Source organism: Desmodus rotundus, chromosome 6 (assembly GCF_022682495.2).
Source record: "Desmodus rotundus isolate HL8 chromosome 6, HLdesRot8A.1, whole genome shotgun sequence".
NCBI lineage: Eukaryota > Metazoa > Chordata > Mammalia > Chiroptera > Phyllostomidae > Desmodus > Desmodus rotundus.
Genome location: NC_071392.1, coordinates 109433526 through 109557513, shown reverse-complemented (window position 1 = coordinate 109557513; position 123988 = coordinate 109433526). Strand labels below are relative to the sequence as shown.

Here is a 123988-nt window from a genome sequence, read left to right as displayed (position 1 = left end):
TGAATTAATTCTTCCACTTCACATACAGTGTAAGTGTGTTACCATGTATAACTCCATTTCCCACCTTGGGAATTTGTTACTGGTGTTATGTATTTTACTATTACTTAGTTTACAAACCCCATAATACTTCGTTAACATTTCTTACTTAGTTAACAGTCTTGTGGAGAAATCTAAAAAGATAGTCTCTCATATTTACCTACATGTTCATCTTCTGGTACAGGAAAGAAGAGGTGGGAGAACATTTCCTTGGCACTCATCTCGGCTCACGCCTTCTCAGGAATGCTTAACGGGCTGGGGGTGGGACCTTCCCCTTCTGGTCCAGGTCTACCTAGACAGCTTTTTGGGAATGTCCCAGAGCAAATGAAGTGGGACTGTCCTGGTAGCCATTCCTCAACCTGGACAACAAGAATGGGGAGATGAATTCAGGTGCTTGGCACTTTCCTGTAACACCTGGCCCGCATAACATTTTGGTAAAACACCTGGCTGGGAGTGGGCTTTATCTTATCCGGCCTGCCCTTCACTCGCCTGGGCAACCATCTGGGGATAGGCTGGGGGTCAGGCTGATGGTGTCCACTGAGTGTAAATGAATCAGGAGCCTTTGCCGAAATGGAAAGTGACAAAATTTTATTCAAGGGCCTTAGGGTTTGCAAATTGGAAACAGGCCCTGGGAACAGGGTGAGCAAATGCGTCCTTTGCTGGCTCTCTGGGGAGCACCAAAGATGACAGGGACGCAAATCTCCCAGAGGTTCTTTACTGAATTCAGGGCTGATTTTGGAGAAGGACCCAGTTTGAAAGATCTTCGGGAGAAGCCTGGACGGATGAAGAAATTAAGAGCAGAGTAGGTCTTGGGCACATGAAGGATCTTGACTCTGATAAACTATGGAAGCTGAATCTTAAAACTTCTCATTGCCCTTTTGTTCCAGTGTTCTGACTTTGAGCTCCAAGGCTGATTGATTCATGGGATTTCAGGGCTGGGCCTTGAGAATGGAGCTCCTCCTGACTGACAGACAGCTCCTAGTGAAGAGAACCTCAGAGGGAAAGGAGGTTCCCTCTTCCCCGGCAAGTTTGGAAAAGCCAACAGCCTCCTGAGAGCAGCAGACACCTCATTCAAAGAGCCTCTGCTGATAAAGCATGGGGCTCTTGTCCTGTTCTGATTTGGGTTGCAAATGTTATAGGTGACAAAGGATTCAGTTTTAATGCTTTAAAAATCTTAGCCTTGGCTGGTGTGGCTCAGTGGGTTGAGCCCTGGCCTGTGAACTGAAGGGTTGCTGGTTCGATTCCCAGCTAGGGCACATATGTCCCCTCACGCATCGATGGTTCTCCTTCTCCCTTCCGTCCCCTCTCTCTGAAAATAAATAGATAAAATCTTTTTTAAAAATCTTAAAATGATTGATATTTAAAAAAATTTGGTAGCTTTGCTTAATTATATATTGCCCTAGTAATAACATTTTATCTGACATCATGGATTTTAAAAATGAAGGTACAACTGTTTGTAAGTTGTCTGTGTCAGCCAAAGAGCTTTGTAGTTTTCTTCTTCTTCTTTCTCCTATGACTTTGATTTAAAATGAATAATACATGCTTTTTATATTTGGCTTTGGACCGGTGTGTATGTTATACACAATTACAAAACAAATTTTAATCCATAGAAGAGCAAAGTCCTTAAAAATCAAAAGCAAAGTGAAGCAAATAAACCTAATTAAATATATATTATATATATTTGTAGCTTACACAGAGAGTTCTTATTTAAGTCTTTAATTAGGCGACTTTTTAAAGTGGATATTTGATTATATGAAAGCATTATTGATGCGTTTTTATTTTTAGATGTGATTGTGCTTATGGAGAGAGGAGAGGGGGAGAGGAGGGGGGTAGAGATACATACTGAAGTGTCTGGGACTTACTCCAAAATGATCGAGTGGGGTAGGGGGAGAGGGGGGCATAGAGGAAACCACCGTGACCACGGGCGGATAGCTGCCTAGAGACGCATCACCCTTCTCTTTCTACTTCTGTGTGTGTTTGGAGTTGGCCATTTAAAGACACGTGGTCAGTGGTCCTCTGACCTAGCCTCGTTTTGTTTACCATATGGCAGCATGTGGTGGGTATCATTCAATGCCACTGCGTATGAAGCTGCTGCTTTCTCATCTTTTCAAAATGAAAGTGCATGTGTCTCTGTCACACACGGTAAACAACACCAGGGGATGCATTCGGCATATGCCTGCCATGTGCTTTTCCACACGAATAGTGGTGTGCTCTACACAGCACAGCGATGTGTCTTGGAGATCACACCACATTTATACAGGGGCAGCTTCCACATTCCTCTTTCCCTTGATTTTTATGTTTCATATAAACATAAATGCATTCATGAGACTGAAAAAAACCATCCTCTAACCCTGTGCTCTTTTATACTAAGAAATGTGGTAAGAACTGCAAATGGTTTCCTGTAATTGGTGTTTGTCATTGGACTTTGTTGAGGTGTTTTTCCATGCAGAATTTTTTATGGACTCAAATCAAACAGTCCTTAAAAGTGCTTCTGGGTTGTATTTCATATTTAGAAAAGTCTTACTCACTTGGAGATAATGAAAAAAAAAACCCCTATGTTTTCTTCCCACATATTTAGTTAATTTAAACCTTCTTATGTAAAACATAACATACATAATGGCATAAAATATAAAGCTGCAATCTGACAACTTGTGAAGCAAGCACCCTTGTAATCACCATGGTCAAGAAATAGGACATCGCTACCCCTGCAGAAGCGCCCAGGAGGGCCTTTCCTGATTGAAAAGTGCTCCTTTCCCCTCGTAGGAAATCACGGCATGGACTTCCATACTGTTCCTCTCCATGCTTGGTATGGTTTTGCTGCCTGGCTACACATCTCTGAGCACTGTCTCCAGCATTCATCCCTGCTGCATGTAGCATGGTCCACTCGTTCCCAGACACATAGTGTCTCGTTGTACGTATGGATGTACCATGATCCACCTGTCCAGTTGGAACGTACCTTGCCACAACTTTGTGGTAGGGTTCCAGGTGAATTTCTCTTCGGATGACTAGCCAACTGTGCTAACAATGTTTATTGAGTTTTCCACCTTGTCTCCACTATTATGTCACCTTTAGTACGTATTAAATGACCGTATATATTTTGGTTTACTACCAGACTCATCTGTCCACTCCTCTCCCTGTCTATTCCTGAGTTCACAATGGAATATTAATCTCACTTTATAATATACTTTAAGACGTGGTGGAGTCGGTCTACCCAGATTTCTCCCCCGCCCAGGATTTTTCTTGTAGTCAGTTTGTTCAGTTCCAAAATAATCGGGTTGCAGTATTTATTTGCACCCCATTGAAATTATAGATTAAAAGATAAAAGGTGGTATCTTTTCTTTACTGAATCTTCTAGCCAAAAGTGGGAATGAGTCTTTTTCCTTTACTTAGGTCCTATGTCACATAATTGACTTTGAAATTTTATTCATATATTTCCTGCACATTTTTTGGGGAAGTAAATCATTTAAACATTTGGCTAGTATTTCATTATGTTTCCTGCCATGATTTATGTAATCATTCCATCTTTGAATGGCATTTGAATAAATCTATTTCCAAATTTATTCTACTACAAAAATTGACCGGACCACATGGATTCTGGCTTATATCTGTCACAAAAATGCACAGATTACATTTTCTCAAGATGGCCTTAGGAGTATCTCCCACACGCTCTTCTGATGAGTGACTATTATGGCCTGGCTTGTTGCTGCCACCCGGTGGCCAATAGGAATGATGCAAGACCCACTGTTCTCTTTAAGACCTTATTCTGGTTCATTCATTAATTCCACAATATCTGATGGTGGAGGGGTCAAGTATACCTAATCATTTGGTCATGAGATATTGCTTATAAATCCACAGTTTCTTTTTTAAAAAAGATTTCATTTATTTATTTTTACAGAGGGAAAGGGAAAGAGAAAAAGAGGGAGAGAAACATCAACGTGGGGGTGTCTCTCAAGTGCCCCCTACTGGAGATGTGGCCCGCAACCCAGGGATGTGCCTTGAATGGGAATCGAACCGGCAACCCTATGGTTTGCAGGGCAGTGCTCAATCCACTGAGCCATACCAGACAGGGCTCTATGGCTGATTTTACTTGCTTCCAAAGATCAAAATTCTCTGAAAACTGAGAGATTTTTTTTTATCAGTGTACAAAAGCTGACTCAGTAGCAGCACCTAATCTGAATGGACACAAGGCTATGTATATATTTGTGGTAATATTTTTACTTCTATATCATATACATTTATGTCACAGTAGAGGTATTCATGTTTGATGAGAGGATGCTGTTCTAGACCCCTCTAGGGATGCTGTATAACAGACAGCAGTCGTTTTCAAAGTGTGGTCCTCAGACAGCAGCATCAGCATCATCCGGGAACTTGTTAGAAATGGAAATTCTCAGGCCTGGTCCCATACCTGTTAAACCAAAACACTCGGGGATGAGGTCCAGCCATCTGCGCTTTAATGAACCCTCCTGGTGATCTGATTCATGCTCAAGTACGAGCATCACTAATGTAGACTTATATGCAGATTGTATGTGTAAAACCCTAAAGTCCTGAATTCCAAAGCATACCCCCCGCCCCCCGCCCAGGTTTCAGAGGAAGTATTCCTTGCAGGCCTCTATTTTGAAATTTCAAGTAACATTAGAGGAAACCATAAGATTGTTTTAAAAAAATTATTTATTTTTAGAGAGAGGGGAAGGGAGGGAGAAAAAGAGGGAGAGAAACAGCAATGTGTGGTTGCCTTTCACATGCCCCCCACTGGGGATCTGGCCCGCAGCCCAGGCACGTGCCCTGACTGGAATCGAACTGGCAAATCTTTGTTTTGTGGGACAACTCCCAACACACTGAGCCATACCAGTCAGGGTGCCATGAGATTTTTATGTTAAAAGGGGGACAGAGTTTCTTGTAGGAATAGAGAAAGGGTATAATTAATAATAATAAAATTCAATCATATAAAAATACCTCCTAATTCATTAGTATCCATTCCCCTATTGGTAAGCATTTAGAATGTTGCCAATCTTTTGCTATCGCAGGGAAAAACCACCATGAATATCCTTTTTTCCATGTGTTTTCCTGCCCCAGGGGAAGGTTTTCTCCGAGGCAGGTATTCCTTACAGAGGAGTTGCTGAGTCACAGGCCATGCATATCCAGCTTCCCTAGACAATGCCCAACTTCTCTCCTAAGTGGTAGTAGCCGCTCGGGCATCCCCGCCCCAGGGCATTCAGCATCCTGGTCTGTCCTACCCGGTGCTGACAGACCTGTGGGTTTTTCTCCCCCTTCCTGCGAGCTGTCAGTCGACTTTTACCTCCTGGGTTTATTTGCATTTCCCTAAACATTCATGAGTTGAGCCTGTCTTCAACCAATCTGTTGTTTGGGAATAAACATTTTGCCTTTTTGCTTCAGGCTTTGCCTCTCTATCTTCCAAGCCTAGACTTCTAGGATCCCGTGAGAACTTTCCTCTCTTGTCTGAGGCAGCAACACCTGAAAGGTGCCTGGTCTCCCTGGCTGTTACTTGGACTGTGGAGGTGACAGGCTCTATTTTGCACCTCAGGACCGAGAAAGCACTTTTGTTGGTTCCAGGTGGCATCTGCGTCCCCCCAGGGGCAAGCGGTGACAATAGGTAGATGAGTGCAGGGTGGTTGGCAACAGCACCAGCACCAACCGAACAAACAATGAGGGAAAGCAAGCCTAAGCCTCCGTTTGTAATTTCCCAGATATTTTCCTGCTGCGTGTTCAAGCGCTGTTTACTGAAGCCCTGCCCTATGCCAGGGCCGGTCATGCGTTCTCCCGCTTCACTCATTCAGCAGGGCCTGCCTCTGCTTGTCCTGCGTGCCAAGCTGTGCCAGGCCCTGGAAATTCGGATGTCAACCAAGCACATCTGGCCCCTGATCCGTGTCGCTCACTATCTATACCAGTTTGTTGGGCCACCATCACCAAAGACCACAAACTGGGTGGCGTAAGCAACCGAAGCTTATTTGCTCACGACTCTGGAGAGTAGTAGTCCGCGAGCACGGAGTCAATGGGGTTGTCTTCTTCCTTGCTTGTGGTGGACGCCGTCTTCCTCCAGAGCGTTCATGTGGTCTTTTCCCCATCTCGAATCTCCTCTTCTTTTTATATTCCTATTTTTGTTTTTTCATTGCTTTTTTTTTTTTTAGAGAAAAGGAGAAGAGGAAGGGAGAGAGAAAAACATCGATGCAAGAGAGAAGTACTGCTTTGTTGCCTCCCATACACACCTAAACATGGGATCGTATGCGGCTGGACCTGGGACTGAACCCACAACCTAAGTGTGCGCCCTGACTGGCAATCGAACCCACAGCCCTTCGGTTATGGGACAATGCTCCAACTGAGCCGCACCAGCCAGGGCATCGAATCTCCTCTTGTAAGGGCACCAGTCATATTGGACGAGAGCCCCCCTATCCTATATGAACTCATTTGACCTGAATCACCTCTTTAAAGCCCCTATCTCCAAATGCAGTCACATTCCAAGGCACTGGGGCTAGGACTTCAACCTGTGAGGGGTAGGGAGGACACAGTCAGCCCACAACACTGGGTAATAGGAGAAGCAGACATTAACCCAAAAGTCACAACTATGTGTAACATTACAACCATGGTCCCTGGGGCCTTGAGAGCCAGGACCAGGGGGGTTGACTGGGAGGCTTGTCAGAAGCCTTCCCTGAGGTAGTGACATTTGGGCTGAGACATGAAAGAAGGGTAGGGATTAAGCAGAAAGCAGGAACAGCAGACCAGACAGAGGGAACAGGATGTGCAAAGAGATGGTAGTACCCGGCGGGCGTCTGAGCAACCGAAAGGCTGCCAGCAATGCAGGTTGCTGGGGGACCTCTGGGGGTGGTGAAGCCTTGAACCAGATAAAAACCACCTGGGCATTCCTTTAAAAATACAGATCCTGGGCCTCGCTCCCTGTCTACTGAATCAGAATCTCCAAGGGGTGGGGCTCAGGAAACTGCATTCACCCTCCCCAAACATTTTTATTTTGAACAATATCAAACCTCTGGAGAAATCAAAATAAAAGTACAAGGAACACGCAAATACCCTTCACCTCGACTCACTGGTTGTTAGCCTTCTGGCACTTTTCTGCTTTTCTTCCTCCTTCCTCGGCCCTCTCTTTAGCGTGCATCCCCAAGAATAAGAGAAGGACCTTCTCTTCCGTAACTACATTCCCTTCACCCTCTCTCAGGATACCAACATCAGTTCAATAATATGACCTAGCACACACGCCGTCTGTAAATTCTCAAAGGCCTGCGACCTTTCTTTTACAGCGAGTTACTTCTTCCATCCACGATGTAATCGAGGTTCCCACCTACACGTATGTTTTCAGTCCCTTTAACCCTTCTAATCTAGACTAACTCCCTGCCTTTAAAAAAAACTATATTAACTTTTTAAAAGACAGTCCAGGCTTGTGGAATGCCCCACATTCTAGATCTGTCTCAATTTTCCTCCTGATTAAAATCAGGTTAAGTATTTTTGGCAAGAATCCGACAGAGAAGATGTCGTGTCCATCACCCTGCATCCCATTGGAGGCTGCAGTGTCCCCTTGTCCCGCTCCTGCTGATGTGGGTTGGATCTCTTGATTCCAGTGGAGGCTGCGGGATCTCTGTACGGTAGGTACGTTTCCCCCTTTTTCATTAGTAAATAATCTGTGGTGTGATATTTTGAACCATGTGACTCTTCTGTTACCCCAAGCCTCTCACTCACTGGCTTTCGCATCTGTTGAGGACCATTGCTTCCTCAATTGATTATTCTATTGGTGGTTGCAAAGTGGAATCTGCATTTTTTAAGAAGGACCCCAGGTGACTCTTCCCCTCAGGGAACCTGGGAAAGCCTGTTTAAGCCCAGGTAGTGAGGTGGTGCTGTCAGGGCAGCTGGAGGCATTAGCTAAGACATGCAGCTCTTTGGAATCAGTCAAAATGCATACCCCTAGGCCCTGCACCACACCAAGGAATGAGAAAGGAGTACAAAGGATAGGCCTAGGAAGCAGCATTTCTCCACAGTTTTCCTTATCTTCCCCCAGGTAATTCTGTGCTCCTGAAGTTTGAGAACCACATACTTAGCCGGTGATCCTCAGCCTGGCTACACATTGCATTTTTAACTCACCTGGGGAGTTTTTCGATCTGTGCGTATTCCCGTGTGTTTAAAAGTATAAGCCCCACCTCTGGAATCTGATTCACATGGTCCCGGGTAGGGCCTGGGCATCAACACTTTTAAAAGATCCCTTTGTGGTTCCAAAGTCCTGCCAAGATTGAGAGCCACAGGGCTAGAAGGGTTCTCTCTAAACTGAGTATGAAAATGAAAATCCGTCAGCCCCCACCTAGTTACCGTTAAACTCACGGCATCACAGGACCGAGCGCACCTGCTACCCACAAACATCTGTGCTCCCTCTGCACACTGCTGGGGCCTGTCAATGCAAACAGCTCGGCCTGTGCTCCTTAGGGAGCTTACACCAGAGGTTGAAGAGAGGTCACTTCCCTTACAAGTGTGGAGACGTGGGGGAGAGTGCACACACAAACACACGCAAGTATTGTACAATTGGAGTTTTATAGACCAGGAAACAGACACTCTGGAAGGGGAAATGCCTGCCCAGTGGGGTCACGGCAGAGCCAGGACTCTTACCCAGGATGTCTTTCCCCCACTTGGCTCCTTGTACTAGGGCCTCGGGGCACCCACTGCACTTCCTGCACATCTGTTGGTTGGGCCTGGCCTGGAGCCAACCTACATCTTCACCAGCAGCATCAGCCACCTCTCAAGGCTTACCCTGGGCCAGGCATTGGACCATTTGTTGAATGAATGAATGCAGCCAACCCAGCACCTGCCCACTGACTGGTATTAAAGCCAGGGAATTAAATAACCTTGAAAATAAATTCCTTAGAGCTGGATTAGCGCTCTCTCTCTCCTCTCTCTCTCTCTCTCTCTTTTAACAGACTCAGGAGTCTGTAAGAATGGGTCTTCCTTATTCTGGAGTCCTTGCCTTGCATCATAGTAACCATATAATTTACTCAAATTCTATTTTCCATGTAATTTATATGTAACTGTGAGTACTTGAATTGCAGTTGACTGGTTGACCTAAGGTTAAATAGATATTTAGTTCTATATTTGTAAACATCAATGTTCCAGATTTTATATGTTGGAGACAACCCATTTATTTTCGGATTCTCAACTATTTCCCATAGTCTATTAGAGTGTTCATTAGCCGTGGACAGTCCCCTTATGTCGTACAGATCACAGATGACCTCAGTATAAGGAGACTCGCTTCTCATGCATGGCCTGGGGAAAAGAGAGACATGGAGGACATGGTCAGTGTTGTTTTCAAGGACCAGAGAATAGTTTAACTTTTGGGGGGTAAAAACTTTATTGAGATATCATTCACTCCCTGTACAATTCACCCATTTAAACTGTGCAGTTTAATGGTTTTGGGCATATTCGCCGTTGTGCAACCATCACCACAATCAATTTTAGAACGTTTTCATCACTCCAGAAGGAAGCTTGTGCCCTTTGCCTGTCACTCTCCACTTGCCCCTCTGACCCCTCCCCATGCTAGACAGCCGCTAATCTACGTTCTGCTCCACAGACTTGCTTACGCCGCACATTTCATTTCAACGGAGCCACACAATATGCGGCTTCGCTTCTGGCTTCTTTCCCTTAGTGCAGGTGTTCCAGGCTCGCCCACGCTGCGGCAGGCGTGGGGACTGCATCCCTCTCGATTGCCCAGTGATTGGCCCTGCGCAGGCACACCACATTTCATCTCCCCTTTTACCATTCGACCGACACTTGGGTTTTCCCACTCTTTGGCTGTTATCATCAATGCTACCACGAACACTTGTGTACAAGTTCATGCAGATGTATGCTGTTACTTCTCTTGGGCATCTACCTGGGGCGGAATTTCTGGGTCATCTGGAAACCGTATGTTTAACTTTACATCCCCGCCAGCAACGTATGTGGTTTCACCACAGCCTTGTCAGCACTTGCTACTGCCTGTGTTTTTGATCACAGCCATCCTAGTGAGTGTGAAAGTGTATCTCCCTGTGGTTTGGGTTTGCACTTCCTTGATGGTTGATGATGTTCAGTATCTTCTCCTGTACTTGTTGGCCATGTGTATTTATTTATTTATTTATATAGATTTGAGAGAAACAGAGGGAGAGAGAGAGGAAGAGGAGGGAGAAGAGACATTGGTTGGTTGTTCCACTTATGCATTCATCGGTTTCTTCCTGTACGTGCCCTGACTGGAGATCGAACCTGCAGCCTTGGTGTATCGGGATGATGCTCTCACCAACTGAGCTACCCTGCCAGGGCTGTGTATTTTCTTTAGAGAAATATCTATTCAGATTCTTTGTCCATTTTTAATCAAGTTATTTGGCATTTCATTATTGTATTGTAAGAGTTTCCTATATATTCTGGATACAAGTCCCTTAACAGATATGTGATTTGCAAGTATATCCTCCCATTCTGTGGGCTATTGTATTTGTTTATAAAGACTGTCATAACAAAACACCAGAGATGGTGTGTCTTAAACAGCAGAAATTTATTTCCCACAGTTCTGGAGGCTGGAAGCCTAAGATCAAGGTATCTGCAGATTTGGTTTCTCCGGAGGCCTCTCTCCTTTAATTGGTAGATGGCCACCTCCTTCCTGTGTCTTCACAAGGTCTCTTCTCTGTGTGTGCCTCCCTGATGCCTTTCTCCTTATAAGGACACTAGTCATATTGGAGTAGAGTCCCATCCTAAGGGCCTCAGTTTAGTTTAATCACCTCTTTAAAGATCTTTCAGTACAGTTTCTATTTGGAGGTACTGGGGGTCGGGACATCAAGATGTGAATTTGGGGGACACATGATTTAGCACGCAAGTTATCTTTTTACTTTTTTTGATAATGTCCTTTACAGCACAAAGATTTTTGATTTTAATGAAGCCCCACTTACCTTTGTTGCTTGTGCTTTAGGTGCCAGGCCTAAGAAACCACTACTTAATCCAAGGTCACTGGGTACGCCCATGTTTTCTTCAGCGAGTTTTGCAGTTTTGGTTCTTAATTTTCAGTCTGATCCACTCTGAGTTCATTTTTGTATATGGTGTGAGGTAAGGGGTCCAACTTCATTCTTTTGCATGTGGGAACCTGATTGTCCCAGCCAGCACCGTTTGTTGAAAAGACGATTCTTTTTCCATTAACTTGTTCTGTCATTCTCCTTGAAAAGCAGTTGGTTGGAAATGTGAGCGTTTATAATCTAGACTCTCAGTTTTATTCCATTGACCTGCATGTCTATCCTTACATGTGTATCACACTGTCTTGATTAGTACAGAAGTTTTGAAACCAGGAAGTGTGAGGCTTCCACCTTATTCTGAGCATACTTGAACTTCTGGTATCAAACGCCGTGAGTGGTGTGAATGGACAGTACAGCCCAGGAATTTGGGCCCATCCTCAAGGCTGTATTTCAGGGACACAGACTCCAAGTTGTTCTGCCTTGGAGAGATGAAGTCCCACCCTCTCAGCCCCCAGCTCTTCATGACAAGTCCATGGAAATGTTCTGTGGGGAACCATGATCTCCCTGAGTTATTTTAAACATCATTTTAATTCCTCCCCACCTCCTCTGCTCGCTGATTGCTCTTACTGAAACAGTGTCCTACACAGCTGGATTATTAATGAGCTGGGAGTGAGCCAGGAGATGGGTGGTGGGTCTTTTCAGAGGACTCGGTGGGGGGCCGGGGATAAGCTCAGTGCAGAGGTTTTCCCTTCCCCAGGGAAGGTTATTGAGTTTCCTTAGCAAGCAGAACATCACTGAACTCAGGCTATGCTGTCAGCCTCAGGAGAACCTTGCTAGTGAGTAATGACCTAGAGGAGTTCTTCACACAAGCCTGCTGGGAATTGAATTAATGGGGTACGACCCCCTAGCCCACCAAACTTAAACCTTGTCTGCAAGGCCCTGGGGCTCTAATCTGGAGGCTGAGAAAGCTCCGGAAACAAGGCCCTTTGTGGAGAAGAGAACTCCATTGTTTGACAGCCAGTGTTCAAGGAGTGTGGATTCCAGAGAATGTTTTGCGCTGAATTTTTCCCCTTTGTTAACTTTCTCTCCTCTTCCTATGGGGGAGGGGGGAGTAGGGTCCTCTCAACATCAGCCTTAACGTAGTTAAATCCCTTGTCTTGCAGAGAAAAGGTGGAGCTCAGAGCTCTCAGCCCAGAAAAGAGGCTTAAATTCAATGACAGAAGCCACCGGGTGTTTGCCTTAAAAAATTTCCCCCCCATTTTTTGCCTTAAATCTCAGGGAGGCAGCCCCTTTCTAGACCGTGGCAGACGTCAGCGGAGGTACGACCACTTCCTTCCTCCTTCGCTTCACCTCCTTTCTTCCCAGAAAGAGGAAATGATACGAGTCCACGTCTCAGGCCACGGCCCCCCTGCTCCCCTGTCTCGCTCCGCTCTCCCCCCCCCCGCGCCGCCCCCAAGCTGGGGGACCTGCCCGCACAGACCTGCCTTCAGGGCAGGGTCTGGCCGGTCTCCTTCCTGTCCTCTGCAACCTTCAGATTCGGGCTGCTCAGGCCCTCAAGGAAGGAGCCTTGAATTCCTGGCGCAGTACTAATTCTCTGTGACCTTGGGCAGGTTAGTGCCCCTCTCTGGGCTTCCTGGCGGTGCCCTTCTGTCAAATGGGAGCAAGGCTACCGTCCTGGGCGGTGGCGGTAAAGAGGGACGACTATAAGAAGAACTATTCCGAAGCCTGGACGCGTCCCAAGTTTCTTCAATTTCCAGCTGTTAAAAGGAGGGGCCCCCATCCTTAGAGCGCCGGGACCCTTCGCACGCTCCCCCTCCGGCCAGACCCGGCCGAGCGCGCCCACCGCTTCCCCGGAGCTCAGGCCCCGCCTTGGGGGAGGAGCCGAGGGGCGGTGCGGAGGCTCTCCTCCGAGCCGCGCTGGCTTCAGTCGCCTCACCGGCAGCTGCGGCTCGGGGACAGACGGACATAGCCGGGGCCGGGAGCCGCCCGGGCAGGGCTCGGGAGACAGGGTGAGTTCCGCGGGGGCGCCGCCTCCCCGCTGCGCTCTGCGGCTGGACCCGGCGGGCGGGGGATGAGTACGGAGGCGGGGAGGTGGTCCCGGCCTCTGACAGCCTGGCTGGGGGTGTGCGCGGCGCTTGGGCCACCCGCAGGCGGCTTGAGATAATTGGGGGAGGGGGCGTTGGAAAGGCAGATTCGGGTAGCGCAGGGCCAGGGAGGCTGGCTGGTGTTGGGGCGTTCTCCCGGGCTTGCGCGCCAACGACGAGGCTGGAGGTGTGTGTGTGGGGCTCATTGGCAGGTTGTTGGCCGGGGTCGCCGTGACACAGTCTTGGGGCGGGCAGGGGGATTTCGGTTGGTTCTGGACTTTCCGGTGGCTGTCCGCCCAGGGCTCCAAGACTGGAATCGGGAGCTACAACCTGCACCAAAGAGCCCGGCGCCCAGCCTCGGGGCCGAGGATGGGGGCGCCGCCCCCTCGCGTGGCGGGCTTGGTCTTCTCAGGCAGCGACCAGGCTCAGAGAGCGTTCCTGCTCTGGCGGGAACGGTCCCCAGGGGCTGGCGACCACACGTGCCGACCCATCCAGCCTCGGGATCCCGCTGACACAGCCCGCTGTCCACGGGGAGACGTCGCGCGCGGTTGTATTCAGGGAGAGGTGCGCCCGGCCTCTCTAAAGGGCCGCCGTGCGCCAGCCTCTGGGTCCCCCGAGCCCGGACCGCTCCTCTCTTTCCGAGTCCCGTGCTTCGACTCCGGCCGGAGGAGCGCCCCCGAGCGCCTAGGACTGCCTGAAACTGTGCAATCGGCCCCAGAGAGGTCGCGCCGGGGGTCTACCCAAGGTCACTCGGAGCGCCCAGGCTGAGCTGCCCGCCTGCCCCGAGCGGAGAGCAAAGAGGGGGAGGCGCTCGCTGCCGCCTCCTTCCCTGATGCAGACTCCTTCCTTCCCTCCTCCTGCTCCCCCCTTCCACCCCCGCCCCAGCCCGGGCCCGGCTGCACTGGAGATGCTGATGATGCAGCTTCCAGCCCCCGGCGCATAACTGAGCCTCCGGAGCTTTGAATCTGGCCCTGCCGGGAGCCTGGGACCAGGCACTCCCGGGCACCTCGGGCGCCAAGGGAGAGAGACGCGGCTGCATAAGCGCTACTCAGAATCGAAAGCCGAGCTGCTTGCGCGCCCATGTGATTGGATTCTACATAATGGGCCCCTGTTCTCGCTGTCAGAAAAGCCCACCAGCTCCCCGCGGTCGCGGGCACCAGGTGCCGCCTCTGAATCGCCCTCTGTGGGGGACCCGGGCCCTGAGGTACCAGGCGCCCTTTCCCCCAGGGCTCTCTCGGGAAGGGGCCTGCCGTTAGCCGCCTCAGCCCGAGGGGGTAGTTCCCCGCGTGCCCTGCCATTTCCTGCGGCTTGTGCAGCGCCGAGAACACCCCTCCGTATGGGAGGACTCCTTCTAGGCTGGTAATAAAGCTTTTTAGCTCCGTTGGTGACTAGCTCCGTCTGCTCCAGGACAAGGTACTTGGCCTCTCGGCGCCTCAGTTGCCTGCAGGAAATGGGGCTAAGAAGCAGCCCCGTCTGGGGGATGGGTGAGAGGACCCATGGGGAGAGCTTGGTGCAGTGGAGCGTGGCGGGATGAGTGCTCCCAAGTAAATGCTGGCGCCTTTCACACCGGTTTTGAGTGGGGCCTGTCTCTGCTTTAGGGCAGGAGCAGGCGTGGAGCCCTCGTGGGTGGTTCCGCAAGGGCGGGGGGCGTTCCCACATCTCTCTCCCTTGCTTTGTCATAAAGAGTCAGCTTACAGGCGGCCGGTGGGCGCTGGTGAATCCTTTCAGCTGGCAACGTGCTGGGACCTTCCCCCGCAAATCCCCAGCCCCTTCTGTCCCAGCTGCCACGGGGATGCCGGGGGTGAGAGGTCAATCAGGCCACTCTGGATGTTCAGTTTTGCACCTTGCAGTCAGCTGTAGTTCACCCAACAGTGTCCTCCACCCTGGAAACTTCCTGACTCCTCTCCTGGTCCCAGCTCTTTCCAGTCTCTGGAATGTCCTCCTACAGGAAGACCACTTGACCCTTCCTACCCCTCTTTCGGGTTCCCCCACTGTGGCATTCACCCTATGTGTCTCATGCATCGGGGCTCCTTGCGTCCTGGTGCTCCCTGGGTTGCGCTGGCATGGAAGGACGTGGAAGGCAAGGCCAATGCATCAGACTCCATCTCTTGGGGAATGATGCTCGAATGGAGGTTAAATTCTCACCTAGTTAAGTCTGTTTGGGAGCTTGTTGATGTAAGAAGGTGGGTTTTTCCCCAAGGCCAAACCTCTGTGCAGAGCCCATTAGGACTCTGGAAACTAGAGCCCCAGGTTCCTCTCAAAACCTGCTCCAGCATCCAGAGTGAGCTTTCTCTAACCCCCAGAGGCTGCAGCCAGCCTGGGTTTGCCGGCCGAAGAAGGCACATATGTGGATTCATGGGCTCTGCTCGGATCCTCAGGATCCCCGCTCAACCTGGCCTTCATACCCCAACTTAGCCACCCCCCCTCCACTCCCCCAACCCCTTCCACTCCCCCCACCCCCTATACTCCCCCATCCCCTGCACGGGGACTTGGAGCATTTGGTGAATAGCAGTCCTGACTGGCATCCTTCCAACAGAGACCAGGTGACCTTCTTTATCCTCAGCACATCCTAGACTTGGCTCCGATGGGCCTGACTCCTACAGAAAGCCACCACGTATGAAGAGCAAGGGGCCGGACAGGTCTAGTTCAAATTATAGCTCTGTGCTTAACAGCTCTGTGACCCTGGGTAAATTATTTACTCTCTCTGAGTCCTGGCTTTCTCATCTGTAAAATGGGAGTGATAGTCATGCTGACTTCATGGGGTTGTGAAGATTCCGTGAGACCATAAAGGCCAGGAAGTGCTTAGTACAGCACCTGGTGTGGGCAGGAGTACAGGAAGTGACACTTGTCACTGTCACCAGCATTTCCTCCTTTGCAGAGGGCTCCCACCACCTCTGGTCTGGTGGAGTCAGACCTCTTCTGCCTCTAGCTACCAGGCCAGGGAAAGCCTCTCAGCCTGGGGGGCCTGCCTCCTGGGAATTTGAGTGTGACATGGGCCTGTCCTCAGGAAGTCTGCTACTGAGCCTTTCTCATCTGGCTGCCATTTTTTTCAGGGTTCACTGATTTATTCAATAGATGTATGCTTTATTTTAGACCTTGTGCTTAGCAAGGGGTTTCAAGATTTTCTCAGGGTTCTTTCTCTAGCGGGGAGAGGCAGGCCTGGAAACAGATCATGAGGCTACTGTCCCCAACAGATAGCAAAGGATAACAGTTTCACTGGCAGGAAGAGGAGTGAAGAATAAAGCAATGGATGCACAGGTGGGCTCAGGCCAGCTAACAGGTTTCATTCCAGACTGCCAGCTTGTAGCTGGTGGTGATGGACAGATAGATGCCTTACCTGTCAAGCATGTAAGCTACCTGCATAGGGTGTTGATGTGAGGAGAAAAGTGAGACCACATGGGTGAGAAATTTAGCTCAGGGCTTCTAGATATTTATCCATGATTGCAAATGTTAGTTGCTGTTATTATTAGTCTGTGGTGACCAATAACAGGTGGGCAAAGTTTGCTGTGGGAACCCATTGGAGCCCTTCAGAGATGATTTTCCAGGTGGTGGTAATAGAGGGGTAGGCAGCCTGAGCAGAGAGAACAGCTTGTGCAAAGGCACAGAGGCTGGGTGTCTTTGAGAGCAGTGGGGAATGCAGCTGGGGCCCCGTCACCACAAGGCTTAAGGAGGCAGGGACAGCTGGCAAAGCCAGGGAAGCAGGCAGAGGCCAGCCTGCCAAGGGGTCCCAAATGATTGAATACTTGCTGACCCACAGCAGGTGCCCTGCAGCCTGCAGAGGGCTGTCTGGTTGTAGCACCTGAGAAAGTCTAGGATGGACTTCTGCCTGGGAGGAAGGGCTGGGCTGTGCTCATTTACTAATACATTAACTGTCCCTTCCTTGTCCTATTACCCAGGAAGCATAGATGTCCCCTCCTTCTTCCTGAGATGCTTCCTGAGATGAGATGCTTCTGAACCAGTTTCTTTCTTCCTGGTACTCAGTTTCTCATTCGAAGGAAGGAGATGGGGGTAGAGAAAGTGTCATGATCTGGCTCCTTTAACATTGTACCAAGTGCTTTTCTGGGCGGTGGTCACTGTCCAAGGTTTTTGCTTGCATTGCCATTGAATCCTCACACTAACTCATTGAAGTGGACTTATTTATCCCCATTGCATGGAGGGGTAAACTGAAGCACAAAGGATGAGGTGATTTGCAAAAGGCATGCAGCTTAAATGTGGTAGCAATTCATGTCAGGGGGTCTCCAAAGGTGTCATGTGCTAGCCTGTACCACCTCACTTATGCTACGTGTGAATACCTCCAGCTAACTGTGGAGTGTCTGGCTTTTTTTCACTGTATTCCCTTGGATGCTGGGCAGTAGGCTCTTTGGAGATGAGTCACGGCGGGGTATGCTCTAGTTATCTGGGGACTTCCCCATTCTCTCCCTGCCCTGACTTTTGGGAAGCCCTGTGTGCAGGCACTTGGCGAGGGGGAGGTGTTCTTGGATGTCTCAGAGTTCAGGTTGCATTCTTCCGCTCGCTAGTGTCCCACCAACATGCCTTGACGTAGTCCGTTTGCAGCTTGATTGATGTAGCAGGTGGTGGTGGGGCTCCACGATGACCCCAGGATGGCTGGCCAGAGCCTCACGTGACCACAATCCCTACCTGTTTACAGGAGTCAGAGGCTCAGATTTCCTTTTCCTTGGGAGACAGAGTTTAAGGCCAGGGTTCAAATTCTGACTCTGTCTTCCACTGGCTTTTTGGCCTTGGACAATTTCCATTTCCTTGAGCCTCAATTTCTTCATCTGGAATGAATATATATATGTAGATATATAAATATAAATATATAAATATAAATATATATAAAATATATATAAAAATATATATATAAAAATCAGAGTTGTCATAGGATTTGTAATTACACAAAAAATGCCTGGTTTCCAAGTTATAGATAATATTGGTGTATTATCCACAATATTTTCCTCTGGTACTTATCAAAACTGTGATTAGGCGGTTATTTGTGGTCATTTCTCTTTTAGTTTGTCTCACTTACTGCATCACTGGTTCTCAACTGGGGGCAGTTTGGCTCCCCAGAGTACCTTCGACAATGTCTGAAGATAGTGTTCGGTTTCACAGATGGGGAGGGGTGCTGTGGCATCTAGAGGGGTGAGGCCAGGAATGCTGTTAATACCCTACAGAGCATAGGACAGCCCCCGCACCAAAGAATGAAATGACCCTAAAAGTCAATAGTGCCAAGGCAGAGAAAGCTTCAACTGGACTCTAAACCCCATAAGGCCAGTCGCTGTGTCTAGTTCATTCAGCTCTGCATCCCCAGTTGCCCAGCATGATGCCTGGCACATAGGAGATAATCAATATGCATTAAAGAGATGAATGAGGTCTTGGAATGCCTTATGTCCCCTAGAGTCCCAGAGCTTTGGCTTGTAGGACATTTTGAATGGGAAGAAGAGATGTAGATGAATCTGAGTGATGATAAGCCAATTGGTAATTCAGACCAAAGGTATGCAGACCACACGCCGTTTTCTTCCCCAAGCAGGTGCTTCGGGGCCTGAAGGAGCTGAATAGCAATCACTGCTGCATTTTGCTCATGTAGACGAAGGACCCACCTTTATCTGGATAAGCAGGCCGGGGCAGGGGACCATAGGTGCTGACAAGGAACGCCCTGTCAGCTGGGCCCTTGGGATCTGCCAAGCTGGGGCGCAGCTGCTGTCCGCTTCCTGTTTTTTCCCTTTCTGGTGGAATGAAGGAAACCCACTGAATGGCTATTTTCCACTGACATTTACAGCAATGTGATAGGCCTTGGATTAATGAGGTTAAGCTCCTGTGTGAAATCTGTCCAATCACCTGAAGCTTGGCCAACAGGAAGACATTGCTTGTTTTCTTTGGGCCATCCGATGCCTTTGGATGGCTTTGGCCAGGGAAGCAGGGGTCGTGACTCTGTACAAAAGAAAGGAATGTTCTATGCCCCAGAATTGTCCAGGTTGGAGCGTTGTCTCCTTTTCAGTGTATGAGGAGGGTGCATTGTAATGTGGACTTTGAAATCAATAACTCACTAAAGCAAAGGTTCGCCGTGAGCCCCAGGCTAGCTGCTGAGCCTGGGTCTGGGCTAGTGAAAGGCTCACGCTGTGTTTCTGTGACTCTTTGGGAGCTTGAAGGAAAAGTTTGGCCCCAAAGGGCATTTGGAAGGGTTAGAGGAGCCCAGTGGTTAGAATTTATTCTGACAGGGGAGGAGATCTCAGGTATCTGCCTCAGCCTTGCTCACCTTGGGGTTCCTGTAAAAAGCAGACTCTGACTCAGCTGGATTGGGGCCTGAGCACCTGCATGTCTCACAAGCTCCAAGGGGAAGCCATTCTGCTGGTCTGTCCGCTGCACTCTGAGTGGCAAGGGTCTGGGGAACCCCAAGTCTAAAGGTGAGGGGTACCTGGTACAATCCACTCAAGCGCAAAAGCGAAGTCAGCCTGCCGCGCCTGTTCGCACAGCCACCTGCTCTGCTGGCTGGCTTTCAGAGTCACATATTTACTGCGCGCCTCCTCTCTGAGCCCAGGCCTGGGACCAGGTGTGGAAGGAGGGCTGCCTGCTCTCAGTGGGACACAGAAACAGCCAGAGCAAGGGCTGAGGGGCTTCTGGTGCTTCCAGAGAAGTGTGTCCAGGAACACATTCTTTCTGACTCACCTGGGGCTTGATAAATATACAGATCCTTGGGCCCTAGCCTAGCCTGCCTGGATTAGAACTGGCCATGGCGGGGCCCTGGGAATCTGGATGTTTAAAAGGTGTGCCAGCTGATTCTGATTCACAGCCAGGCTGGTGGAGGGATAGCCAGGAAGAAGAACTGGCAGCGCATGGGAGTTAAGTGCTCAGCAGGCCCGGTGTAAGGGTGTAGATTGTAGAGTTGTGTTCTGCTGGATGGCACCCGGCTGAGGGAGGGGCTGAAACCTAGCCTGCTCCGCTTGCCAAAATCTGTACCCTGCAGAATCGCATCCGCCTGGAAGGAAGGGTGTCTGTTTCTTGATGTGAATAACAGTCATTAATATTCGGTAGTTATTATGAGTCCATCACTGTCTATTTAACTCTTTTAGTTCTCCTAGCAACTCTGAGAGGTGGCATTATTACTGATTTTATTGCTAAGGAAAGTGAGGTACAGAGAGGTTCAGTGATTTTCTGCAGGTTACACAGCCAGTAAGTGACAGAGCAAGGATTTGAACCCAGAACATCTGGCTTCAAAGCCCTTGCCCTTGATCACTATTTTCTCTGGCTTTTCTCTGGATGAAAATGCTGTGGTGCTCCCCAGGGCTGTCCCTACTCTGAGGGAGTGTCTTTTTCTAGTTCGTCCCCAAATGGAGGGAAAGCTAGCAGTGACCTTGGCTGGCTCTGGAGTCAGACCTGGGTTGGATTCCCACCTCCGCCAGTTACTGTAACCTTGAGCAAGTTACCTGCTTAACTTCACTAGGCCCCCATCTCCCCCTGTGTAAAACAGGAACACTAATAGCGTAAGATGATACGATTGACCAGTTAGCCTCTGCTTGGCACATGGGATGTACTCGATATATGTCAACTATTGATATTACATTAGTATCAGCAAAGTCAGCCCCTGGGAGTCACGGATGGCTTCAGAGCAGAGGGGATAGGTGAGCAGAGCTCTGTGCCATTGATGTCCCTGGTGGCTGGCTGGGTCAGCTGGTTTGCTCACCCAGGTCACACATTTCATTACTTCCTTGGGCATCCCTAGCCTTTGCTTCTTGGCACTGGTTAGAGGCCCTAGTGTTGGTGCCACCCTGGTGAGTTCTCAGAATTTCTTGGCTCCTAGAATGGTTCAGAGTCTCAGTCAGAAGTCACTGGTTTCACTTCCTGCGATCCAAGAGCAAGTAAAAGGCACACTTCTCACACTCTCTTCAGGGCTCTTGGCCCTTCTCGGCAACTCTCGCTGTCTGTAGGCCCCTTCTGGGACTCGGGTCCATCCCTTGGATTGGGCAGAGAGCAAAGGATGCCCTATGAACATCGCCTATTGCCTTGTAGAGAAACAGGGACAACTTCCTCCAAATTTTCCTTTGTTTTTTAACATATAAAATCCAGTTTTTGTTTTCTTATTGCTATATTTTATGCTTTTTAATTTTAAAAGAATATACATTCATTATTAAAATTTAAACAGTATGGAAATGTGGAAAATGGAAAGTGATATTTTCCCAAACATGATCCCTAGCCGCTCATTCTTTTCACCAGAAGAAATTCCTGAATGTTTTATGTGTCTCTCCATAAATTTCTCATACGTATACAAATCCATATTCACTGACATGCTTATCCTTTTTTCATTTTAACATAACTATAGATCACTCCTCTGAAACTTCCTTTTTTCAGCTAATTTATCTCGGCACATGTCAACACAGAGAGGCATACCTTGGTCTGTAAGGCTACATGATATTCCAGCAATAAAAATTTGCCATAATTTATTTCTACTTCCGTGTTGACATTTGAGATTGTTTCCAGCTTTTTTCCTACTCTGAATGTATGAAGCTGCCACGTCCTTGCTTGTAGAGCTTATATCTTTGTACCCTGGTGTGATTTTATCTATAAGGAAAATTTCCTGCAATTTGAGCTATGACATTGTCAAAGTGTCCTCTCGAGAGGCCAGCCCAATTTCTGTTTCGTAAACAGTGTGTGGGCATACTGTCCCCTACCCCCTTTTCCAGCACTGAGTATTAAGTAACTTTAACTTTTGCCAGTATCACAGAATAAGATGGAAGAGATGTTTCTGAGTCAGGTTCCGCAGTGATTCAAATTTCGGCCCTTTAAAATGTGCCTACATAAAGGTTGTTAAATATTTAAGAACTATATTTTACCTGGCTTTATGCTCTGAATGAGAGACATAAAATTAGATTCAACCAGCTTCTGCCCTCAGACTGATCCCTATCTCCTGGAGGGCAAATAAACTAAGAGAAACAGCATTGTGGTTCAAGTGTGTAGAGGAATGCATAAACTCGGCCACCTTTAGTGTGATCGCTCTATCTTCATGAATATCACAACCGAATTAATAAAATACAGTGTACACTATGATGGGGATGGGGTGGGCTTGAAATCCTCCAGAGAAAATGACTTGATGAGAAGCTAAAACATCATGCAGCTTACCTCTAGTGGGGGCAGCAGAAGAGGTGGGCAGTAAGGAAGGGAAAAGTAATTTTGCAATAGTCTCTTTGGTGGCTTCCATGTTTACTAGTGGGGTGTGTTGGAGGGAGGCTGTGCAGAAACCCAGCTGAGTTTGCAGCTGGTACAACTTGCTGATCCCTTGTACTTGGGCAAATGTACGTGAGTTCAGTAAGAGTGAGAGCAAAGGAGCAGAGGTTGGCTTAAAAGTCCTCGACCCTGGAGCTCACAGTGTTTGGACGTGGGTGGTATGAATAGGCAGTTACTCCAGGGGTTACAAGGAGCTGTGCTCTGAATAGTGCCCATTGTAGACTGAATACACCGAATGGGTGTTCAGTGAATGAGTGAGGATCAAAGATGTCTCTGTCCCATAAAGGGGCTCCTACTCAGAAAGAACAGATGTATGTAGAAAGGGGTATGATCAGCTAATCTACTCACCCGTGGGGAGCCACACCTTCGCCATACCTTTTCCTGGGCCACCTGTCCTGCAGATCTTCTCTCACTGGGGACAACTTACGAACAACACGAGGCAAAGAGCACTTGAGAATACCCGAAACAGTGCTGTTGAATGAGCCTAACCGTTGTTTCACAACAAATCACCCGAGCAGGGATGCGTGGAGCCAACTGCAAAGCTTGCAGAGTTAAGAGATGGGGAAGCCAGGGGGCATCCCAACACAGCCTTTCATGGAAGGCAAGGTGGGGGCCAGGTGACATGTGTCCTGGGTTTGGCCCTCAGTGTGACCTCTTCCCCTGGCAGCCAGGTCTGTTTCATCTGTCCGATGGCACAGCTCTGGTTCCAAGCCAAAGGACCACTTCCCGTGACAGAACTGATGGAATAATCTCAGTGAATTGTCAGTCTCTTGGTCTCCCACCTTCCTGTTCACTCTCTCTCATTTTTTACCTACCATGTGCTGGGTGGCTCTGTAGCAGGATGTCCAGGTGAATAACACATATGCCTTGTCTTTCAATGGAAGAGGCAGGTCTGAAACTAACAATTACTAGAGAGCGTTGAGTGCCATAAAAGAGAACTAGAGAGGAGAAAGAAATCCGTTTGGCACAGGGCAGATAAAGAACAATTCAGAGGGAATGAAAAGAGCATTGAGACATCGTGTCAATGAGACAAGGCAAGTCAAGTGTTGAGCACGGTGCCTGGAAAGCACTGAAGAGATGATAGATATGATTATTACAGCACTTGCACTAGCTCTTGAAGAACAAAGAGGAGTGTGCCAGGTGGAGAGAAAGCAGGGTATTGCCCCTTGGGGAACAGCACAGGTGAGGGTGAGGCGGTGGGTGTGCTGTGCTGAAAGCTGCAGGGGCACTTTGTGGCACAGAAATCGAACTCCAGGTTCAAGTCCTAGTTCTGTCACTGATGAGTGGTGACGTTGGGCACGTCAAGATGTATCTCCGCTTTCTCATCATTGTACTGGACACAGTGATACCTGTTTTAAGTGGCTCACTGTGGGGATTAAAGGTAATTTATGTGTATGTAGTCCCTGGCACATAGCAGGGTCTCAACAAATTGTGGGGACCAAGGTGGAGGTGTGAACCCATCGGACTTGTTTGGGGGAGCTGGGGAATTTAGTGTTTAGTGAATTTGGGATATTAGGATGGCCAGAGATAAAGTTAAAATGTCAAGGCCACACAGGGGATGGCTGACCAGTTAGGCTGAAGAATTTAGACTTGACTCCACAGGCAATGGAGAAGTACTAAATGCTTCCCTACAAGGGAAATGATGGAATCAGACTTGGTTTCAGAATGAAAAATCTGCCAGAGGTGTGGATGGTGGGGTGGAAGGTAAGGGACGGAGGCAAAGAAACCACTTCGGGAAATGCTGTGCGACCCAGCCCCTGCATTAGCCTGTCAAGTCTGATAGTCAAGTGCTGCCTGGAGAGGCAGACTAGGCCAACGGTTAAGAGCAGGGCCTTCAGCGTCAAGGCCAGAGTGGATTCGAATCATAGCCCTGTTGCTTACGGGCTACATGCCCTCGGCAATTACCCCGTCAAGTTTTCGTTTACCCTTCTGTAAAATAAGGGTTCATAGCACCCTTATCATAGGCTTGTTGTGAGGATTAAATGAGATAGTGTAGACCAGGGTGTCAAACTCATTTTCACGGGGGGCCACACCAGCCTCGAGGTTGCCTTCAAAGGGCCGAATGTCATTTTAGGACTGTATAAGTGTAACTACTCCTTAACTAGCGGCAAGGAGCTCGGTGCTGCCATCAGGTGGGAACAAGGTGCTGGGCCGGATAAAACAAGGTGGAGGGCCGGATTCGGCCCTCGGGCCTTGGGTTTGCCACCTGTGGTGTAGATAAAGCACTTGGCTGTAGAAATGCCGTTGATAATTACACTTCAAAAAATTATGTATTTGATGATGGATCTTTTTTCCATGTAACACCTATAAACCTCCCCTGGAGCTACCAGTGTTCTACACACACACACACACACACACAAATGTGCTTTATACTTTCTAGAGAAGCAGTGGCACTTTCTGCTCCAAGAAATAGTGAGGAGGGTTGCCAAGCTCCAACACAGCAGTTCTTGGATGCACGTTAGGCGCCAACCAGGGGAGCATGTAAAGACTTTAACGTCTGGCTGCACCTCAGATCAATTCAACTAGAATCTCTCAAGGTGGGACCCAGGTACCAGTATGTTAAAAATTTTTAATGAATTAAGGTAAAAACATATAGAAAAGTACACAAACCCAAAGTGAATGAAATTTTCACAAATTGAACATGCCTATGTAACCCATATCCTGCTAAAAAATACCCCAGAATATTACCAGTACTCTAGAAGCACCCCTTTTCCAGTTGTCCTCACCCCCAAATCGCTATCCCGATTGACAACATAGGTCGGTATTGCCCATTGCTGAATTTTGCACAGACGGAATCATATAGCGTGTATTGGTGTGTGTGTGTGTGTGTGTGTGTGTGTGTGGCTTGTTCTGGTTACCCTTGAGAGAGCCCAATTGTACATCGCTCATTCTCATTGCTGTACCATGCTCCCTTGTGTGAATACACCACAGTTCTTTTCTAGGCTACGGCTGGTGGGCATTTTGGACAGTTTATACCTTGGGACTATTATAAATAGTGCTATTCGATTCTTGTGAATGCTCTTGGTAAGTGTCTATAGAAATTTCTGTTGGGTATATTCCTAGGAAGGACATTGCCAGGTTATAGGGTGTGTGTATGTTCAGCTCTAGAAGATATTGCTGAGACGATCTAAAAGTGGTTGTAGCAATTTATATTTCCAGTATGTTAGAATTCTTGCCAACAGTTTCTATTTTCTGCCTTAAAACAATTGCTTTTGGCCATTTTAGTGGCTATATAGTAATCTTGCCCTGTGACCTTAATATATGTTCCCAGCATCTCCAGGTGATTCCAACGTGTAGCCAAGTTTGAGAACCTCTTTCATACCAGGTTTTGAACAAAACGAAACACCTGTTAGTGAAACTGGATAAAGAGATATTACAATGACGAGTGACTCCCTTTGATTTCTGTACTCAGAGTTTTTTACAAAAATTATTTATTTATTTTTAGAAAGAGGGGAAAGGAGGGAGAAAGAGAGGGAGAGGGATAGAAACATCAATGTGCGAGAGATACATCGATCAGCTGCCTCTCACATGCCCCAGACTGAGGACCTGTCCTACAACCCAGGCATGTGCCCTGCCTGGGAATCGAACCGGCAACCTTGCGGTTGTCAGGCTGGCACTCAATCCATTCCAGCCACGACTGTACCCAGAGATTTTTATTTTCAATAGAACTGATCTGTCTAACCATCTAGTGGAGGATACTTTTGCTGGTGGAAGGATACTCCTTCTTCCAAGAGAAATGTGGAGCTGTTTCAAACCTGAGAGCCTGCCCCTCACCCTCATTCCTCCGCGCTTTATGTGGGGCAAATGGCTCCATCAGGACTGATCTGGGAGCTGGAAAGAGGCCATGGCAGGGCTTCGATTTCTTCTTCTTAAGACCTGAAAGAGAAGGGAGGATGTGAGAAGTGTCTTATATACAAGGGCATATATAATCTCTTACAACTAGTAGATAGATGCTGTCAGATGGAAAGATCTTTTTTTCTGTGACTAGAATTTAAGATTTTGTGATGTATATTTGCACCCAAAACTTTGCCCAATACCTTGCACTTTTAGGGTGCTAAAATAATGTCAATATTAGAACTGTGTAACTGTCCCTAGTGAAAAGCACAACTCACATAGCGCGGAGGAAAGTGTTGGTGGGGATTTAGCTGGTTCAATTAATAGTTTTTGTTCTCTTTGTAGTTTCTATGCTGTGACTGATATTTCCTATTTGTTCATTTATTACAAGCATATTTTCATTTACACCCTTGAGCAAAGTTATAATAGCAACTCTATCATTCTTCTCTATTAGCTCCAACATCTGGTTCCTCTTGGGTTAGATCTCTATCGATATCTTTCTTTTTGAGTTTGGGCCACATGTTCCTGTTTATATTTAAAGTTTTTTTTTCCTAGTAATTTTGTATTACATCCTGAATATTATAAATGAGACTTGAAGAGACTCTTGATTCTATGATATTTCTCAAAACAGTAACAATTTTTTTAAGGCAGTTAACTTGACCAAACTTAAACTCTAAACTCAGTTTCCCTTGAGTGGGAAATAGCTGAAACCTTTCTTTAGTTCTGTTAGCCGCAGCTGGGCTGCTTGGAACCTGCTCCATCCATGCATCGGTCAGGGAGATTTGGGCAGAATTTACACTCAGAATTTGGGGCTACTGTGGGGTGCCCCTTTTCTGGGATGTCTCTCCTTACTTTCCAGCTGTAGTGACCTGAACTCTGTCCTCTAATTCCTCAGTCGGAGTGAAGATTTCTACCCAAATGGTAGCCACCACGTACAACTTGACTTGGGCGTGCCCCTGGGTCAGAAGCTGTAGAAATACGGACGTCACCTGTTGCCGTTTCTTTCTTTCCAGTGTCGACTCCCAGCTTCTGTCTGCTCGTTACTGAACAGCTCTAGCGCCTCCCAGTAGGGTGTCTGTGTGTGCCTGTGCAGGGTTTACAATGGGCACATGCGAGAGGGGAGGTCCCGAGAGAGCTGCTCTGCCACGACTAAAAGCAGAACCTTTCTGGCTGGTAGTTTTGCTCATTAAGAGAACCTCAGAGCCACCCCTCCCCATTTTATTGCTTAGCACACAGTAGGTGGCAATAAATATTTATCGACGAAATGAATGTGGCTTTAAATTAAAAATGAAAGTGAACTAAGGGAGAAAATGTCCTGAAACTAGTTAATTGGTGGCATCAGGTATAAAAAAGAGAGGGTGTTCAGTAATTTGCTGGAGAAAATGCTGAGTGAGATCCTTGAACGAATATTAGGGCCCCAGCTACCTGAGTGCAGAGCAAAGTGGTCAAAAAAGTGAACCTGAGATTTCAGCACGAGGAGATGGATTCAACTGTGGTGGTAACAGCACTTTTATGGGATTGAAGATGTGGCTTGCAGAGAGTTTACCAGGGTCAACGGGAACGAAGCTTGTCAAAGGGGAAGCAGAGGTATGCTTGGATTTCTGTACATCCAAGAGGAGCCAAGGGGAGGGAATCAAAGTGAAGGAACTTTGGCTGGAGATCAAAGAGGGGAGGAACCAGAGCAATGTAAAGGCAGTCTGCTACAGCTTGCTTGTCTCTGCGTGGTGACCTGGAAGGTCACAAATCCAGCACTCAGAGACTTCAAAGACTGCGTATTGGATGGAAACTTCACACCGAAATGCAGAGCATCTGGGGACTTCCCAGTTTAGTCCACTGACAGTTTCATCCCCAGAGAGTAGAGGACAGAGGACAGTTGCTGTTAGGAATCTGGTTTGGGAGCTGCTGGGTGAAGTAGAAAAATGAGAACGTGCTCACCAAGAAAGGGGGTACTGGGGATAAGGGGGCTGAGCCCACAGGGATCAGGAAGGTAGATTTTAGGAAATTTAGGGTGAGATACAGTTACTTGCTGCTAAGCCCCCAAAGGTGATGGCAGCTCCAATAGTAAGGGAAGTTATGGCGTTACTCAGTTATCCTCACTCTGCATAGATTTCCTTTATTCTCCTCCTAGGGCTCCTCTTCTCGCTCTCAGCTGTGCTTCTGTGGGCCACCTTTCCTGCTGGCATTTTTTGTTTATTTTCAAGCAGGGGAGCAATGCAAAATACTTCACCATCACTCCATAGGCACAGACCAATCAGAAGAGAGGGTGGCCACCAACAACTGGAATGTCAGCCCCACTTACACATTCCTTAACCTCCCTGAGCATCAGCTTTCTCCTCTTTGAAATGGAGACAGTGCCTGCATTGCAGAGCTGGTGCAATGACTGCAAGAGATGTCACCTGTGAAGAGCTTGACACGAAGAAGCTGTGCTGTGCACAGGAGCTGCCTTCTTTATCTCTGGGTGCATCTCAGTTACATGCTTTATAGGTTCTACGGTGCTTACCTTTAGTTTCATTAAGCACATGTTTTACTCCATATTGACTTGTACAAGTATTCGTTCTATTACAAGTTGATCTGTCTGGTTTCTGAGTTTGAATGTCTTCTTATCTCCCTGGTCATAAATACTGTAGATTTTCTGAAATCTTCTTGCATTTCATGAGGAATATCTTTTTAAAGCACTTAAAAAAAAAAAAAAAGAGTTGTTCCTAGTGCTTTCTTCTCCTTCTCCTTTTATGTACATAGACTTTGGAATTAAGAAGACCAGGGTTCAAATCCCAGCTCTAGCACTCACTGTCTGTGCAGCTAATTGATGTCCATTCGCTGCATTTCTCCAATTCTTCCGCTCCTCATTCTTTCTTCCTCTAGTATAGGACTTTCTCTTTTGAGTCCAGCTCTGTGCTTTTTATTGTCCTTTGTTCCTTTGGAATTATTCTCCGAACTTCAGCAAACAGTATGAAAAGCGTTTTAAAATTCCCATCCCCACTACTTCCTAAGTGTCTAAGAACACCCTGGCTAAAGGGAAAAAGATAAGTTGCTAGGGATATCTTTGGGGTTTTTGGAGTGGAGAGAAGGATCTTGTTAGGAAGCAGCCCACAGTCCCCTTCTGCCCTTGTGTTGGTAATAGTGTGGGGCCAGTGTGCCCAGAAAGGATGAGACAGTGATCCCTGGCTGGTAGTGGTGACTTTGCCCCTCCCCTTTCAGGAATGGACTCGGTCCAGTTGCCAGCAGAATGCTTATCTCCCTAGGCTCCAGGGACAGAGTTGGGAGAGGTGGCAGTCAGCGGCAGGGGCGGCCTTCCCTTAAGTTTGAGTTGGCTCAGGCACAGGATGCCAGCTCCCTAGAACCTGCAGGGGTACAGTTCTTCATTCTACACCCTACTGCAACATATTGGAGAAATTCCTGTTACAAGAGAACCTAAGATACTCTTGATTCTCATCTACCATTGAGGCCATGGCGATCTGGGGTTGTTGGTTGGCCGATATCTGGGATTTGAGGGGCCCTTCCACTCACTCTGATAACTTTCTGTTTGTGTTTGAGACTAGAGGATTTTGAACAATGGAGTGAAGGCGGGTACAGAAACCCAGGTGTAGGTAAGCATGACGTAGAACAGGGTTGCATGCCCAGTGTGCATGCAGCCATCTCACACTCTTTTATCTGTGGCAGGCATTACTAATCAATTAGAACACTCATTCCTCCTGTTATCACACGTGGCCTCATAACCCCTGGCCTCACAGTGCTCCACGTAGCTGCAACAACCTAAGAGCTGGCACAACAGAGCAAAAAGTCTGGCCCAGGATGTCATGCTGAGAGAGGGAGACAAAGAGAGGCCACTCCAGTCTTAGCCAGTGCGAGTGGCTGTCCCCTGCTTAATAAATGTGTAACCCAGGAGGGCATTCTGTGGTCACAGGTGGCCTCCTTTGGAAAATGATCCCTCCAGCTGCAAAGGGAGCATTTGTCTCCCTGCAAAAGGAGGGGGTGGACCACACTCCCCCAAGCCTGGAGCGACAGCATGTGTAATTTGACTCCCATTTCCCTGTGCTCAGCTATTACATAAGCTTCTTTAGAGGAGGACTGGCGGTTTGGTTTAGCACCGTCACTGTGACTGACTAATGTATTCGTAGACATCATTTCAGCTTCTTGTGCGCCCCATCCTTGGCACCTTCGTTCTGTCCCCTGAAGCCTCCCCCACACTGGCATTCTCACCCACAAGCGTGTGGGCCTCTCTGTGGGTTCAGGTTCACCGGGAGAAGACCCATGTGGAACACTGGTGTGTTCATGGGCTTTCCTTCACCCCTTCGAGCTGTGGCTTCCTTTGAAGTTTTCTTGGAGCTGAGCCTGAAAAAGCTGTTTCACCTTCACAAGCAGACAAATCCAGGACATCATCCATCAGTACCTACTTGGAGTGGTCCTGACAAGCTGCCTAGCCTGGTGGGCACCAAGTGCTGGGCTGCAGATATGCATGATAGAGGGCTTGCTGCTAATACATACAGATGATCTGTCTGCCAGGCCAGCACTGGGGCTCCCTGGGCCAGTCTCACCTACACCCCTACCCGGACCTTGTCTCTCAGCAGTCTCCTCAGTGGCCGTGGGGACCCCAGCATAATGTCATGGCTGGGCTTTGTTGAACTGTCAACATTAGACAGTTTTTCCCCGTGCGGAACTCTTTGTCTTCCTTTTGCTTGTCCATGGTCCCAGCTCTGCTCTCCAGAGACTGGGAACAAAGTGAATCCTTTCCCTCCTGGCTTTTGTTAAGGCCTGGTCCTATATTCCCAATATGGCCCAGTCAGTTCAGAGGGAGGCCACCTGCGCTATTACCTGATGCTGGGTATGATTCTTTCCCTGACAGAGCTCAGGATATATTAGTCGTTCGATCACTCTCTGTTCTTGGTAAACTTGTGGTTTTTAAGTCCTGCTGCCCTCTCCTGAGCCGCCCCCCCTCAAGTCGTGCCAAATTGGGTCATAGTAAATGGCCTTCAGGGGACAGTGACAAGTCAGGGCCAAGTCTAGGGCCACCACTTATAGTTCTGTATGAAGGAGCACAGCAGGGAGAGGTGGATTTAAGAAGCAGAGCCTTGGGGAACCGTGTCTCACACAGATTTAAAACCAGATGTCTGTCTAGGATGATTGCGCCCAAAGTCTAGAAGGTTCATCCCAGCAGGGACAGGACAGTCAGTCCACAAAATCCCAAGAGAATGGTGTAGGGGGAGACAAGGCTAAGTTCTAATTCAGATATTCAGAGCACCTGGGGCCCCAGCAGTCTCTTTGCTCATGAGTAAAGAAAGCATCTTTATACTGGGGGGCGGGGGGTGATGCTGTTATTCATTCAAATCAGTGTGTTGTGGGAGGGCGGGGGTGTGCATCCTTTAGGAGAGAAAGTGGGTCCCACATGAGATCTGAGGGGGAGGGGAAGTGGCGGGGAGGGGGCGGGGGAAGCCAGGGCTGTGTTTTGTTTTCCTTTTCCCCTTGTGCTCAATGCTACAGGAAGCTCAGGGAGAAAGCAGTCGCTGCCTTCCTCTAGGCTGCTGCCAGTATTGTGTGAAGAAGAATAGCTTAAGAACAAGAAAAAAAAATCTTTTTTTGGATCATTGATGACTAATTTTTTTACACTGTTTGTACCTTCCAAATTTTCTACAATACGTACACAACTATTATAATGAGAGAAACAATCATTATTTTTAAAATAACTATCCAGTCACTTTCACAATCCTCTTGAGCGCGCACAGTCGCGAGTAGAAAGATAAAGTGAGAAAAACACTTAGGTAGGATAAAAACATGTAAGAAAATGAGAACCAAAGATGATGCTGACCCACAATCTGCCTTCAATAAATGCTTACAAGGAAATATGGAGTAGAGAAAAGTGTAGGCTGTCATCTCAAAGCGATATGAATTTAACCCCAACACTGCCAGTTGCCAGCTAAGCGGTAATGAGTGAGTTACTCTACAGGTTTGTACTCTCACTTGTAAAAATAGGATTTGAATTTCCGTCTCTCCGAGCTGTTGCAAGAGTCCTATGGAAGCAGTGCGTGAAGGGGCTAGCAGTGTAAATACTTACATGCTTTTCAGCATCTTCAGTCTATTAATAAACTTGTACATACAATATGTAAATTTTACGGGTGGAGAGTTTAATGAATGCTTGAAGGTTGAGACCTGGACAGGTGAAAGAGTAATAGCAGGGGCAGAGTAAGGGAGGACTGCTTCGGTTTTCTAATGCACAAAAGGGAGGGAGAGCAGTGCTTACAGGAAAGAGGAATTTCGTGGCTGGATTGAATTTGGGTTCTATAAATGTGTCAAGTGTCAGAAAAATGTGAGATAAGCCTAAACCGTGAGGTGTTCATGCTATGTGCCTTTCGCACCAGTTAGGATACTTTAGGCTGCAAGTAACCAAAAGGCTACTAGAATGGCTGGATACAAAAAGGGAGCAATAACCTCAGACAATGAGAAGTTTGGGATTGGGGAAATCCAACAGTTTGACAATGCCGACAAAGACCCTGTTTCTTCCACTTCTCCACTGCCACGCTACTCTCCCCAGTTCCCATTGAGCTGCAAACAGCAGAACGGGGGCCGTGCCTTCCCAAATACCTCTTTTTAGAAGCTACAGAAACTTTCCCCTGGAAAATTTCCCATCCTATCATTGGCTAGAATTACCTCACGTGAGACTGCTTCCCTAAAGCACATGGAGGGCACATAGCAACCAGCTCAGTTAGAAAGAACCAGAAGAGAAGCAGAGAAGTGGGGCAAGTGGCTCCTAGAAAGGCAACTCAGGGGGTCTGCTGTATCTCTGAGTGCACAGGACGTGCAGGGAGTCGAACAAAACACAAACTGGAGTCTGAATGGACAGTGCTGATGTAGTCCCAAGGATCAGTATGTGTGAAGTGAAAGAGGAGGGCCCAGAAATGGATGTCCCTGGGCTGGGATCCAGGTAGGGACTCTTGGGCAGGGGAAGAAGAGCCTCATTTCCCACCAGTCACTGCTGGGACGACTAAAGATGCAAATGGGCTCAAACCGCCCCCCCCCCAAAAAAAAACCCCCAGCTAGAGACGTAAGACAGAAGATGAAAAAAAGCATGTAGGTGCTGTGTGGAATGAGATACCTCCACCCTCATGATCTACAGGGAACACTCCCACCAGGCCAAGAGCCGGCTCTGGCCTGGGGGGACTTACAGGGAAGCTTGTTAGGGGCCCTTAGCCAGTAGAGCTCCAACACATAGCCCAGATGCCCACCTTGGGGGCATTTCTGAACTACCAACAATTCCCATGACATCCTCCCGACACACCCCCACAGCAATCCCCAGGCCATCTCGGTTCTCACTTCCCTGAAGTGAAAACTGCTCCCCACCCACTCCAACACAGGGTAAGTGTTGAAATCTCTCCACAAAATGTGTGGTCTGCTGAGGCGTCCTCCTCACAGTAAAGTAGTTCCACGTTGTAGAAAACGATGGCCGAGAACTGGCTGATGCTCCATTTTTTGCGTCCCTTCCTGCCCGGGAGAAGACAAGTTTGGGATGAGCTGTGTCTTCAGCCAAACTGATAGCCACTTGGAATCGTGTCAGCCCTTCTTTCATCACTGGTATGTGGAGCACAGAACTTCAAGGTCCAAAGAGCTTTTGGATTCTGAAGCAACTCCAGAATGGAGCTCTGGCTCTTCTCCCCGACCTCTAAGATGAGCTTCTTCAAGGAAGTGATTATTTGATGGAGCCTTAATGTGTTCTCAGTCCATTTCTTCTTTGTCTCTTCTTCTTGGCTCAACCTCTGACAATTCAAACAGTTGCTCTTGTTCAGTTGCCAGGAAGCAGCGCAGCTTTGCAAACTGCACTGAATCCCAGTCGCTGGTTCTTCATCTTGTTCTTCCACTCTGTAGGATGCTTCACTTCGATGTCCTCTAAACGCCTGGCTTCCTTCATCTTGGCCGTCAGATGACAGTGAGTCTGAAGTCTTTCCCGGTAGCTCTCCAAGGCCTGGTGTATGGTACCACGGTGTGGACCTGGTACTCCTGGGGCTCCCTACACTCCAGGTGCACAGTCCACTGGTTGTCCTCACAGAAGAGCTGCAGCGGGTCCTGGCGGTGGCCACACCAGCTAGGGGACATGGGGCCCTGGTAGGACGCTGTGTATTCTCTGTCACCGAGGCCAGGGCCCAGGTGGGTTTCCATGCATGGCTACCCAGGTCTGGACACCTGGCATGGCGGGATGTGGGCTGCTCAGGAAAAAAAAATCCTAACGTTTTCTTTTAGCAGTGTGAACTTTGAGACGCTGTCTGACTCATGCTTTAAAGCCTCCTTCATTTGAATTCACCTTCCTTCGTGTTGTTTTCTCAAGGCACTAGGCTCGAGTCCAAAGATGTGTCAACCAGCTGCTCCCCTGGGATCGGGGAGTCACGGGGCCTGGGCCCTCTTCTGCCGTCTCAGGAGGCAGGGGCCTGGTTTTGGCTTCCCCATCCTTCCTCAAGACTGGCCCTCAGCCTGGGCCTGCAGCTCCCTAAAGGGGGAAGCGGAGGTATCTGGTAGTATGTCCCCGAAAGAGGCCACTCATCTTGCTTCAGCCCACAGTTCCTTCTGGGGTCCCCATTCCTGCATTTTGAAAAACGGCATTGCTGCTTATTAGGGGGCTTTTGGCTACAAGTAACAAAATTCAATCCACTGGTTTAAATGATAAAGGGTATTTTGTTGGTTTGGGTAGCTGAAGTCCAGAGGCCCCTATGGTAAAGGACCCTGTTTCTCTCCTCTGACTCCCAAGTATTGGCTTCATCTAAAGGCTGGCTTCTTGCATGTCTGCCACCAAGTTCACGTCCAAAAGCAGTGGGGTCCATGCTTCGGGTTTACAGGCAGTGGGAAGAAAACGCGTCTGATTGGGCCAGTTTAGGTCATGTGCCTATCCTCAGCCAATCACTGTGTGTGAACTTAGGCCCTTGCTGACAGCCTCTGCAAGGGAGTGATAATGGAACTACAAGGACCAGCACCAAACTGTGTTTCAAAGGGCCTGTGCCTTTCTTCCTCTTCTTGTTTTCTCATAGGCATAGTCATTCCCCAAACAATACTCTTGTCATAGTCTTCTTTTCATTCTGTAGTGCGTCCTACCCATCCCCTTCCACCAGCCCCCAAGCCCCAGCACCTTCCTCGCCCTCTGCCCTCAGGCTCAGCTTTCTGGAATGCAGCCCTGCTCACCGAGAATGTTCTCTGTCTCAGTTTTTCCCATGGGAGGCAGCGAGGGTTAGTGGCTGCAGCAAGAGGAATCAAGTTCAGACTGTGTCATATAGCAACAGGCGTTGAATCAAGGCTCACCCAACAGCATGTTCCTGCCTCACTGAGAGTCAAGTGCCTTGGCCTTGGATTTCCTGCTGCCCACCGGCAGGCTATTTCGGTTCCTCCAGCCAGACCCGACACAACCATTTGTTGGAAAACTTAAGTACCATACCCTATTCTGCCTCGCTTCAGATTTCTCTTATATCACACACACTTCCTGGTTAACCCCCCACCACCCATCTGGCCTCCGCAGACCCCTCCAACACCTGTCTGGCCAGCCCTGCCGCTGCACTGACTAGTGGCCCCACGCGCCCAGTTCCCTGCAGGACAGTCCATCTGGATATTCCCACAATGCACTAGGCTCCACATCTCCGTGGAGCTGGTTTTCCTCCACATGAGGTCTTTGGGGATCTCCTTTAAGCATGGACGATGCCGTTGCTCTCCCCAGTCCTGGCAGCTTGGGCTGTGTCCCCAGCAGCACCCACGGCTCTCTCCGGAAGTACAAGACAGTTTCAGGAGGATGCTAGGCCCCAGCCCTTTGGAGCCAGGGCTCCTGTGGGCTCTCCCAGCACCCAGGCCAGCGCCCTGTCTTGGGAGCTGCCCAGCTGCTGTGTTGGCAGCAGGGTGGCAATTCTTTAATTAGACCAAGCAGGGTTTTCTCGGCCGGGGGTGGGAGGAGGTGTGTGGGTCTATTGGGGGAAACTAGGTCACCTGAAAACCAGTAGTCAAGAGGGAGCTGTCCTGGAGCCCCAGCTCCAGGGCACCCAGAGGGGTGAGGTGGGAGGGGCCGGCAGGGAGAGCGAAGTCGGAGAAAATGTGCTCTGGCCCCTTTTATTGGCCCTTGGGAGGCATTGTCCTCACTTTTCTCCTGGGGGCTGGGCAACTGCCCTTAATTCCTCTACCCCAAGCAAACTGCCCGAACCACGGAGGTCCGTGCATGAGTGCCTTTGGTCTGCCTGGGGGTCGCCACCGTGGGGCCCAGGGGGTCCGCACTGCATTGGGAATCAGGTCCAGGGTTCAAGGTACTGATCAGTCTCTGCATCCTTGGAGCGTGTCACCCACTCCCTTGGGCCTCCATTTTGTCATCTGTCCAGTGGGCAGGGACTGTGCCTGTCTTTGACCCTGCTGCATCCCCAGCCCTCAGCACAGTCCTGCCTAATAACTATTTGTCAGATGAAATAATGACCTCATACAAGTGCTTCTCTTATAAGATGGTCATCCTGGAAGATCAGTGGCCAGGTGGATTTTCCTGTTGTCGATCACATGTAATATTTGCCAACACTCACTACCATCATTATTTAATTTTCTCTATGCTACCTCCTTGGTAGCTTTCCACTGAAGTGGATTTATTCAAGAAGGAAATTTTATATCACTACCTTAAAAAAACAGTAAACTGAAAATGAATCCACAGCAAACACAAACAATGTCATTACATTCTGTCCTGGATACAATCGCTTGTCCAAGGCCACTGGATCGCAGGCACCTTGTTGAATTGCTTGCTGGACAGCTCTGGAGGCTGGAGTCTGTTCTCTGGGTGCACACAATGGCTCCCCTGTACCTTGGTCCTCTTCTGCACTGGGGAGGGCTCACAGACTATCTTTGCTTCCTAGTGTAGATTGGACCTCTGGGTATTTGGAGACTTCTGCCTAAGACAGGGCTTGTGAACTCAGATGACTGCAGGAGCTAGCGAGTGATGTTATTTAATGAAGGAGGTCAAGTGGGAGTCACGGGGGGTAGTGGGGACTATGGTGAATTAGAGGGTATGTGCCCTGTATGAAGGGGACAGTCCCACTCCACTCCTGCTCGTTGTGGCCTTGTGAGCCCAGCATGGCCAAGTACTGAGATGTTCTAGCAAAGGCTGAACATTAAATTTTGATGATAAATCTCCAAGTTTTAGATGCAAGCAATGAGTTGTAATACTGTGAAATATGGTGTGGACCATGTTGTGGACCGCAGGGGGCTTTCTGGCTGGGTCTGACCCACAGCCACAAGTTGCTCACCCCTGCCCCCCAAGACTTCTGTTCCCTTTGGACGGGGCAGCTCCATCCTCTTCAAGTCATGTTTGTGTGTGCTGTTTCCAGCACTCCCTCCATGATGGTCAGCCCCACTCCATGCCCTCGAGCATGGCCGAGCTCCCTCTCAGCCCATGTCTCTACCTCTTCCCTGGTGAACTCCTTTCTACTCATCCTTTCGGATTTTCAGTTGTCCTTTACTCTGGAGGACCTTTCCTGATAACCCCAGGCAGGTTGGTCCTTTCATTTTTCTAGCTGTGAGATTCAGGTGAAGTTACTTCATCTCTCTGTGCCTCACTTTCCTTATCTATGAAATGAGGGGGTTAATAGCCCCTAATCTCATTAGCTTGTCAGGAGGAGTAAATGAATTTATAGGTAGATAGACAGACAGACAGACTGGGATTTCCTAGAAGGCAGAGCAGGTCCAAGGGCTTCTTGGTTCAGAAGGGCAGGTTCTGAATCAGGGCTTGTCACAGAGCAGGTCTTCATTGAATGTTTGATTACTTGAGAAAGGGCGGGAAGTAAACGAGCGGCTCCCTAGCTCCCAGTGAGGTCTGACCATCAGAATGATACGGTGTGGTTATGAAGTCAACTCTTCTGAGCTCCTTTTAAAAAGGCAACCAAAATATCTATCTAAATGGCTAACATAAAAGCCAGCAACAACACCAAGTGCTGGCAGAGAAACCGGATCCCTCATATGTTGCTGGTGGGAAGGAAAAATGGTGCAGCCACTCTGGAAAGCAGAGTGGCAGTTTCTTATAAAACCAGACATCTAATTACCCTACAAGCTAACACTTGTACTCCTGGGCATTTACTCCGGAGAAGTGAAAACTTGTGTTCACACAAGATAATCTGCGCATGAAGGTAATAACCCTAAACTAGAAGCACCCCGATGTTCTTCAGTGCGTGAATGGGTAACAACACGGGGCGCATCCAACAGCCTGCTCAGCTATGGAAGAGCTGCACACGACTGATACAGGCAGTGATTGGATGCCTCTTAAGGGAATCGTGCTGAGGGAAACAAGCCAGTCCCCCAAGGCTACCTACTGCTTGGTCATATTTACATAACATTTTTGAAATGACAAACTTCTAGAGATGGGCAACAGATTAGTGATTGCCGCGGCCAAGGACGGGGGTGTGTTGCGGGGGTGGGTAGGGATCCTTGTGTGATGGAGCTGCTTGTACCTGGACTGAGGTGGTGGATGCACGGACCTGCCTATGGAATGAAGTTGCATACAACTGAAGGCACACGTGCACGCACGTGGACTTGACTGGGTGTCAGTCACACTGGGTGGTCTGACTACGACTGATCAGGCGGTGTCAGTGTCAGATTCCTGGCTGTGACCTTATACTGTCGTCTGGCGAGATGTTACCTCTGGGCTAAGTGGGATAAAGGGTACACGGCATCTCTCTGTGTCCCTTGTTATAACTGCATGTGAATCTACAATGCTCTCGAAAGTAAAAGTATAATTCGTTAATTTAAAAAGTGTTGTAAGGTATTCAAAAGAGAAGAAGACGAAAGGCAATAAAAGCCAGTTAGCTGTTTCCTGCTGAGCCTTGCCATTGGCTTATGTTGACCCTTGAGGTCAGGTCCCCTGGACCTTTGCCCTGAGAGTATCGCCAAGCTAGCCCCTTCCCCACGCTGCCTGTCTACCCTCCAGTCTTGGAGCTGGGACAGACCTGAGGAACATTGTGACCCAGCCTGAGCACCCGAGGGTCCAGGCTAAGGCTGAGCCCTGATCCTTAGCCTCTCGAAGACAGGAGGCACCCCTCCCCGCACCCGCCCTGCAGTCTGCGGCTGGCAATAAAACAGGAAAGCCAGGAGATAACAGTCACTTCCTAAAGCACAGGCCCATCCTGATCCCCTTTGTGAGGACAGAAATTTCCACATCGTGCCGCCCATCAGTCCGCCAGCCCTGCCTGTGCGCTCCCAGATGCACTGCGTTTACAGGCCCCTGCTCTTCCTCCTCCCAGCTGGTTTCTCTCTGCTGCTGTGCTAAGTGTGTAACATTTTTGGTCAGCTCTTTTCATTCCTTGAACATTTCATAAATTCTGGGAGGAGGATACAACATTTTATAGGTGCGAAAACAGGCTTAGAGGGGTTCAAGTCGTCTTAAGACCCTTCCCCTCTTTGTCTGAGAGCCCGTGGGGTCTGCAGACAGGGACCCACGGGCTTCAGACTCTGAAACTTTGTTGCCCTCACGTTGTCCTGGAATCAATGAGATCAAGAAATGTGACTCAAAAACAATTTTTTTAAAGATCAGTCAAAGAGGAACACTTCAACTAAGATTTCCTAGGTCTCAGTAATCCAGCAATTATCAAACTCTTTGGTCTTAGACCCCCTTTATACTCTTAAAATTAAGAATCTCAGAGTTTTTGTCTCTTTGGATTACATCTGTTAACATTTAGCATATTACAAATTAGTACTGAAAAGTTAAAAATACAGTACTAATTCCTTTAAAATTAACAATAAACCCCTTGCCCTGGCTGGCGTGGCTCAGTGAATTGAGTGCAAGCCTGTGAACCGAAAGGTCGATGGTTTGATTCTGGGTCAGGGCACACGCCTGGGTTGCAGGCCGGGTCCCCAGCTGGGGGCGTGAGAAAGGCAACTGATAGCTGTGTCTCTCGCACGTCGATGTTTCTCTCCTTCTCTTTCTTCCTCTCTTCCCCTCTCTCTACAAATAAATAAATAAAATCTAAAGAAATAACCCCAATAAACCCCTTATGTGTTATAACAATATAACAGTAAATCCTTATATGTCACAACAATAAATCCTTATGTGTTATAACAATGTAACAACTTTGTATGTTATAACAATAGAACCACAGTAAATAGTATGATGAGAGATGTTAGCTTACACTACACTGGTAATCATATAGCAATCTATAAGTGTATCAAATCAACGTCTTAAATTTACACAATTCACAGGTCAACTATATGTTAATAAAGAGAAAAAACAAAATAGAAAAAAAAAGTGTTTTGAACGTGGGCGAGGTGATAGAATCCGTTCCGAGTTCTGAGCCTGACAAGCATGTCCACCTGTGTCTCTCTCCCTGCCACAGGCCCCATCATGAGGCCCCAGCCCCGCCAGAGCCCCCGCGCTCCTCGGGCCCCGGGCGCACCGTGCTAGCCCCCATCCGGGGCGTGGGGAGGCGCGGAGGCCATGGCCAGTCACGTGGACCTGCTGACGGAGCTGCAGCTGCTGGAGAAGGTGCCCACGCTGGAGCGGCTGCGGGCCGCCCAGAAGCGCCGGGCGCAGCAGCTGAAGAAGTGGGCGCAGTATGAGCAGGACCTGCAGCACCGCAAGCGCAAGCACGAGCGGAAGCGCAGCACTGGTGGCCGGAGGAAGAAGGTGACTTTCGAGGCCAGCGTGGCCCTGCTGGAGGCCTCCCTGCGGAACGATGCGGAGGAAGGTAGGTCACTCCGATTCTGTGCAGTAGATGCGTGGGCTGGGGATGGGGGATCTGCCAACTCCTGAGTTTGTCAGCCTCACACGTCTTGGGAAGGCTGGGCGTTTATCGTACCCTTTTTTTGGTGGTGGGCGGGGGCGAACAAGAACCCCAGTGTTTGGCTAATGGACATCAGAATTTTCCTTCCCTGCTACAAACATTTACTGACAACCCACTTCTTGCACATTATTATTCTAGATAACTGGCGAACGGGTTGGACCAGTCTCTCTCCTCCAAGAGCTCAGGGCTCACAGGATGTTGCGTTCCTTAGGCCCTTCCTCTGTGTCCGACCACCAGCCGGGTCTGTAGGCAGCTCCCTGTCCCTCTAGCCTTTGCTGCAGGGGGACATGGTGTGGGGGTGGTTAACTGCTCAGGCTCTGAGGTTCGACCACGCGGGCCTAAAACTGACTTTGTCAACCATTCCCTGTGTGATCCTGGCAGTAGACAAGACACTTTGCTTCCTGTACCTCAGTTTCCCCCTCTGTAAAATGGAGATAAGAATTGTACCCACCTGAAGGGCTTGCTTCGAATGTTAATTTAGGTTGTGCCTGCGAAGCTTTTGAATATTTCACTATACATGTATGTACATATATGTGTATAATGAAATAGAATATTAATATAATAAGTATATAATAATACAATAAAACAATAATCACACAGCGGTTATATAATATAAAGTCATATATAATATAAACATGTTATAAATATATAAATTACTATAATGCATTTATATGTGTATAAAAATAATCATAGTTATGTTTATAAAGCCTGGAAACAAGAATATACACAATGTTGCCTGAGACATTTTCACTTTACAAAGTGGACGAATGAATAAACACATACACACTCCTATCATCGGTTTCTACACTTTGTGGATATCCTGTACTGGTTACATTTTATTTAATTATATTATTATTATGTGTCCCATGATCCAGATATCACAATACCCAAGAGGCAGGTATGAAATACCCATTTTACAGATGGGGAGACTGAGAACCAGAGAGGTTCAGAACCTTGACCAAGATGACAGAGCAGGGTCAGAACCCCCAGGATTCAAGCTCTTGTCACTGGCCGCATGGCCTTGTAGGCTTGCTTGTTGTGATACAGATGAACGGAGGATCCGTGATTTGGCCAAAGCCTTCTGTGAGCCTGCCCTGAGGGGTCCCACCTGGTCAAGGTGCAGCCGGGATTTCGGCTGGTGTCCTGTGTTCATCCTCGGCAGCCTCTGGCCCTTCTCCATATACAAATACTTTCTGGCTGTCCCCGGAGGGACCCAGCCATATTTGCTGGGTCCTTCTGGGCTCCTGCCTCTGCGCACCCTGCAGATGTTGGGTGCTAAAGCAGTCAGTGGAAGAACTGAGGCATGGTGGCACTTACTGCACTGGACTCTAGTCCAAGTTCTATGCCCGCTGCTCCTCAGATTCTAGAACCCTCTGAGAAGCACAATTCCATTTCTGGTTACAGAGCGCTCTGGGAAATGAGCAGAGAGGCCTCTCTGGGAGCACTCAGCCAAAAGCCTGGGGCGAGCCGCCCTCTCGGGAGAGGCATGAAATCCAAGGCTCAGGGGACACGACCCCGAGAGGCTTCTTCCCACGTGTCATTTGCCAGGTGACGTGGCAGGCCCTTCCCACTCAGTGGGAGGCACATCATGATGTCTAATTTTTGTCGTGGGCGATATAGTTCATCAGCTCCCCTTTCATCTTCTACTCCCTGCTTCCCTGACAAAGTCCCATTTGCCCCTCCCTGAAGGGGCTTGCAGAGGCTCTGGAGCTGGCTGTGGGGCTTCAGGGGGTGCTCTGGCAGGAAGGAGCGCCCACGACTGGCCCCTCAGGCCTGCGAGTGACCTGGAGCACTGCCTTCAGCTCTCTTGCTCCAGTTTCTTAATCTGAAAAGTGGGGGTTGAACCTTGCTCTCAAGGGGGTGTGGCAAGAATTAGACAAGATCCTGGATGTGACGGTGGTTTGAAAAGTAACCCTGAACCCTGTACCGGCACGGTGACCATTGTAGCAGTTTCTTCCTTCTTTCCTTCCTTCCTTCCTTCCTTCCTTCCTTCCTTCCTTCCTTCCTTCTTTCCTTCCTTCCTTTTCTCTCTCTCTCTCTCTTTCTTTCTTTCTTCTGTAATGATTTTAAAGAACCCAAGTATATACAAACATGCTTCCCGTAAAAAAATCAAACAGAAGTGCACAGAGTAAAATTTCTCCCTCCCTCTCTGCCATCCCTCCTTCTGTCATTAGACCTGCTATTTGTCTGATGAGTTTCCTCCCAGGAGTTTTCCTCATTTCCTTGTGTATCTTGGGCTTGGAGAAATAGAGCTAGTTGGGATTTTTCGTTTCTGTGTTTATGTAGGTGATGACATCCTGGATACATTGTTCCACAATTTCCTTTTTTCACCCAACAAGATACCTCGGAGGTATTTTCATGCCAGTACACCTACAGGGGGATAATAGTTATTGTAACGTCTGCACGGTATTCCGTAGTGTGGGTTCCCTAGGATTTTTGAATCGGTTTCTTACTGATGGGCATGTAAGTGTTCCAGTGGTTTTGCTTTTGCCGAAGGGAACGTTTTGTGCACACCTGCAAAGGTTTATCTAGGACAGATGTGCAAACACGGAGGCGCTGGATCCGAGGGTGTGTGCATTGGATTTGAATGAGGAAAGTGCCAGGCCCCACGGGCTGGTCCCCTGGCTCTGGGGAGAGCCGAGAGAGGGAGGAGGGCCAGAGCACTGTGCACCGTGGCAGGCTGTGGGGTGGGTGGAAGGTGCCCTGGAGGGCCACAGGTGGCTGAGTTTTAGGGGAGGGAAGTGAAGCTGCCATCTGTTAGCACGCAATCTCTCCCAGTTTTGCTCAGCTTCCTGCTAGCATGACGGAGCCCGCTGCTCCCCGCTGGCCCGGACGGCTTCTGTGTGCTGGGGGAGCTGGTGTTGGGGAGGCTGCTGGGGCGTTAGCTCACAGTGGGATGGGAATGTGGGGTGGCAGCTCCCCCGCTCCCCTGAGCTCACAGCAGTGGCTGAGTCAACCTCCTCCACCTGCCAGGGCGATGGGAGCCTTTCCAGAGAAAGGCAGCACTGGGGAACTCACTGCGTTTCCTCCTCAGACACCCGCTCACCCTCAGGCTGAGGTCAGGCACCACGACCCTCCTGGGCCTCGGACCTGCCAGAGCCCCACCCTCCTGTTCCCACTGCCCATTTTTTAAAAACGGTTTTATTGAGGTTTAATACACACATCATAAACTGTGCCTTTTTACAGTGTATCATTCAATAATTTTCAGTAAACTGACAGTTGTACATCTGTCACCACCCCGTAGTTTTAGAACATTTCATCCCTCCAGGGAGAAACTCTGCCCATTCGTAGTCACTCCTGGTTCCCGCCCCCACCCCCAGCCCTAGGCAACCGCCGATCTACGCTCGGCTTCCATTTATTTGCTTTTCCGGACCTTCCGTGACACGGACTGATAAAATATGTGATCTTCCGTGATGGCGCCTTCATTTGGAATAATGTTTTCAAGGTGCCCCTGGGGTGTGGCATGTAGCAGGAGGGATGCCATTCTTTTGTGCTGCCCCATGTACCCGATGTGGGGACCGAGCAGGTTTTGTTTGCCCAGCCAGCAGGCGGTGAACACTTCGATGATTTCCATTTGGGGTTATTAGGATGAACAGGGCTGCTAAGAACACTGATGGGCAAGTCTTTGTGTGGACATACGTTTTCCTGCCTCTCGGGAGTCACCTAGGAATGGCATTGCCGGGTCATGTGGGAAATGGATGTTTAACTTTTTAAAAAACTGCCGAACTGTTTTCAAAAATGACTGCATCCTTTTACCTCCTCAAACCCCATTTCGCAGCTTCTCATGCCGGAGGCTATGTCACTTGCTGAGACCTCGCAGGTCTCAGACCCGGAACTTGAAGGTCGATCAGTTGTCTCTGAAAGCAGGTCAGTTGCCCATGCTTCTAACCAGCAGGTGGTCCTGGCACCTCCTGCATTTGCATTTCCCTAGAAAATAGGAGAACCACTCACTTGTGGTTCTGATCTGTGTCTCTTTGGGCCTTACGGCCCCTGGTGTTTCTGCTGACTTCTTGGGTCCTTTGTATCAGGGGTCCCTGGATAAGCTTGTCATCCCTAGCTGAAACTTCTCTCCAAGGCCACATGGGCCCAGCCTCCTGGAAATGCCTGAACATTTGTTAACGTGTCAGGGCTTCTGTTCTCTCAGAATCTGTAGGGTTTTCTTTATGGAAACTCTATCACATTCAAAAGTTTGAGCGATTCCTCTGTAGCCTAAATTTAGCTTTTCAACTGTGATTCTCATGGTAAAGGTTTTCAAACTTTTTTTTAAGCAGTGGAAACTTTTATTTAAATGAAATATTATGCAGAAACCCAATATGTAAAGCAGATGAAAGAGCTATTCTGGTTGGGGCAGGAACCTCGTCCACCCCCACTCCTGTCCCATCCCGCCCCTGCGCACCTCTCCCGCACCCCTGGGTGCGTCAGCTCTGCAAGACGCCCTGAAACCATTGGCTCCTCTGAAGGAAACACTGCGACTTTCACTTTTGATGATTTTGGAAGGGCAAGTTTCTTTTCTCCTAATTATAAAAATAATGCGTCCTTGTTGTAGAAAATCTTAAAAGTGCAAGAAAAAAAAGAAACGTAAAGAAGAAAATAAAATCACACATACCTCACACCAAACAGCAACAACCATTGATAATATTTCAGTAATGTTACATCAGTCAGTATCCTGATAGGAAACAAATGCCTTTCTCCCATGAGGCAATTTGAGGAAAGTTTAATAAAAAGGAAATTTGCAGAGTTTAGGGCAACAGTCCTCGATATTTTTGGTCTCAGGGCCCCTTTATATTCTTAAAAACTGAGAACCCCTAAGAGCGTTTGTTTCATTGGTTTCTACCTATTGATATTTACCATATTAGAAATCAAAACTGAGACATTAAAATAAATATGTGTTATTTATGAAAACATAACATCAAATCTATTATCTGTTGTACTAGTTGTCTGTTTCTGCATAGCAGATGAGCTTAAAACGATACACGTGTCTCACACGATTTCTGTGGGTCAAGAATCCAGGAGGTGCCTAGCTGGGTGGTTCTAACGCGGGACCTCTCAGAAGTTGTGGGCCCCTCAAGGTGTAGCTGGCACTGGAGGAACTACTTCCAAGGTGGCTCATTCACATGGCTCCCGGCCAGCGGCCGCAGGGGCTTGTCATGTGAGTCCCTCCCTCCATAAGACTGCTGGAGCATCCTCTCAGCATGGCAGCTGGCCTCCTCCAGTGTCAGTGAGCCCCGCTCTTGAACAAGGAGGAAACCACGCGCCTTCTATCTCCTAGCCTGGGAAGTCACGTAACATTCCCCCCCCCCCCCCCCCCCCCCCCGCCCTCAGCCATATCGTATTCCGACTCAGGGGGAGGGAGTTGGGCTCCACCTCCGGAAGCGAGGAGAGTGTGCAAACACATTCTAGAACCACCAGACAAGTTAACCTAAAGAGTGACGTTTTTCAAAACAAAAACAAAAATTGTGAGGAGAGTAGTCTTGTTTTATATTTTTGCAGATCTTTTAAAGGTCTGGCTTAAAAGAAGACAGCTGGATTCTCTTGCTTCTGCTTTCGGTATGTTGTGGTATGTTATTTTGGTTGAAGTAAGTGAAGAAAATCTTACCTCACACAGATACGTAACTGGAAAAGAGAGGAAATATTTTAATTGCCTTTCCAGGTCACTGTGGATATTGTTTGATACCAAAATCAAACTCAACAGAAAGTAGTTTCTTGAGGTTTAATTGCAAAGTGGAATCTGACACCATATCAATTTTTAGCTTTTCTTACTGTTATGCTAAAAGCTATTGTTCTGTTTCGCCTTTGAGTAGCTCTTTTGTCCACGCATCCTTTTTTTTTTTTTAAATAAACATAACATTTTGGTGTGTTAGAAAATATTGGTTCACTTTTTTGTGGATATGATACTGAAAGCAGGAGCAACAAAAGCAAAGGTAAACAAGCCCATATAGCGGATAAGGAGTTAAAATCCACAAAATATAATGAACTCTTACAAATCCAATTAAAAAATAGACAGAGGACCTGAATAGACATTTTTTTTCCCCAAAGAAGATATACAAATGGCCAACAGGTACATGAAACGGTGCTCAACATCAGTGATCAGGGAAATGCAAATCAAAACTACAATGAGATATCGCCTCACCCTGTTACGATGGCTGCCATTGAAAAGATAAGAGATGACAAGTGTTAGTGAGGCCGTGGAGAAAAGGGACCCTTGTGCCCTATTGGTGGGAATGTAAATTGGTGCAGCCACTGTGGAAAACAGTATGGAAGTTCCTCAAAAGATTAAAAATAGAACCACCATGTGACCCAGCAATATGCTACATCCTTTCGGGTATTTATCTAAAAGAAATGAAATCACTACCTTGTAGAGATATCTATACCCTGAGGTTAGTTGCAAAAAAAAATGATTGGCATCCATTATTATGGCTTTCTATAGAGTATCGGAGTATTTTTACTGCCCTAAAAGTCCTCTGTGCCCTGCCTATACATCTCCCCCTCCCTCCGACTCCCGGCAGACACTGATCTTTTCACTGTGTCCATCGTTTTGCCTTTTCCAGAATGTCGTTTGGTTGGAATCATACAGTATGTAGCCTTTTCAAATTGGCCTCTTTCACTTAGTCATACACACTTAAAGTTCTTCCACGTCTTTTCGTGGCTTTATAGCTCATGTCTTCTTAGTACTAAATAATATTCCATTGTCTGGATATATCAGTGTTTATCCACTCCCCTACTGAAAGCCACCATGGTTGCTTCTAAGAAGCAAGTTATTCATAATTTTGGCAATTTTGAATAAGGCTGCTGTAAACATCCGGTTGCAGGATTTTGTGTGGACATAAGTTTTCCACTCTTTGAATAAATACCAGAGTGTGATCGTTGGATCATATGGTAGAAGTATGTTTAGTTTGGTAAGAAGCCACCAGACCGTTTTCCAAAGTGGCAGTACCATTTCGCATTCCCACCAGCAAGGGGCAGGAGTCCCTGGTGCTCCCCATCCTCCCCAACAAGCATTCGGTGGTGTTGGTGTCATGTATTTCGGTTGTTCTCATGGGTGCGTAGCTGAATCTCGTTGTTGCTTCACTTCGCAATTCCCTGATGACATGTAATGTGGAGCATATTTTCATATGCTTGTTTGCCATCTGTACATCTTCTTTGGTTTGTTTTTTTCCACTGTGCACATAAAGCAGGGAATGTGGCGGTCACTAGTACAGTTGGGTGCCACTGGCCTGACTGTGCTAAAGTGACAGTGGTTTTCTCCATCACTACAAATGTCGGCATGATGAAAAAAGGCAAATAACATCTTAGTGTTATTATGAAAATAGTTTTGACCTCCTGTATGCCCTGAAAGAGTCTTGGAGACCACTTTGAGAACCACGGCTTTACAAGAACCAACATGGAATGGTGCAGCACCCTCAGGCGAGCAAAAGTGGGTGATGTTACCATCCCCACACCTGAAGGGGCTGTGGGAAGGGAGGGGAACCTGCTAGGTCCTAAGGACGGCACTGTAGAGAGAGGGCTGCCTAGCATGAGCAGTGTCTTTTTCCAGCTGTCTTCCAGTCTCCTTACCATGCCCCTCTTTACCAAACCCAACCGGAAAGCAGCACGCAAGGACGCCTTTGATGTAGTCCAAGTGGCTGGGCTTCCCCAGCCATGAAGAAGGGTGGGTTTGGATGGGACAGATGGGGTGGACCCAATCCAGTTGTCTTCAACCATTCGTATCTACACACGAACACAGAGTGAGTTTGTGTATATTTTTAAAAGAACTTTTTGCCCTAGCATGCACTTATCAGTTCAGTAAAATTAGGCATCTAGTCTGTGTTTTGATGAACTTAAACAAAATAATGGTATAAATAAGGACTGGGGTGGGAGGCCGTGTGTAGGGGGTGGATTTTGAGGTGGTTTCCATTTTTTGCTACTATAAATTATGCTGTGGTGATTATCGTTGCATGAATGTATTTGGCTACCACTGTTGACTTACTTAGGGCAGATTCCTAGAGGTCCAATAGATTTGAAGATATAAACATCTGCAAGCTCATCTGGTCACCAGAAAGGTTGGGTCAGATTGTACTCCCACCAGCAGGGAGCACCAGGCCTGCTTCGCCACTGCCTTCCTCATCAACACGACAATGACCCTGGAAACATATCTTTGCTCATACCGTCGACATGTGGAAAATAGTCCCGCTGTCTTAATTTGCATACAGTTGAGAAGTTCAAGGTTGAATACCTACCTCTTCATGGGCGTACTGGTCATTTTTTTCTTTCACTGAGTTGTCTATATTTTTGGCCATTTTCACCGGTGTGTTTCTTTTTCGTATTAATTTTAATGATTGTGTATGGTTATGTGTGGAAGACGTTTGGAGAGCAGGAGAGAAAGGGAAAGGATGAAAGTAGAGAAGATGCCCACCCTGTGTTGTCATGTATGGCGCAAATATTTTCTGCAGTGTGTGTTTTCACATTTTGTTTAGAGTAGTGTTTTTGTGCCCTGGAGTTCTTAATCTTTATGTAGTAAACCCGAATGATACAGCTTTTTCCCATTATTTTGCTCTTCACCTTTATCCCTCCAAACCAAGGGTCAGAAAACTATGGCTGGAAGGCCAAAGGTTGCCACCATCTGTCTTTGTAAATAAAGTTTTATTGGAGCACAGCCATTGGAGCACAACCGTATTGTCTGTGGTTGCTTTCACGCTACAGCAGCAGGCGGGTAGTTGCAACAGAGACCGTCAAGCCTGCAAAGATGAAAATATTTCATCTCTAGTCCATTACAGAAAGTTTGCTGACCCTCGGTCTATGTGTTCCTCGTCTAGCTATCTGTATTTGCCTACACATTCTTCTAGATTTTTGTGGCCTTATTTAAATAAATTAAATATGTAATCCTTTAAAAATCTCATTTTAGTATAAAGTAGTGAATTAAATATATCTCTTTTCCCCCCCAAAGACTTATCAATTGTCCCAGCATCTTTCCCTTCCCCTTGCCTTTGCAATGCCACCTCCATAGCCTGGAGCCTCATCTGCGAAAAGGGGGCACTTTCCAAGCTGTTTATTCTGCTCCGACAATCTGTCTTTGTGCCAGGTACATACTATTTTGATCCTTGTAGCTTTATACTGTGGCTTAGTATCAGATGGGAAAAGTCCTTTCTTATATTGCTCTTCTCTTACAAAATGTTCTTGGTTATTTTTAGCGGTTCACATAATATTTAAGATCTTTTGGTCAGGTTCTGCCTCCAGATTTCAAAAATCCTTTCCTCCAAACTTGATGAGCAGTACACATGGGTGCAGGGGTTCGGGTTTACAAGATGGGAAGCGTTCTGAGTGTGGATGGTGGCGAAGGTTGCACAACATTGTGAATGTAGTTAATACCACTGGACACGGAAAAATGATTGAGATGGGGTGTATTATGTCATGTGTATTTCACTATAATGAAACATAAGGAAAAATGATTGAGATGGGGTGTATTATGTCATGTGTATTTCACTATAATGAAACATAAGGAAAAAACCAGAAAGCCCAACATTTGGCTGGGGACTGGAGTGAGGGGAGAACAGGAAGTTACTGTGTAATGAGGATAGCGTTTCCGTTTGAGACGGTGAAAAGGTTCTGGGGTGGATGGTAGTGATGCTTGCGTAACAGTGTTATGGTGCTTAATGCCCCTGAGTTGTACACTGAGCATGGTTAAAGTGGTTACTTTTATGTTCCCTGTATTTTCCCACAATTTAAACGTTTAATTTGGTAAATGGACGTCTTTGCATAATGAGTTTTCTCAGTAGGCAAATGCTGCCTGTCTCCATTGGGTGAGTGCTCTTTCAGGTCCTCCAGGAAAGCTCTTGGTTTTTTAGTTTTTGTTTTGTTTTGCTTTGCTTTACCGTATAAATCCTGTTTATTTCTTGAAAGGGGGGTTTTTAAGTGTTTATACCTTTATTCTGTAGCAAGATATTTTACCGAATTCTCCTTAGTCTCAGTTTTTCCCTAGGTTCCTCTGGGGTTTTCCATGTAAAAAATAACATTGTTTGCAGATGATAAGGTTGTCTGTTCATCCCAGGGTCTCACCGAGTCTGTCGTGCCCTCAGCCTGTCCTCCCACCTCTTCTTTCCAGGCTAAATTACTCCAGTTCCTCCTGCTGACGTTTTTGAGATGCGGCTTTGAGATTGGTGACCTTGCTCTGCTTTGTCTCTACCTTTCCCCAAGTCCGATAGATCTGGCCCACCTGACGGTGAACGGAACTGCCACTTTCCTCCTTCTGGCTGGCCTTGTCTGTTAGCATGGCCCAAGTCTCTGCTGGTTTTGGGGGCAGCCACTGTTGACTCATTGCGGGGATTATAGGAAACTAAAACCTCCAAGTCGGTTTCCCCTTAGTAAGGTTCCATCTTCCCCATCCTGTTCTTATGCAATTGATGTTTTAAAGATGACTTGTTGAGATACATTGTTCACATGGACAAGGGGAGAGCTGGTCGCATTTTGTCGTGTTGAGCATGCCCTGTAACCAGCCCTCCCTCAGGTCAAGAAACAGAATGTCTCCAGCACAGCCAGACGCCTTCCTGGACACATGGGTGATTTTCAAGGCTGAGGTCGAGGCCCTAAATTTATCTTGTTGAGTGTTGAGACCATTATCTACCCGCTCAAATAACTCTGGGTTCTTGAATGATAAATTAAGACTTCTGTATTACCAGCAACAGAAATCCAACTCAAACTAACTAAACACGTGTAGATATAGGGGGCTTCCAAACCATGTCTCTGAGTAGCTGGCTGTCAGCAACATAAAGTGTATAACCTGTCCTTTTAGTAACCCCCATAGGAGTGATTTCTCTTTCCAACAGTGTCCCAAATTGATCAACTCCCAGAATCGAATCTCTTTAGCTAAGGTTGGCCATATACCTGCCTCTGAGCCAATCACAGTGGCTAGAGCCGGGGTGCAATGCTGTGATTGGTCTGATCTGAGACATATGTCAGAAACACTTCCTCCTAAAACACATGGACTGACACATGGAGCTATGTCCTACCTACCCCAAGGACAATCAGGATGCTGCTACTAGAAGGAGGGAAGATGGATGCCAGGCCATAAATTAATGTCTACCTCAAATGAAATATTAATCAGCAATTTCTACTGTACAGGAGCACCTCAGAGATATTGTGGATTTGGTTCCAAAACACCATAATAAAGTGAGTCGCTGGAATTTTTTGGTTTTTCACTGCAATTCAAAGTTATATCTGCACTCTGGCCGGGTTGCTCAGTTGGTTGGAGCATCGTCCTGATCAATGTTTCTCTCTCTCTCTCTCTCTCCCCCAGCTCTCTCTCTCTCTCAGATTGATGAATATGTCCTTGGCTGAGGATTAAAATAATAATAATAATAATAATAACAACAACAATGAAATTAGCAAACTGTGGGTGGGCTACAGGCTGTTAGGCTACTGTATTAGACAACAGGATTCTAGACCATTATTCAAATCCCTAATGGAAATGTTGGACAGGTCATGGCCAAAGACAGAGCCTGGGTCACAACCCATATTAATGTATATTAAAGAACAAAATTCAACCGAGTAAATTTGAAGACCTAATTGGCTTCATTGAGCAATGCGTGAATCAGGCAGCCTCCCACCCAGCGAACTGGAAAGGTGCTCCAATGACTTGTACAAAATGGGAGGTTTTATAGGTGGAGAGAGGGTGGGACTAACAAGTTAAAAGAGTGGATTATTTTGGGCAAGGGCACCTGTCCTTGGGGGCTTTCTCAGGCAGGTCCCCTCGCTAGTGTTGGTCAGGAAATTCTGGACTGATTGGTCTACAATGTCACTCTTGGGAGAGGCTTAAAAAACAGTTAGTTACGACATTTTGGTTTGGTGGCATGGCCTAGCCAGTGACTCCACTTGGGCCTGTTGTTTCTCCTTAAATATGTATCCGAGTCCATCATTACTCATTAGGAGTCGTTGTGCAACTGAAATGAACTTAACTCTACTGTTGTTTGTAGTTGGTATATGGGAACAATAGCAAGAGTCTCTACTATATAAAAAAGAGCCTTTCTTTCCTATGAAATCTTGGAAGAGTTCTCTCTGCAGGTTAAATTACAGCAGAGACCCATGTGCACACATTCATGGAACACCGTCTGCGCGTCTGGACAGTTCAGTAATGAATGAGAGACGGGGCCAGGCCAGTTGGAGCTCAGACACTAGCAAAGTCACTCTGACGAGGGCACAGTATCAACATCCTTCACAGCGGATAGTATCATTATAAAGAGAGCCTCGGCAAGAACAGATGCCTGGAAAAAGGAGGCTAGGAGATCATTTAGTAGCAATGCTATCTAAATTCTGTGCCGGGGAGAGGATAACATGACCAACGGCTTTGAAAATTACCCTTCTGTTGCTAAGGACAATGTGATTATGGAAACCCATCTTGACATAATGACATTAAACACAATTATCACGTACCTCCTTATAATCCTCTGATTACAATGACATTTATGAATGACATTCTGGCCAGGTCTGCCTGCAGATACAGAATGAGTTAACCATGCTTAAACGCATTTCTGGCACGCCAGACAAGTCTCTTTCTCATTGAAACTGCATTGTGGTTTTATTTGGCAGCCTGCTATCGCTTGGATCAGATGAGACTTCTCTTGGGAGAAGAAATCACTGGTGGTAGACTTGTAAACCATGGTCCATTACCCAGGTGATGCCATCCTGGGGGACTCAGCCAAGTGGAACTCTTCTGGAACCTCCTCAAACCCAAAACACCATGACACTCATTTCCCCAGGGTTATTGATGAGGAGAGGCATCAGAGGCTTGTCACATGCTCACTGGAGTCCAGGCATTTGCTACATTTGACATTTCTCAGTCTAGTGACACTTCTCAGATAGGTGAGATTTTTCTAGCATGAGTTATTCTTGCTTGGCTTCTAGGGACCACTATTTCCTTTCTACTGGAGTGAGAAAATGGTCATTATTTCTGTTAAAGAAACTCAGAGGTGCTTTAAATTCATACCTAAATCTCTCAACAGTCACCAAAACCAAAGTCATCCAACAACCACGTGGAGGAAGGCTGGGGTGTGACAAATAGCAGGATGCGTCAGAATCTCTCAGAGTACTGCATTGTCCAGCACATCCATCCCATGTTTGTGCCAATAAAACTGAACTGGTCTCACGGCCCCGTTCTCTGTCTCCCATATTTGGTGGAGGAAACGTGTCCAGAGCAGAAGTGAACACAAAGAAAGGAAAATATGAAACTGCTAGGTCAGGGAGAGGGAAGTAGTGCCTTTGTCATTAACCCAGGAAAAGCTAAATGAAGCCCGAACCTTGATGGAGGAATCAGTGGTTCCCAGTGCTCCAAGAGAAATCCTAGGACACAGGCATTTTGGCTTAAGGACTCCAATGGCCTGGGCAGCACACAGGTAGGAGGCAGTTCTCCAGGTGAGTCATCATCAAGAACTGTGCCGTAGCTGTTGCCTATTGTTGCATAACAAACCACTCCGACACACTTACTGGCTTAACACAGCAATTTATTTCTCAATGTTTCTTTTTAAAAATTTATTTATTGATTTGAGAGAGAGAGGGGGGAAAAGGGATAGAGAAAGAGCATTTATTGGTTAATTCTTACATATGCTCTGACTGGGATTGAACCTGCGATGCTGGCACGATGCCCTAACCAACTGAGCTACCTGGCTCCGTGATTCTTTGAGTTGTTTAGGCAGTTCTGCTGGCCTTGCCTGGTCTCATTCATGAGGCTGCAATTAGCTACAGGGTCAGCCAGGGTCTGGTCTCAGCTGGGATGGCTGGGATTCTTTCTCCATGTGGTCTTTCATCCTGGGCTTCATTCAGCACGGTGGCCTCAGGGTTCCAAGAAGGCAAACTCCAATGCACAAGTATTTATCAAAACCTTGCCTGCATTGCGTTTGCTGGTGTCTCATTGACCTAAGTCACGTGGCCGACATAAGCACCTGGATACTGAAGGGCATGATTCTTTGGCAGCCATTGTTGTGACAATTACCACACACTCTATACTTTGATCTAGATCAGAATTCTAGCAAACTAGTGTGATAACTGTGGGCGTGGCACGTTGATCAAATGCTGTGATTGCCTGTGGATATCCTAGAATATCTGGGATGTACAGGGTGGACTGAACACTGCCATCAGAGTTCTCTGCCTGGGAACCCTGGACTCTGGGTCGAGCATGCGAAGCATGTGACTGGCATTGATGCTAAAGCCATGGCAGTCAGAATTTAGCATTAGGGAATGGTGCTTATGCTTATTTAATTTTATTGCTTATTAGCTGCATTGCCGTGACAGTGATTTATGTGATTTCATAATATTAGGGTGAACCCTCAGTAATTGGTGTTAAAGTCTGGATCAATGTTGAAACAGAAGCAAGAACAGAAAAATAATCATCTGCCAGATGGAACAAATTATTAGTTCAGAAATGCAGTGTGCTCAACAGATAAAATGTCTCAAAACATGGATGGCAGAGGAGAACTGGAATCAAAAGGGGCCCTCGGTGGAGCCCTTTGCAGAAAGGTAACAGACCTTAGAAGTTAGGAACATGAGTCAGAGAAAACCAAAATTTTAATCACCATTTTGTGACCTTAGGTGAGTTACTTAATCTCTTTGTGCCCAGACCTTTCATCTGTGAATTGGAGAGAATAATGACTGTGCGGGTCGGGGGGAGACTGTGGGAGTGGGGAGTGGCTGTGAAGATTCATAGAGATAAGAGCTGGACTGTGAACACAGGCAAGTAGCTGTTCCTATTATCTACCACTAGCCTCAGTTTCAATGGGCCAGAGGCAAGGTTAACATCTCTTCATTTTCCTTTCTAATCCATCTGCTCACCCCCATTGCTGTAATTACCCTCATCTTCTCTATCTTTGTTTACTCAGTGTCAGCCTTCTAGCAGTCATTCACATAAAAGTATTCTGATTGTAGTCATTTGCACTTTAGTATGAACGAGTTAAAACTTTTTTTTTTTACAGCAATTTTCATTGTCATCCAGTAGGAAGTGAAAAGCTTTGGCCACTCCGCATAAAGTAGCACTTAAAGCCTGCTTGCCTTAGAGAGCCCTTTCAGGCTGTTACTGAGACCATAGAACTGAAGGTGCCTGGGATTTTTTGGTTTCCTGTATCATTTCTTAGGGTAGTCACAAATATTCATGTTGCTTGGCTTGAGCTATTTGAATGTTAAAACCCATCTATAATTACAAGTTCTTTGGAGGGACCCTAATTAGCTTCTATAAATTGCTTTCTCTAACCGTTCAGAGTTAATATGATCTGTTCCCTTGTTATTAAAAAAAAAAAACACCCTAGATTATTTCACAAAAGTTCTCCCAAGTTACTTGGCACTTAATACTTTGTCAAGGAGATATGGTGGCCGGCCTTCCTCTGAATGGGCTAGGTTTCTACATAGTCATTCCTTCCAGCTCATGACTTTCTTCTTCATTTGCTGCCCACGGATGCTGAAAATAACTTGTTTTCTGGCAAGCTTGGGATGAGATTCCTTATATTGAATCAGATCCGTAATGAAGCTCTCTCAGCGTTTGGGAGACAGCATCTTGGACTGCAGGGATGTTTAGGAGCAGGGCCCTGATGAGGAGCAGGAGGCTCTTGTCTCAGCATCATATGTGGAGCTGGGAGACCTGCTACGGGGCCGTGCCATCTGACCCACTAGGGTCCGCCCATGTGGCTGAGACTCCTGGCTCTGCCTGGCAGTGTTCCCTGCCTGGTACCACGTGGCCTCTGCCTTCCCACTCCCTGTAGCCCAGACCACAGGCCTCAGAGATGATTAGCAGGAAACATTCCATCTCTAAACATCAGCTGCTTGGTTCAGGAAGACACAATTTCCTGCATATATATATATATAGAGAGAGAGAGGCAGATTTGTCCCAACTAAAGCCAAGATTCCTTTGATTGTTCCAAATTAGTGTTAAATTTAAAAATAATACCTCTTGGTAAAAGGAGGGTGAGAGAGAAGCTGGGGAGTGGCAGAAGAGCTGGGTGAGGAGTGATCATCTGAATGGGCGGCAGAGGGTTGGATAATGAAGGGGCAGCTGGAGTGATGGGGAGGTAACTGGAGAGAGAGAGAGAGGGAGAAGCTGGGCAATGAGAGAGTAACTGGAGAGTGGAAACATAACTGGATAATGAAGGTAAAGCACAAGGAGGGAGTTACTGCAGTAGGACAACAGAAAAGTCCTGGATCTGGAGCAGGGGCCAGTCTGTCCTGCTCCAGTCATGTCCATTGGTTACTTTCTTAGGTCTTGCTGGTGTGAAACAAACTCAGTCTAAGTCTCTATCACTTAGCTGGAATCTGGGCTGTTGGAAACCAGTGCGGGGGCGGGGGCAGCTCTCTGGGATTGAGGCTGAGGTTGTGGTAGTGGTGGGTGGGTGCAATGTAGCTGGGTGAGTATTTTCTTTTTAGGGAGGGGCTATTTCTTCTCTCAGCCCCGCAAAGGATGGCCAAGGTTTCTGCCAGGAGTCCTAGCATACCCCACATCTGAGTCCCCTATTGCCTCATCATCACCTTCATCATTCTCTCTACCAGTTTTCATGGACACTTAAATGCCAGAGACACCATGCTAAAAGTCTTCCATGCATTATCTCATTGCATCCTCTTGAAAATTCTATGAAATAAGAACTATTGGTAACCCTCTTTTACAGGTGGTAAACTAAGGCTTGGAAAGTCCTGGTCACTTTTCTGAGTGAGAGACGGAGCCCAGACTGGCTGACTTCAGAATCTGTACTCTAAGCCTTCTGCCGCAGTCATGGATTACTCTGGGGCGTTTTCCCCTTTTCAAAAGCCCAGTCCTCCCATTCACAACTGAAAAGCATTTAGCAAGGTCTGGGCTGGGAGTGCGGGCTCAGGTAGCAGGTCCTGCTTGTGCAAGGAGCGAAGAAACAAGCCGAGTGCCCATGGCCCCCACCTGTGGGTGGGTGCAGCTGCCTGGCAGCCATGTTCCAAACCCATTTCCAAGGAGGTCTGTCAGATAAAGTCACAGTTTGGAACCAGGCTTCCCCAGGCGCACCCACCACGGGCAGTGAGACCTCAATTGCACTGAGACATTTATAGTCACGGTGACTTCCCATCATCTGTATAGGATGAGGCAGCAAGAGCAGTCTTTCTCTTCGGGAAGTTTTTCCTTCTCTCTTCTCTACTGTTTGGCACGCCTTGGGACAAATGCTATGTCAAGGGTCATGCCCAGCTGACATTTTCAAAAGTATTTTCTGATACTAGGTGCTTGGAAAACATTATTTGGCAACAATTTTAGGCTTTGGGAAAATGTTATTTTAATTCAAAAAAGATGAACACTTGGGCCTCATAGAACCTGACTGTTCTTATTTTATGAAAGTAATGCAATCATGTTGTCATTTGTCACGTGATACCTTATTTTATAAGCTGCTGGAGCCCAGAGAAGCCGTTTACCCCAGGAAGATCATGGTTAGTGAAATTGTTTTTCACACTTGAAGAAACTTAGGGTTAAGCTCTAATTAATGAAGGGGGTTGGCTATTATACAGAGAGCTTAGTAGGTAGGTTTGGGGACATGTCACATACACCATTTTGTCTTTGCGTTGAAAATATATTCACAAAGCCCACACAACTCTGTAGACTTCTTAAAACTCCGTTTCTGGCAAATGTATTCGGGTCTTGGTGTGCTCTGGCTAATGAACAGCTTCTGACTCACGGCTCGGTGACTGTCATTGCATCGACCCTGGTGTCATCCAGAGCATAGCTGATGGGGGCCAAAATCCCCCGAGTCAAGTGAGCCCGTAAGTATGTTCTGGTGGCTGTGGCTTGGGGACCTCCTCCAGGCCACAAGGGCACTGTCTTAGTTATCGCGGGCTACCAGAGCAAAATACCATAGACTGGGTGGCTTAAGCAACAAGAATTAATTTTCCTATAGTTCTAGAGGCTAAGAGTGCAAGATCCAAGTGCAAGCATGGTCAGTTTCTGGTGAGAACTCTCCTCCTGGCTGCTTTCTGGCTATATTCTTATTTGGCGGGGGTGGGGGGGAGAGGAAGAGAGAGAGAGAGAACAAATGAGAGCAAGAGCCAATTCTCTAGTTTTTCTTCTTATAAGGGCACTTACTCCATCATGAGGACCCACCTGATCTAAACCTAATTATCTCCTAACGGCATCGTCTCCAAATACCATCACATTGGGGGGTAGGGCTTCAACATAGGAATTTGAGGGGGACACAGTGCAGTCCATAGCAGGTACTTCCTGTTGTCAGGCTAGGGTGGTGGCGTCTTTGATGCTTCTGGGATTCTCCGCAGTGCTGGAGCAGCTGGCAGGGACCCTCCCCCCTAGGCTGCCTAAGGCTAGGGGGTTATTCCCAAGGGCTGGACATGGTGAAGGAAGGTTCACTGACGATTGGAAGAGCTCTGGAGTCCCCAGATCCTAGCAGACTCAGGATGTATCATTTTGGGGGAGAGAATCCTGGTCTTTGAAAACTTCCTGGAGGCCAGGAAAGGAAAGGACTGAACCTGGTTTATTGGGGAAGTGTGTACGTGGAGACCAGAGCTGGTACCTAGAGGTAAAGTTAGGAGCCCCTGTGACCCGGAAATGAAATCACTGCCTGACCCCTTGTCTGGAAAACTCCCGCGTTAGTGTAATGGGTGAGGTTGGTGAGGCCCTGAAGGACTGGCCGGGTAAGGGCAGAAAGGTCAGGGCAGGAAGAAGCGAGTGTTTGAGTAATGAGGGTGAGTTAGGTGGAGAAGTGTGCTCAGGGGGGTGTGAGCGGCCAGAGGCCCACCCACAGAGTGGAGCGAAGAGCACAGGGTCTGAGACCTCCTGGGGTCTCCCCCTCCTCCCACCCACCTTCCCCTCCTCCAGGTTCCATGAGATGTGGCCTTTGGATCCTGAGTCTCTGCTCTGCTTCTTGGCTCACCCAGCCCCTTGTCTGTCCCCAATTCAGCCTCTTAGTTGTTCTGATGTTCAAAAGAGGGTGTGCAGATGGTGGGCGTGAATGTCTGGTGTCTGGGAAGGAGCTGGCTCCTGAGTCAACAGTTACAGTGTGCTGTCTTCAGTGCCCTGGGGCTTGGAGATGACCTGGGCTCTGAGTCGTGAAGCAGAGAACGTTTCTGGGCTCTCCTGGCTGAGGACTGAGCCTCCTAACCCCAGAAAGGCACACCCACGGGGGGTCTCCTGGATGTGAGTTCCCTGTCTTGTTCTCACAAACCACAGCACAGAATACAAAACGTGTGGAAATGGAGAAGTTCCCAGAGACAACTTCCTGCTATTGAGAGAACCCTGTTCTGACCACAGAGACCTGATGTGCTCCTTACTTCCCCTCTGGTCTGTAAAGCATGAACTTGGCTGGCTTCGTTCTGCCTGGACCCAGAGGCCCTGCTGACACATTGACCTCCCTGCAGGAGCACGGCCCCATGGCACTGGGCAAGGGTGAGCGACATGGGTTCTCCTCCCCGTCCCCTGGCCCAGGTGCCCTGTCCCCTTTGATTCTAGCACAGATGATGGGAAGACTCAGGCCCCATTCAGGTTCATGTTCTGACTTCTCTGCACCTTAGCTCGGTGACCCTGGGGAGTTGCTTTGCTTGTGGGCACCTCGGGTTTTCCATGTAAATGGCAGCTGTAACAATAATAGCCACCTCAACGAGCTTGTGAGAATTCGGTGAGGTTGTGTATGTCAGCAAACCTAGAACAGTAATTGGCATAGAGTAAGTTGCTCAAGAAAGTTATTTCCCATCTTTTCTGCTGGGTGGGTACCAGATGAGAGGAGGATGTTTTATTTAACAAAAACTTACATAAAGAAGAAGCAACTCACTCCTAGGCATGTGCCCAAGAGGAATGAAAACATATGTCCACACAAATCCTTGCGCCTGAGCGTTCACAGCCGCATTATTTACACTGGCCCCCAAGTGGAAACAGCCCAAACGTCCCTCAGCTGATGAATGGGTAAACAAAGTGTGGCGTATCCTGCCACGGAATCGTCTGCTGTAAAAAGGAATGAGATACTGACGTGCTACAACGTGGACGGGTGAGCCTTGGAAACATGCTAAGTGGAAGATGTCAGACACAAAAAGTCACACATGCTGTGGTCCCCTTTGTGTGAAATGTCCGTGATTGGCAAATCTATGGAGACGGAAAGTAAACGAGTGGTTACCTAGGACTGGGGGTGGGAGTAGGGAATGGGGGTGGCTGCTAACGGGTATGGGGGTTGCTTGGGGGTGACAGGATGTCCTAAGATTAGTTGTGGTGATGGTGGTGCAACTCTGTAGATACAGTTTACAAAAGGCTTATGAATTGTACCTTTTAAATAGGGGGGTTATGTGAAATATGAGTTATACCTCAATAAAGCTATTTAAAAATGAAAAGCTGGGGCTGTGACTGGTGTGGCTCAATTGGTTGGGCATAATCCCACAAAGGGAAAGGTCGCTGGTCCATTCCCAGTGAGGGCACATGCCTGGGTTGTGAGTTCCATCCCCGGTCAGAGCATGTGCGAGAGGCAACCGATCGATGTTTCTCTCCCTCTCTCCCTCCCTTCCCCTCTCTCTAAAAATAGATAAGTAAAATATATTTTAAAAAATGAAAACTTGGGGAGAGAAAAAGAAAATAGCACTTCCTATGTACCAGAAACATAAAGTGGTTTGTAAATACTCACCCATGGAATCCTCATAACAACACAGTGAGAGGTAGCTGCTACCTCACTTCTGCAGTAGAAACAGAGGCACAGAGAGGTAAAGTAACTTGCCCAAAGTCACACAGCTAGTTAGTGGCAGACTTGGGAACTGAACTCAGATGTCCTGGCTTGTGCCCCAATTGCCCCCTTTTGCAGCAATCAGAGGTCAGACTGAGTGGACCACAGGGGGGAGGGGTCACAGGACGGGGTGGACTATGGCCATTTCATTCTCACCCCTGACACCTACAGCCTCTTAAAGTCACCCAGTTGTCCACACAGAGCCAGCCGTATCCTCTGCTGGTATCCTCAGCTCGCAGATCTCCCTCAGCGGAATGGGGGCTTGCCCCCAGGAGTCTCAGGTTGCCCTCCAGCTTCAGCTGCCTTCCTTGGATTTCCAAGCACCCCCAGGGGCCTCACTCCTCCTTTTATTGTTTTTGGATGCACCCTCACTGCAGCCCCACTAGGCCTTGGGTGCTCCTGCAGGGCAGCCGCATTAAGCACTGTCTCTAGGGAGCTTGCCACGCCCCCGGGATTTGGAGTCACATCAGAATCCAAGGTTCAATGATGGTTGGCCACTGAGGGTGCACTGAGAGATTTCCCTGTGAGTCAAGAGGTGGATTAGCAAATGGTGGAGAGCAAGGACTCAGGGTCAGCCAGGCTTGGGCCTCAACCCTGACTCTGCTGTGTCCTTGGGCAAGCCACCTCAGCCCTCCGAGCCTCAGTGTCACCGCCTGTGAGATGGGGACACGTCAGGATGCTGCTGGGCTTCAATCAGGGAATGTATGTAAGGCGCATGGGCACATTTCCTGGCTCGCAGTAAGCCTCCCCTAAGTAGAACCTTTTATTACTGCTGGGGTATCTCCGGCCTGTATCTGGGCCATGGCTGGTGATGGCTGTTATTGTCTGAGCTCCGCAGCTCAGCCTGGGCCTTCTAGCTGGCAATCTTTATCTCCCAAGATGCCACTTTGGCCTTCTATTTAGACTTTGTCTGGGGCTGCTTCCTTCTGTTCTCAATGACGAAGGCCCCAGCTCCAGAGGCCTTGACCTGATACGTGGCCACGCCCTCTCCATTTGCCACCCCCACCAGGTGTGACTTCCAGCTCACCTGGACCTCTGAGCCTCGCCTGTGGGGCAGCCGGGGGACCAGTGTCTTCAGAGAGGGGTGCAATGCCTACTGGGGTGGGCTGGGCAGTTGGAGAGAAAGACCCTGGTCAGCGACCCAAACTCAGGCATCAGGGTGGGGCAGTGTGGGACCTGGATGGACCAGCACCAAGCCCGGCTCTGAGAGGAAGATAAGAAGCTCTGACCTAGTTTGGGAGCTCCTGGCCCCTCTCAGACTTGGAGCTGCAGAAATCGGTATGCAGACAGGCACATTCCGTTTAATTAGCGTGGCCTCCTTCTGGCTGGGAAAACACCATTAAATGGGTTGGATTGGCCTGAAATCCTGACGGTGGCCTCAGCCCCTGTCCCATAGGGCTACCTGTCCCTCGGGCTCTGTGCCCTTAGCCAGACTGGATTTCAGAATGGCCTGAGTTTCTGATCTGGGGTGCGAGACAAATCCTACCCTTGTCGAAACTCCAGGAAACACCTGGCTTAACCATGGCAAGGATGAGACGACCCGAGGGCCTGGGGTGTGAGGAGACGGGAAGGGGCGGGAGCAGGGGGCTTGCCGCAGCACACTCTGCCTCCCTGGGTTCCTCAGCCTGCGCCCTGCCCTGTCGCAGCTGGGAGCTGTGACACAGAGCTCTGGCTTCTCTGGGGCACCTCCCTCGCGCCCTGCAGATTGTTACATCCTCTGCATGTATCACCCTGTACCGAAGCTCTGCAACATGGGCTCGACTTCACAGATGAGGACGCTCAGGCCCAGAGAGATTGTCACTTGCCCAAAGTTCACACAGCTAGAATGCAGTGCCTGCCTTCTTACCTCCAGGCCTCCTGGCTCCTGGTGCAATCGCAGCCGGCCCTGCAGAGCCTGGCTCTGTTTTGGAGGCAGCACTCACCACCTGTGTTTCAAAAGCCTGGGGAGTGGGGTGTTTGAGTCCTGCTCGTGGTTTTGGAGGGAGAGTGGTCACACTGGCTGTGGGCCCCTGGGGAACTAGGAACTCCCAGATCTGGGTGTGCCGGCCTCTGTCGGCAGCAGGAAGAGGAGCACCCATGGGTTCTGCCACTTCCTGGCTGGGTAAACTTCAGCAGTGAACTTGATCTCTCTGAGCCTCTTTCCCGTGTCTGCAAACTGTGGGACGTATCCCAGGGTGTGAGGATGGAACAGGATGACATACAAAGCGCTTCGCCCTTAGTAGGTGTCCCACAGGTGCCGGCAGTGTCTCCCCAGTACTCCCGATGTGTCTAGCTTCTCGGACGGAGCCTGGCACAGGGGAGGGCTGCTTGCTGCCCCTCACTCTGTGGACGTCCGGGGTGGGAGGCAAAGCATGTGTTTTCCCCAGAGAGGACACAGCTGGGCGTGCAGGGGGCAGCCCGGGGTGGAGGGTCGGCCTCCCGACCTGGGTATGTCAGGAATCGGGGCATAAGCTGTGGAGTTAAGTCGTCCTCCAGTCTGGAAGTTACCGGGTTTTTAAAAAATGGAAGTGAAATTCACATAACATAAAATTAACCATTTTAAATTATACAATTCAGTGGCATTTGGTACCTTCATGATGTGTAACCATCACCTCTACCTAGTTCCAGCACATTTTCATCAGCCCAAAAGGAACCCCAATACCCATTAGCAGTGACTCCCCAGTTTCTTCCCTGCCCCGACTCCGGGAAACACAAACGTGCTTTCTGTCTGTATGGATTAGCCTGTTCTAGACACTTCATGTAAATGAATCATATATGTGACCTTTTGCATTTGACTTCATTCACTTACTATAATATGTTCAAGTTCATCCATGTAGCATGCATTTTATGTTGGCTAGTAGTTATTGAATAGATATACCACATTTTTAAAATTTGTTTATCACTTGCTGGAGAAACTGCTGTTTTTAGCAGGGACTTGAAAGAGGATGAGGCTGGTTCCTGAGGGGCAGACACACAGACACAGGCCGAGGCCCACCCTAAGGCTCACCCCCTGCCATGGTGGTGGTCACAGGGCGCGGTGCTCAAGGCTGCTCCGGCCTTGTCAGCACGGACTGCTCCAGATCTAGCCAGGTGCTGACCCGGGCAACGGGGAGTGCTCCCAGGGGACGGAGGTGGTTAAAGATCCACCAGGCCCAGGGGACCAGCTTCCTGTGTGGTCCAGCCCCGGGCTCGCCAAAGTGCATGGGTCAGCTCCGAGGCTCTGGAGCGAGACATCTGGGCTCAAACCCTGGTTCCACTGCTTACGGGGTGACCTTGGGCAAATCACTCCACCTTTTCTGTGCCTCAATTTCTCTTTTGATTAAATAAATATAGGGCACCTGCTTAAAAGGGTTGTACCAAGGACTACACGAAGGCTTTCTTTAGCACAGAGGAAGGTTCCAAAACATATCAGCTATCAGCTGTCATTACTCTTTGGCGTTCGGCCCTAGTGTTACAGCCTTGGGGTGGTGCTGAGCCCCTGACCGGGCCAGGTCCCTGCGGTGTGTCCTCTAGGCTTGGTCCCATCCATGGGAGTGGTTATCTTGTTCCTGTGCATCCTTGTGACCCCCACCGAGGCAGGGGTTGGCCACGTTTGGCTCAGCCCAGAATATCTGCCTGGCACAGCCCATGTAAATGGCCGCACCTCCACACTACTTCTCAGGGGTCCGAGGCCCTGCCCAAGTGAGTGAACCTCGTGCCTGTTTATTTTGACATAATTTTAGCTTCACATGTAGATTGGAAAAAATAGAACCCATCTGCCCTTAGGCCAATAGACCCCAGTGTATTGTAATACAATAAAATACAATAATATCACAACCAGGGAATTGACGTTGCTACTGTTCACCAGCCTCTCTCAGATGTGGCCCGTTCTCATGCACTTGTGTGTGTGTGTGTGTGTGTGTTCAACTCTAAGCAATTTTTTCAATCGCAGCTGTAGATTCACGGGACCACCACCGCAGTCAAGATACAGAATTTTAAAATATTGATGACATGTTGAACTGATGATATTTTGGATGTGGTGGGTTAAATAAGGTATACTATTAAAACTTCACCTGTTTCTTTTTTAATTTTGCTACCTGAAAGTTTAAAATTATGCCTGTGGCCCACATTATATTTCATTGGACAGTGATGATCTAGAACATTACCATCATTCTAGAAAGTTCCCTCGTTTCCAGTCAGCCCTCTACAACCTCCTAGGCAAGAATATTCTGATGTATTTTTATTTTTAACCACTACAGGTTAGGGTTTTTTGGGGGGTTTTTTGGGGGGTGAAGTTCACATAACATAAAACTAACCCTTTTGAAGTAAACAAGTCAGTGGCATTAAGTACAACCACCGTCTCTACCTAGTTCCACAAGATTTGTGTCACCTGAAAAGGAAACCCTGTGCCCATTAGCAGTCACTCCTTCCTCCAGCCCCGGCAACCACACATCTGCTTCCTGTCTCTATGGGCTTACCTACTTTGGGCATTTAATGTAAACGGAGTCCTGTAACACGTGACGTGTTGACTCTGGCGTCTTTCACTTAGCATGTTTTCAAGGTTCCTCCCGTGTTGTAGCCTGGACCAGGACTGCCTTCCGCTTATGGCCAAACGTGTGTGCACACTGGGGTTGTTTCCACCCTTTGGCTAGTTCTTAGCTGTTGTGCATAGTGCTGTTTTAGCGTTGCTGTGAACATGTCTGTGTGTGTGTATTTGTTTGAGCCCCTGTTTCCAATTATTTTGGGGAATAAATATTTATTATTACTTTCCAATTACCTAGGTGTGGAATTGCTGGGTCATATGGTAATTCTATGTTTAACTTTGTGGGGAACTGCCAGACTGTTTTCTGCAGCAGCTGTACCATTTTTCAATGTATGAGGGCTCCAATTTCTCCACATCCTCACCAACACTTGTTATTGTCTGCTTTTTGATTATAGCCACCCTAGTGGGTGTGAAGTGTACAGTTAGTCTTGCTTGTTCCAGGAAATCATGCACAGCATGACTTCCTGTGTGTGAGGCTTCTTTCATTCAATTTATAAATGAGGATATTTGAAGTGTGTGGTTTGAGTGCCTAGAAAGTAGTGCCACGGCCCAGGGAGTATATTAAAGGGGAGGATAAGATTCTTTAAGGCAGCCCTGGCTGGTGCGGGTCAGTTGGTGGGAGTGTCTGTCGTCCTGTAGACTGGAAGGGCGTGGGGTTCAGTTCTGGTCAGGGCACACACCCAGGATGCAGGTGCCATCCCTGGTCGGGGTGCATATCCCAGTTGGGATGCATACAAGAAGGCAAGTAATCGATGTTTCTCTCTCCCCTTCTCTAAAAGCAATGAAAAAAAAGTGCTCTTGGATGAGGATTAAAAAAAAAAGATTCTTTAATGCAAAAGCGACAGCTTGCTCCCTCATCCCTACCCCCAAATCCCTTGCCATGAAGGAATAGACGGAGTGCTTTGATAGGGGACAAAAGGTCTGTGTTGTGCTTAGGGAGGCCATTCAGGGAAGTTCTCTCTGAGAAGGTGACCGTAGGAGACCTGAAGGATGAGAAGGAGCCAGGCATGTGGAAAGATCCGGGAGGCTGGGCTACAGGAGAGCATTCTAGGCAGAAATAATAGTATAAGCAAGGGCCCTGGGGCAGGGAAAGCCTCCAGTGGTTCCGTGCTAAGTGGGGAAGGGTGTGAAATCAGTGGAAAGGGATGAGGGATGTTACTGCTGGTGGGAGGTGGTACAGGGGACCAAACCTTGTGTTAGCTTTGAACGGGCCTGGGATGGGGAAGGCCACACACCATACCAGCCTTCTTGCTGCCTTCCCAGCTCCAAGGGGCAGCTCATCCGAGATGTTGTGGCTCATCCCAGTGCCTTGCAGCCTCTCACACTGAAGGGCTGGGCTGGGGAGGATGCAGTCAGGAGCAGCTGAGTCTGATATTCCAGGACACAGGCCTGCAGGACCCACAGTGACCCTCGCCCAGGCCCTGCAGGCTGGGGAGCCTGAGTCTCACCCACGTGCACCCTCACCCTCTCAGACCCATGGGGGATGGAGTGGGGGACAGTGCATGGTTCAGCCTGGTGCCCTCCCCTCACTGGAAAACTTGGTGCTCATGCTCCAAGTCCAGATCCACACTCTAGCCAGCCTCCTGGAGCATTGAGAACAAACTGTCCTGTACTCGGAGTCCTGGCCCTAGGACCTGTGTGCACCTGAGCTCTGTAGGCATGAGGAAAACTGACCCCAGCCCTGAGTTACATAAGGACATCTTTGGAATTTGGCTCCTTTTGAAATGAAGTGGGAAAACTACACCCACACAAACAGGTATGGGGGATTAAATGGGAGGGGAACTGCCTCGGGCCACCTCTGGGCCAGTCTGCATTCTGAGTGTTGGTTTATTCATTCAGCAAAAAGTATTGACACCTACATTGTGCCAGGCCCCATGGTGGGGGGTGGGTGCTGTGTACAAGAGCAGATATCCAGTAAATGTCTGTGGGAGAGAGGAGAAGGGAAGACATCCAAGAAGGAAAGAAGGAAGGGAGGGAGGAAGGGAGGGAGGGAAGGAAAGAAGGAAGGAAGGAGATGGATTGAAATGCCTTCAGAGAGGTCAGAGCTGTGCCCACAGTCATGTGACTAAATATTTACAAACTAGCTCAGTGTTGATCAATAGAAATAAAACGTAAACCACATATTTAATTCAAAACTTTGTAATAGCTGTACTGAAGTAGAAAAGAAACAGATGAAATTAATTGGTATAATATATTTTCTTTAACACAATATAGTCTTGCAACATGTCATCAGCACAAAAAAATTGAACCATTTTTTTAAAAAAAGTTTTATTTATTTAATTTTAGAGCTAGAGGAAGGAAGGGAGAAAGAGGGAGAGAAATGGCAATGTGTGGTTGCCTCTGGTGCACCCCCTACTGGGGACCTGGCCCACAACCCAGGCATGTACCCTGACTGGGAATCAAACCGGCGATCCTTTGGTTCGCAGGCTGGCACTCAACCCACTGAGCCACACCAGCCAGGGCTGAACCATTGCTATCTTTTTTTTTTTATTGCTAAATCTTCAAATTACACTCATAGCGCATCTCAGGCCAGATTATGCACATTTCAAGGCTCCACAGCCCCACATGGCTCAAGGCCACTTGAAGGGTGACAGGTGCTCTGGCTGAGGTGCCCACTGCCTGCTGAGAACACATTAATTCAGGATCAAGGGAGACGTCACTGAGGTGGTGCGTTCAGTCATGTATCCATTCGCTCCTTTAATGTTCAACTCCTGTGTGTGGAATGTCTCCTGCCCCGCTGTCCGGGCTGGGCAGGGGTTCGGCTGCTGGGCAGGGGTTTCCCTTTGAACAAGGGAAGAATGTTTCAGACCAAAGGGGGCAGGTTGCAAGCTCAAGGAGGGCAGGGCAGGTGTCTGTCTTGTTCAGCGCTGCGTGCTGCGCCTGGTATGGAGTTAGTGCCCGGTGAATATTGGCGAAGGAGGGAAAGCAGGGAGAGGGGTTGGGTTTTCTAGAGCACAGGAGACTCAGGAAGGAATGGTGAGAGAAGAGGCTGGAGCCTCAGAATCACCAGGAGGGCTCGTTAAACCGCAGATTCCTGGGCCCTCCCCCGGACTTCCTGATTCCATAGGTCCAGGGTAGAGTCACAGGACTTGCGCTTCCAAGCTCCCAGATGATGATGCTACTGTTGCTGGGACCATACTGTGAGAACCACTGGGTGAGCTCGTGAACAGTGGGAAGGCAATGGGGAGCCATGAGAGGCTTTTGAGCAGGAGAAAAGCACATTCAGGTCTGTGGCTTAGAAAACCCTAGGTGGCTCCTGGGAACAGGGAATTGCAGTTTCCTCTCCACCTCTCTTCATCCAGGTCAGGGGTACACTCAACTCCGGAGGGTGCCTCAAGACCTGGTCCCATCCTCACACAGTACGGAAGCCCGGGCAATGCCCCCAGAACGAGAAAGAGGCCCTGGTCATAACTGATGTGCTTTCAGCACTGTGGGGGAAAACAGAAACCCTTAGTCAGCTGGAGGATTCAGCGAAGAATCTCTCTGGTTAATGGAAATTCCACTGACTGGGGTGGTGGGGAGGCTTTCTATACTCTTCCTCTTAGATAATCTTATGAGTTTGTAACTCCTCTTTTACAGATAAGGGAAACTGAGGCTCAGATAGAGGAGATGACGTACCTGAGATCAGATCACTAGGAAATGGTGGAGTCTGAATTCTTAGCCGTCACACCTGTGTTTTTGCGCCAGGTGCAGTGCTTAGGTAGATTGCCTGTCCCCCAGTGGTGTGTTTTGGTGGCCTCTCTCCAGGGTGGGAGTGTTTGGAGCAAAGGTCAGGGTAGCCCTCTCATCCCGCTGGCTCAGAGCCTGGCACCAGGTATGCTGGTGGATCAGGGGAAGGGAAGTCTGCAGGCTGGGGGTCCTTAGCTCTAACACCTGGGCTCGGGTTGAGCTCTAAGGTGTGCATTGAAATCACTGTGGTGGAGCAAGCATGGCGTGCAAGTGTGGGGTTCCTGGAGCCTCTTACCAGAGTAGTTTGGGGCAAGTTAATGAAACTTGCCACGCCTCATTATCCCCCATTTGTAAAGTAGGAGCTAACAAAAAGGCTGCCTCCCTCCTGCCCGGGTTGTTTTGGGGAGACAGTTCCTGCATAGTGCTGGGCCTGCAGTTAAGTGCTCCATAAATGTGAGCTCTTTCTGTCAGTGGCTTGTTAGACGCTGAGGCAACTGCTCTTGTTCCCACGTCGGGCTGAGTGCTGGGGAGAGGAGGGTGGAGGACAGTGCATTTTCATCTATTGCTTTGTATCCGCAAATGATGCTCAGGTTCCAGGGCTGAAGACGTTCCCAGCAGAGGCCTCCCAAGTCCTGTACTGAGCTCTGTCCCCAGCAGCTTCCCTGGTCCCTCCTGGCCGGGCCCTGCTAAGAACAGTGGGTTCCAGGAGCTCTGCAAAGCCTGCAACTTGCTCCCCCTCCCAGCCTGGCCAGTGGATTTTTCCGTTTCGTGCAGTACAAACGCTGCATTTCCTCTCTGCCCACCCAGCCTCTGTGGTTTCTGCTTCTGAGCAGGCAGATCATGGGTATCTTGATGTCACACGAAGTGGTGCAGCACGGGGGGAGGGTGCGAAGACCAGGGGCCCTGGGGCAGGTGGTCTGGTGTCAGGCAGCTTTGAGGTTATTGTCTCTGTTCTGGTGCAATGAGGGAGCCGAGTCTGTGTCAGAAATGACAAAACTAAATACCAGCAAATACCGCCCCCCCCCCTCCAGCCAATAAACAGGAAACAGGAGCTAGACAAAAATGATAAAAATACCATCCTGTTTGCGGCTGTGGCCTCCACCATACAGGTTGCAGAAGGCCGAGCTCTTGACAGGAGATGTGACTGCTTTTAGAAGGAAAGGTGGCTTCATGGCTGGGGGGTGCAGTAAGATGGTGGGGAGAAAAGGGAGCCATAGCAGGCTCTGGGAGTGGGGGTTGTGTCCCCTTCAGTCCTTGGCAAATGAAGAAATTGAGCCCAATCTGCTCATGCCCCTCCCGGCCACAATCTCAGGGTCCGCCTTGAACATACAGGTATCACTTCCTCTGCTACCTGGGACCTGAAGACTTTTTTTGTGAGAACGAAATGATGGTGGATTTTCACATGCTTTGTAAGCCACGAAGTGCTGCACCAGGAACCGGCAAACTGCTGCTGTAAAGGGCCAGGTGAGAAATAGCCGTGGGCTGCGGGGGCCGCACAGACTCTCTTAGGGCAGAAAGAGCAGCCACGGGCAGCACAGGAACAAATGAGTGTGTGTTCCAATTAAACTCCACTTATGGACACTGAGAGTTGACTGCCATATAATTTTCAGGTGTCATGAAATATTATTCTTTTGTTTTTTAAATCCTTACCTGAAGATATGTTTATTGAGATTGATGAGAGAGAGAGAGCTCCAACCAGCTGAGCCACCTGGACAGGATGCAATGTTTTTCTCCTTTGATTCCCCACCCCCCCACAACCAGGCTATATATAAAAATATAGAGATAGGCACCATCCCTGGAAGCAGCTCCAAGCTGCAAGATTTGGCCATTAGACTATACACTTTGCCAGCCCTTGCACGATACACACAAAGCGGTTATTGTTGTGTTATTTCCCTGCCTGCCCAGCACGGAATCACAGCCTCAGCCTCTCCCCTGTGGTCACGGCCGGCTTGAGCATTCGCTTCTGCCTAGAATCTCGGCAGAAATATGGTTTGCACCTCATGGCTATCATTGTGTGGACGGTTTTTGTTTTTTAGTGGAATTGGAAAATTGTGATTATAAAAGTAATACATACATACTTTCAAGTGTTTGGAAAATTCTGGCGACTATAAAATAAAAATTACTGATAACCACAGTCAATAGCTTCATTTTTTCCAACGAGAAGTGCATGTACGTGTGGAATGAATGTTTCCCTTCCAAATGAGATCGCATTGAATGTATAGTTTTCTTTCTTGTTTTTCCACTCTACATTATCTATCAAGCATTTCCCCGTGTCATTAAAAATTCCTCAGAGATACCATGTGCAGAATGTTCCATTATTTGGATGTTCCATAATTCACCTAATCAACCCCCACATTGCCAGGGGTGTCAAACTCATTTTCACCAGGGGCCACATCAGCCTCGCGGTTGCCTGCAAAGGGCCGAATGCAATTTTAGGACTGTGTACATGTAACTACTCCTTGACAGGTATGCAAGAGCTTGGCGCTGCCGCCAGGTAGAAACAAGGTGGAGGGCCGGATTCGGCCCGAGGGCCTTGTGTGTGCCACCTGTGGTCTCGACGTTTGGGCTGCTTCTAGTATCTCTTGATTATAAACAGTGTATATAAACCATGCTGCTGTGAACATCCTTGTCCATAAGTCTTTGTCTCCCCTCTGACCTTTTATGTTCAGTGTATATGAGCTAAATATTACTAGGAAAAATTGTGGTTTGGACTTATATACGGACAATTTTTGTTTTCCTGCATTTTGCTTTACTGATGATGAACTTTGTGAGGTTTCCTAACTGATGACTTCCCGCTAGCCCCAAGTAACCACGGACCTGCTTTCTGTTCGCGATTCCATTTTGCAGTATCTTTTACAAATCAACCTGAAGTCGATTTCCTCCTTTTTTTGGCCCTGAATTCCCTTCTGCATCACAGTAATAACGTTGCCGCCCCCGGTTTTGTGTGTGTGTGCCTTTGCGTGTTTGTCTGTGAGCATTCCTTTATTTTTAATCTCTCTTGCTATTTTGTTGGGAGATAGCTGTCTTGTAAGCAGCACACAATTGAATTTTTTTTGTTGTTTTTTTGGCAACCAAATCTTTGCCACCTTATAGGGGAGATAAATGATTTTGTGCGTTGTTATAGTAAAGGTCTGGTTTTTGGTCATCTTGTTTCATGGTTTGTGACATTGATGTTTCTATGTTTTTTTAAATTTTGTGACTTAAATGAATTCTTTATTTACTTGCTTTTATCTTTTCCATTGACAGGGGAGGTATAAATCCCGATTTCAATTTCTTGGGTAATTACCTTTAAAATTTTCAAAAATCATGTTTGACTTCCTTGGTTAGATGAGCAGAGCCCAGAAGGGATTTGTCCTGTCCCAGGCAGCACCGTGCTGGGGGAGAGAAGCGAGTCACAGCCTCGTCAGGGGAACACTGAGAACTAGGCAGATAGGCAAGGGGGTGGGGGAGGTGGTTATGAAACAGCAGAGCAGGACCGGGGAAGCAAGACGGAAGGTTCAGAGTGGGCAGGTGAGAGCTGGAGGAATTTTCCACCCTGCAGACAACTTGTTTTCTCTGCCTAAGTATCAATAGGAATAGATTTTATTCTTGGCTGTATCAGAGCGAGAAACTCTTGCCACTAATCATGCCTAAAATATGCCAGGCTGTGCCTGGAATCCACCCGACGAGAACCGAGTCTCAACACTTAATAGCTAAGGGAGCTCAAGCGGACTATAGATGTTCTGTGTGGAATGGGCTGATAACAGCAGCTAAGTCACAGGGTTGCTGTGGGCACTATGTGGGATGACACGCGACACTTGGAAAGTATGTGTGTGTTAGCTATGATGCTGACGGCTGTGAAGCCATTTTAGTGTTTCTGTGTATGTGGCTCCTGTCTGGAGGGCTGGGAACATTTTTACCTATGACTTGCCCAAAGACATGAGATAATTGGGCTATTTGAAAAAAAAAAAAGGACAAGAGAAATAAGGTGAGAGAGACAAGGTTAGAAGAACCACAGGAATTCAGGAAGAGGAGTGTCAGGCATTTGGGGCGAGAGAGGAATTGGGGTAAGCACAGATACCTTGGAGAGTTCCCAGGCGGCCAGAATCTGTGGGGCAGAGGGGCGATCAGGTTCCTGGGTCCCCATGGAAGCTGCAGGGAGAGACACTGGGAGAATTCTGGAAGCAGAATTGGTGGAGAACAGGGACCTGGCACAGGTGAGGTCTGATGTATTCAAGAGAGGAATGGGGACGTTCCAGGGTCATATTTCTGGACCAACAGCACCCTTGCCTTGAGACCCTGAGATAAAGTGCTGCTGGACAAAGAGGGGAAGTGGTGGTGGGAGTGAGGGACGACAGCTAGTGGGGGCTAGCCTGACAGAAGGGGAGGGGAGGCGAGGGAGAGGAGGAAGTGCGCGCAGACACTGTCTTCGCAGCTTTGGTGGAGAAACCGTACAGACTCACATCTTCTCCACGTTGGATGAGTTAAAAGCAGCTCGCTCTCCCTCCCTCCGAGGAAATCTAGTACCTACGTGTTCGCCCCCACATTAGGAAGTGACTCCTCCTCCACGCCCCCATTTCAGGAAGACTGTGCAGTGCTCTGGAAGATTATGTGAAGCTTACTTTGTAATGGGCTTCCCTGGTTTTTTTCTGTTTGCACGTTTGTTTAGACTTTATTTATTTATTTATTTTTAGAACAGCTGTAGGTTCACAGCAAAGATGAGGGAAGGTGCAGAGATTTTCTCTACACTCCCTGGCCCCCCACTTGCACAGCCGGCCCCATTATCAACAACCCCCACTACAGTGAGACACTTGTTACTATTTATCCATCTACCGTGACACTTCGTAATCACCCAAAGTCCATAGTTGACATTACAGTTCACTCTTGGGGGTGCACATTCTAGGCCTTGTGTATAATGACATATGTTCTTCATCAGGGTGTCATACAGAGCGTTTTCACTGCCCTGAAAGTCCACTGTGCCCCGCCTACTCATCCAGTCCCTCTGCCCCACCTCCCAGCAACCAATGATTCTTTTACTGTCTCCATAGTTTTGTTTTTTCCAGAATTTCATGTAGTTGGAATCACGCATAGTGTAGTCTTTACACATTGGTTTCCTTCATTTAATAATGTGCATTTAGGTTTCTTCCATGTCTTTTCATGGGTTTATGGCTCATTTCTTTTCAGCGCTGAATAATATTTCACTGTCTGGATGTGCCACGGTTTATCCATCCACCTACTGAAGGACGTCTTGGTTACGTCCAAGTTTCGATGATTAGGAATAAAGCTGCTACAGTCATCCATGTGCGGGTTTTTGTGTAGACGTAGTTTTCAGCTCCTTTGAATAAATACCAAGGAGTGCGGTTGCTGGACTGTATGGTAAAAAATATGGTTAATTTTGTAAGACCGCCCAAAGTGGCTGCGACGTTTGCATTCCCACCAGCAATGGAGGGGAGCTGGCTATATTTACGAGGGTCTATTTCTGGGCTCTCCGTTCTGTTCCATTGATCGATGCATCTGTTCCTTCACCAGTATCACACTAGCTTGACCACTGTAGCTTGATCGTGAGTCTTGAAGTCAGGTAGTGTCAGGCCTCTGACTTTGGGCTTTTCCTTCAATTTTGTGTTGGCTATCCGGGATCGTTTACCTCTTCATACACGCCTTAGGGTCATTTTGCCAATATTCTTAAAATAACTTGCTGAGATTTTGATTGAGATTGTGTGGGATCTATACCTCAAGTTGGGAAGAACTGACATCTTGACAATACTGAGTCTTCCTGTCCATGAACGTGGAATTTCTCCCCGTTTTTAAACTTTTCTTTGATGTCATCCATCAGAGTTTCAGTTTTCCTCATGTAGATCTCGTACATATTTTATTAGATTTCCCTGGTATGTTTATTTTTGTTTCCTTAGAAGGAGAACAAAATTTTATTTGTTAATTTTTTCCACAAATATATCTTGATCTCTAACTCTCGGTGCTGGATTCCCTAAATAAGAAGACGGACAAGATTTGCCCATAGAAGCTTGCATTCTAAAGGGTCTGCGATCACTTTTCCTGCATGTACCTAATACTAGATACAAGCTACATGTGTGCAGGGGCTTCTGGGTAACTGATGTGAGTCTCTGTCAATGACTCCTGTTCAGCACAGCCATGCGTCATGGGCATGGAAATTCTGGAGAGGAGAAGATTATAGCCTCATGTCTGGTGTGCCCTTGGCCATCTTATCCTCATGGTCCTGAGGGTACCAGAGATGCTAAGAAAGAAACTGGCCTCTTTGTATAAGGCAAGGGATGAAGGTTCTCTCTGAGATGGAGAAGTCAGTGCCCCCGGAGGACAGAGCATAGAACAGCCCAGGAAAGGTTGCTCTGGCCAGTTCTGAGGCTTGGGCGGAGGCCAGGCAGGCTCTCCTTGCCTCTGTAGTCATCGGATATTGACCAGGAATCTGAACTATGTCACAGGAGCTAAAAAATCTATGGTTCCTACTCTCCCACCCCTCCAGAGCCTACACAGACAAACCCATACCCAACCACAGTACAGGGTTGGATGTTCTTGGGGAGGGAATAGAATGTGCACAAGGTTGCCTGGCCCAGCTTGGGCATGTGGGGGGAGACTTCACAGAGGAAGTAACATTTAACCTATGACCTGGAGGCTAGGTAAGAATCAACCAGGCAAAGTGAAGGCAGAGAAGGACAGGCAGAGAGGATAGCACCCAAGAAGGCTCAGAGGTATAAGAGAGAGGGTGACGCGTGGGTGGTCCTGAAAGTGTCCATGGTGATTAAGAGGGATGATGCCAGGAGAGGTGGACAGAGGCCGGATCACGTAGGGCCCAGAGGGACCAAGTGGCCAGTGGCCTTCTTCCCTCGCCTTCCATTCAGTGATGATTGAGCACCTGCTGTGTTCTGGCTACTGTCCCAGGTGCTGTGGGCACAGTAATGAATGGTATGGGTGCTGTATGGACCTCACACACTCCCAGGCTGGCCGAGGAATGAGCTCCCGGCAAGATGCTCGAGGCTCAGCTTGGGGCTCCTGCCTCTTCTTTTAAAATTGAGGTACATTCACATACTACAAAATTCATCCTTTAAAAGTGTGCAATTTGTGGTCTTTAGTGTGGTCACAGGGTTGTACAACCGTTATTACTATTTAATTCCAGAGCATGTTTATCGCTCCCAAAGGAAACTCTGTATCCGTTAGCAGCCTCTCCCGTTCCCCTCCTCTCAGCTCCTCACAACCACTAATCTACTTTCTATCTTAATGGACTTGTCTCTTCTCGACACTTCATATCAATGAAGTCATATGATATGTGACCTTTTGTACGTGGCTTCTTTCACTTAGCATAATGTTTTCAAGGCTCGTTTATGTTGTAGCCTGTACTTCATCCCTTTTTATGGCTGAGTAATATTCCACTGTGTGACTATAACACATTTTATTTATTCATTTATTCACTGATGGACATTTGGCTTGTTTCCACTTTGGGGCTATTATAAAGAATGCTGCAATTAACATCTACAATTTTTGTGCGGACATGTGTGTTCTTCTTGGGTTCATACCTAGGAAAGGGATTGCTGGGTCATGTGGTCCTCTGTGTTTCCTTCTGGAGGAACCTCCAGACTGTTTTCCAAAGCAGCTGCACCAAGTTACATTCCCACCGGCAGTGCGTGAGGGTTCCAGTGTCCTCACATCTTTGTCGACACTTATTAGTGTCTGACCCCTCTTCTTCTCGAATGGGCCCTGGAGAGAGGCACCCTGGGGAGCAGCAAGGCTGGCTTCCTCATCTGGGGCTGTGACTTTGAGGGAAGCTGACGTCTTCCTTGCCCACCCTCCGCCAGGGGTGAATCATCGCCAGGGATCCTGGGGTGAACTGCTTGGCCTGCGCCCGCCACTGCAGAAGCCACCATTAGACTTGACTGAGTTCCCACCCCCAACCCCAGGCAGCTAGGCTTCTCTGGAAGCAGCTATTTCTGGCTATTTCTGCTCCAGGGAGGAGCAGTGGTGGGTGGAAAATTTGAAATTGCCCAGTGGGGTGATTTTGAAGTGCAGTGCATTTGAGGACTTGGGACAACCTTGACTTGAGAGGAGAATAAAGTGGCAGCTTTTGAGAGTGTTGGGCCCTTCTGGTATTGTCCAAGCAGCAGGCTGGGCCCCTTGCAACCTGAGAGCACCCTAAGGAGGCCTAGAGAGCTGGTTTGACCGGGCTGCAGGTACTGGACCCCACGAAACACTGTGCAAAGCAGACCTGGGACCTGATGAAGGGGAGGAAATGGGATCAGTGTGGTGAGGCTTTTCCACGGAGGAGGTGCAGCCTGTGGGTGGGTGTGGTAGCTGCAGGCAGGCCACCTGAGTTCTTGGGGTCTGGTGTGGGATGGAGTCTGCCTAGAACGGAGACGCAGCAGGAAGACGCACAGAGAAGTGCTGGGGCTCTGGAGGCGGCCCCAGGGCTGCCATGCAGTTGCTGTGGGACCTCAGGCTGGGTGTTGACCCCAGCATCCCCGTGTGCAAACAACACTCGCACGGTTGTTGCAGTGACCGTTAGTGCTTGTTGTCTTTATGGTCTTGTCACGTTCTAGACACTGAACTGTAGCTGGTGCTCTTGACCTTTCTTTTAGCTTTTTGCCACCTCCGCGGCTCTCTTCACACTGACATTTGCATCTCATCCTGCGCTCGTCTTTGCTGCCCACGTTCCTTCCTTTGCTAAAACTGTTTGGCGCAATTTTAGCACATTGGTCAGGCGGTCAGCCTTTGGAGCAGCCAGGTCCGGGTTTGAGTCCCAGCTCTGCCATTCTCAGCCGCTGGCCCCTGGACAAGCCATTCACAGGTTCAAACCTGAGCCTCAGCTTTCTGTCAATCGGGACAATAACAGGAGGCAGTTAATTAATACTAGCAGGTCATTAACCCTCATAACTAGATTTGGAGGGCTAATCAATCTGATGGGTGTAAAGTGCTTTGCACTGTGCCTGGCACACAGTTAGTGGCGCAGGGCAGGGGAAGTGAGGACTGGGACCCTGGGCAGGAGGAAAACGCTAGGTGCCCGGGCCTGGGAGTGGGGCTGAGGGACTCCTATGGTCAGCGCCAGGTCCGGCTACGTCCACAACGTGGGCCCAGGGAGGGGCATCTGCTGCTTCGTTTCTGTACAGAATCCATTCTAGTTGCTTTTCAGCCCTCGATTCCTACTCTTTGTGGTGCCTCATATCCACAGGTCTGCGCACCTGTCCCCAAGAGGAGAACATGGCCCCCCTGCCCATGGCCCCAGAAGCAAGCAGCCTTGGGGGCCTGAACCATTCTTTCTTCTTCCCTTTACCTCTTCCTTAGTTCACTCACACAATAAATATGTCTTTAAAATGTTTTAAATGTTCATTTTTTAATAAAATGTAGACATTTAAGGTGGACAACATAATGTCTGTATATGTTGCGAAATGACTAGTACGGTCAGACTAATTAGCATACCCATTGCCCCGCTCGCTTACCGTCTCTGAGGTGTCGGCCGCGGGGTGCACAGGTGCAGTTGTGCAGGCTGACTGGGTATAGAGCTCCAAGGTGCAGCGTGGCGACCTTTAGTTCATGATACTAATGTATGGGGTACTAGAAATTGGCTAAGAGGGTAAATTTCAGGTGCTCTCGCTATAACAGGTTTTTTTGTTTGTTTGTTTGTTTGTTTTTGCATCTCTGCTATGAGCCAGGCTTCATGGCGGGCACTGGGGATAGCAGCCAAGGAGACGAACATGTCCCTGCCCCTGTGGAGCCCCCCAAAACTAAACAAATAATTATATGATTCTTATATACTAACTAATCACCCAGTCATTACACATTGTGAGAGGCAGCACTGTGAAGCAAAAATGCAGAAGTGCAGGGTGTTTGGGAGAAAATAACTTAGGCAAACTGGATTAAGAGTGGTGTGATCAGGGAAGGCCTCTAAGAGGAGGTGGCATTCTGGCTGGAATCTGAAAGATGAAGAGGAAATTTCTGGTTTAAGAATGGGAAGAAAGTGTGTGTGTGTGTGTGTGTGTGTGTGTGTGTAAAGGCCTTGAGGAGCTGTTTTTGTTTTGTTTTGTTTTGGAAAGTGAAAGAAGCCTTCATAACTGAATCAGGGAGTGACTGGGGAGAGAGGCGGGATGATGGGGGAGGTGGGGGCTGAGGAGAGGCAGGGGCTTTCAGCGCCTTGGAGGCCACATTGCTGGGAGCTGGGTGGGAAAGGAAGTGAGATGGGAAGGGAGGAGGAGGGCTTGGTGAGTGGGTACCCCTCGAACGTGACTGTACAGGTCACGTGGCCAGGTGGCAGCCGCTCAGCCCCAGGGTGCCTGGCAGATGTCCGATTGATTGTCCAAGGTCCCCCTCTAGGGGCAGACACCTCTGTCTGGCTGTCCCCGTTTCCCCAGTGCGGGAGCAGGAACCACACCTGCGTTTGTGCTGACCAGCTTGAGGTCAGGCAGTCTGCTCTGGGGGGCAGAGCGGGTCAGGGTGCAAAGAAAACACAAGCTTGTCAATGGTGATTTCTCCCTGCCAAGGCAGCCACCACCAGCTTCCTGCCGAGATGGGCCTGTTCAGGCTCACTCGCTACAGCTGGAGATGGAGGGGAGCAGATGGCCCTGCCTGGCCCAGATTCCAGCCAGATTGCCAGGGAGGTGTGGGCAGAGCGGCAGGGCTGGTGCCAGCAGCGGGAATGCACAGGAGGAGGGCGGGAGCCACCTCTTTGCCATCACTGTGGGGCCTTGCCTGTATGGAGGGTGTGGAGACATCGATGGTGGGCTCCCTGTGGTCCTTGAGTCGGCAGCTGCTCAGAGCCCCCTGGAGAGAGATGGCTTCTGTCTTTCATGATCGCGTGAAGAGCTTTGAGAAATGCAACACGTCAGTGGTTGTGTTCCCAGCTCCCAGCACACGGCGCGATCAGGCAGCAGCTCAGTGGTTGTGTTTTATGTTTACTTCTAAAAGAAATGATAGGGGTGGCTCTCCGGTGTTGTCTTACTCAATCCCCATAGCAGCCCTACAGTGGAGGCACAGTTGCAACCCCATCTCACAGAGGAGGACACTGAGGCCCAGAGAGGAGGAATAACTTGCCTGAAGCCTCAGCTAAACACATGCGTGAGGACAGATGGGTCACTCTGGCCAAGCTTGTGGGCAGGGAGCAGACCTGAGTGTGGACCGTGAGAAGAAGTGGTGGCTGGAGGGGAGAGCCTGCCCCGCCTTTGTGCTCCCTGAGACTCAGGTGACCCCTTAGATGCTGCCAAGCCAGCTTTCTCCACTGTGCAAGGTGCTCAGGGAGCAAGAGATGAGCCTGGAGAGGCAGGGAGACAGGGCTGCTGGCGCTGTTCTGTGGGCTGTGCACCGCACAACGCCAGAGCCAGCCATTCACCCAGTGATTGCAGTTTCCCTGGAGTTAGACAAGGTGGTCGCCCTGTAGGCAGGGCCATGCTGTGCAGGACCCAGAGGACCAGGGTCTGCAAACCTTGTTGGCACAGGGCCAGGGAGTAAACATTTCAGGCTGTGTGGGTCACAGGTCTCTGCGTAGCTACTCAGCTCCGCTGTTGTGGGGTGACGGTGTCGCAGGCCATACGTAGGTGAACGCTTACAGATGCGTTCCAATCACACTTAATTTACAGAAACAGGCAGCCTGCCAGATCTGGCCCAACGGCCATAGATTGACGACCCTTGTGAAGGCCACAGAAGGATTTTGAACTTCATCTAAGAGCAACGTGGAGCAACAAGAGGGTTTTAAGCAAAGTGAGAAGGAACAGATTTATACTTAATATGGCCCTGAGAGATAGGACTGTGCCCCTCCCCCACCCCAGGCAATATTTCTTCTGTCCTATTTCTGGTTCCCTGAGCCCTTCTATCTGCAAGTGGCGGCTTGGCCTGGGACCTGAGGGCCTCTGATGCTTAAGAAGAAAGGGACATTGCTTTCCATTCTCTGGTTGCCCCCGTCCCCATGCCAGCTCTCAGCACATGTCTGGCCACTCAGCAGGGCCCCAGTCATGCTGGTTCCCATTCCCGGCCTCAGGGGCAGAGTGGAGCTGCTCGTGCTCATCAGCCTGGCCTTTGAAATCAGTGAGTCTGATTTCCTCCCCTTGGCCGCATCTGACTGTGAGCTGCACTTTCCTGACCCTCTGTCTCTTCTTCTCTGTAAGGGAATAATTACAGATGAGAATCCATGGCAGAGAATGGTTCTGCCTTGACCTGGGTGCACAGGAATGGCTCAGTGAGAAGACGCTGTTGACAGAGGATCATTTTCCTTGCTGAACCCAGAGGCAGGAGAGCCTGGTCATGCCCTGGGTGGCGGCGCATTTGCTCCAGGGAGCTGTGTCCAGAGGCAGGCTCCGAGCTAGAGCAGAAGTAGAACCACTGAGAGGACCGTGGCTCATGAGTAGTAAGGGGTCCTTAGAGATGGAGTGAGTTGTCCCACCTCTTGGGCTGAAAATAACTGCCTGGCATTGGAGTAATTACATATCTTGGTCTCCCACACAGCATGGAGGACACCCCAATAATTACCATGCACACAAGTCGCTTTTGGCAGTGGAAGCTTGATTTCTGCCTCAAAGGGTGTATCCTGGACAGACAGGAAGCCTGGTCTACTACCCGCCCCCGTGGGATTTGAACCCTTGTTCATGAGAATAGAACCTTCATGGACAGGGACATAATGGCCGCCTCTATTCTCCAAAGGCCTTCGCCAGTCCCAGCGCACCCTCCCTGGCCCACGGACAGGCTGGGCCTTGGCAATCAGTGGCTTTGCCATAATCTCCTCTCATGGCACTTAGGCTGGGACCAGCTACCCGGTCACCCACGGCTCTGCAGGAGGGACCCATGGGCCATGCTGCTTATCACAGACACAAACCACCAAAGAGTGGCTTGCTTGGCCTAGAGAGGGAGACACTGTGTCCAGAGACTGTGCCCTTGGGCTGAGCTAGGGGGCCGCTGATGAGGTCAGGGTCCTGGAAGGGTTGTTGAGGACTTACTGTGCGCCAAGACATAGGGAAATAGAAGTAAGTGCTGTCACGGTCCCACCCTCTTGGGGCTTAGTGTCCAGTGGCAGCCCATAATTACCCGAATAGTTCCATGATTGTAGCTGTGATAAGGCTATCCCTGAGATGCACAGGAGCGGTGGGCACGTCTAACAGGGGGAGCACCCTCATCTGGGGAGTTTGAGCTGAGACCTGAAGGATGCGGGGTGAGGCTGCTGCGTGTAGGTGTGTATGTGCATGTGTGCATGCACTTGCTAAAAATGGATGCATGGACAAGGGTGGATGGATGGATGGTGGATGGGTGATGAATGAGTTGATGATTGAGTCTTCGAGGCGGTGGGAACAGACTATGCAAAAGGTTGGAGGCCAGGGGAAGTATGGTAACTGTAGCTGACTAAAGACCACTGTGGAAGGTGTTTGGAGTTTAAGAAATGAGACTGGAGAGGTGGGTAGGTAGGAGCTCTGTGCAGAGCTGAGTAGGCTGGGCATGGCCCTGCCCTAGGAGTACCAGTCTTATAGACCACGGTGTGAGTGGTGCCCACTGGAATTATGCAAGATGGGGCCTGTAGGCAGGGATAAACCCATGGGTGTTTGGCTTTGTTCCTGGAGTGATGGGGAGCCTTGGGACGCCTTTAGCATTTGGTGATGGGGCTAATGTCCATTTATAATATCCCCAAGCAGTATAAACAAACAGCATCTTTTGTGTCAGGGCCTGGGGAGAGTGGGTCTTACCTGGACCCGCCCTGCCTATCTGCACACCTGGTGTGTGACGGGACGCTCACCCCTGTCCTCTCTGTTGCAGTACGCTACTTTCTGAAGAACAAGGTCAGCCCTGATTTGTGCAACGAGGATGGACTCACAGCCCTACACCAGGTAAGGCTGGGCTGACAAGAGTCCCTGTCCCACTGTTCCCGACCTGGTCAGGTCCCCCACCTTCCTACTATTTCCTGTCCAGAGCCCTCAGGGAGGATGGAGGAAAGGGGAGCCACAGCTGCCCCATCTGAAGGGCTCTTGTCTGCTTTGGAGACGTGTGTGTCTGTTACAAACACACCCACAGAGTCCCCGTGCACGCTCACATGGCGTACACAGAGCCTCCGGGACAGGGAGCCTTTGTCCACTGCCTTCTCACTGCCCAGCAAGGGGCTTGGCAAACAAAGCAAGTTTGTTTGGAGCTTGACAGTTTACGAAGCACATTTGTTCACAGCCACCATGGCATCCATCCATCCTGCTGACAAAGGTGATTGACAGAGGGGCCATGTGACCTGTTTAAGGTCACACAGTCATGAACTGTAGCCATGAGCCATGTGCTAGCACAGCAAACATCCTTTCCAGGGCAGTGGGGTGGGTTCAGCCTCCCTGATTGGCTGTCATCTTTTGCCTGGAAGCTGTATCAGCCTCCTAACCGGTCCCCAGCACTTGGTCGGCCCTGCCGTGACCCCTTCTCCATGCAGCAACCACAGGGATGCTGAAGTCAAAAACCTTCTGGTGTTACTCAAAGCGCTGTGGTGTCTTCCCACATGGCCCCACGAGGTCTGCCCTGACAAGCCTCCCTGCTTCCTGGCTCCCCGAGCTCCAGCCAAACGGGTCTTTGGTTGCTGGCCCACACTCTGCTGATCCCTTCCACACTTTCCCACATGTGCTGGTTATCCACAGTGGACAGCCAGAGCCTGAGAGCTATGCTGTTACACACATGACCTTTTCTCCTGGGCTCCCCTTTTAGCTGTCATTTTAGCCATCAGTGCGATCATTTGGCGCTGGCCCTCCCACCCAGAGACTCTGAGCCGCACAGGGCAGAGCCCACGTCTCCTGCTCATTGGTATATTCCAGCATCCTTCCCCAAGCAGCCAAGCAGGTGCTTGATATGTGCATGCTGACCTAATGAATGGACACACGGAAGCCCTTCTGTGCCCTGGCCCAGGGGTCTGAGCAGGTGGGAGGCCAGGCTGCCGGAAGCCTGGGTTGGTGAGAGCCATTCCATCTCCCTCCCTGAAGGCAGGAAGGGGTGAAGAGCGACTGGCCACTGCCCTGCCATAAGCCCCAGGGGCTGGTCCCCACTCTCAGCCTGCAGCCATCTGGCTCCCTGTGTGTCTGTCCTTGGCTTCTCGTCCTGTCCCTTCAGGTGTGCATGCATTCCAGCTGTGTGACCTTGGCCAAGTTGCTTAAGCTCTCTGTGCCTCACTTTCCTCATCTGTAACAGAGGACTAATAACTCCCTATCTCACTGGGTTGTTATGACAGTTAAGCGAATTCACATAAAAGCCCCGTGAGCATCACTTGATACTGGATAAATATTAGATATCATTAAAATTTGTTACATGTCCATTTCTCTGTAAGGGCACTTCACTTACGTGAAGTGTGGGCTGCTTCTCACAGCAGCCTTCTGAAACACGACCCCATTTCACAGTGCAGGAGGCTGAGGCTCAGGCGCAGCACTGTGTAGATCTGTGATGGCCTGTTCTGTGTATCTGCAATGTCCGATGTGGTGGCCAGCAGCCAGAGTGGCTCTCGAGGCCTCGAGATGCTCTGAGGACAAAATGAGGCAAGGCCTGAGCAAGGGTCAGCAAGGTGCACGGCCATAGTAGCTGCACAAAAAGCATCAGCTCTTCTTATTGATGAGGCGGCATGTTATCGTCACCTCCGCTGTGGCCGGGGCTGTCATTTCCGTTGTCGTTATTGTCACGATTGCTCCAGTGCACCTAAGGAGCACATTAAGAAGAGCTTCCTGTGCCTGCGGAGGGGGGTGCATTTGCTTCACTTGGCAACAGGGAGCCTTCACTTGGCAACTGAGAGCAACCTGTCTGATTAAGGAGGAAACTCTCTCCTGAAGGGCAGCAGCAGGGAGTTGGGGAGAGGTCAGCGGGCCTCAGCCAGGGCAGGGGGATGGGGCATCAGTGAGAGGGGATCTGAGCCCAGTGGTAGATTGGACATGGGAAGTGAGGGGGTGGAGGAGTCATCCAACTCCCAGGTGCCATTTCCCACCTTGGGGACTGCAGGATGGGTGGCCTGCCCTCTCCACCATGCACCCCAACCCACTGCACCCCTGGGCCCAGCCCCCAACCCAGTCCATGCTCAAAACCTGGTCTCCCAGGTGCAGCCTGTCACAAGACAGCAATTCTGGGTGCACAGTCCTCTTCCCCTTCAACCTGAGGCTCCCTCCCTCATCCTCACGTTTTCTGCAGCCCCTAAGGGTGGGGTCTCTGGCCCCCCCCACCCCCACCCCCTAGGGCCGGGCGCTCCCCTGACTCATCTCCCAGTGACAGCCTGGGGATCCAGCCTTTCCCCTCTGCTTCACTCAGGTGCCTCTGGCGCCCTCTGTGGGCCATCCATTGCCACTGCATGCTTCTCCCCACCATCTGAGGCAGCGCCCCACCTTCTTGGGTCACCTGTACTTCGCTGTCGGGAGAGATGCCCTCAGACCCAGCCAATCCCAGACTGGCTAGTGGAAAAAGAGAACCTGGGTCTCTGGCATCACCTGTGCAAATGACTCTTCCTTTCCCTAAGTGTTCTGCTGCTGAGCCCCAGCTCCAGCTGGGGACTATGGTGCTGCGCTGTCCCCTTCCCCATCCCCACACCCACCTGGGGCCATGCGCTCCCACAAGTGCCCCTCTAATTCTGCTGGCATCCAGTCACTTCTCCCCGAGCCTGGTGCCTGCCGTTACTTCTGTAAGCCAGGCCACCATCATCTCTTAACTGGGCTATTTCAACATCACTCCTCTAACTGTCTCTCTTCTTTCCAAAGAAGCTGCACTTGCAATCTGTTCTCCACATGCAGCCAGAGGAGGGATTTAAAAGCACAAGTCTGGCTGTGCTGTGCTTCCCAATATAACTCTGCACCATCTCCCATGCACTGACAGCTAAGCCCTTGCCTGGATGGGCAGTGCTGGGCACAGTCCCCCTAACCTTCCTCCGGCCCCCTGTCTTCCTCCTCTCTCCTCACCTCTCCCTGCCCATCGTCCTGGCTTGAGGCCTCTCTGTCCCCTTGGATTCTTTCATTCTCTGTCCCTGGAGTTAGGGGCTCCAGTGGCTGTTGGACCCCTGAGCCTATCTGGGGGCTGCCTTCCCTCTCTCTGCAGCTGACCCACATGTGGACAGGCAGGAGTACAAACATACTGCCTCCTCTGAAGGACTGTCTCAGGACTCCAGCCCTGCCCTCACCCCCAGCCTTCATGCAGAGCTGGGTTCTCAGAGGGGGGTGGGTTGGTTACTAGGGGTTTCCCCAAGAACTGAACTCCTGAGTCAGAAATTTCTAAGTCAGAGGTTACAAACTGTGATCGATCTAGGGCCACATTTTGGAGGCCACTGCTGGGAAGGAGAACCCCATAATTCCCCAGCTTCCCCCTGCCCCCTGTTCCTGCTGAGCAGCCCTGCTCGAATCTGTTCGTAATCCTAAATTATTGTTCTCCATACAATTTCATTTGAAGAAAGCCTTCTGGAATTAAAAAGAAAAAGTTTTAAAGCCTCATTCAAAAATTTGTCTCATCCCACCAACACTTTCAAAGCAATTTTATAGCTGTCTTTACAAACAATATTTTTATCCTATATATTATTAACTTACAAGGAAGAAGGCTCAGAGAGGTTAAGTGACTTGCCCAAGATCACACAGCATATAAATACTGGAGCTGGACTCAATCTCAGGTTCTACTGTCCTTCTCGTGGCCTCTCCAGGGGAACTTGGTGTGTTCCCACCTGGGCCCCTGGCCTTGCCTGGAGCTGACCCACCTGTGTCCCCCTCACAGTGCTGCATCGACAACTTTGAGGAAATTGTCAAGCTGCTCCTTTCCCACGGTGCAAACGTGAATGCCAAGGACAACGAGCTGTGGACGCCCCTGCACGCCGCGGCCACGTGCGGCCACATCAACCTGGTGAAAATCCTCGTTCAGTAGTACGTGCCCTCTCTTCCCCAAGAACAGCCTCCCCTCTGCGTTTGGTTTTTTCTAAGTTCTATTTTGTTTTCATCTCTTTTGTTCTTCCTCTTTTCTCCCCTGTTTCTGCCCCTTTCTGGGTCTCTCAGTGCCTGTCACTTTCTCTTTCTCCCCGCATCCTGTCTTCATTGCTGCCTCTTCCTTGGTCTCGACCTCTCTCCTCATCTTCCCTCAGGTTCCTTTCCCCCCCTCCCTGTCTGTGCTCCTTATCTTTTCTCTCTATCTCCGTCTCTCCTTCACTCGGTCTCTCTCTCTCCCTTCTTCTCTTTCCCCCTAACTTTTCTTGCAGTGAAATACACCTAACATAAAATGCGTTACCTTAACCATTTTTAAGTGCGCCGTTCAGTGGCTGTAAGTACATTTCCGTTCTTGTGCAAACATCACCGCCATCTGTTTCTAGAACTCATCTGCCCAAACTGAAACTCTGTTCCCATTAACGATAACTCCATTCTGCCCTCGCCCCCGCCCCGGGCAACCACTGTTCCACTTTCTGTCTCTATGATTTTGACTACTTCAGGTACCTCGTCTAAGTGGAATTACATAGTATTTGTCTTTCTGTGACTGGTTTTATTTCACTTACCATAATGTCCTCAAGGTTCATTGTGTAGTAACATATGTCAGAGTTTCTTTCCTTTTTAAGGCTGAATAATATTTCATTGAATGTGGATATACCACATTTTTCTTATCCTTCCACCTGCCAGTGGACGCTTGGTGGCCTCTTTGCTTTTAGTGATCGTGAATAATGCTGCTTTGAACATGTCTCACGACCCTGCTTTCCATTCTTCTGAGTATGTACCCAGAAGTGGAATTGCTCCATCATAGGTATTTCTATTTCTAGGGGTTTTTTTTTTTTTTTGAGGAATTGCCTTACTTTTTTTCACAGTCACTGTACCATTTTACATTCTCACCAAGGATACACAAGTGTTCCAATTTCCTCACAGCCTCACAACCACTCGCTTTCTGTTTTTTTGATCATAGCCATCGTAATGGGTATGAGGTGGTATCTCGTTGTAGTTTTGATTTGCGTTGCCCTAATGATTAGTGATGTGGAGCATCATTTCATGTGCTTATTGGCCATTTGTGTATCTTTGGAAAGATATAGAGTCTTTTGCCGATTTTTGAATGGGTTTATTTTTGTTGTTGTTGCTGCTGTTGCTGAATTTTAGTTCTCTATAAATTCTGGATATTAATCCCTTATCGCATATGTAATTTGCAAATATTCCTTCCTATTCTGTGGGTTGTGTTTTTACTCTGTTAATAGTGTCTTTTGATGCAAAAAATTTAAAAATTTTCATGGAATCTATTTTATCTATTTTTTTCTTTTTTTGTCTGTGTTATATCCAAGAAATCATTGCCAAATCCAATGTTGTGAAGCTTTTGCCCTATATTTCTAAGAGTTTTATAGTTTCAGTTCTTACATTAAGATCATGATCCTTTATGAGTTTTTTTATATGGTGTTAGGTAAGGGTCCAGCTTCATTCTTGTGCGTCATTTCCAGTTTTGCCAGCACCTGTTGAAGAGACTTTCCTTTCCTTGTCAAAATCCTACATCTCTCTATTCTTTCTGGGCTCCATGTTCTATTCCTAGGCCTTTATGTCAGTGCCATACTGTTCTGATTACTGTAACTTTGTAGTAAGTGTTGGAATCAGGAAGAGTCAGTTCTCCATATTTGGTCTTCTTTTTCAAGGGTTTTTTTTTTTTTTTGGTGGGGTGCTATTTGAGGTTCTTGAGAGTCCAAGAACCCTGAAATCGCTGTCCTTGCTGGGGCACACTTTGGGGGCATTGTGGGTGCTGGGTACACAGTGGAGTTGTGGATGAGAGACTGGAGGGCAGAAGTAGCCAGACTGACCCTAGTCACTCCTGCCCGGCCCTCACCCTGCCCTTTCTCTGCAGTGGGGCCGACTTGCTCGCTGTCAACTCTGACGGGAACATGCCGTACGATCTCTGTGAGGATGAGCCCACCCTGGATGTCATCGAGACGTGCATGGCATACCAGGGTAAGAGCCTGGCACCTGCCGTACAGTGGGCTCAGTTCAGCGTTGCAGTGAGCATCTCTTATGCACCTGCCTGCCTCCTGCTCAGTGCTCAGGAAATGGGATGGGCCCCCATTATTATTGCAGTGTGATTAACAAGACAATGACGTGTGCTGTGCAGGAGGGAGGTATTGTTCTCCTCCATGTCACATCCACATGCGGGCGGCCTCAGCTGGCCTTGTCTCTCTCCGTCAGCTGTGACAATTCAATAAACATTCACAATAAAGATGTGTTCCCATCTGGGAAAATTACAAAAAGTCAGAACCACTTGCCGGTGCCTGCCAGGCACCACGCTGGCTGCCAGGGGCTGGGATAAACAAGATGTGGGCTGTTCTACGTCACGAATGACCTTCAGGATGGAAATGAGCGTAGCATCAGAGAGACCTGCGCCCCGCCCCATCACCCAGCACACAGAAATCTCAAACCCAGACCCCCGCCTGTAGCCCTAGGCCCTGTCCAGGGCCCCGCCCTATGCTTCTCCCCAGATCCCAGCCATCACGGCCGAGTCTCTGTGTCCATTCCCCAACTCCCAGGCTTTAACTACTCATCCTCTGCAGAGGCTCTTCGCCATTTTTGTGCAAATCTTGTGAATCTATGGACCCCTTCTCAGAACAATATTTTTAAGTATGGTTATCGGAATCATAGGATTATCAAGGAAACCAACTATATTAAGGTAAAGCTGCCAGAACAGATTTAAATGTGTCATGTACAAACTATTACTTCATGAAGCGAGAAGATGATATGATAGGCTAATACCTAGTTTCTGTTGGTGAGAATGTCAGGTCACGGCTAATTCTACTGTGGCCTTCAAGGGTCTTTCTGGGCCCTTCCGCCTCAGGTTATCCAGCTCTCCATTTGAAAGTAATGCAAGGGGGGGCCAAAGGAGGTTTACAATTGTGAGTGTGCGACACAGAGTTTATTCTTGTGTTATTATTTCTTAATGATGGTATTATTTTGCATACAAATAACTGAAAACCTACTTTTGCCCACCCCGTATATTCATTAACTCAGTCATTTCCCGTAACAAAAGTTCACTGAGCCCTGTGCTGCGTGCTGTAAAGACAACTGTGTACCAGATGAAGGTTGCTGACAAAGAGACCCTGGTCTGATAGGACGGGCAGGAGAGGGCAGCTGGGGAGGCAGGCGAGCCGGCCAGACCTGGAGGACAAGACAGAGCCAGCCATCTGAGTGGTGTGGGGTGGTATGTGGGTGGTAGGGATTTGCAGGTAGAAGAACAGCATATGTAACAGTAAGTGATATCGCCACAGTGCCTCCTGGGGGCCGGGCATAAGCGGCCTTTGTTCTGTGGGCCAGCACGTGATGTTTGTGTTCATGGGGCCTGGAACAATGTCTGTCCACCCCCTGGACTGGCAGACCCTCGGGAGCAGGAGCCTTGCCCTCCCCTATCTGTGTCTCCTCCCCCCAACTTGGGACCCAGCCTGGGGTGCTGACCAAACCCCTCCTCCCCGCTGCAGGCATCACTCAAGAGAAAATCAACGAGATGCGGGTGGCTCCCGAGCAACAGATGATTTCGGACATCCACTGTATGATCGCAGCAGGCCAGGACCTTGACTGGATCGATGCCCAGGGTGCCACGCTGGTGAGGACACGGGCCAGAATGAAGACCAGCTGGAGCTGAAGTGGGCCAGCATGTGGTGGGGGCCACACCTCTACCATGGGGGCCTCTGTCTCCTCCCAGCCAGTCTTCTGCTGATTTCCTTGGACTCTTACCTCTGCCTCCCGCCTTGGCGGGGCCATTGGTTTCTCTTTGCCCCATTTCCTCCTCGGCCCTCCATCCATTCGCCTGGTGCGCTTTGTGAGCGTGAAGGGCCCTCTAAGAATGTTAGTCACTTCCTGAGTGTTCACCATGTGCTAAGTACTTTGTGCTTTTGCTGGGAGACTGAACACCTGGGGCAGCTAAGGTCTGCAAGGTGTCGTCTGCCATCAGAGGCCTTGAATGGTGTCAGGCAGAAGAGCTGGGGCCTTAGCACGAGGCGTTCCCTTATTGGAGGTATTGGTTACTGTTGTATGTGACAAACTATCTCAAAACTATCACCGTAAATATAAGATGAGGTATTGATCATGTCACCTAGTTTCTGTGGGTCAGGGAATCAGAAACAGTTTGGCTGGGAGGCGGTGGCTTGGGGTCGTTTATGAGGTTGCAGTGAAGATGTCAGCCAGGGCTGCTGTCACCTGAAGGCTTGACTGGGGTCGGAAGATCCACTTCCCGGGTGGCTGGCAAATTAGTGCTGGCTCTTCGCGGGAGGCCTCTGCTTCTCGCCTCCTTGGGACCTACCTCTGTTTAAGGCTACTTGAGTGTCCTCACAAGACGCCTGCCTGCTCTAGAGTGATTAATCCAAGGGAGTAAAAGGTAGAAACCGCAATGCCTTTTATGACCTAGCTTCAGAAATCACACACTGCCCCTTCAGAATATCCTATTTGTTAGAAATGAGTTACTCAGTCTGGTCCACATTCAAAGGGAGAGGGATTAAACTCCATCTTTAAGGGGAGATGTGTCAAAGAATTTGTAGACACATTTTAAAACCACCCTCCTGGACCCCCGAGGCCTCTTCCACAAGGCTCAGCGTGCATAGCAGGGACTCCGTAAATGCCGCTGCCTTAACCGCAGGAGCTCTAAGAGCAGCCACAGGGAGAAGAGCTCATCTCTTTGCCTTACCTCCTGGGTCCGCGCTGCAGATGCAGTCATTCTCTGCCATGTGGCTGGGGTTTCCACCTCATTCTGTTCCATTCTACTGGCCCCGGATGATCTGAGACTTGGGTTAAGGAGGGGGCTGTCCCACCTCCAAATGTGGGATGGCCCCCCCCCGGGGGGGGTGCTCACTTTTTTCCTCTCCTTCAGCTGCACATAGCTGGAGCCAATGGATACCTGCGAGCAGCCGAGCTCCTCCTAGACCACGGAGTGCGCGTGGACATGAAGGACTGGGATGGCTGGGAGCCCCTGCACGCGGCTGCCTTCTGGGGACAGGTAGTTTGCACCCAGAGGGCCGTGGGAAAGGCCAGCACAGGATCAGCCTGCTGTCCTTTGGTCTGGCAGTGGGTTCAAAAGAACACAAGACCCCCTCACGGTGTTGACTACAGCCAGTATGTGGGATATGAAAAGACCTGGGGAGTTTGCAAAAACATTGGACAAGTTGTATTTTAACAGGATAATGATCAAGTTTGCCAAATGAGAATGCTCCCAGCGTTTCTGCTTTGAGTAGTTTCTCCTTCTGTTTCCTGGATACAAAACGCTGATGGCAGCTGCTGCAGTCCTCCCATAGACACCTGGCAGCTGTAGCGTTACAACTGACTCCTTTTTCTCCATCCCTTGGTCCAGGCACACTGGAGGAGGGGTCTGTCCATTGCATCCCAGGATTCCTGGCCCCAGGGTTCAAGCCTTCCCCGGGAATCCGCCTTGTCCCACTGTTCTTTTGGTCACATGCTAAGGGGCCTTGGGTGCTTTCTCCACCTCCTAGGCATTCTGAGCCCTGGGCAGTGGGAACGTGGGCTTCTTCCTGTGTTTCAGATGCAAATGGCAGAGCTATTGGTGTCCCACGGGGCCAGTCTTAGTGCCAGGACATCCATGGATGAAATGCCAATAGGTAAGTCCAGCACAACACCTGGTACACGATAGAATCTCGTTAATTTTTTGATGGGTAGAGGGATAATGGATGCATATATGGTTGGATAGATGCCGGATTGGTGTATAGATGGATAGATGGATGAAAGAATACATATGGACTACAGATTAATGGATAGGTGAACAGGTAGTTGATGGACAAGAGGGATGGATGGATAATGTAGGGACAAGTGGGTGAATGTATGGATGGAGTATGAAATATGGATGGATGGATGGATGGATAAGAGGATGGGTAAAGGACAAACCCACGGAAGGATGACTAGGTCACTGAAGAGCTGGATAGATGAAAGAAAGAATCAGGTGGGTTGAATGGGTGATTTCAGCATCTTTGCTTGGGCTACGTGATACCTGCTTGTTTCTGTTGATACTTCTTATGTCAGTGGCGGGTTGACAAGTCCTACTGGAAACTGTCAAAGGTGTATGACTCCTTCAGTCATAGCTGGGAACCTTAGGAGTTGTGACTGCACGGAACCTGGGTTTCCTGTTCTTATTCTCCTCTAAGGATTCAGTGGTAGCCCAGGAAATAAGGGCGGCATTGTTCTCATCTGTCCCTGCATGCCCCAAAGGATGCTGGGGGTTTCCAGTTGGTTGGGAGGGCAGCCCCTCTGGTGTGGAGGGCTCTTGGGGGGCACAGGCCCCCATGCTACCTCCCACGACAGACTCCCCTGTCCTTTCAGACCTGTGTGAAGAAGAGGAGTTCAAGGTCCTGCTGCTGGAGCTGAAACACAAGCATGATGTCATCATGAAGTCACAGCTGAGGCACAAGTCATCCTTGAGCCGGAGGACGTCCAGCGCAGGCAGCCGTGGGTGAGTCAGGGGCCGGGCAGCCAGGGGTCCCCATTTATGCTCCTGCCTGGGGGACCCAGATGCAGCCTCCAGCACCCACCCTCTCCCTTCAGGAAGGTGGTGCGTCGAGCCAGCCTCTCCGACAGGACCAACCTGTACAGGAAGGAGTATGAGGGCGAGGCCATCCTGTGGCAGCAGCGGAGTGTGGCCGAGGACCAGCGGACCTCAACCTACAATGGGGACATCAGGGAGACCAGGACAGACCAGGAGAATAAGGACCCAGTGAGTGTCCTCATGCCCAGTGTCAGCCACTGCCTTGGGAGGGGGCCAGGGCCCCAATCCGGTCTGGCCTCTCCATCTGAGAGCCTTCAGAAGGAGGTCAGCTGGGCAGAGCTCTTAAACCAGCCAGACCCGGGCTGATGGTGGTGGCTACTGTGGTTGATGAGGGGAGCATTGCGTGTGTTTGCGTTGGAGCTGGGAGCTTCGGCACCCAGTAGCATCTCATAGTTAACAGGGAGCAAGTGACCACCATGCGCCTGCTCGTGATGCATTAGATCTAATTCTGGGCTTCCCAGAAAAGAGGTTCAGTAGGGCAGCCACCCCAGAAGCTAAGGACACTGAAACTCCCTGGGTATGGGGTGGGGGGGAGAGCGCAAAATGTTGAGAATTATGTTTGCTAGAACACATCTGATTCAGAGAAGTTTTTCGAAAAACTGAGTAGGGTGCTGGCAGGGCCTCTAGCAGTATTCAATGGCCCTGGGCTTTCCTAGAGGATGCTCTCTCTACTGTGCCTAGGCCTGAGCAAGGTGTCAGCAGGGCTGGTCCCTCCTGGGGACTCTGAGGGGACTCTGCCCCATGCCTCTCACCCAGCTTCTGGTGGCTCAGACACTCCTTGGCTTTTGCCAGCAGGACTCCAAGCCCTGCCCCAGGCTTCACACGTCCTTCTTCTTTGGGGTGTGTCTGTGTCTCTGTTGTCCCTTCTCAGAGGGATGCCAGTCATTGGATCGGTACCCACCCTGATCCAGCATGACCCCATCTTACTCTAACCACATCTGCAAAGGTCCTACTTTCAAATAAGGTCACAATCAGAGATGTGGGGTGGCTGTGAATTTGGGGGAGCACTATTCCACTCCGTACTGATGCACTGGGGGCCGTGCCTCGCTGTGTCTACTGTGCAGGGCAGAAGTTTGGGGCCAGAGCAGAGCTGCTGGGGACAAGAAGGGGGAGGCTGACCCTACCAGCAGGGGCCTGCCATTTTGGTTCCTCTGGCACACAATGAGCAGAGGAAAGCATTTCTGGAGAGTATTGCTTTGGCGGGATGCAAAGCGATCAGTTGCCCAGTGTTCCCACCCATTTCGATGGGCCCCTGCATCCCCAGGGAACAGAGAGGTCACATGTGGCTTGTGTCTCACCAGCAGGTGTGAGGGTGCCAATGGAAGGGAACCCCCATCAAAGCCGCTGGCTGGGATGGAGAGGGCCACCCGGAGGCTGTGTTCCGTCTAGTCCCCAAGCATGGGGGTTGGGGAGAAGAGAGTTTGAGAGACAGAAATCCAATCACATTTCAGATGCCTCTAGCTGTGCTTTATTTATTTCTCTTCATGATTTATGTATTTCTTGGAGATCCGCGGAATCCTGAAGTCAGCTCGCAGACTGCATTCATTCTTAGCTGCAGAATATTCTGTTACAAGGACATGCCGTAATTTCCCCCTGCCTAATGGTGACTTTCAGGCTTTGCTCTCCTGGGGTGTGTATCTGTGAAACCAAGTCCTGGAAATGGGCTTGCTGGTGCACAGTATTCGTTCTTCCTTGAAAACAAAGAGATTGTAGCAGTTTACATGCCTAGCTGTTTTCCCGCACCCTTGCCAGCACTGAGTAATAACAAACGCTAGAAACACTCATCAGTGGCCCTGGCTGGGTAGGTCAGTTGGCTAGAGCGCCTGTTCCGATGCACCAAAGTTGCAGGTTTGATACCCAGTCAGGGCATGTATAAGAATCAACCAATAAGAGGAACAACAAATTAATGTTTCTTTCTCTCTAAACATCAATTAAAAAAAAAAAACCCTTGTCAGTGTGATAGGTAAAAATTTTGTTTTAGTTTTCATGTCATTAATTATTAGTGAGGTTGAACGTTTTCCCTATGTTTACACACTGTATTTTGCCATGATCTGTATATTAGTGTCCTTTGTCGATTTTTTTCTTTTGGGTAGTAGGGCTTTTTAAAATGGACTTTTAAGAGCTCTTTATTTATTTGGGAAATTAGTCCTTTTCCTGTCATATGTGTTGCAGATATTATACCAGTTTTGTCATGCATCTTTTGACTTTGTTTATAGTGATTTTTTTTGCTAGGCTTTACATTTTTGTTATTGTCAAATGTGTCAACCTTTTCATTTATAGTTTCTAGCCAGCTCTAGTTTCCAGGGGTTTCTGGGTGGAAAGGACCTTTGGGTAAGAGTGTTTGGAGTGGAGATATCCTGGGAATACGGAGGAAGGATTGTAAGTGACCAGACACCCAACCGAAGCTGACTTACAGAAAAAAGGAATTTATTGGCTCAGGTAGCCGGGTAGTCTGGGCTCCGCTGGATCCAGGAGCTCGAAGCACATCACCAGGACGCCCTCTCTTTCCTTCCATCTTCCTTCATGTCAGCCTCACTGTGAAGCAGGCCCTTTGACATGGTGTCTCCCCAGCCCCCAACTTCTATTACTGTCACCACCCACAGTTCCTACAAGAACAGACCTCCTCCTTCCTAGTCATTCTAGCAAAAGTCTCAAGGTTGAGTCTCCTCAGAGCAGTTTCGGTCAAGAACCCACCTCTGAACCAACTCCTGTAGTGAATGTGTGGGCTGTCCAGGCCTGGGGTCATGGTCCAGCCCTTGGAGCAAGGATAGGAGTTGGTCTGCTCTCCTAAAACACAGTGATTGGTAAGTTCCCCAAAGCAAAATAGAGGTCCTATTACCCAGTTACGGAGCACGGATGGAAGACAAGTCCAGACAAAAATGCCCTCAGCAGAGGTGCAGGTGGGGAGTGGGTCCGGGCCCTCCAGTTAGCTGGTAATGTTGTCCTTCCACTCGCAGAACCCCCGGCTGGAGAAGCCCGTGCTGCTCTCGGAGTTTCCTAGCAAGATCGCACGAAGCGAGATGGATGTGCCTATCGAGAACGGCCTGCGGGCTCCGGTCAGCGCCTACCAGTATGCACTGTCCAACGGCGACGTCTGGAAAGTGCACGAGGTGCCCGACTATGGCATGGTCTACGGCAACCCCGGCATGGCCGACGCCACCCCCGCCCTGGAGTGGCTACAAGGAACAGAGCTCCCAGACGCTCCTGGAGCTGAAGCGGCATCGGGCTGCAGCCAAGCTGCTCAGCCACCCCTTCCTGAGCACCCACCTGGGCAGCAGCATGGCCAGGACGGGCGAGAGCAGCAGCGAAGGCAAGGCCCCCTTGATTGGAGGCAGAACTTCACCATACAGCAGCAATGGCACCTCGGTGTATTACACGGTCACCAGCGGAGATCCCCCGCTCTTGAAGTTCAAGGCCCCCATAGAGGAGATGGAAGAGAAGGTCCATGGCTGTTGCCGCATCTCCTAGTCTCCCTGTGACAGAGGAGAGAGATGCATTGGGGAGGGGGTTGCTGGAATCCAGGCCAGCCTGGCAGCCCTGGTTGGGGAAGCTTCAGAGGGCAGCACCTGGCGGGGAGATGGGCTCTGCTTTCCGGAGGAAGGCCGACTCCACCTCTCAGCCAGCTGCCCATAGCATCCCCAGTGCTTGCCGCTGCATTGTCTGCCATCAGAAACAAGGCCCTTTGCGGCTTCCCAGCTAGCCCTGTGGTCTGATTTTGGGTGGGAGGGCTGGATTCTGGTTCTGTTATGGGTAAAGTCTTCTCTGGACCAGTACTCGCATGTCATATAACATCTACACACCTTCACCAACATGTGTACAACTGCCTGGGGGGCTCATGGGAAGCAGGTGGGACAGAGAATTTGTGGGCTATTCCCAAGAGGACTGAAGTTATGACTGAGAGTTTTCGTCACCACTGCCAATGTGGCTTTAGCAGAGGAGGGGGCCTGCTAAGCTGAGACCCATATCCCTGCCCAGAGTCCTCCCAAGGTCTGGGCTACCATTTACATCTGACAAGAGCAGGCAGGCCTCTCTGTGTTCACAGGGAGCCTTGAACCCACATGGATAGATGAAATGAGCACAGGCCTGCTCCCTACAGCCTTGCCCATGCCAGGAGCTAGCTGTACAACCACCCAGGGGCCAAGGTGGAAAACCAAGCTATTCTGTTCCTGGAATAATCCAAATCCCATTTTGTCTTTGGATGGAAGCATCAAAGAGAGGACGGGGGAACAAAGGGTTTCCAAAAGTGCATTTGATACAAGAATTATTTAAGGCTGGTAAACTCTACACGTGAGGGAACTGAATTTGACGGCTTTCGTGGATAATGCCACACTTGCTGGGTTTTACTGACTTGTGTTGGAAAAATGAACTTGAGGAATTTCGGTTGGAAGGGCTTTTCCAAGGAGAGGAGTGAATTCGTGTTGGTAAATTCTCGATGAGCCCTCCTCAGACTGAGCCATCAGAGTGAGCAGTGAGGGGCTGCTGGGTACCACCCCCACCCCACTCCCCGCCAACTCCCAGAGTGAATGCTCAGGACCCCAGGCTCAGCTTTGCCTTTTATGGAACTACCAGTGAAACAAGTTGCCAGTCCACCCTCTTGTGAGCTCCTGCCTGGCCCAGGGGCTGCCTGCCTGCTCCTGCCAGAGTGGGGGACACCCCGGGGCTGCAAATCCAAGGTGCCCATGGCCAACACCCTAAACTGCATTCAGGAGCGTGGTGATGGGACTGGAGTTGGTCTCACCCCAGCCCTACAATTTCATAGCCCCAACCTCCCCAATGCTGGGGAGGCCGGACACAGGCCTGCTCCCCACAGCCTTGCCCTTGGCAAGAGCCGGCTGTGTGAGGACCCATTCAGTCCATCCGAGGGGCAGGCTGCCCACCACTCCCCACTGCATTCTCTCATGAGCGTCTCTGACACTGTCACCCATGAGATGGGCGCTATCCACTGGCTCAGCCAAAACCCACTGGTGTAACTAATGAGCAGGTTTGTTCCCTGCTCTGTGCGCCTTTTCTTTGTCCTAAAACTACCTCCTTAGAGCTCTGAAGGTGCCCCCTAGATCTAGATTCTGTGACTTGGGGGACAAATCTGGGTTCCCTTTAATCCTCTTTCTGAGCCTATGAAAAATTCTCCCTGGGCGGGGGGTGGGAGGGTACCTGGGCCAGGAGGCTGTGGCTGGAGAAGTTCCCCTTGTACCACAGCCTTAGTAATGGGTCTGCTGTTTGCCAGTCCCAGTCCCCACCCCTGCACTGTCTCCCCATAACCTAGAAGGGAGCTGGCTCCCAGGGGGCCCAGCTGATGCTTCACCAGGAGTGGGACAGCTGGGCAGGAGAGCACGGGCCTCAGGAGAGTCCCTGTGCCCCTGGTGGCTCTTGGGTGCAGGGAGGGTCACAGCACCAGGCCACCCCCACCCCAACTCCAGGGCAGTTCCAGTAGAGGGTGGCAGGGCAAGTCGGGAGACTGCAGATATGTGCATGATGCCTCCTGTGTCCCTGGGGTCTAGGGTGGGCTCTCCATCATCCCAGCCTATGGCTGGAGCAGGGCAGGGGTGACCTAAAACACACATACCTTTGGCTTTAAAACAGTGTTCAGATCAGACTAACGCTGCAAGTCCTCTTGAGCCAACTTAAGCTGCAAGCTGGCAGTGCCCAGGGAAGCCACATACCCCTCAGGAGAGAGCTGGGCAGGTTTTTCGGATCTGCTTGCTCAGGGCCCAGAGACTAAAGGCATTTATTGCCTACTCTAAGCCCTCTGGCCATTCCCCCCTTGCTTCCTGCCTCCTGGGCCATTCCTCTCCACCCAGAAGGCCAGGAACTGAAGACTCTTGAGCACAAGCTCATATTTTCAGTCAGGGACAAACCATTCCCTGTTGGGGCTTCTAGTACCTGGGGTACTTTTCCTGTAAGTCTCTTGGATATTGAAGGACAAGCTGGGGCCAAGGTCATCCATTTATTCACTCATGAAGTTTATTAAGTGCCTGTGACATACCAGGCACTATGTTAAGTTCTGGGGATAAAGGAGGAACAAGATAGAATAAGGAGATTGCCCTTTATGGTTTTCACCCCTTGAGGACCATGGGTGTCAGCAGCAGCCCATTCAATTCGTCTGTGGTTGAGTGACTGCATCCTGGTCCAACATCCCTTTGCTTTTCAGCTCCTAGACTCCCTAGAGTATGAATCCCTGTAGCCAGGAAACAGCTGTCACGGCCACCTACAGAGGACATGTGCCACTAAAGGCAGAGGCTGGATCTTGGGTTCCAGGCTGACACCATCCTGAATCTATATGGAACTCTCAGGGCTCCTAGCTGCCTTCAGGCCAGCATCTCTGAGGCACTATATAAGAGCAGTTTGAGGTCAGTGTCTAGAAGAATAGGGAGTCTGGAATTTGCTGTCCAATGCATCTCAGGTTTTTAAACTCATTGTCTCTCACTCATTTTTGCTATTTATTATGTAGTCTTCCTTCCCCACCAATGGATAACGAGAGGAAAAAGAACTTCTCCTTTAACATCGAAGCCTTCCTTCAGGAATCTGCCTCTCTTCCTGGCAGGTATGAATCAAGGAGCTGGGAGAATGCTGGCAAGGTTGACCAGATGCCCATGCTCCTGCCAAGACCCAAACTGGTGGCAGTTCCTGGCAGATTGAAGGAGGCTACTTCCAGAGCAGGTGCCACCTGGCTCACTGTGCGCTCTGGCCCTTGCTCCTACCCTATGCCCCAGACAATTGAAAATTGGTGGCTATCACCAGAGAGTGAATTTCTGGCCAGTAGCTCAAGGAAGCTGAGTGAATCTAGACCCAGGTCTGCTGAAGACTTCAGGATACAGTTCTCCATGAAATACGCAGCATCAGTGAAACTGCTCTGCACTGTTTGATCAATTTAAATGACCTTAGAAAGTTAACAAGGGTGTGTCCCCTGTCCTGTCCCACCACAGAGTGCTGGCTTTGTAGTAATGTAAGACCATTTGAGTTACTGGTGTCAGGCACCTTTTGATCTTGAGCTCTCTCTTCCACCTGCTTTCCCAGAGCAGGATACTGGGCACTTTCCAGGAGGCACCCCTTACAAGATGCTCAGAAGGACTATATTTAACTCCTGCTATTGTAGCCTGGGGACAGCCTCCCCTCCCCCAGGGCACATAAGAGCAAAGGGTCGTGTGGTCAATGAATAACTCCACAGAAATGACCCCTTTGCCAGAGGCTCTAGACCTCTCCTTGATAGGAGTCTCTTGCTGGCCAGTTGGCCAGAGGACCTGCTTCCCATGGGCATGCAAGTGCCACAGTGCGGGGCCTGGCTCTGTGCACCCAGGAAAGGTCTGCAGACCCCCAGCCCTCCGCAATAACTCACCAGACCAGAAGCCACTGATGTACAGAGAACACTTAAGAAAAATGTATTTTATGTGAAAAAAAAGTTAAAACTCTGTATACTGTATCAGCAGCTTTGTGTAAAAATGGCAATCAAGAGAGTCTAATATATTTAAAACTTTTTTTAAAAAAACATCCTTGCGGATCTTTGATATTGTATTGAAATAACTTTCAGGTCGCTCCTCGCCACGCAGCAGTGGTGGGCCTGTGTCCAAGACCGCGGCCCAACCACGTCCCAAAGGGGCATGACCCTGGAGTTGCTTCAGCTGCCAAGGCCTGTGACAGAATTCGCTGTTGAGTTTTTAATTAAGATTATTAAATTCCTTTTAATAACACCTGTTGATGTGGCTGTGGTCATTGCTGTGAGCGCTCTTGAACTGTGCTGAGTTGAATTCACAAAGAGGTGATGCCGGGATAGAAGGTGGGGAGGCCCTGCTCCCCATCACAGCAGACTCTCCCAGGAGGCCCCTAATGCAGAGGGAGCTCTGAGATCTCAGACATGGGGCAGATGTCTTTCTAGACCGGGAGGTGGTGAAACCTGGTGAATTCAGGAAAAGATGAATGGTTGGGAATGACCTTCACTATTTCCCTTGGAAATGAACATAGGACCCTAAAATAGCCCATATATATTTTTTATACTTTCAAAGGTTTGTCTGATGACATACCTATAGGTAACAGGGCTGCCCCTCTGTTCTATTCTGTTCTGTTCTGGGCATGCCCTGACCCGTCCTATCCTCTCCCCCACCCTCCATCCCACTCCAGCCCTTTTCCTCATATAGCTTACAGTGAGGAGGTAAAATACTATATACTACTTCACATTATTACAACAACACAGCAGGAAAGTTCCTGGGTATCCTCACTTTCTCCTCAGGCAATAGAGGCATCGACAAGCTGTGCGGTTGCATGGCCCCAGACCATGGTCCTTGACTTTGTCATTTGCTGACATTTGTTGTCCCTCAGAAGAAGATGGAAAGAGTGCTTTCTTGGACCATTCTGGACACTGGATGCCAGGGCTGGGACACATGCAAGGCTCCACACTTGGGCCTGAAAAACTTCACAAACAGGCTGGGGTTGGGAAAATAGAAGTATCTTTGCAGCAGTGGGCATTCATCCCGTTAAAAAGTTTATTGGTTTCTAAATAATAATGCTAACCTCTCACATGTAGGGAGCACTTTACAGTTGTACAGGTGCTTTCTCATTTACACACAGAAAATGGGGCCTGAAAATTGACTATGGGATCTAGCACTGTGGAGCTCACGATGACCTTGACAAGGTTTCGGTAGAGCAAGGGAAGCAGAGCTTGATTGGACAGGGCTCAAGAGGGAATGGGAGGAAAACTGGAGACAGCAAGTATACACAACTCATTTGAGGTTTTCTGCTATCAAAGTGGACAGAGAAATGAGGAGGAAGGTCTCGTGGGGTGTTCAAACTTTTGGTGCCTCTGGGCCACACTGGAAGAAGAGTTGTCTTGGGCCACACATTAAATACACAAACACTGATGAAAACAAAACAAAACAAAATCTCACGTTTAAGTAAATTTATGATTTTGTGTTAGGCCACATTCATAGTCATCCTGGGCTGCATGAGGCCCATGGGCCATGGATGGGACATCCCTGGGAGGAATGTAGGGTCAAGAGAGGGTTATGATGAAAAATATTTCAGCATGTTTGAGTGCTGACAGGAATGAACCAGTAAAGAAAGGAAATGGGTGATCCAGGAGAGAGAATTGCTGGACGCACGGGTTAGGATAGAGGGGCGGGCAGCTGGGTGCAAATGGAACGGACAGTTGATCAATAGTAACAGAAGGCTCAGTGTGTAGGCAGAGATGAGGATGGGTAGGTACATGTGGAGAGAGCATGTGGAAGTCTTCTCTGATTGCTTATACTTTCTCAGTGAAATAGGAAGCAAACTAAGAGTAAGAGAGAAGAAAAGATAGAATGAATGAGGGCAATGCAGGCTAGCAGGCACTTGAGATCAGAAATTTACGGCACAGTCAGCCAGGTTGTCTTTTCTTTTCCCCAGCACGGTGTGGCTGCCCAGGTGCAGAGGCGAAGCAGGTAGAGAGCGGGTTGGGGTTTTGCCAGGCCCGTGAGAGAAGAGAACGCTATCTGAGGGTATAATCAAAGGAGTGGCTATTATGAGGGACCCGTAGTTTTGAAGGAATGATGATCAAATCCCAGCGTCTCGGTTTGACCGCCCTGGGCCTAGGAGGGCCGGCCGGCAGGGGGCGCGTTAGGATGGCGGTGCTCGGCTCTCGGGCTTCAGTTCGGGCTCCGCAGCCTGCGCCGCCACTCTGGGCGGTACGGTCAATCAGGCCCGTCCCCTCTTTAGCTGACTGAAGAGGTCGGTGCCCCGCGGGGCCGAGCAGGAGGACTACGTTGGAGCAGTACAGAATCATCAAATTCAAATTCCACGAGCAACCCAGGAACAAGAGCTAGGGTTAGACCGAGTCTGCAGCCCGAGCAGCAACGAGGGGCGGGGCCGGGCCGCGGGCCAGCCAATGCACGTCAAGGGGCGGGCCGCAGCGGCGTGCACTGCGTCCAGGCTCTACCGTTAGAGGAAGGCAGCCAATGGAAGAGCCGGGGCGGGGCGGCGCGGCCAATGGCGCGGGCCGGTTTGATTCAAAGGACCTATAAAGTAGCGTGCTCGTGCGCGTTTTCACTAGCCTGGTCCGGTCCGCGCACCACCATGGCTTTACTGTCCGAGGGACTGGACGAGCTGCCCGCTGCCTGCTTGTCGCCGGGCGGGCCGCCCAACCCAGCCGAGCTGTACAGCGAAGCGCAGCGCCTGGCGCTCGAGGAGCTGGTGGCCGGCGGCGCGGACGCCTTCGCAGCCTTTCTGCGACGCGAGCGCCTTGGCCGCTTCCTGAACCCCGATGAGGTGCGCACCATTCTGCGGACGGCCCAGCGGCCCCGCGAGGAGGGCGCGGTAGCCGAGGCCGAGGACTCCTTCGGCTCGTCGCACGACTGCTCGTCCGGCACCTACTTCCCCGAGCAGTCGGATCTGGAGCCGCCGCTGCTGGAGCTTGGCTGGCCGGCCTTCTACCAGGGCGCCTATCGCGGTGCCACGCGCGTCGAGGCGCACTTCCAGCCCCGCGGCGCGGGCGCTGGCGGCCCCTATGGCTGCAAGGACGCGATGCGCCAGCAGCTCCGCTCCGCGCGAGAGGTGAGCGATCGGGTCCCAGCCTCTCGGGACGCCTGGGTCTCCGATCGGACGGGAAACCCTCTTCAAGAAGAGGAAACAGGCCTTTTGGGAGCGCAGGCCGGTGGCCCCGGGGTTCCCGGCTTGTCCTCACCCTGCGTGTCACCCCTCGGATTCCTGATGTCCTGGCCCCTCCTTATGGTAGGGGAGAGTGGGAGGAATCTCAGTCACCAAGAATGTGAATTATGTCGGAGTTCCAACTCCTAACATTCCAGCTCGTGCGGGAAAGGGACCAGAAATACTTCCAGTTTCAAATTTTAGTTAAATCAAACCACATTGCCAATGTTCCTGGCTGTGAGCCAACATTAGATCCCACTTTCAGGGCTTCTTAGTAGCTGCTTTACTTACGTTTATTTCCTAGGGGAAAGGCCCTGAAAAACTGTCCCCAGAAACAATTCTGGGGCATTAGGAATCTATAATTGCTAGTCTCCTCCGCGTGTCTCACGTTGTAGAAAGCAAATACATACAAGAGTGGCAATACATACCCAGAGTGGAGGGAAATTTGCTTCTTCTGTGAATGGGTGGGCCAGGGGGTTGGTTTTTCACAGACTGGGTGATGTCCCAGTTAACAGTGGCTTCCTGAAGTGCAAATCCCCTGCAGTAAGGCAACTCTTCACAGTGGGTCTTGATGCCATTGTCTGACTCTTAGTGTGACATGGTATTGGGGTGCATTGGGCAGTCTTGTCTTGATGCCAGCCAGGATGAGACTGCAGTGGGGTGCCGGGGACCTGGGGGTCAGGGAGGAGGAGTGCATCACACAAGGTGAGTGGAACAGGCACAGTGGGAGTGGACACCTTAGTTTGGAGCCGTGCTCCGCTGCTGCCTTGCCTGCCAACTGGCAGTGCTCGGCTTCCTAGCTCTGTGCCATGAAAGTGGCAGGAAGCCCTAGGCTATGGTAAGACTTGTTAGGGATTGTATTTGAGTGTGACTGTGGATTATATCTATGCATCAAGTCTAGTTAAAATAACCAAGTCCGGGAACAGGCGCCAAGTGGCTCTGATGCTGGCTGTTCTTTGCCTGATGATGGGGCTGTAGCAGGAAGGGGGTACAACAGGCTAGTGCCTTGCCTTTGGGGGAGTAGGTGTGGGCTCCAACTTGCCAGGATCAGTCCTGCAGTGTGTCGTTGGCTGTGCTGAGGGTCCTTTCAATGCTGCAGACACTTGTGGTTTCACCGAGAGATTAAAAAGATGGGAAAAGGCTTGGTTGTGGGGTAGGTGTGCATTCCCACAGTGCACCTCCAGGATGAGAATGTGGGCACATGGAACAGGCTGGCGCTCCGACTCTCCTTTGTCTTGGGGGCATTCTGAAATGCTGACATTTCTGAATAGAACCTCCTGTCCCCTTTGCCCTAGTCCAGCCAGACATTCGTATCTTTGAGATTCTGTATTTGGAACCTGGGTGATTTTAACTGATAAAGGTGGTACCTTACCTTTATGTCCAGATATGTATTTTCAGTGTCTCTGCCATATGCTTAATACTTGCTTATTCATTGTCTGCTGTGTATCAGACATCATGCCAGGGGCTGGGCCGCAGGTGGAGAGCGTGATCCTTGCCTGCGCTTGAGAGTTGACAGCCTGCTGGCGGGAAGCAGTGAGCAGGTTGCTTCAGGCAGTAAGGGAGAGGCCGAAGAAAGAAAGCCTCAGGATTGGTGACGATTTTAGAGCTGCATTGGGAGGATGGGTGGGGCTTGCCAGGCAGGAGGATAGGGACTGGCTCAGAGGGTGAGGGCAGGTTTCTCTGGGCTGGAGCAGAGTCTCTGAGGGTTAGTGGTGAGGGAGGAGGCTGAAGGGGGTTGTGGGCCAGACTGCCAAGCACTTTGCACAGTACTTGAAGGTTCAGAGACAGGAGAGGAGCATGATCAGATAGATGTTCCTGAGCAGTAGGAGGGTGGGTTGGAGAGGGGTGAGACAGCATTCAGGATGGTTGTAAGGAGGGGGCCATCCGATCTCTGTGTTAGAAGGAGGTCTGTGCTAAGGCCATGCTGGGGCAGGGGGTGGGGGCAGGGAGAGAGTTTGAGGTAGAATTGAAGAACTCGGTCATTAGATGGCCTGGAAGGGTAGTGAGGGAGGGGCAGGAGAGTGGACAAGGCCAAGGAGAGGAAGGTGTAGGAAGAGTGAAGAAGGATAGATGTTTGTATGTACATACACATATTTGCTTATGTTTTTAAAAATGGAAGAGTAGCCCTGACTGGTGTGGCTCGGTCGGTTGGGCATTGTCCCACAATGCGAGAGGTCGCTGGCTTGATTCCGGTCAGGGTACAGGCCTGGGTTGTGGGTTTGGTGCCTGGTTTCGAGGTGCTTATGAGAGGCAACTGATCGGTGTTTCTCTCCCTTCCCTCTCCTTCCCTTCCCCTCTCTCTAAAATGAATAAATAAATAAAGTCTTTTTTTAAAAAAGGAAGAATAAACCCAAAACTAATTAAAATTATCATCTTAATGAGGACAGAGGAAGGGAAAGAAGAAAAAGGAGGGAGGGAGCAAGGATGCAATCCGGGGTCTCTGAAAGTACCTTGTCTTGTAGATTGGATTTGGAATCAGGCAGATGTTTTCCATAATTATAAAATAAAAATAATTCAGAATGATAGACTTGACAAGCCTGCTCCCTCCAACACCCCCCCCAAAAGAAAAAAAAAAAAAGGAAACGCCTCTCGATGCTCTTCTTTCCCTTTCTGAAAGCCCAGCCCACCTGTATGCTTCAGGCTGGAACGGCGCAGAGGCAATGCTGCTGTGTATGTGTGTGGCCAGTCCCTCCACAGGCCAGTGAGAAACTGGCCCCCCCCCACCCCCTTCCTGGAGCGGCACTGGGGGAGGCTCTACCAGCACTTGAATCTGGTACTTGAATTGTTAATTGTATAATAACAGCCTGTGAAGTCTAGAGAGAACACACACAAGCAAATTTAGGTTTTGCTGTTGAAATTTACTCTTTTTCTCATTTGTTTTGTTTTTAAACCTTGAAGATGATATCAAGATAAGTTAAAGATTTTTAAAGAAATTTCAAGGAGAGAATTTCTGTTCTCTTCAAAGATGTAAAAAATTGGGAGAAAATATATCTTTTATCTTGCTTTTTTAGCAAGAGGGTCTTCCGAAGAAGTGGCAGGGCCTTAGGGAGTTGAGGGAGACTTTGGGTGTCACGTGGTCAGCGCGGGGACTCAGCAGACAGGCTGTGTTGACCACTGGACAGGCCGGCACGTCTGTGGATGCACGCAGAACTTCGGTAGAATTCCAAATACGTTGCACACGTGTCCTTGCTTCATGACTGTGGGTGGGGAGGGAGGGAAACTGAGGTGCAGCAGGAAGGGGTGATTGACACAAACATCCTGCCTCGCGCAGAGGAAGAACTGGAATGCGAACTGGAATGGCTGACTGAGGGGCCCCTTGGGGCTGCTCACGTGGCAGGTCAGGGCCCAGGCCAGCCTGTCGAGGGTAGTGAGTCCGACTTCAGAGCTGGAAGGGGCCCCGTTTAAGGACACTGAGCTCAGGTAGAATGACTTGCCCAGGAATAGTGGCAGAATTGGGACTGAATGCGACTGGCTGGCCGTGTGAAGGCTTTCTTTATGCCAGGAGCTGTCAAACGCGCCCTCTCACGGACTGAACCCCCAGACACTACGAGATACAGGCAGTATTAGTTGCACTTTATAGAAGCTAACAGAAGTTAAGTAACTCGCTAGAGCGTACATGGTGCTTGGAAGTGGAGGAGCCAGGATCCATGTCTTGGTCTAACTCCGTAGCCTGTTCACATCACATCTTTGCTTCCGGAGATACCCGGATTTAGCCCCTTCTGAATTAGCGGTACTGCTGGCAGGGAAGAGGTGCCCGCTGCGCTAGGGAGTTCCAGCTTCCCTCAGCGTTCACTCTGAGTTGTTACCGCGTGTTATTTGTAATCACCCTCTGCGCTGGGCTTGACCCCACATACTTTGTGAAATAAACTGCTGAGGCTTTCAGGATTTAGTTCGAGCTCTCGGTCATTTGAAGACAGAACATTATTAGACTCGTCTGAAGTAATATTTAGTTTAACACTTTCCCACGTAGCTCTGGAGTCACACAGACCTGGGTTGAAATTCCAGCTCCTGCATTTGCCTAAGTGTGTCATTTTGAACGACTTACCTAACCTCTCCAAGCTTCAGTTTTCTCTTCTGTAAACTGGGGGTAAGAATTAATGGGACTTTGAGATCTCTAGATATCTCTTTAGAGCCTTTGTGCAAGAAGACACTTAGAAAGGATTCCACTCCTGTGAAAAGTAGCATAAACGGGCTTTGTACCCTTCCCAAAGACCAGGAATACCACCGAGATGGCTACTCTGTAACTACGTGGACCACCGAGCCCCTCGGTATCAATCAGCAAGGGATAGTTGGTAGGGTGGGTAAGGCTTGGGTTTTGTCACCTGCAATGACGACATGGGACTTGACACCCAGGTGTGGCTGCTACAGATGTGACTGGAGAGGTGTAGGAACAGTGTAGGGCAGTGGTCCCACACCTTTTTGTCACCAGGGACTGCTTTTGTGGAAGACAGTTTTTTCATGGACTGGGTATGGTGGTGATGGTGGGGGAGACAGGAGGCGGAGCTCAGGTGGTAATGCCAGCGGAGGTTCTCTAGCTGCTTGCCTGCCGAATACACCCTGCTGCACTGCCGCTTCCTCACAGGCCCGGGACTGCTACTGGTCCATGGCCCTGGGGGTGTTGGGGACCCCTGGTGTAGGGTACCAGGAATTACGACTGAGGTGCACTGAGTTTCAGATTGGCGTTGACACTGGAATAGACTCTCAAAAGTCACCACTTCCAGAGCTTTCTAGCCCTTAGAAAGTGGGCGGGCTCTGTGCAGCCTGGGCCGGGACAGGGCTGTGCCTGCTGTGACCATGCGGGCACTTGATGGCTGTGGGATGCTCACCTTCCTGATGTGTCTCTCCTTTGTCCATCCTTACATTATTCCTCAGGGAGCGAGCGGTGACTGGTTTCTACGACTCCTTCAAGTCCAGGTGTACTTGTGGGGCCTGTAGCCTGCAGCGTGAACACCAGCGCCTAGGAGAGGTGTCTGGCCTTGGAAAGCAGGCCCTTGGCTGGCTAGTTAGCGAGTGAGTCCGGGTCATCGCTCAGCTCACTGAAGAGACTGTCCCCTCGGAGACTGAGAAGCCCCAGGTCTAGTTCAACTCTGCAGAGCTTGGTTGCTTGGGGGCTGGTGGGCTGAAGAGGAGAGTATAGGGGAGAGGGCTTGAGCCTGGAAGGAAGGAAGGAAGGAAGGATTTCCTACTGATTTCTTCCACGGATAGGGCCATTCCTTCTACAGAAGGTGTGAGAGTCTTGCTCTAGGAAGAGAGGACGGGGTGTCGGGTACAGGGGGAGTGGGGAAGAAACGCCGCCATCCATCCTCTAAACTCCCTGTGGGTGTTGGGGACCGGTGTTCAAATCCATTCATTTTCAGTGCACATAGGAAAGGCCGAAACTTTAAAACCAGGCGGTGGAACCAATAGCAGGTTAGATGCTTACTACCTGACAAAGCGACTGTTTGTGCAACTCTTCTGTGGAGCGGGGACTCTGAATTCCGTTTGGCAGGTGGTTTAAACCAGTGGCCCTGCTCCTGGGTCCCTGCCTCCAGCAGTTCTCCTGCCCTCTCCAACCCAGCCAGCTGCGCCAGCCTCCTTGGTCTGTTCCAGTGGCACCCTGGGTGCACGTCTGTCAGCCCCTTGGTCTCTATTTCGGTGGCACCCCGAGTGCATGGCCATGGGCCCTGTCACACTGTATTCCTCCTGGCTTGCTTCCTGTCTCCCTCCTTAGATGGGGTTTCTTAAAGACAGTGATTGACCCTAGGTCTTCAGTGCCCAGCACCATGCCGGGCTTGTGGTGGGTCACCGAATATTTGAAAGAATAGTGAGATATAAGGGAGGCAAGCAGGTATCTGTGCTCCTCTAGTGAGCTTTACTCCCATTTTTAAAAAAATTTATTTGTTTTAGAGAGAGGGGGAGGGAAGGAGAGAGGGAGAGAAACATTAGTCAGTTGCCTCTCGCACACACCCCAACCAGGACAAGGCCTGCAACCCAGGCATGTACCATGACCTGGAATCGAACCAGTGACCTTTGGCCTTTGCAGGACGATGCTCAGCCCACTGAGCCACACGGCCAGGATGCTGTCCTCTCATTCTCAAACCTGTGCATGTAGGACCCCCTTACGAAGGTTTCACTGCCACCTCAAAATCAGTTTCGAAGCTTCTCTCTCAAACTTCTTTCTTTTTCTGTTTCTTGTTTGTGTAAACCTGAACGTTCTTCTGCCTCTTCCCTCCTTTCCTTCTTTCTTCCTTCCTCCTCCAGCCCTTGCAGGCCATTGCTTGGTTCTCCCACGACCCCTTTCCCCCCTTCTTTGACCCTCATTGCTTCCATTGGCGAAGCCTCTATCACTGATTTTTTTTCTTTCACTCTTTAATCTTCCTAAATGCTTGTGAACCTAAGAAGTGTGTAAGTGCCCGCCGTGTTGTTGGCACTTGGGTACCTGGACCTGTGTTGGAGGAAGCGGGGCCAGGCCTCCAGCCTACCCCTGCCTCTCTTTCAGCATCAGCTTCTTTTGTCCTGGTGGGGTCTTCACTTGAACTCATCACTCCTTCCCTCCACTGCCCGTGTGATACTGATTCCTTGGTTGGCATTCAAGGCCTTCTGTGATCTTCCTCATTCACCTGTCTCCCGGTCATGTCCTGTTGCTCCCTTTCGTGCATGCTCCGCGTGCCGGCCAGACTGGTACCTACCCCGTCATTTCCTACCTCTTCCTCTGTCGTCACATGGCCTCCTGCCAGGATGTCCTCCCCTTCACCTCTCTCCTGTCCAGGTCTTGTCCTTGTTTGTGATTCAGCTCAAATGCCCTCTCCTCCTGGACTCCTGTTCTCCTTTGGTAAACAGTGGACACTGGTAATGTGCCCACCACAGCAGGGCAGATGCTCTGCTGCCCCCCTTCCCCATAGTGCCCCTAATTGCCTCTTCCGGTGTGTATCATTTTACTTCCCTGCATCCCATGCTCTCTCTTTGCAGATAAGTCGGGTCTGGGTTAAATTCTTTGTAGTCGCCGTTCTGGCTCGTACAAGGGTTCAGCCCACAGCAGACTCTGAAGGGGTGCCGGCTGCCTAATTGGACACCAGTTTCAAACCCGAGCCCTTTCCAGGCTTTTTCTCATTTAATCCTCACGACAGCCCTTTGATGTAGATGTAGTATCATCCATATCTTCCAGAGGACGGAGACTCAGAGGCTTTAGCAGCTTGCCCGGGGCCACACAGCAGTAAACCGCAGAGCTGGGATTCTTGTGCCCAGGCTTTTCTGCCTTTCAAGCACGGTGTGAGTGGGTTGGATAACAGCTCAAAACAGGACGTATAAAAATCCATCGGAGGATATGAACTCCTAAAGATGCCACCAATTCACAAAGAACACTTTTATTTTTTAAATTACTGTGCCTAGTGGGTTTCACTGTTCCCTTTACCAAGAATAGCTCACAGCTGGGGTCTCATCAGATTGGGGAGGGGAGGGAAAGGGAGAGGCAGCCAGACAGAGAGATTGATCTCTCAGCCTCTCTCAGAACAGTGACTTCCCGGGAGCAGGCATTTCAAGGTCCCTCCTCCCGGTAGACGAGACTCCGGGGTGGTGGAGAAAGGGCAGCATGCCTCTCTGTCTCTGCATTTCCTGTCTACCTTTCCTCCACTCCCCCCCACCACATACTCACTGGGTGACGATTGTTAGGTACTGTCCTACCGTCCTGAGTCTTCTCGGACCAGAGATGGAATCAGTCCCATTCAAATGCTCCCGTAGGCGTGACACCTGTAATAAATCGCCTAAACGTTAGGAAAAAAAGAGTTAATGTGATTGTAAAAGACAAGTGTTCACTGTCGAGGTTAGGAGGAAAGAGAGGCCCTTAAGCTGCAGACTGTAAAAGGGCTCCAAAGCTTGCTTCGGGGAGCAGTTTCCCTAGCTAACTAACACCCCCACTTCTGACTTGGTTTGCAGGGACTTGTTTCTAAGCCTGGGTGTTTTGACATCCTCAGGGCCCTGCCAGCAGTTAGCTGAGGGCCATGGTTTAAACCTGCAAGGGGTATGATTAGAGGCTTTGTCGCTGGAGCGGCTTCTCTTTAGCAAGGAAAGCTGGGAGCTGGCAGTGCCTCCGTGTTCAGCTGTCTAGATCAAACCCTGGACTAGTAAACGGAGTCAATGAACAGATAGTTAAGGGATCTTTTATACCTTGCACTTCACGTAGCATAGTCATTTAGTTCTCACTGCAAACCTATTTTGCAGCTAAGGAAACAGACATCTGAAATAGCTGTAATTTTCACAAAGACATGGCTGAGGCAGCTCTTTACTGTAGTTTAATGCCAAGTGTGGAAGAAGGATTAGGATGCACGAAGGAAACAATGTTTTTTCTTTTTTGTTTTTATAAATACTCACCTGAGGACATTTTTTTTCATTGCTTTTGAGGGGGGGCGATGCAGGGAGGGAGAGAGACATCAGTGGCTGCCTTGTTGTACACACCCTGATGGGGGATTGAACCCACAACCTGGGTGTGTGTCCTGACTGGGAATCGAGCCTGCAACATTCCGGTCCGTGGGATGATGCTCCGACCAACTGAGCCACACCAGCCAGGGCTGGAGCCATGTTTTGGGGGAGAAGAAAGGACTGGTCAAGCTTCAGGACAGAATCCTTAGGACATAACGCATATTTCCGTATTCCTGTTCTTACGGGCTTGTACCGTGGACAGGTAGATATTAAAGAACTATAGAAACTGCCTTTTGTAGAGGGGAGGCTGGCGCTGTGGGGGCTATTGGTTTGGGTCCTGACTCATGTTAGAGGCAGAAGGGGGAGGGTCTGCTTGCCTGGTTTGATCAGTTTCAAGCCCTGTGTTGGTGGTAGATGGGGCAGGCCTATCGATTGTAACAAAAAATCAGAGCTTATGATCCAAAATCAGACAATAATCAAAATCACAGATTTAGAGAATGTTATACCCAGAAGGGACCTCAGAGAGGATCTAAGGTTTTATGTACTTCTTTCACAGATGTAGGAAATTGAAGCCAGTGTGGAAGCCACAGGCCTAGGATGACGGGGTGTTAGCCACAGAACCTAGACAGCTTGCTGGTCTGAGCGAGCCTGTGAGACCGGGGTTTTAGTAAATGAAGAGAAGCTGAACGGAAGAGGTGCAGGGGAGGGCAGGGCGCAGGGGCTTACTGTATGTTTCTGAGAAGTTTGCCAGTGTGGAGGAGCGTGGCTAGGAGGCAGGTGGGAGGGGTGGCTGGCCCAAGTCCAGATCTGTAGCATACAGCGGCCTGAGAGTCTTTGGAGATGGAGGAGTTCACGGTGGGGGGAGAATCAGTCCTGCAGAAGGAGAAGGGAGGGTGCTGTAGGATGGGGTCTCTGAGGTCGGGTCCGCAGTGTGGACCAGGAGCCGTAAGGTTGTGAGCTGACGGCTTGCCCTTCCTCTGCCTCGCCCGGCCCCGCAGGTGATCGCGGTGGTGATGGATGTGTTCACAGACATCGACATCTTCAGAGACCTGCAGGAAATGTGTCGGAAACATGGAGTTGCTGTATACATCCTGCTGGACCAGGCCCTGCTCTCTCAGTTTTTGGACATGTGCATGGACCTGAAAGTTCATCCTGAGCAGGAGAAGGTTGGTGTTGCGTGTTTCTGGTTTCACCGCGGTCGAGACTAGGGCCCGTCTGCGTGGCAGTGGTAGTCGTATCCCCATCACAAGGGAGGCAGCTGCGGCCACGAGCAGCGTGATGTGTTCGGCTCAAGTCTCACAGAAAAGAAGCGACAGAGTCAGGATTCCAGCCTTGGCCCCTCCCTCACATCATGCCATCTCCTAACGAGGGGCCTGACTGCTGATGTCCAGATGCTGCCTTGGAAGCTGCTGCTTTTTTCCGTAGTGCTGGTGGGCTCCACTTTTAATTGCAGTGACTGCCATCTGTGGAGCTCCTGCCCTGCCCGGGCCCTGTCCTCAGCCCATGACAAATGTCAAGCAACTTAATCCTTACAGAAGCCCTTTCGCATAAGGGGCATTCTCCCTATGTTTCAGATCAGGAGGGGTGATGCAGAGAGCCACTGAGAAGTGGAGGGACTGGGGTTGGACCCCGCATCTGCCGTCACTGTCACATGGTGCCCCTCATGTCTCATTATTATAAAATTAGACTTTTTATCTCCTTTGTTCTGAGCATGAAAGTCATTTGAGCTTAAAAATTTAAATGTAATACAATTTAAAGGTTATACAACTTGGCTAGCTTCGTCTCTTTAGTGCAGAGAAGCAAGAAAGATAGTCATACCATTTTTTAAAAAATTAAGCAACTTAACGTGTGAGCTTCAGAATTTAATTTATCAATTTAGCTCATCACCTGTGAGCACCTACTATGCACTGCTCTAGGTACTGGAAATAAAGCGGTCAGCAAAACAAGGAAAGAATTTGGGTTTTAATACTACGGGTTACTGCATAGGGAACATAAAGTTACTGCCTTATTATTAAGCAATTTGGTTTTGCAAAATTTTATCTATTCAACTTCTCCCACAGAGTTCTTGTTGGTTGTTTTCCCTAATGAGGAAACCGAGGATTGGGTTTAATTAGGTAGTTTCTACCTTGTCGCTGGTGCTACACAGCAAATCACAGTGGAGGTAGGATTGGACCTTGGAGAGCCAGTGAAATGAAGCAGCCATGTGACCCGACAGTCAAATGAAAAATGAGGTCAGGTGGACCCCAGGAACATGCAAGTCAGGCGTGGAAAGGCGTATTGTGCTCTAGCCTGACGTTCAGTCTGTGACTGCCCACCTAGAGCCAGCGAAGAAGTTGAAGGCGTCCTTGTTTAATTTCAAGGCACTCTTTCTGTAATTAAAGCAGTGTGCTGGCAGCAGGAGAGTCGCAGAATAGTTCTAGCTGCAAGTTTGATCAGGAGATTGGCTGGGACTCATCTAACCCAGCAGAAACCCGGGAGTACTATCATCAGCTCAGTTGCCCACTGCTGGTTGGTGCCTTTCTGGGTGTCCAGATCCTCTGTAGGGGGGGCTGAAAGGAGGTCTGTGCCTCTGGCCTCGCCAATTTTCATCACGTCTTAACTCCTTCCTGGGGAAACACCATCTTCCCTGGCTGCCTCCCTCACCTGGGCATGTCTGCGCTGGTGAACACATGCCCTCACTGGGTTGGGGGCGGACTTCCTCCCCCCGGCCCTGGCCCTGGCCCTGGCCCTGGCCCTGGCCCTGGCCCGGGGGCTGGTTCAGACGTTCAGTGTCCTGTCTGTAGGAACTTGGTCACACATTTGCGTGCAGGGCTCAGAAATGCTTTGGCCACAATCACAGAGGCCTGCACAACATTCGGACGAGTGCCGGAGAGTAAGATGCACAAAAGCACACCTAAGTCTGCTCATAGAGATATCTTTTTGTGCTTGTTATTGTATGTTGATCCTTTGAAGCTCTGCTGAGGAATCATCACCTCCTCCAGGAAGCCCTTCCCTGCTAGATCCACGTGTTTCTCCATGGAAGTTAATAGCTTTTTAAAATTTAAATTAATTTCCATTTTAAAATAATTTATGATTTATAAAGGAGTTGTAAAAACAACATAAGCAATATAAGGAATTCACGAACACTTTTTGTTCAAATTCTCTAAATGTGACCATGTAACAAACCTCAGTACAAATTTGAAAATCAAGAAATAAACTTGATATACTATTGTCTGATCTAATTATGCATTTCACTGGTCATTGCATGAAAGCACTTTTTCTTGTCCAGGGCTCAGTCCAGGACCGGGGCTGGCGTAGTGGTTGTGTCTCCTCAGCCGCCTCTCCTCTGGAGTCACTCGTCCCTCTGTGTGTTAGGGTCTGGACACTTTGAAGAATACCAGCCAGTTTCCTGTAGTTCGGGTTTGTCTGATGTGCCTCATGGTTAAATTCAGATTGTGCACTCTGGTAAGAATGCCACTGAAGTGATGTCTTCTTGCCATAGTTTATCTGTTTTGCCTTTTGCTTTTATTTTTGAAGTAATTATATACTCATGGAAATTGTAAAGATAACACAAAGAGGTTTCCCTGGATCATTTACCCAGTTTTCCCAATGGTTACGTCGGTGTAACTTACAGTTACACTTGTAGCTGGAAACTTTTGCTATTGACGTGGGTACAATGTGAGTCTGTGGTTCTGGGCCATTTCATCACGTGTCCATATGTGTTACCGCCACCGCCAGCGAGAGGCAGAGCTGTGCTGCACCACTGAGGTCACCCCGTGCCACACCTTTATAGTCACATCCAAGCCCCTCTCTGTGCCCTGCCCCTCTCTGTAATTTTGTCATTTAGAGAATGTTGTATAAATGGAGCCATGTAGTATGTGAGCTTTTGAGACTGGCCTTTTTCCATCCGCACAAAGCCCTTGGGATCCACCCGAACTGTGTATATCAATGGTTTGTTCCCCTTAGCTGCTGAGTAGTATCGTGGTGTGATTGTACCGCAGTTTGTCCGCCCCTTCCCCCAGTGAAGGATGTGAGGATAGTGCTCAGTCATTTACTGTGGTGAGTAAAGATACGATGAATATTTGTGTGCGGGTTTTTGCGTGGACACAGACCTTCACTTCTGTGGGTGATGTTCGTCGTGCCGTGGTTTCTAATCATTTATTACTTTTCTTTCTCCTGTCTAGTCCTTGCAGGTCCAGAGTGTGCCTTATAGCAAGAACCATGCCTTATATCTCTATCGTCTCAGGGCCTGGCACATAGTAGGGGCTTTCTTTGTTTGTGGAATGAAAGAGTCAGACAAAAATCTTAAATATTTAATTTGAATGTATAAGATTTCTAAGGATATTTAGCTACGGATCTCCAAAGAATGCGGATTGTCTTAGTATTTTGCATACCACTGTGTGCACATTGCGTGTGTCACTTACAAAGGTAATTTCGCATGCACAGGCAGTGTGCAGCCCCGCGTGCTCCCAGGGCGCCTTTCTGGTAAGTGCACACTTGCGGGAAGTACGGCAGTGCCGATTAAGACATGTGAGCTGAGCGTTTCCTGCTTCAAGTCTGGTATCGGAGAGGGCTCGTCCTGTGTGCTCTAGGTCCGTGACGCTGTGGGGCTGTTGTTTACTGGTGACCCTACCAAACAAAAGAAGTAGGAGAAATGTCAGCGTAGCTTCTTTAAGCCTTTGTTAAGATGCTATTTATTATGAGCCTGTTTCCTTTGATAGTTTAATCCCCCACGTTTTGTTTCAAGAATCATTTCTCAGATTCTCTTGTTTAGTATCACCAAAAAGTGAGTCTTCTTCTACAGCACACACACACACGTGAGCTGAGGGTCTCAAAAATACGTGTAAGGAACGGGCCTCTGAGACGCTGGACAAAACGCGCAGCAGCACTGCTCTAGTGCTGAGAATCACCTGGCCGGGGTACCGGGTGCGTTGTCGCTGAACGGTGACCGCGGACCACTCATTGGCCGAAACACCTGTCTCTCCGGGCATTGCAAACTAGGCCCTCTCGTCGTCATCATCTGTTCGCTAACTGCTCGTTTCTTTCTTTCCCCACTCTCCTGCCAACAGCTGATGACGGTCCGGACAATCACAGGGAATATCTACTACGCGAGGTCGGGAACTAAAATTGTCGGGAAGGTTCATGAAAAGTTCACACTGATCGATGGCATTCGTGTGGCTACAGGCTCCTACAGGTAAGTTCCTCACCCGTCCTTGCCTACTGATCTACTTTTTAGAAGGAGCATGCTATGTAAAGGCAAAGCTTTCCCCCCTCTCAACGCAATGCCTTATAGCCCGACATTCTGAGATGTGTGCATCTGTGTGTGAGTAGGTTCATCAACACCTCCTCCTACAGGAGGTATTTGGGGCGGGATCACCTCCCCTGCCCTGTGCTCCACAAAACTGAAGTTCAGAGGTGGAAATTTGCCCGGAGACGCCCCAGTGAGTGAGCCCTGGGTGCGAGCCTCAGCCAGGCCCACAGCAGACGAATTGGGGGCTAACAGTGACATGCACAGTCCCGAGTCTTATTCCTTGGGTGCTCTGAGCCCTTCATTCCTGCTCACCTAAAAGTAAGGGCAGTCTCAGGCCTGGGTATCCGTGTAGATGGCAGAGCCGAAGCGGGCAGCTTACACTTAAACCCTTCACCTTGCTTTGGGCCTTGTAATCCAGTGCTTCCTCAAGAAGGCACTGATCCCCGCTCTGGCCCTGCCTTTGAAGTCTCCTTTGGCAATGGCAGCTACGGGAGAGTGCAGGGAAGTTGAATAGAGGGTGGAGGTAACGAGTGGTTCACACTGATCTCCGGAAGTTAAGATGTGCCATTTTTTTCTCTTGTGGCTTCAATGTTTGGCCACCTCTGCATTAGATTGTCTGATGGAGTGCAAGAGGTGTGTCTGTAGAGTTTAAAAACGAAAAGCTCATTTCTGAAGAAACGCACATTCCTCAGTGATCGGGATGTGTCAGCGCTGGGTAAAGGTGGACACGGGGAGATCTGCGGATGATGAGGCAGTGAGATGCCTTCTCCAGCAGTGCCGTCGGTGCTGGGGGAAAATGTGTACTCCTCCTTGAGTCTTCTTGCGTAAGAAGTTTTTAAACGACAGGAGGAAACTAGGTTTTCACCCAGAGAAAGATTTCTCTATATTAGCCAAATTTAGCTTAACTGTTTTTTGGCTATTCTGAAATATACAAACTACCTTGTGCCGATGAACTATGCTGCCACTGAGGATGAGGAGGACGATAGCTTTCATTTGTTGCAGACATGTTATGATCCTGGTGTTAAGTAGGTGTCTTATTTATGTGATCTCGTGGAGGGTTTTCAAAAGAATCTCCCTTCTCTGCCAGTGGGGAGACTGTGAGTGCAGAAAGCTAGCTCACACTGTGCAGGTGGGATTTGTGGGCCCACGTGACTGGAGGTGTAGAAAGGTTTGCAGCTCTTCTCGACCGGGAGGCCGTGCATTTATCAGCACACTGTCTCCTGGTCCTGGTTTCTCTAGTTGGTCTTCATTCTCACTCACGCTCTCCACCGGAAGGCAAAGATCCAGTCTTTCGTATGTGGCCTTTAGCAGCTGTCTCCCAAAGAGAGAGACTTGATTTCTCTCAGCGCTGGTATCAATCCTGGGAAAATGACTCGGCCCCAAGTGGGTCACACGCCCACCCTGGGTAGCTCCCTGTATCTGAGGGCACAGGGTGGTCTGGCCAGCCTGGTCACATGCCCACCCCTCCTGTGATTGGACGGGGTGCATAAATGAAGGCCTTCTGGGCTGGGGTGGGTGTGGGTTCTGTCACCAGAGGAAGGAGGAGGGATCCTGGCCAGGCAGGGGCACATGGCCCGGTCAGCTCTAACTGTGCTTCCGGCAACAGCGCCATCAGCAGAATGACAACAGTGTCCTTTGTGAAACTGGCAGCACTGGGGGGAGCCCCGAGCACTGCACTGGCCATGCTTAGGGACTGGGCCCGGCCTAGGGTCCACCATAGCTTCCTGCTATGAAATCACGAGCCGGTTTCCTCGCTTCGAAAACGAGGGCGCTGGCCGAAATGTTTTAGAGACCCATTCTAGTTTTTAAAAACTCTGAGAGGCTGAGGACATGCAGGTGTTAGTGTGGTGGTTAAGCAGTTGGCCTATTTACTTTCATGTCGACCCGCACATGCCGTGCGTCTGGCTGAGGTTGGGTGAATTCACACTGTATGCTGGGTGTGCTGTCGTTAGAGTTATGACTCTTAGGTAGCAGGATGTCTGGCCTTTATTACTGAGACTGACAAAAAGTGCATTAAAGTGGCTTATTCTGAACAGTTTCTGTCTGTTTCTTTTTAATCCTTAAGTTTTACGTGGACAGATGGCAAATTAAATAGCAGTAACTTGGTCATTCTGTCCGGCCAAGTGGTGGAGCACTTTGACCTGGAGTTCCGCATCCTGTATGCGCAATCAAAGCCCATCAGCTCCAAACTCCTGTCTGGCTTCCGAATCAGCGGCAGGTTCGACCATCTAGTCGACCGGCAGCCACTATCCAAGGGGCTCACACTGGGCAATCTGCTGCGGCAGCGGCTGGCCAGGCTCTCAAGCACCCCCAGGAAGGCTGAGCTGGAGTGTGGGGCGCCCGCCAGGAGCAGGGCAGAGGCGAGGCGCCACGACTCTGAGTCCTCCACCATCGATGAGGAAGACTACCTGAGCAGCCACCGGGATGCAGCGGAGGGTGGGACCGGGGCTGATGCTGCCACTCAGACGGAGCCTGGAGAGGAGATGCCAGCAGTGAGCGTGAGTGACTCAGGAACACAGACCAGCACCACCATAACCAGTGCTGGGACCCAAACCACCGTGGCCACCCGGGCAGCAAGCTCCCAAACCGTGACTCGGTTCGTGTCGGCCAGCACCCAGACTGATGTGGACGAGAATGTTCTCTTTCCTCAGGGAACCCAGTCTAAAGAAGGGTCACCTGTCTCAAAGATGTCTGTCTCTAGATCTTCCAGTTTGAAGTCTTACTCCTCACTGTCTTCCCAAGGCTCTGTGGCGAGCTCCATCGGCTCCCAGACTTCCATCCGAGCCACCGACCTCGTCCTTCCTGGCCATTACAAGTACTGGGGCTCCCCCCACTTTGAGTCCTTTAGAAACTTGAACAAAGAGCGGCAGTTTCACTTTTCTGGCATCAGGTCCCGGCTCCACCACATGCTGGCTCTGCTCTCACGGAGAACAGTTCTCACCGAAAACTATCTGGGCTTTAATTCTGGAACTTTTCCCAGGGCCCCAGTTAATTTGCTGGCCATTAGAGATGTCGCACTCTACCCCTCCTATCAGTGAGTGCCGGGCGCCCACAGCCGCCTCGGGGAGTCCGGTCCCGCAGCCGAGCACCCTGCTTTACCAAAGAGAGAGACTGTCTCCTGTCCCTGGTTGTTTTTCTTCCCCCCTGACCTTTAGTCACCCTGCTTTTCTTTGAATTCTATAAACTGTTTATTATTTTCCATGCTTTTAATTTTATTTTTGTCATGTATAAACCAGCTATTGGTTTTAAGGTTTAAACACTATGGGTACAGTTTCTTTGCACAATTTTAATATTGATATCTCTTAAAGAGAATGTTTGGGGGTTCTCAGGTAAGAGAGATAAAAATATGTTTTGCATTTTTCTGGATTTGTGTATTATTCTGTTTTACTACTTTGAATCACTAATTTTTGATTAAAATCCTGTTTAGAATAAACTTTCTTAATTGTCTCTTCTTAGGATGTCTGTGTTCTTAGAATTAACTAAATATAAACAACTTTTATTTGGTGATTGCTTGAGTGCCTTTTTGGTTTTCCTTTTTTGCTTTCAGGCATTTTTCTTTTTAAACTTTTGGAGCGTGTCACAAGTAACGCACGTAATAGCTATTAATGTAACTTTTAAACCATTGTGGTGTGGAGAAAAAGTAGATGATGCAAATTGTAACAGAGAAAATATTTACTTAAAAGTTAGAGCAGGTAAAGAAGCAGGTGTCCCCTGGCTGCTATGGGTCAGCTGGTTGGGCATCGTCCCACAAAGTGAGAGGTGGCCAGTTCAATTCCTGGTCAGGACACAGGCCGGTGTTGCGGGTTGTAGATTCCGTCCCCAGTCGGGGCGTGTGCAAGAGGGCACTGATCGATGTTTCTCTCCCTCTCTTTGTCCCTCCCTTTCCATCTCTAAAAATAAATGAAATCTTTAAAAAAAAAGCAAATGTCAGGGTTACCCCTTTCTAAGCAACATGAATATTGATGTTACCCTCTCTGTAGTTTGAATGAGGGCACTTGCCAAGATTCTCAGGTCTTTTTGTGTGCCTTTAGCTTGTCTTTTGACAAAGAAAAGGCTTGAGCTATTTAGACAATGGCCTTGGTTCTCTGTTTCTCTTAGAGATTCATCCCTGATATTAACTCCAGTGGCCCCACGGGCTTAATTTCATCAGATGGGTGTACTGACAGTGATTTAGCAATCTAATCCTGGAGCAGGGACAAAGAGGACACTGACAATTATCCCAGATTCCTAGTCCATCAGCAGGCGATGCAACTGGTTTCTACGCCCTACTAATCAGGGGTGGCACGGCTGTGCAATCCTGTTTTTGTCTAGTCTCATTTGCATGGACAGACAAAAGGCAGAGAGTTCAGTAAAGGCTCCCTCCTTCTGATCTGACCAGAGCAAAAGAGGTCTAAAACAGGGAAGGGTGCTCTCCGCCGCAGAGACACGCTGACGCACCCACATCCGGAACACGCCTGCGGTGTGCATGCGTGCACCTGGACTCCCTTGTGGTCACCGGGTTATGTGGTGGGTTAGTTTTATAATCTGGGCTGTGAAGCCGACCAGACAACTGGTTCATGTCCGGTTGTGAACAACTCTAGCCTAAGCCTCGAATAAACATAATGTTATTTGAAACCATTTATAGGTTTAGATAATTCCCTATGTGTTATGTTTGATCCTCACGACAGCGTAGTGGTTGGACAGTTGTTATTCCCAATTTTCAGGTGAAGAAACCGAAGCTCAGGTTAAGTAGCGTATTCAAGGTTACATGGCTGGTGAATGGTGACACAAGCGTAGGTTTTCAGATTCTAGGTTCGGTACTCTTGTACTGCTGTGCCTTTACAGAGAGCGTGGAGGCATTAGGAGCATGCTTTGGGCCCTGGCTGGTGTGGCTCAGTGGGTTGAGCACTGGCCTGCGAATGAAAGGGTCACCGGCTTGATTCCCAGTCAGGGCACATGCCTGGGTTATGGGCCAGGTCCCCAGTGCAGGGTGTGTGAGAGGCAACCACACATTGATGTTTCTCTCCCTCTCTTCCTCCTTCCCTTCCCCTCCCTCTAAAAATAAAATCTTTTTTTTAAAAATAAAATCTTTAAAAGAAAAAAGAAGCATGCCTTGAGAAATGGCAGTTAATGCCATAGTGAATTGCAAACATAAATTTTAACCTCATAAACAAATGTGGGTATGCCTGAGAGTTCACTGCTGTGTGTTCTATGGGACTGTTCACAGGCATTCATAAAAACAGTTCTGTGTTCGCTTTGGGAAATGGTGGATCACTTAAGTTTAAACAGGATTCTTTGCTGTAGGGCCACTCAGACTTGTGAATGAGGTGATGAGCACACTGACTTTCATGGAGGAGGGCAGGCCTATCGCTCCTTGACCACAGAGTCCTCTTTTTGTGCACAGGACTCAATCCATTCTCTGAAAGTACTGGAAGCGATTGGAAATAACAAAAGATGTGTGGAATCCTAAGAAAATGGCTCCACCTCAGAGTAGGCAAAGCTTTTCTGGCACTTGCCTGAGAGTATCCCTGTAGGACAGAGTTTCTCAAGGTGAGATCTGAGATCCACCCGCATCAGAGTTAGCAGGGTTCTTGTTTAAAATGTTGGTTATTGGCTCACTCCCCG

At 49.3% G+C, this 123988-nt stretch overlaps 2 protein-coding genes and 1 pseudogene across 2 annotated transcripts; 2 read left to right on the top strand and 1 right to left on the bottom strand.

The window, feature by feature from the left end:
• The first annotated feature begins 12862 nt into the window (after nucleotides 1-12862).
• Nucleotides 12863-101837, top strand: PPP1R16B (protein phosphatase 1 regulatory subunit 16B). The gene is given in 12 exon segments (XM_053926768.1): nucleotides 12863-13018; nucleotides 40453-40803; nucleotides 83461-83531; nucleotides 87394-87539; nucleotides 89473-89576; nucleotides 91088-91212; nucleotides 92473-92598; nucleotides 93139-93214; nucleotides 93930-94059; nucleotides 94152-94320; nucleotides 97110-97313; nucleotides 97315-101837. Coding segments are annotated over 11 exon segments (1707 nt in total). The 5' UTR covers nucleotides 12863-13018; nucleotides 40453-40553; the 3' UTR covers nucleotides 97621-101837.
• LOC112303737 (E3 ubiquitin-protein ligase TRIM4 pseudogene) lies at nucleotides 33172-34726 on the bottom strand (annotated as a pseudogene).
• A 2335-nt stretch (nucleotides 101838-104172) lies between the features above and the next one.
• On the top strand, nucleotides 104173-121838 carry FAM83D (family with sequence similarity 83 member D). Its single transcript, XM_053926614.1, has 4 exons — nucleotides 104173-104667; nucleotides 114153-114320; nucleotides 118203-118327; nucleotides 120450-121838. Exons 1-4 carry the CDS (start codon nucleotides 104191-104193, stop codon nucleotides 121420-121422), a joined length of 1743 nt encoding a protein of 580 aa, XP_053782589.1. The 5' UTR covers nucleotides 104173-104190; the 3' UTR covers nucleotides 121423-121838.
• The last annotated feature ends 2150 nt before the right edge of the window (nucleotides 121839-123988 follow it).

Excerpts from the sequence above, each read along its gene's own strand:
- FAM83D (XM_053926614.1), top strand. The coding sequence starts at position 104,191 with ATGGCTTTACTGTCCGAGGGACTGGACGAGCTGCCCGCTGCCTGCTTG. Across the intron at positions 114,321-118,202 it reads TTCATCCTGAGCAGGAGAAG|CTGATGACGGTCCGGACAAT; the intron begins GTTGGTGTTGCG and ends TCCTGCCAACAG. Across the intron at positions 118,328-120,449 it reads GTGGCTACAGGCTCCTACAG|TTTTACGTGGACAGATGGCA; the intron begins GTAAGTTCCTCA and ends TTAATCCTTAAG.